Source organism: Xenopus laevis, chromosome 2L, assembly GCF_017654675.1.
Source record: "Xenopus laevis strain J_2021 chromosome 2L, Xenopus_laevis_v10.1, whole genome shotgun sequence".
NCBI lineage: Eukaryota > Metazoa > Chordata > Amphibia > Anura > Pipidae > Xenopus > Xenopus laevis.
In genome coordinates this window covers 150,130,145-150,274,323 of record NC_054373.1, presented here as the reverse complement: position 1 = coordinate 150,274,323, position 144,179 = coordinate 150,130,145, and the positions used below count along the sequence as shown (strand labels likewise).

General features: G+C 39.7%; 3 protein-coding genes across 3 annotated transcripts; 2 read left to right on the top strand and 1 right to left on the bottom strand.

Moving 5' to 3' along the window:
• Window positions 1–18,895: 18,895 nt before the first annotated feature.
• tankl.L (TRAF family member associated NFKB activator like [provisional] L homeolog) lies at window positions 18,896–31,006 on the bottom strand. The gene is made up of 4 exons (XM_018247500.2): window positions 30,948–31,006; window positions 25,564–25,687; window positions 23,742–24,274; window positions 18,896–19,210 (listed from the first exon to the last, which is right to left on the bottom strand). Exons 2-4 carry the CDS (start codon window positions 25,673–25,675, stop codon window positions 19,037–19,039), a joined length of 819 nt encoding a protein of 272 aa, XP_018102989.1. The 5' UTR covers window positions 25,676–25,687; window positions 30,948–31,006; the 3' UTR covers window positions 18,896–19,036.
• Window positions 31,007–48,147: 17,141 nt separating this feature from the next.
• Window positions 48,148–73,146, top strand: galnt6.1.L (polypeptide N-acetylgalactosaminyltransferase 6 L homeolog). The gene is made up of 10 exons (XM_018247499.2): window positions 48,148–48,632; window positions 51,861–52,033; window positions 56,272–56,421; window positions 57,095–57,329; window positions 57,505–57,622; window positions 58,529–58,729; window positions 68,145–68,276; window positions 69,570–69,671; window positions 71,573–71,725; window positions 72,404–73,146. The coding sequence occupies exons 1-10, from the start codon at window positions 48,148–48,150 to the stop codon at window positions 72,515–72,517; spliced, it is 1,863 nt and encodes a 620-aa protein (XP_018102988.2). The 3' UTR covers window positions 72,518–73,146.
• An 18,598-nt stretch (window positions 73,147–91,744) lies between these two features.
• On the top strand, window positions 91,745–114,200 carry galnt6.3.L (polypeptide N-acetylgalactosaminyltransferase 6, gene 3 L homeolog). The gene is made up of 11 exons (XM_018245547.2): window positions 91,745–92,255; window positions 92,712–92,884; window positions 96,338–96,487; window positions 96,873–97,107; window positions 100,173–100,290; window positions 100,523–100,723; window positions 105,209–105,340; window positions 106,121–106,211; window positions 111,269–111,414; window positions 113,128–113,286; window positions 114,087–114,200. The coding sequence occupies exons 1-11, from the start codon at window positions 91,771–91,773 to the stop codon at window positions 114,198–114,200; spliced, it is 2,004 nt and encodes a 667-aa protein (XP_018101036.1). The 5' UTR covers window positions 91,745–91,770.
• The last annotated feature ends 29,979 nt before the right edge of the window (window positions 114,201–144,179 follow it).

Genomic DNA, 144,179 nt, shown 5'->3' with positions numbered 1-144,179 from the left:
GAGGGGGCGGGGCCCAGCTGCGCATCACGCACCAGGGCCCGCACCCCTCTAGGATCGCTACTGGGAAAGAGTCAGAAGAATAAGGCAAATAATTCAAAAACAATAAAAAATAAATAATGTAGACCAATTGAAAAGTTGCTTAGAACCGGCCATTTCAATAACATACTAAAAGTTAACTTAAAGGTGAACCACCCCTTTAAAACATAACTCGGCCCAAATTAGAAGTGAGTTCAAATCAAGTCTTTATCAGTCTAAACAGCATATCTTAAGAGTAGCTTTTTTATGACTATTTTTAACCGCAGCGGAAACACTTCCATTCCACTCTCCCTTATATCTATTCATGTTAATTACATTAACTATATTAGGACTCTAGGTGCAGCTATGTGTGTAAAAATGGGTGCAGAATTGTGGCCAATAAAACCCAATACAAAAATGCGTTTGCACCTATATACATTGTACAATTGTCCTAACTAGCGTTGATCGCTGATTTGCCACCTGCACCTGCAGTTCTGAGGTCCTGAATTCAGTTACAGTTTGGCCACTATCTGTAAGGAGTTTGTATGTTTTTCCTAGGGTTGCCACCTGTTCGGTAGGTATGTCGCGGACTGTTCGCCCGCGAACTAATTCGCGCGAACATCGACTGTTCGCGTCCGCCGAATGTTCGCGAACGTTGCGCGACGTTCGCCAATTTGGGTTGGCCTTAGCTGGCGCTTATTTTTGACCTCTCACCCCAGACCAGCAGATACATGGCAGCCAATCAGGAAGCTCTCCCTCCTGGACCACCCCCACACCCCCTGGACCACTCCCCTTCCATATATAAACTGAAGCCCTGCAGCGTTTTTTCATTTTGCCTGTGTGTGCTTGGAAGAGCTAGTGTAGGGAGAGAGCTGTTGAGTGATTTGAGGGACAGTTGATAGTAACTTTGCTGGCTAGTAATCTACTTGATACTGCTCTGTATTGTAGGGACAGAACTCTGCAGGGATTTGAGGGACATTTTAGGTTAGGTAGCTTTGCTGGCTAGTAATCTACCTTCTACTACAGTGCTCTGTATGTAGCTGCTGTGGGCAGCTGTCCTGCTGCTGATCTCTCATCTGCTGACTGCTGCCTGTAACCCAATAGTCCTTGTAAGGACTGCTTTTATTTTCTTTTTTGTTTTTTTACTTTGCTACTATAAGAGCCCAGTGCTATTAGTCTAGCTGTGTTGGGGAGTGGGACTGGTGTGCTGCTCCTAGTAGTTCAGCACCAACCAGAGTAATTTTTTTTTTAATATACATATATATATTTTTTTATTTTACTTATCTTACTGTTCTTTAACGTGTCCAGTGCTGTTTGCTGTTCTTCATAGTAGTGCACCAATAGTAGTGCACTTGCAGGCATTGTTTGCCCAGTGTGTTCTTCAAACAACTGCCACCTAGCTGTGTGAGCTTGTTCACATTCTGTCTAAATATCAATAATAATACCGTCTCCAGAAACACCACCTGAGTGACGTTTTCCAAGCAGCAATAATATATTCCGTATCCACTGCTGTAGTGTATACGTTGACCTTGCAGGCATTGTTTGCCCAGTGTGTTCTTCAAACAACTGCCGCCTAGCTGTGTGAGCTTGTTCACATTCTGTCTAAATATCAATAATAATACCGTCTCCAGAAACACCACCTTAGTGACATTTTCCAAGCAGCAATAATATATTCCGTATCCACTGCTGTAGTGTATACGTTGACCTTGCAGGCATTGTTTGCCCAGTGTGTTCTTCAAACAACTGCCACCTAGCTGTGTGAGCTTGTTCACATTCTGTCTAAATATCAATAATAATACCGTCTCCAGAAACACCACCTGAGTTGTTGTTGTTGTTTTAAAAAAAATGCCAGGCAAAGGCAGGCCGCCACGCAGAGGCACTAGGGGCCGTGCTGCTATGCTATCCTGTGGCCCTAGGAAATTGCCCAGTTTTACAAAGGCAATTACCCTGAACTCTCAAAATGCTGAAGAGGTAGTTAACTGGCTTACACAGCACACCCCATCCTCTACCGTTTCTAACTTTGCCACAACATCCTCATCCTCCTCTGCTATGGGCACCCCACGTAACACTTCCTCCACCACCGGCGCCCCTTCTTCACTGGAGTCAGAGGAGTTATTTACACATGAGTTTCTTGAACTGAGTGATGCGCAACCATTATTGGCAGAAGAAGATGAAGGAGATGAGGACGTTACACCAGATATAATTCTGGCAGACAACACAACAGAGATGGACATAATGAGTGATGAGGAGGTCCCCGCTGCTGCTTCCTTCTGTGAGCTGTTAGAAGAAATTGATGCATCTGAGGAGAATGATGATGAGGAGATTGATGTTTTGTGGGTGCCCAGTAGAAGAGAGCAAGAGGAGGATAGTTCAGATGGAGAGACGGAGAGTCAGAAAGGCAGGAGGAGAATAAGACTTAGAAGAAGCAGGGAGGACAGCTCGCAGGGAACAGTAGGGCAACAACATGTATCGGCACCTGTGGTCAGCCGGCCAACGCACCCGCCATTGCCGCCAACTTCTACTGTTACCGCCAGATTGCCAGCTTCAAAAAGCTCAGCAGTGTGGGATTTTTTTAATGTGTGTGCCTCTGACAAAAGCATTGTAATTTGCAATGAGTGCAGTCAGAAACTGAGTCTTGGGAAGCCCAACACCCACATAGGTACAACTTCTATGCGAAGGCACATGAACGGCAAGCACAAAGCACTATGGGAGCAACACCTCAAAGGCAGCAGACAAACTAAAAGCCACCCTCCTTCTGGTCCAGCATCTTACTGCTCTACCTCTGCTGTCCTTGACCCGTCTGAACCACCCTCCACTCCGCCTTCCACCTTGACCACCAGTTCCCAGTCATCTGCACCCAGCCAAGTTTCTGTGAGGGCCATGTTTGAGCGTAAGAAGCTAATGTCTGCGAGTCACCCCCTTGCCCGGCGTCTGACAGCTGGCTTGTCTGCACTCTTAGCCCGCCAGCTTTTACCATACCAGCTGGTGGACTCTGAGGCCTTCCGCAAATTTGTAGCAATTGGGACACCGCAGTGGAAGGTACCCAGCCGCAATTTTTTCTCCAAGAAGGGAATACCACACCTGTACCACCATGTGCAGAGCCAAGTCACCGCATCTCTGTCACTTAGTGTTGGGGCAAAGGTCCATATGACTACTGACGCATGGTCCTCCAAGCATGGTCAGGGCAGGTATGTCACCTACACTGCCCACTGGGTGAACTTGCTTATGGCTGGGAAGCAGGGAATGCGTGGCTCAACAACAACAGTGGAGTTGGTGTCACCGCCACGGATTGCACGCGGTTCTGCCACCACCTCTACTCCTCCTTCGCTCTCTACCTCGTCTTCTTCCTCTGCTTCCTCCTCCTCTGCTGCTGGGTCCTCCTCCTCCACACCTGTGCACCCCCAGCTCCCCCTAGGCTGTTCGACGTGCCAGGTACGCCGTTGTCATGCTGTCTTGGGGATGACGTGCCTGGAAAGCAGAAACCATACCGGATCTGTACTCCTGTCATCTCTGCAGTCACAGGCCGATCGGTGGCTGACCCCACACCAACTGAAGATCGGAAAAGTGGTGTGTGACAACGGAAGCAATCTGTTGGCAGCACTGAGACTGGGCAATTTAACACATGTGCCCTGCATGGCACATGTTCTGAATTTAATAGTCCAACGTTTTGTCTCGAAGTACCCAGGATTCCAGGACATTCTCAGGCAGTCCAGGAAGGTGTCGGCCCATTTCAGACGTTCCTACACAGCCATGGCACGCCTTGCTGACATTCTGCAGCGGTACAACATGCCAGTCAGGCGTTTAATTTGCGACAGCCAGACTCGCTGGAATTCAACGCTCCTCATGTTTGAACGTCTGCTGCAACAACAAAGAGCCGTCAATGAATACCTGTTTGAACTGGGTGGTAGGACTGGATCTGCAGAGCTGGGGATTTTTTTCCCCCGTTACTGGGTGCTTATGCGCGATGCCTGCAGGCTCATGCGCCCTTTTGAAGAGGTTACAAACATGGTCAGTCGCACCGAAGGCACCATCAGCGACCTAATACCCTTTGCTTTCTTCCTGGAGCGTGCCGTGCGACGAGTGACAGATGAGGCTGTAGACTAGCGTGACGAGGAGCAGGAAGCGCACGATTTCTGGTCGGAATCACCAGAACGAGCCCAGGCACCTGCTGCAACGCAGGGAGAGGTGTCAGAAGTGGAGTCAGAGGAGGAAGGTGGCTTTGTGGAGGAGGAGGACCAACAGGAGCAGGCTTCCCAGGGGGCTTGTGGTGACCTTTTGGGGACCCCTGGTCTTGTACGTGGCTGGGGGAGGAGACCGTGGATGATATAGTCCTTGATAACGAGGAAGCGGAGATGGATACCTCTGCATCCAACCTTGTGAGAATGGGGTCTTTCATGCTGTCATGCTTGTTGAAGGACCCCCGTATCAAGAGGCTTAAGGAGAAGGACCTGTACTGGGTCGCAACGCTACTAGACCCTCGGTACAAGCATAAAGTGGCAGAAATGTTACCAACGTACCACAAGTCGGAAAGGATGCTGCATTTACAAACCAGCCTGCAAAACATGTTGTACAATGCTTTTAAGGGTGATATCACTTCAGGAACTCATCAACATTCCAGGGGCAGAGGTGCCAGTAATCCTGCCACGAGCGCACCTGCAAGGACAATGCACTTTGGCCACTCTGTAACATCAGACATGCAAAGGTTTTTCAGTCCAAGGCAGCGCCAGAACCCTTCTGGTTCCACCCTCAAAGAACGCCTCGACCAGCAGGTAGCGGACTACCTGGCATTAACTGCAGATATCGACACTCTGAGGAGCGATGAACCCCTGGACTACTGGGTGCGCAGGCTTGATCTGTGGCCAGAGCTGTCACAATTTGCCATGAACCTCTTGTCTTGCCCCGCCTCAAGTGTCCTCTCAGAAAGGACCTTCAGTGCAGCAGGAGGGATTGTAACTGAGAAGAGAACTCGCCTAGGTCACAAAAGTGTGGATTACCTGACCTTTATTAAAATGAACGAGGCATGGATCTCGGAGGGTTACTGCACGCCGGAAGACTTGTTCTGACTCCCCATGCAGCTGTCCTTCTCTGCACGCCGCATGACTCCATGCACAGCTGTCCTTTAGCGTCCTCCTCCCTCCGCCACCGTTACAAACTAGGGTGCAAACCCTACTGGTTTCATTTTAATCAAAACTTTTTGGACAGGTAAATCCTGAGTTTTTCTGGCCTCTGTGCTTCAGTGGCTGCAACCAAAAAAATTCATATTTTCAGCATTTATATGGCATATTTTTTCTGGCCTCTGTGCTTCAGTGGCTGCGACAAAAAAAAATTCATATTTTCAGCATTTATATGGCATATTTTTTCTGGCCTCTGTGCTTCAGTGGCTGCGACAAAAAAAAATTCATATTTTCAGCATTTATATGGCATATTTTTTCTGGCCTCTGTGCTTCAGTGGCTGCGACAAAAAAAAATTCATATTTTCAGCATTTATATGGCATATACTTTCTGGCCTCTGTGCTTCAGTGGCTGCGACAAAAAAAAATTCATATTTTCAGCATTTATATGGCATATTTTTTCTGGCCTCTGTGCTTCAGTGGCTGCAACAAAAAAATTCATATTTTCAGCATTTATATGGCATATTTTTTCTGGCCTCTGTGCTTCAGTGGCTGCGACAAAAAAAAATCATATTTTCAGCATTTATATGGCATATATTTTCTGGCCTCTGTGCTTCAGTGGCTGCGACAAAAAAAAATTCATATTTTCAGCATTTATATGGCATATTTTTTCTGGCCTCTGTGCTTCAGTGGCTGCAACAAAAAAATTCATATTTTCAGCATTTATATGGCATATTTTTTCTGGCCTCTGTGCTTCAGTGGCTGCGACAAAAAAAATTCATATTTTCAGCATTTATATGGCATATTTTTTCTGGCCTCTGTGCTTCAGTGGCTGCGACAAATTTTTTTTTATATTTTTAGCATTCATATGGCATATGCGTTTTTTTGCGTTGCAGTAAGGGCCGCGTTTTGTCTTTGCGTGTGAACAGGCTGTAACCTTTACACGACTTGATTGGCATGTAGACGCCGGACGTTTTAAAGCAGTTTATTACACAAGTTTAGAAATGTAGTGTGATTTCTGCCCTTTACAGCACAAAACGCAGCGCTGTGTCAACAATGTATTTTTCAGATACATTTTTGCCCTTGATCCCCCTCTGGCATGCCACTGTCCAGGTCGTTGCACCCTTTAAACAACTTTAAAATCATTTTTCTGGCCAGAAATGTCTTTTCTAGCTTTTAAAATTCGCCTTCCCATTGAAGTCTATGGGGTTCGCGACGTTCGAATTTTTGACGCAAGTTCGTGAATATGTTCGCGAACATTTTTTCCGCCGTTCGCTACATCCCTACTGTTCGGTTTTGACCCGAACAGTTCAGCTTTTGTTCGGCCTTCTCAGGTCTCAATTTTCTATTCAATTTTCAGCCTTATGAAACTCGAACAATAATCTGGCCAATAGGGCAGGACTACACGGCCGATTCTCCCATGATCCGACCCGCTGTGCAAAATCGCAGGCGTCACGTCGGATGTGACGGAAATAAGGTAAGCAATTTAATTGTCGCATCGTGTCGCCGCATTGTACCGTCACGACTGTAGGATGCAGACGCTGCACGCTGCGTCTGTATCCAAAACTCGTGTTGCATCGCATCAACAATGCAACACGATCCAACACTGCCATTACTTACCTTGTTTCCGATGCATCCGACGTGACGCCTACGATTTTGCACAGTGCATCGGATTGCAGCGTAATCGGCCATGTAGTCCTGCCCTAACAAGAAAAAAATTTATATACTAAGATACCTCAACATGGCTTAGTTACTATCAAACTGCAGTTAATTTCTTATTATTACAGATACAAAAAAAAGCAAAAAGTAAATCAATCAAAAATAAGAATTCTTTTCTAAATTAGCATTGCTGTATTTCAGAGTTTTCTGGATAACTGATTTCTGTATAATTGATCTTATACCTGTAATTAAAGGATTGGGCTTACTCTCCAAGCAGAATATAGCTAGAGATAGGGTTGCCACCTGTATGATTTTAAACTGGGCATCAACACATTGCGAAAATTGGATAGAAATCCAGCCAGTTGCATCTAAGTGATGCAATAGCCTCGTCCAAGTGTCATAACTCCACCACCATCATTGTGCCCACATCTGATGTCATCATGCCTGTTCCTACATCACTGTCCCACCCCCAATGCAATATGCCACACCCCCCATGTTCAGGTTCAGCCATCAGCAAAGGTGGCAACCCTAGTTCTTCCTGTGTTTGTATGGGTTTCTCTGGGTGCTCTGCTTTCCCCCCACACTAGAAACACACAGGCAGGTTAACTGGCTCCTAATTGACTGTGCTGCTGTGTGTGTATGTGATAGTATTGTAAGCTCCACTGGGGCAGTCAATGCATATGTGTCAGCACTATATATGAAATAAGCAGAGTCAGGAAGAGGTCTTGTTCCACCTGCAATATTGCCTTTTGGGAAGAAGCATAACAATCTGTTTTTTTTTTTTGTTTTTTTTTTGCTCCGTTAATTCACAACTACCACCTACTTTATAACAGGTTCTATTTATTTAGGTTCTACTTTATTACAGGTTCTGTTTCTCCTGGGGGGGGGGGGGGCAAAGCTATTAGAAAGCTTACTGCAAACATAATAGAGAGAAGGAAGACCCATCAGAATTAAAATTAAACTGCAAATGTTTTTTACTACTTATATAACTTAAAAGGTATTTACGCAAGGTTGGTACACTGAGCCCTATTAATTTTTGCACAAAGGATGTGTAAGAATGTAATATGTGTAATGCACATACAGTGATGTAAACCACACTGCCAAAGATTAATACTAGTAAAGAAATATACTAATGAATGATGAAGCACCCAATGGCACGAAACGCGTCAGGAGGGAGTGGCTGACACAAGGCATGCAGACAGGGGGGGGGAGACACTGCCATGTGGTCTGTTATGCATGAACATTTGTATAATGATTATGTCTTTTTAACATGTTGATTTATTTTGGTGAATTTGCACAAATAGATGTTTGATGTGAGGTTCTGTGCATGTTTCTATTTTTGAGTGTAGAAATATTTGGACCCATGCACAGTGCTCATCAACAGGGCCGTTTCAGGCTGTTATGCCGCCTGAGGCGACGTTCGAAATGCTGCCCTCCTGTCGCGAATCGCTAGTGCAGAGAATGAAATTGCACTCTCTGTGCTAGAAAAGCTGAATTTCCGGTTTAATAATCAGAAATTTGGCTGTTAAAGTTAACAGGAGCAGCTTTTTGCCCCCCTGGTAACTTCTGAGGAGCTGCCGCTGAGGCAAGGTGCAGATACGCCCCTGCTCACCAATTGATATCAATAACCCATATTATAATAGATAGTAGTAAAGAAAGAATGAGATATGTGCCCAGAAACCCATGTAATACAATTGTTAATTTTCCCAGTATAGGACAGTATAAGGAAGCAAAGGGGCATATGATTATAGTACTTGAAAGACACATCAGTGATAGTACCACTGTTTTATTGTTTACAATGGTTTACAGTCCAGTATTATTATTAAGCATGATACCATAATAACAATTCCACTCAACAGACACATATGATTTAATGTAACCCTTGTATATGTGGATAACTTAATAAAGCATCTTTGGTTTAAAAAAATTGCCAGGAGAACCTGAAAGGAAGGATCATCATTCCCAGTGATATGAACTGGCCTAAGGAGAAAACAAAATACAAGAGGAGTTAGCAAGAGAGACAGTAGACAAGAGGGCACACACTCAGTGTCAAAAAGTTTCATTTTTAGTTTTCAATTACTTAGGCTCTTATTTTCAAAGTGTTACCTAGGCTTTATTGAGTATACTACCTTGCAAGGTGTAGTGTTTCCTTGTTAGAAATGACTGTGTAGGACTAGTGCAGCTGAGAGTGAGGTTAGCATGAAAACCTGCTCATATTGAGGGCAGAGTCAAATGCATATTTTTGGATGCTTGGCATCATTCTTATATTTGCATTGCTACTGATATTAAACAATTAATTCATGCTATTGCTGTTAAACTTCACTGCAAGACTCTAGGGCAGGGATCCCCAACCTTCTGAACCTGAGCAACATTCAGAAGTAAAAGGAGTTGGAGAGCAACAAAAGCATGAAAAATATTCTTGTGGTGCCAAATAAATGCTATAAATGCTGCCTACATTGAGGCTCTGTTTGGCAGTGCACCTGGTTTTTATACAACCAAAACTTTCCTCCAAGCATGGAATTAAAAAATAAGCCCCTGCTTTGAGGCCACCGGGAGCAACATCCACGGAGTTGGAGAGCAACATGTTGCTTACGAGCTACTGGTTGGGGATCACTGCTCTAGGGTGACACCAATATTCCTATATTGGCATTTGATGATTCTTTAATTACCCTATCATGATTTCTTTTCATCTGTACTTGGACTATATTTTGTGCAGTATTATGAAAAAGTTTAAAAAAAAGATTATAACAGCCTATAATAATAATAATAACACCTTAAAGGAAAACTATAGCCCCAAAACGAATACTTAAGCAACAGATAGTTTATATCAAATTGAATGACATATTAAAGAATCTTACCAAACTGGAATATATATTTACATAAATATTGCCCTTTTACATCTGTTGCCTTGAACCACCATTTCGTGACTCTATCTGTGCTGCCTCAGAGATCACCTGACCAGAAATACTACAACACTAACTGTAACAGGAAGAAGTGAGGAAGCAAAAGGCAGAACTCTGTCTGTTAATTGGCTCATGTGACCTTACATGTGGTTTGTATGTGTGCACAGTGAATCGTACGATCTCAGGGGGCGGCCCTTATTTTTTAAAATGGCAATTTTCTATTTATGATTACCCAATGGCACATACTACTAAAAAAGTATATTATTATGATAATGGTTCATTTACATGAAGCAGGGTTTTACGCATGAGCTGTTTTACTCAGTATCTTTTAATAGAGACCTACATTGTTTGGGGGGTATAGTTTTCCTTTAATAAATTGGTGGTAAATGATGAATAGGCTGGATTTAGTGAACTGTATAGATAAAAACTTGCTTTGTTCTTACCATACAATACAGTTATAAGAAATAGCATTACTGCAACCAGGATGCCACTTCTAACAGTAAATCTTCCCTTATTACAATATTTTGGAATCCATTTGTTATACCTTCTTTGGAACTTTAAACTAAAATGTCCCAAAATTACCTCTTTTCAATTGCTAACAATTAGCATAAAGCTGCTTTAACTGAGAATTACTCTGGATCACATAACCTATTTAAATGAATCCACACTTCTAAGATTCTCATCCTCATCTGCTGAAGATCAACTTTACTCACGGGATTTATTAACTGCAACCAATTCAAAGGATTAATAACTTGCTGTCAACAAGGGGAAAGGTGGGTGGATGCAGTAGCTCTTACAAATCTATATCTGTTCTTATGCTAATGTTCTTCTTTGGAATTACTTGCCAATACATTTGGATCGTTGTTAGTGATAAGAATTCCCATCTTTGAGACTAAAAAAGGACACTTCATAATTTGCCTCTGTCATCACGGCCCTGCTCAGAGCAAGTTACATAGCCTTAGTTTGTTTATGCTCATCTGGAGTATGCAGTGCAGTTTTGGACTCCAGTCCTTTAGAGGGATATAAATGAGCTGGAGAGAGTGCAGAGACTAAGTGCAACTAAACTGGTTAAAGGGATGGAAGACTTAAATTATGAGGGTAGACTGTCAAGGTTAGGGTTGTTTTCTCTGGAAAAAAGGTGCTTGCGAGGGGACATGATTAACCTTTACAAGTACATTAGAGGACATTATAGACAAATAGCAGGGGACCTTTTTACCCATAAAGTGGATCACCGTACCAGAGGCCTCCCCTTTAGACTAGAAGAAAACAAGTTTCATTTGAAGCAATGTAGGGGGTTCTTCACAGTCAGGACAGTGAGGGTGTGTGTATGGATGCTGGGTTTCAATTGGAGGGGTTGAACTTGATGGACTTTTTTCAACCCAATTTAACTATGTAACTATGTAACTAGATACCTATATATGTATAGATGCATTAACTTCTTAATCATCGCCTTTCTCAAATCTTCCTTACTTTTTGGGCTCACACGCAGAGTCATCATTAACCAACCAAGCACATATTAGTATGTAAACAGAACAACATGTTTGCAGTACACACTGTTCATTCAACAAATCATCTTCCAATTGTATTAATGTTCATATTGTCTGATATAGTTGTGATTTTGTTTGTTTAGTTTCAGTGCTTTTCCATATTTTATTAAATGGGTGATCTTTTTCTCTGTCTGATAACTGGGTAGTTCTATGAGTTGCAAAATGGATGAGTTGTAGTCTCAGGAATATATGTGGTGTTGTAAATGGGTATTTTTCCATGAGTTTTGTTTGGGTAATTATTGAGTAATTATCATCTAGTAAATCTTTAAGATTATGCAGTCCATTGCTGCACCATTGGAGAAGTATTGGGTTTCGTATGCCTATTGGGAATTTTTGTTTCCTATCCATGTTAGATATTTCCTGGTTGATTGCCATGCTTTTTGCGTGTCTGTGAATAAAGGATTGTCTTGTATGGATAATGGGATCTCAGTTGGAGATGTGTGTAAGAGGTAATTAAGGGAATAGGTATACAGAATTTTTAAAGAGGTGGAATTTTCAAATGAATGGAAAACCCATTAAAAAAAAGTGTATGTAAGTGGACCGTTTAGTGAATATTTTCAGATAAACATAATGGTCAAGCGAATCACTGGTCAGTTAAATGGAATGCTCAGCTAAATGAAATGTAATGTAGAATGCAAAGTTCAGTAAAAATTAAATATTATGTGAACTTAAACGTGTAAATCGTTTACAGGGAATGTTTACTGAAATAGTATACTTAGGTATATCAAATGTTTATTAAACTGGAGTCAGTTTGTGTTCTCCCATATATTCTTAGCTCTGTATCTCATGGAGAAATGGAAATAGTTGTACTTATATCTTTACAATTGTGTTGTGTTTGTTGAATGTGACCACACAATACTTTAAATCAGCATAACAGGGAGAGTTTTCAAAAGGAGAAAGTTCAAATGCTAACACTATACCAAGCCTCAATATACTATGAGAATGATCATGTGGTTTGGTCATGTTTGGTGTTTGATGATTTTGTGCATACTCGCACAATACATGTACAAAGTAAGTATTCCTCCTGATGAAGTACAGCAGAACCATGCTAAATGTGTTGATATGATTAGCATTCATAAGCATGAATTCATTATTTGTAACACCTTTCATTTCTGCACATTTTGTAAGTTTCCTCAGTGCTGGAGGTTTTGCATTTTGCATTTATACCAAATAAATATGTGCACAGTATATTTTTCTTTATTTTCCATAAGTGATTGTTGAACAAAGCTGGCGGAGAAGTGACCTGTCAGATTATAACTTCTATATCACACTCCTTATAGATTAGCCAGTGAGTGGGCAATCTCCCTTTAAAGAGTGGTCTATTTGTCAGTCCTTTGTGATGTACTCATATAATACATACTCATTATATATAATATATTATTATTTTTTTTTTTTTTAAACATCAGCACTTTTCCAGTACCACATTTTATTCATATGTTTTTCATTCATATGCTATTGGCACAAAGCAAAGTAGAGCACATGAGCACTTTATTCATTGAATACCACCCATAGTACTGTTTCTTTTCCCAGATTATACTTGATTTGCTGTTTTTTTGAGCGTTCAGCAGAGTGGACAGATCAGGGGCTCTGCAATCAAGATTTTTCTATTTATTTATAGACATGTTTAATCACAAAACATTCTGAATGAACTGACATTACTTATTTAATTCTACCTGTTTTGACACTGGCTGAAAATGTTTACTGGCCCTGATGGTATGCTTTTGCCCTTTTTTTTTAGCTCCTTCTCTTTTTTATTTGGATGAATGTTTTAAGTCAGGCTTCTACTAGTAAATGCACAAACACATAATGTGCCAAAATGTAGTGTTTTCAATTAAAATGATTAGCCTTGATGGTCAGTTTTTTTTTTCACCTTAACTGACTATGATACTATGATTTTTACAGTTGTATTTTGTATTTAATCTACATATTATTTATTGATTCTCATATAGCACTTTTATCAAAATGTTTCAGGTACTTACAGAATCAAAAAGTGGGCAACCTCCTGTCTAGTTCTCAAACGTATGGCTTAGATTTTAGAGTAAGCAGAGTTCAGGTCTTCATACAAGGGCATCCCTTAGGTCTTATTTGAGCAATAGACATTTTAGGCAAAGGTGCAACATGCTCCAAGTCAAGAGACACTTGGCATCGAAACACACTTACAAGTTAATACTCCCATATTTTCTAGGCACTTCCTGGATATATATGGTGGGCTTGGACCAAGGGGAGGATATTACGGAGTACGGTTTGGGAAAAATGAAGCTTGGCCTGAATTTGACAGCCAGTTAATCCAAAAATACTCAGAAAATTGTCCCCAGATCAGATGGTTGCTTTTTTTTTTACGGACCAGGTGGAGGTGGCCACCACAGACTTGCACACCGTCCATTATACCCTAAGGGTGAGTGCTGACTTCTAATCCCACAGCAGTTACTAAGACCTACCAAAAATGGGACTTTCCCTTGTCTAGCGTGCAATTGTTTCTCTAATTGCCAGCGAGGCGAGGTGATTTATCATTCACATAAAGGTATTTCCTTAAAAATCAATGGACATTTCACATGTTCCTCCACATTCGTAGTGTATGTAATAAAATGCCCGTGTGGTTTGCAATATGTGGGACAGACGTCCTGCATGATTAAAGATCGCATACGTGAGCATAAGTCCGCTATTAAAACCAAAAAGATAGAACAGGCTGTGGCCTGTCATTTTATTGAGAAAGGACATGGAGTCCAGCAATTAAATTAGGGATAGACTAAAGGATTGGCTAAAAAGGGAAGCCATGTGGATACGTAAGCTAGGTACCCTGACACCATCGGGTCTTAATAGGGAGTACGAACTGCATAACATTTTCCGATGACTTGGTTTAAGTTTTCAGTGCATTTTTATTTTGATATATATCTTTTGTTCCAGATTTGGATTGGTCCCGGCGATTTGACAGGATGGACTTGTTCATTACATTGTGTTATATATTGATGTTGCAACATTGTAAACTATGTATTCATTTTAAGGAAATGCAGCTGTGTCTTTGTATATTAATTAGCCACTAGATGGCACTGTTACAAATGATATAAAAAGTGTGCACTAACATGAGCTCAGTAGCTTGAGAAAAGGCGATTGTGCGCCTGAAACATCGCTATTGTAATTCTGTCTGAGGAATAAGCCCTTTTTAAATAAAGGCCTTTTAAAGATACTTCAAACGTGTGGTGCTGTCTACTTGCTGCTTTTAAGCAGGTGCCCGGAAAATGCTTATGGCAGCAATGTTTGTACCAGTTTCTGTATGGTTTACTTATGAAATTGGTACAAGCTTTACTGTTATTACTGTACGTAATTTACTATGTACAGTGGTGTTTGTGCAACCCTGCAGTTTAGACTTCTAATATGGAGTGTTTATCATCATTATTATATATGTGCAGTTGTCACCAGTTTCCTAAATTTGCAGCAGGTAACCATATGGTAACCATTATCACTGAGTGGATAATAAATGAGCAGATTTTGAATTCACTGTACCGTGTGCTAATGGTAATGTGTTTGCTATGGCTGCTAAAGAAGGAAATGGAAGTAAGTACATGAGTGTTATCTGGAAAGCCTTTATTATGTTTTAACTAATTACTTTTTAGATCTTTATTTAAAGAGATAAAATCACCCCAACATGTATTTCATTTTTAGAATTGGCTAGTGCCACATCTTATATTCACAGTGGGCTAGTGGCACACAGTGGGGCTCATTTATCACACTGGGCAAATTTGCACATGGGCAGTTACCTTTAGCATCCAATTAGTCATTAGCTTTTTGAACCAGCTGCAAGTAGAACAATGAATGCAGCAATCTGATTGGTTGGCATGGGTTACTGCCCATGGGGAAATTTTCCCAGTGTTGATAATTGACCCCCAATGTGTTTTCTTCTCTGGTGTAAATTCACCAGCAGAGGAGAGGAAACATGATCCACTGCCTTCCATCCCATATTTGCAAATGCATATTAAAATACTTTATAGGACGGAACACAGTGGGTGGCATTTTCTGCACAGGCATATTTACTAAAAGACTTTTCTGCCATGCCATGCCAAAATCTGTAGCATTTTCAAATAGCTTTAAAACCATCAAAATGATTTAATTAATCTTAGTTTGAAATTTATCTTAGAACTATATTCTCTTTCACTACACAAAAACAGTTTTAAGGTGGAAATAATCCAATGATTAAATATAATTGAGGATGGATCAAAGAATCTGGGACACGTTGCTCACTTCTTCATAAACACTTCCCTCCTGGAAACATCTTATAAAGTTCTCCCAAGATGCATTGAGTCTGCCAGATTCCATACATACTAGATATAAACCACTTGACTGTAGTAGTTGCAGAAGGGAGGCACACAATGGTGTGTGTGCAATCTCCAAACGTAACATGATTCTGGTCTAGGATATATGCCCCTATCTAATTAGTAACACAGGTAAACCTGAGGAGAAATCCAGAATAGGCCCTGTTGAGCTAAAAAATACCAAACATCTATTGATACAAGAGGGCCTTCATTACTTATATATTTATGAAGGTTAAATTATTGGTAGCCAAGAATTGTCTGTCCCCTCTGCTACTCATACTTGACAAAAGAGATTTTCCACCAAAAATGGTAACTATGGTAACAGTATATGCCTCAGTGGGTGCGGCCAGTGCCCCAGTGAGGGCAGATATACAGGGCATAATTACATTATTTTGATCATGCTGCTCCCTAGATCAATTGTAACATAAGGCATCCCAAAAACAGAACTAAGCCCAAGATCCTGGTCACAGCTCACACTTATGCCTATAACTGCCACCTTTCGCTTCTGGAGGAGCCCTCCGCTACTCAAATGTTGCCAGGTCTTAAAGTGAGAGGACCAAGGGGAGAGTTCTGGGCAGACAAGGGAACATGTATGGAAAGGACGGAGAACAAGGAGCATATTTGAGGGTCAGGCCAGGTATATACCAATCATGCAGAGGAGTACAAAAACTGGAGTCAGTCGAGGTCACTGGCCAGGGTCAACACCAAGAGTAGCACAGTAAAACATCAGGATCCACAAGAATGGTCATTAAACAGGCAGAGTAGCAGAAGTCAGGGACAGGCAGGGTAAAATCAGAACAATAATAGCACCCAGGAACTATGAGGAAATAGACTTACTTTGGGAAATGTGAATAGGAATGCGGTGCCTTTAAATATTTGAAATCTGCGGCAAGCACTATGACATCAGATGCAGCATGTATCAAATTCCAGAAGTGAATCATGTACGAACGGCGCCCAACAGAAGAGAAGCCCTGCCGCACCACTAGACCACCAGGTATTCTCACATCAATGCTGTCCAAGCTGTATGCACATGCTGGGGAGGCTAGATTACTATAAAACAGTGATACTTACATAAGGTCTTTGGAGATCTTGTGCATGATCTGGGTCCTTACAAATGTTTTGGCCCATGGGCCTCCAGTTGTACACCCCTGCTCTATATTATACTGTGCTTTACTATATACCAAAGATGCCTGAGGATCAGGAAAATGTTGCTTGTTTGCCTTTACTTACTTACAGCACAGCCTCTCTACCTAGTCTTTGGTAACCTTCTATTCTATACATGTCAAATGTTGCTCCCCACAACTTCTGTAATTATTTGCAAACTGCTTTTCATTATTATAAAATCAGTTTCAAATGTGTTTTTCTTATGCATTTGTATGAGACATCCAGGAGACTGGTACCTGTACCATTAATGCAGCCAACGTTAGTTCTAAAACATAACTAAATACAAACATACCGTAGATCTATTTCTCTATGCAGCATGGCATTTCCTCAACTGTGACTTCCTTACCAGTATTAGCCTGCACCCTGGTGGTAAACAATAAGAATACAGTTTAGACTGCTGATGTTTGTTTATTTAGAACTACAGAGTATTTATAAAGCAAATGACGGGTCGCTTTGCCTGAAAAAATTATTTAATTTATTAAATAATTTATTTAATTAGCCTTTTCCAAAATTGTTTCACCTGTGGATAAATTTATGGATTTCAAATGTTCCAAAAAATGCTACCGATCGTACCTTGAAGAAAGGAAAATGGAGAAGAAAACAAGAAAAATATAGTGCTGCATTTTTAGTAAAATTACACCTCAAGGTGATTCCATTCACACAATTATCAGTGTAATATTCCCCACCTCAGATCTTTAGTGCAGGTGAAATTAGTTTCATATATACTTAAACACCATCAGTATAGTGCTCTGTGTTCATTTGTAAGTTTTTTAGTGGGATGATGGGGATCGGAGTACAGCGGGCCCCTCTTGTTATTGTAGTTCATTAGCAACCTGATGGTTGAACCATAACCCATGAATCACAAATCCTTTTAGATTTGTGCAGTGGCAGAAGCCTGTTTGTTCATTGTGTACACAAACTGTGATCCTTTGTTACTTACTCCATTGCTATTTCTACGTAATCACTTCTTGCCTACAGCACCAAGACAGAGAAACCTATAGGCCACAGTGATCACAATGTGTATGTGCTCTACCTGTACAATGCAAGACTGGTAATCAGTTTGGATATCTTCATCCTGCTCCTCCTGCGTAGCTAATTTTACTTTTTCAATACATTATTTCATCATCTACAAGTAGATTAAACGACAACTTGTTTTGTTTAAAATGATAATAATTTAACACCATAGAAGGCAAGACAGGCTATTCATATTATAAATAATATATTACGTTTCTAACTGCCCCAGCTAGGAATACAGCCCCATGTGTAGTCTGCTAGTAAATCTGAACCTCAGAATTTATAGTGATACATATGAAAATGACTTTACATTCAAAATTGTCATGCTGATCGTGTAAGGGAAAGAGTGGGCTGAATAGTGAAGTAAGTCAGGTAACATTTTGACAAAACGTCATGGCGATCAGCATGCACTTCACCAAAAGCCTTCTCCAGTCTGTAGATAATGGCAGATATACATACCCCATTATGCACAGATACAACCCCAATCTGACTATCCTATTTTACAGGCCCCCCACCCCCGCCAATTGAAGTCCACTGTTCAGGGAAGTTTAGCAAAAACTGCAACAATTGGGATGTGTGACATTAAGCCCTCCTGTTTAGAAAATTATTATTTGGTGGTTTGGAGACTACTTGCTGTTCGAAATAATGTATGATACTTGCTGTGTTCTGGAGAGAGATTGTGGAAATCTGAATTCAATAAAGGGCACTAGGGTATTGCACCTGCGTGTAATGGGCTCAACAAAGACTACGTACAGTAAGAATAGAGTTTTTGAACATATACATTTCAGGCATGACACTTTAGTAAAAACCAATTCCGATATAACAGTTTAGTCCCACTTCTTGGCCCATGACCACAAAAGCCTGTTTCCATTTGCTACCTGAAATTCATGATAATGGCCTCTTGATGGTTTCACAATTAAATCTTTGGAGGATATAAATAAGGCAAAGGTGTCAAGCAGAGCTTCACACCAATGGGGCTCAATACTTCAAGTGGGAGTAATTGGGCCAGACTACAGCAAAAAAACAACACAACATAGTACAATACCAAAATTCCTTTGGCCTTTCTCATTAGACTGGTCAAAGCTAATAGCTGATTGGTTGCAATGAAATGTTGCACTTGTATAATTTGTACCCATGGTAGAAGATAGGGGTCCTCTGAATCATTATACCTAAAATAAAAAATATAATCCAGCTTTATTGAGAAATATGTTTGTCTAGAACCACAGTGTCATAGAAGATTATTTATCAGGCCATCATGGTGAATTCTGTCTTCTACCAAATAGGTATTTCCCTGCTGAGTGAGCAGATGCTGATGCTCATTCCACATGCCCAGTTATATGTCGAAGATACTCTCCTTTGGTCGCAGCTCCAGCTGGAAATATAGCCTGGCAGAATTCACATATCTGAGAGCTGAGGCCAACATCAGAATTCATATCCATTTCACAGCCAAACTGGCATTCTCCAGAGAGGCCGCTTGGACTCCAGCAGGGCTAAGAGAAAGAAAAGAGAACGCGGTTAGCATCAAGGTCCAGATTTTCCAAAGGTCAGATTTTGAATTTATCTGATTTTTTTTACTCTAATAAATTTGAATATACTCACAACTCGAATGGGAGGTTATTTAAGAAAAAACTGGAACGCCTCAAACTCGAACAAATATTACCAGCTTGAAAACTCAAATCGAATTAAACTAAACTCGAAAAAATACTTGAATGTCAGGAAGGCTATTAACAACTTCAAATGGGTCACTGGACCTCTGCCATTGACTTCTACATGAATTATAAAACATATATCAAGGCCATATACTGTCTATAGGTTAGCAACGTGCCAAGGTCCAATAGCACTAAGCAAATAATCAAAAAGATATGCACAGTTATGTTTATTAGTGAACAAACACTACAACAATAAATTACATTTTAGTGAAAAATAAACTCATATCATACCACATGGCATTGTCTTTTCCCTGTCTGAATACCTCATGTTAACCACTCCCTCCTGAGTCCTGACACGTTTTGCAATGGGTGCTTCATCAGAGGAGGACTTCTACATGAACTCGGCAGGTTTTACATATTTTGTGAAATACATGTTGCAATGACTAAAAATGCCAGACCAGCTGGCCTTGCCTGACACTTTACCATATACAAGAGATTTAGCTATTTATGACCACTTGGAATACTATTGTATACTAAATTATACATCATTTTAGCAAATAACAATAGAGGAACATGAAAAAAGGCAAATATTAATATGCTGAGCAAGATTTCTTTGCCAGTTATTCTGAAACACAGAAGTAAGCATAATCAGTTGGCATTTTTGAAAAGCTGATGTGAGGCAAAAGGGAAGTATGGCATCAAAGTTCTCCCATGATGTAACAGTAATGCCTGAAGGCAACTAACCACTCTGGTAAGATCTATGAGTTTTGCCATTTCAGACAATCCAGTATACAGTATCTGCCATCAGCATTTATAATGGTAATGCACATGCATACTAGGAGCAACTTTATAAACAGTGGCCAAATTTGCACCTGGGCAGTAACCCATAGCAACCAATCATCAACACCCCCGCCTCTATTCAGACTTGGTTTTAAAGTTTTAACATATATGGCTTCTTTAACACCTCTTTTAAACCATTCGCTCTCCAGGTCTAGAATCTAGTCTTGGCAGTCTTCAAACATGTGTCCTTTTCTTTTAGATGTAGGTACACGGCTGAGGTCTGACCATAGGAGCTGGCTATTCTGTGCTGCGCCATAAGTAGGGATGTAGCGAACGTCGGAAAAAAAGTTCGCGAACATATTCGCGAACTTGCGCAAAAATGCGAGCGGTTCGCGAACGGTTCGCGAACCCCATAGACTTCAATGGGAAGGCGAACTTTAACATCTAGAAAAGACATTTCTGGCCAGAAAAATGATTTTAAAGTTGTTTAAAGGGTGCAACGACCTGGACAGTGGCATGCCAGAGGGGGATCAAGGGCAAAAATGTATCTGAAAAATCTGCCTGTGTGTGCTTGGAAGAGATAGTGTAGGGGGAGAGCTGTTAGTGATTTCAGGGACAGATGATAGTAAGTTTGCTGGCTAGTAATCTGCTTGATACTGCTCTGTATTGGAGGGACAGAAGTCTGCAGGGATTTGAGGGACATTTTAGCTTAGGTAGCTTTGCTGGCTAGTAATCTACTGTTCTCTTTAAACAACTGCCATACGTTGACCTTGTAGGCATTGTTTGCCCAGTTTTTTTGGACGCAGCCACTGAAGCACAGTTGCCAGAAAAAATATGCCATATAAATGCTGAAAATAGTCATTTTTCGCCATATACGTTGAGTCAACGTATGGCAAAAAATGACTATTTTCAGCATTTATATGGCATATTTTTTCTGGCCTCTGTGCTTCAGTGGCTGTGGCCAAAAAAACTGGGCAAACAATGCCTACAAGGTCAACGTATACACTACTACAGCGGTGGATACGGATTACGTAAAATATATGAATGCTGCTTGAAAAAAAGTAACTCAAGTGGTTTTTCTAGAGACGATAATATTATCAATATTTAGACAAAATGTGAACAAGGTCACACAGCTCGATGGCGGGTTGAAGAAAACAGTGTGCAAATAATGCCTACAAGGTCAACGTATACACTACTACAGCGGTGGATACGGATTACGTAAAATATATTATGGCTGCTTGAAAAAAGTGACTCCGGTGTTTTTTCTGGAGACGGTAATATTATGGATATTTAGACAGAATGTGAACAAGGTCACACAGCTCGATGGCGGGTTGAAGAAAACAGTGTGCAAATAATGCCTACAAGGCCAACGTATACACTACTACAGCGGTGGATACGGATTACGTAAAATATATTATGGCTGCTTGAAAAAAGTGACTCCGGTGTTTTTTCTGGAGACGGTAATATTATGGATATTTAGACAGAATGTGAACAAGGTCACACAGCTCGATGGCGGGTTGAAGAAAACAGTGTGCAAATAATGCCTACAGGGCAAATAATGCCTAAAAGGTCAACTTATACACTACTACAGCGGTAGTAAAATAAAAAAAAGTAAAATAAAAAAAAATGAATATTAAAAAAAAAAATTAAAGTTGGTGCTGCTGAACTACTAGGAGCAGCAGATTAGCACACCAGTCCCACTCCCCAACACTGCTAGACTAATAGCACTGGGCTCTTATAGTAGTAGTAGTAGTAGTAGTAGTAAAACAACAAAAAAATAAATAAAAGCAGTCCTTACAAGGACTACTGTTATTGCAGCAGTCAGCAGATGAGATCAGAAGCAGGACAGCTGCCCACTGCAGCTACATACAGAGCACTGCAGTAGAAGGTAGATTACTAGCCAGCAAAGCTACCTAAGCTTAAATGTCCCTCAAACCCCTGCAGACTTCTGTCCCTCCAATAACAGAGCAGTATCAAAACGATTACTAGCCAGCAAACTTTCAACTGTCCCTGAAATCACTAACAGGCAGCAGCTCTCTCCCTACACTATCTCTTCAGCACACACAGGCAGAGTGAAAAAACGCTGCAGGGCTTCGGTTTTTATAGGGAAGGGGAGTGGTCCAGGGGAGAGCTTCCTGATTGGCTGCCATGTACCTGCTGGTCTGGGGTGAGAGGGCAAAAAAAAGCGCCAACAATGGCGAACCCAAAATGGCGAACGTCGCGCGACGTTCGCGAACTTCCGGCGAGCGCGAACACCCGATGTTCGCGCGAACAAGTTCGCCGGCGAACAGTTCGCGACATCTCTAGCCATAAGCTGGTGTAACTGTTGTTTGGTTTCCCCCACATACAGATCACAGCATTCCTTACTGCACTGCACTGCATACACAATGTTACTCTTCTTGTGCTTTGGGATGGGGTCTTTTTGGTGAACTAGTTGCTGCCTCAGTGTGTTGCTGGGTTTAAAGCAGATAGGGATGTGGTGTTTATTAAAAATCCTTCTAAGTTTTTCTGACACCCCAGCTACATATGGGAGGACCAAGTTCTTTCTCCTGTCCTGTTTTCCACCTTTACCGGTAGTCTGGTGTTCTAGACTGGGAAAGCGACTGGTTTAAAAGAGATGTTAAAGAAGCCATATATATATATATATATATAAAAACTGAAAAACCAAGTCTGAATAGAGGGGTGGTGCGACATCTATTGTCTGCCACATACCTCTCCCTGGAAGGTTTAAGAACACATCAAAGCTCCAATCTTGCTAATACAATCAACACCTAATTTAATGACATCATTGTGATAAATAGATTATGCTGGTTGGAGCAACATTTCAGAGGATATATATTCTCGAAGGAAGATTTACAAGTTATTCTGAATTGAGAAAGCCAGTTGGATGACTGGTGGACACATCTTCAAGGAAAAAACACAGCAAGTCCAGTTGATTTGACTTATTTCTATAGATAAACTTTTGATTTGTTGCCATGGATCACTGTCCAGATGCAAATTTGCCTGGTGTTTATAAATGACCCCAGAATGATCCTTTATCATGTAATATACAAATGGGTTCAAACTGGGAAAAATCCCGGTTGGCCAAGACCTAGGTGGGCTCTACCACCTGCCCTCAAGCCAGATGCCCCAGCCACCACCACTCCCCGTTCTGCTGCTGCGAATTCCACTCTAAAACATACGTTATCTCTATTTTTTTAACAGTGTATAAAATGCAGTGGAATGGGAGCTGTTTTGTTTTGGGGTGAAGAGGGAGTGGCAGTGGCTGGGTGGTGGTCCCAACTGCGTGGTAGGCCCTTGAGTTGGGTACCCAGTTGGTCCCAGATACCCCAGTCCGACTCTGTATACTATTGTCTAATAGAAACTTTTGGAGAAGAGAATATAGATGGGGCAATCCCAGCTCCTGCAGGACAGATACATTAAAAGACAAAGTAATGGAGATCCACCTCTTTCAAATACTTCAGCCAAGCTTATCTGTCAGTTTAGTGCATTTGATCCATACAGCAGTAAAATGTCCTGATAACACATCTACCTATGTGTGGCCAGTGTAACTGTATTGCATATCTGAGCACAACATCACAAACCAACATACCTGAACTGGTCCTTTCACTCCAAATAAATATTGATCCTTTGGTGCCAGACACACTCCAAGAGATATATCCTTTGACTGTAGAAAGCAAAGATCTTCATCATATAAATTAGACATACTGAGATCTGCTCCAACTGGAATTAAACAGTGAAGACCTCCAGCTGTGGTATCACAAGTTCTTTTTCCCCCATTGATATTTGGAAATTGTGGTGTATAGTTTTTAATAAATGATTCAAGATCAGCGTTACTGCCATCTTTATCACCACTGGAATGACCAACATCAAGCTTATGTTTCTCAACTTCACTCGCTAGAAAACTGAAATTTTCTGTGGTTGGTGGGAATTTCACATCAAAATCCAACAAGACACTAGGGTTTCCCCTAATATCTTCTGCTAGAGATGTGGTATTGTTATCTTCCATTGTATCTGAGGATTCCACACTTTGGTCTTGCTTCTCTTGCAATCTGATGAAAGGACATTCTGAGCATGTAGGGTTTCCAACATCAGTACATTGGATAGGTTTTGAAATGGGCATCTCTGTGATAAATAAGCATGGGATAAATATTTTTCAAATCTCTGCTGATAGACACTCTAGCAAATTCCATCCTTTGGGTTACATTTGACAGTGCTGTTTAACTGCTTGCACAAAACAAAACCTAACTGACCTACACACATTGGTGATAGGCTAGACCACACGTTGACCCAGAACAACTACCACAGGGTTCCATTAAGAAAAAAACAGGATACCTTGCATAATAAATGCTCTCAACATATAAAAAACGTAAACAAAAAAATAGCCACTGTAGATGTAGTTCAAGGAATTTGCTCAAGACAACCAGGGTCGGACTGGGCCGATGGGACACCAGGAAAAAATCTGGTGGGCCCGGATTTTTTGGGCCACGCCAGCCCAGACCTGCTCCCTGCATTCCCTCTCCATACCTCCCCTAGTCACGCTAACGTGCCGTAAAAAGTACACGTGCGGGGGGGATGTGTGTGGCAGCATCAGAAAAGACTTTATGGCTGGGGGCTGAGGCTGCTGAATATATCCCACACATGCTTTCACCCATTGATAAAAAAATCCCATAGAAATGAATGGAGAGTGGCGGAATTTCACTCTTAACAGACTGCAGCCATCTCTAACTTCACTCTTTGATAAATATACCCCATAGACTCAATTTTAATCAAATAATTTCACATTTTAAATGATTTCCATTTTCTTTGTTATAATAAAACAGTACCTTGTAATTAATGCTTATTAGAGGCAAAACAATCCTATTGGTTTTACATAATGTTTTTTTTTTTTTAGCAGACTTAAGTATGAAAAGATCCCTTATCCAGAAAACCCTAGGTCCTGACCATTCTGGATAAGATAACAAATCCCATACATGTACACTTTATTGGGCTTATTATTATGTATTGTTTTAAATAACATTATGGAGTATTTTACTGTAGAATTTGCATAATTTAGGATCAATTTTGCATCAAGTGCAGTAGCAACTAGAATAATAAACTCACATGTCTAACTGGTTGCTGTTGGTTACAATAGAATAGAATCTTACACATCTTAATAATGTGCATCAGAGATTCTATTTACAATTGAGTTTCTAAACTTGGTGACACAGTGACATTTTTGACTAATAGTGTGACAGGACCAGCAATTATTTTCTTCTATAAAAATTTGTCTGAGCACTAGAGCTACTCACAATTGCACCCACAACAGTGAGAGACAGATTTAGGCTTAAGGTATTGTTCATATATTGTTATTTTCAAGAGAAGTCATGGGCGCCCTCTCTGTCTTTACAGGAGTTTTATCTTTGCTTACTTACCATTGCTAATGCCTTTTACTGCAAGCAGCTTTTCAAGTAATTCTGCCTGTTTTCTGCATTTAGTTTGCAGCAACCGGACTTCTTCACAAAGGGCTAAAAATGCATCTTCCATTGCCCACTTAGCCTGATGAGAAGCAGAAAGAAGAATTTACAGAACTACATCAAAAAAGAGAACTGAAACCAGGGGCTGATGATGTTGTCCTTGACCGTCAGAGCAAGCCCATTTTTATTGTTATTGTTCTCTCAAGTTATCATTTGAGAATTCACACTAAGATTGATTGGAATTTCCCCATATGTTGAGAATTATAACTAGACTGCAACATTTCTAATTCTGAAGAAATGATCTTCTGTTTTCTTCTCTAATATCAGCAGTTTGATGCGTACACGGGCTAATCAGGCTTAAAGCAAAACCTGGACTATTTTAGGATTTATTATCGTATGAGAAAAAATACACAGTTTTTTTGTAATAATCTACAAAGGATTTTCTACTCTTCTAGTGTAGAATACGCATGAGCTCTCTAAACTCTTACCAACTGTTCAAGGCAAGTTACGGTGGCCGCAGACCAAAAAGCGATTCGAATGCTGACTAAAAATATTAGGCAGGGATACAAAGCTGAACTTCTTACAGAATCAGGAACTACTCCAACCACTGACAGTTTTAGTTTACTTTTTAACCTGTGCTTAAAGTCACCCAAGCAAGTACTGCAGTAAGAATTATTGATCAATAAATAGAGCATGGTTGGATCTCTTGCTTTAAGCTCAAGTTAAGAGTCCACCTTGGAATTTCAAAACTTTTTGTTCTGCAAATGAGCAGGTTTTATATTACATTACTTTAAAGATGTTGTTCACCTTCAAATAGGGTGAACAGTTGTTCACCCTATTTGTTTGTTTTTAGATCACCAGAAATAACGTCTTTTTCCAATTACTTTCTATTTTCTATACATCACTATTTTTCTAATATTGAAAAGTATTGTGTAAAGTGTAATTTTTCCCCTTCTAAAGCAGCTCTGGGAGGGGGGGTTCGCAGACCCTGTAAACCAGCGGTCCCCAACCTTTTTTGGACTGGGGACCAGTGAAAAAAATTATTTTTTTTTGCAAGAACCGGGGGTGGGATCGGCGCGGGTTGGGTGGCAGGGTTGGCGGTGGTCGGCAGCAAGTTTTGACACGTTGCATCCAATTCGGTGTCCAATTCATCGCGTCGCGTTTTTGTGGGCTGGGCTCGGCAGCCCAGTGCAGGAGTGTCCGGCCCGTGGCCCGGCGGTTGGAGACCCCTGCTATAAACTGTTCTAAATTGATACATTTAGTTGATACATTTCTTATCTTTGTCCCTGCTAAGCAGAATCTCTGGGTTTCATTACAGGCAGCTGTTAGAATTGATACAATAGTTGCTAATACTCCAGAAATGCTGCTGAGAAATGTATCAACTAAATGTTGCAAAATTGTAACAGTTTAGAGTCTGCGCCTGAATTACTGAGCTGCCAGACTCAAACACCAGAGACAAGGACATTTAACTTTAAACTTAGATTTTGGAAAAACAGTAAAAAAATAAATAATGGAAAGTAATTGAAAAAAGTATTTATTTCTGGGGAACAATCTTAAAACAGCTGAACTGGAAAAAGTATGACCAACCCCTTTAATGCAATATTTATTGAAAGCTTAAACTAAAGATCCATTAAAAATCCATTATATCAATTAAATGATCTTCTATCTTATAACATCAACACCTGTTGGTGTTGGTTCTCCCTGTGTTATATGGAGGAGACGGGCATGTAAAGCTGTCACATGAACTCTGCCCAGAAGTCTTAAGCCAGTGATCCCCAACCAGTGGCTCGTGAGCAACATGTTGCTCTCCAACCCCTTGGATGTTGCTCTCAGGGTCCTCAAATCAGGTGATTATTTTTGAATTCCAAGCTTGAAAGCAAGTTTTAATTGCATAAAAACTAAGTATACTGCCAAGTTGAGCCTCTTGTAGGCTGCCAGTCCACAAAGCGGCTACCAAAAGGCCAATTATAGACTTTATTTGACACACCAAGGGACTTTTTTCATGCTTGCGTTGCTCCCCAACTATTTTTACATTTGAATGTGGCTCACAAGTAAAAAAGGTTGGGGACCCCTGTCTTAAGCAATACTTTTTTTTTACATTAGATATTATGCTATCATTAAGGTTCTTGTTGCGGGAACTACTCTGACTTCAGCTTTCCTCTTACACATTTGGGGAAAATGAGACCTTTACAGAAGATGCTGATTTTAGCAGAAGTGCTTTGCTAACATTTCATAATAATAAGCTAAGGAAGTATTGCAAAAGTACTTTCCTTTCAGGCCTATGAATATCAGAAATGTTCCTTGAATTAAACAGCACACGTGCTGCAATGAATGTTTGTGCATTTAACTTCTGGTGGCTGAATGTTAGAATTCATATTTATCTTGCAGCCTTGTGGTGCACACCTAATTATAACTTGGCCTTAAGATGGCCGTACATGGATCAATACACTGGTCGACTCATTCCCTTTAGAGGCAGCAGCTTATAATCGCATGTATGAAGCCCAATCAATATCTGGTTGAAAACTGGCCATGTATTGATCAGATGGATTTGAAAACCATTGAAAAATGATCTCAGATTTGGTCTGGCCAATTTGTGTGGGGCAGAGTGGGCCTGAATTTTTTTTTACATGGGCTTACCCGGGCCCCCAAGGTTACGCCCATGAAAGTTGACCTTTAAGTTGAAATCTAAATTCTAAGCAATCACGAAGTATTCAGAATGTTTTCTTATTTTGTTTATTTAATTATTAAAATTGCAGTCTGCAACTGAAAATCCTATCTGGTTGTCGGGAGGTGTTTCCCAGCAACCAAAATACAGATTAACTGTGAGGCTTCAAAATTATTGTCACTGTCATGCTGATTATTGCTTATGTTTCTTCCAGGACCTCTCTATTCAGACGTTCAAACTCTGGGGCAAGAGTCAAGTGCAAATGACAACATAAACTGTAGGTTTGTAGCAATTGCATTCAGTTCCTCACTGCTTCTTGTGGCCTTTGTAGTTGAGTACTTTTAACCATTTTTAAGAGCTAACTAAGAACACAGCCAATGAATAAGTCACACTCTTCGTTACTGAAATGCACCAGCTTTGCCAAAACTCACTTACTTAAAGGGGAACTCCACACAAACACAACTTAAGATTTTTGAAAAGTAAACAAAATTTCAAACAACTTTCCAATATACATCAATTAAAAAATATGCTGAATTTTCATGATTTTTAATAGTTTTGAACAGTTCCCTTATAGCCCCTGCTCTCCTGCTGATCTGTCTGACTACTTTGCTGAGCTGGCTGACTACTGTTACTTTGTATCAACAACCAGCTGTCCTTAGCCTGCATCCTCCAAACCCCACAATTCCCTGCACATGTGATTTCAATATGGAACACAACATCACAGTGCAATGCATTGTGGGTTATGTAGTTCCTGCATGCTGTCTGTAAGCTATGGAGAAGTTGTTACAATTTGTAACATCAGTGTTTAGTCCCTCCTCCCCTGCCAGGATTTCAAATGATGCAGAAAGAGAACAGCTCGATTCCAGCAAAGAAAATGGCATTTATTCATAATTTTTGAAGAAACAGGTAACAGTGATGGATAAATTGAAGGGTTATGTGGGCCTTTTGATCAGATTTTGGTTTGGAAGCCAGAGTTCCCCTTTAATAAACAATGCTCTGAAAATTATTAATTTTCAGCTTGTTCACCAGAAATAAAGACTTTTTTAATTGCTTCCCAAGTTCTACTTTTCACAGTTTTTCAAGAATTAAAGTTTAAAGTTGAATGTTCCTGTCTCTGGTGTTTTAGTCTCGCAGCTCAATGATCCAGGTGCAGATTCTGAACTGTTACAATTTGATGCATCATTTGGTACATTTTTCAGTAGCAATTGTGGAATATTAGCAACTACTGTATCAATTCTAACAGCTGCCTTTGAAGGGTTGTTCACCTTCAAACAACTAGTTGTTTTCAGATAGATCACCAGAAATGATAACTTTTTCCAATTACTTTCTGTTTTCTATATGTCATTGTTTTTCTAATATTGAAGTCTAAAGTATAATTTTTCACCTTCTAAAGCAGCTCTGGTAAGGGGGGGTCGCCGACCCTGTAATCTGTTCTAAATTGATATATTCAATTGATACATTTCTTATCTTTGTCCCTGCTGAGCAAAATCACTGTGTTTCATTACAGGCAGCTGTTAGAATTGATACAATAGTTGCTAATACTCCAGAGATGCTGCTGAGAAATGTATCAACTAAATGTTGGAGAATTGTAACAGTTTAGAGTCTGCACCTGAATTACTGAGCTGCCAGACAGACCAGAGACAGGAACATTCAACTTTGAGGACAGAGACAGACGGTCAGATTTGGGGAGATAGTCACCCGGCAACAAATCTGCTCTTCTTCGGGGCGACTAATCTCCCCAAACTGCCTTACCACAGGCTAAAATGGAAATCGCCGGCAGGATGGCACTCGGAAAGCTATGTTTTCCGAAGTCGCCTGAAGATTTAAGTAATTAAAAATAGTCTTTATTTCTGGGGAACAATCTTAAAACAACTGAACGGAAAAAAAGTGTTTGGAAGGTGAACAACCCCTTTAATTAAACACAGGGATTCTGCTCAGCAGGGACAAAGAGAAGAAATGTATCAACAAATGTATATCAATTTAGATCAGATTACACGGATCCCCCCTCCCCCTCGCAGAGCTGCTTTAGTAAGACATGAGAAAGTGAAAAATTAAACTTTCAATTTCAATATTAGTAAAAAATGGTCACAGATAGAAAATAGAAAGTCATTGAAAAAAAGTCTTTATTTCTGGAGAACTCTCTGAACTAATAAAAGTCCTGGAAGGTGAACAATCCTTTTAATGTCTTTAATATAGTTAGTGTTGGTATTCGGGGTTTACATATCCTTTTACTGTACTGTAGTTACAATAAGAGTAGTGCATTGTTGAGTATCAATGGTATCAATTTGCTTGCAATTCCCCTTTTGCATTCTACTGCCACAGGAATTTCCCTTATATATTAATCAATATATGAATTGCCCGAGTTAGCAAACCCTCCACTCATGTTGCTGTCCTCACCACCTCCAAACATTGGCTCAAATGGCTAAACTGTAAATGCAGTGAATTGAACGTGGCAGAGTGCACACAGAGCTGCAGTTCAGAATTAAAGGAGGAAACATACACTATGATAAAGGTGCAGTTAATACATGGGCTCAGCCTTCCCTTGCTCACTCATGCAGCGCCATACTGTACATTAGGCAATCTACACATTCACAACACACATCTACACATTCACAACACAAAATATTGGAGATAATTTGTATCAATGTTGGCATTTTGGTATCTACAAGAGACTTACACTTGCTCCTTGCCTCTTGCCGTCTGCTGTTATACTGCGGCTGTGAGCAAACTAAAAATACTCAGGGGAAGTTCCCTGTCCTACAACAATGAAACTGAAACCTGCAAGTGGCAGAAAAACAGGAAACGCTGATCGCATGTAATGCCTATTATCTGTCATACTATCATACACAAGCCAACTCTTGTACATGCACACTCCGGCAGATGTGCAACATGCATTTCTCTCACATGTTGCTTATTAAATTCTAGAAAGTTTTATAAAATGTGGCCTTACTCAGATGATGCACAACAGTGGTAAATGCATAGTTACATAGTTAATTGGGTTGAAAAAAGACCAGATTCCATCAAGTTCATCCCCTCCAAATGAATCCCAGTGCACATACCTACACACATGTAGCAAAGACAAACTCCACATACGGGGTAAGGTGAGAGCTCTATCCCTCCATCTGGTCGTTCCACTCTGGTCACGTGGTATTAGACAAACGATTCAATTAAAGGCGCATTCACTTGCTCAATGGTAGGGGTAGAGATTACCATATAGGTAAGGATAAGTGTAAAAAATCCATGTTTATTAGTTCATTTAAAAACACATATGAAAAATCAAAAATGGATGAAACAAAACAGGGGAGTGCATGGCTATATGCGTTTCGTGACTATATCGGTCACATCGTCAGAAGCCAAAAGCGCCCCCTGCTGACAACATATTTATACACACATTAAAAACACCGGGGGGTTCCAGCAATATAATCAAAAACATGATAGTCACAGTAACGTAAATCAATTCACGAGATACATATAAGTCGAACATGAACATGATTTGCATATTAGTTAGCTTATTAATATGATTTTAATTTGATATTCAATTTATTTAATTTAATTGCATATAATTTAGTTTGATCCAAATCAATTTGAATCAAGTTTTTAGAACCTGAGAATGACAGCATAGAATGTAAACATGGAAGGGAATGGCGGGAACATTAGGAAGGGGAAAGAGGCAACATATGGGGTGCCAATTCGCTGCTCTAAATCTGCTATATGCAATGATCTTTTACTGGCATGTAGGGGGTTAATGCAATTCTCCATCTGCAGGGACCTTACTGGCATATCTGGATTATGGAATGCTCATTACTGGCTAAAGAAAGTGTCAATAGGTTGGGGGGGTACATGCTAACGAGGGCATATCACAATAAAGGTTTATTCCATATATTACATGCTGCACCTCCTAATTAGCAGCCAAGCAGGCTTACATGATTATGCAGGGGGCACTCGGAGTCAAGTCCTCTGGTGGGCCCCAGGTGCCCCAGTCCGACACTGTGATCATGGCGGTCTTTGGAACAGCAGGTGCGGCATTCCAAGTTCACTTCAGCTACATCTGTGATGGATTGGTATTAGCAACGTGTATTCTGTTCCTATTTTGACATGTGTTGTGTATTGTACTACAACTCTCACACCAGTAAAACAGTGTACCTAAAGATATGAGCCATTTGTTTGATCCTACATCAAAGTAATTTGGATTCCAGTATAATTGCCTTTATGGGAGATATTTTTGTTATACAAGAGACTAAAGTCACTTATTGGGATTCATTCACATGTTGCACAGTCTCTATGGGTGAAGCCTGCATACTATGATTACTCCTATTATAACACACCAACTTTAGGGCTCTTACAGACGAGCGTTTTTACCTTTGCTCCCCTGCGTTCCGTTTTTCTGCGTTCAGCCACAGGGGAGCGCAGGGATAGACGCATTACATTTTTTCTAATGGGGCTGTACTCACACAGGCGCGTGTAGGCACCGAACGCAGGAAAAATGCAGCATGTTGCGTCTCAACCTGCGTTTGGCGCCTACATTTGCCTGTGTGAGTACAGCCCCATTGGAAAAAATGCAGCTGAACGCAGAAAAACGGAACGCAGGGGAGAGCAGGTAGAAACGCTCGTCTGTAAGAGCCCTTAAATGGAAGGTGAACCACCATTATCTAAGAGTATTATTTACTGTGACTGTGATTGTATTATTATATTGTAACAATTACTGGCTGTTTTTATGGAAAAAAAGGGTGCCCTCCTCCTAGAAGGGTCTTTTGGTTTTAATGTGTTTTTAATAATTTTGTGTTGGCATAATTGACTAGTAAACATCGACATTTTATGTATATTTTGTATTTTCGGTTTAATATATTATATGGCTTCCTGGGGGATGATGAGTCCTATGGTGTTCTTAATTTACAATATAACTATATAAGTAGTGACACCCTTGGATTATAGCCATCCATATCGTGTTTATTATACTTGTTTGTTTTTTTTGTTTATATTCAGTGAACTGAATTATTAAAGCAAAAAAGGTAAAAGAATATAACTTTGTTGAGAAGCTTCCTTGCTTGTGTAATATATTTTGATCCCAGTAGGTGGTGGTGGAGTTCCACTAAATGTAAACTAATGATCATCTAGCAACATACAGAGCACAAAAATCGCTGTATCTAAAAATAAAAGGTCATACAAGGTTACTAGATTTATGAATAGCCTTTAAATATATCCTTGTAAGCAATGTTCACTAATATCATCAGTAGTGATGGGTGAATAAAATGTCCCGAATTAGCAGGAAAATTTCCACATTTTGCCACTGGTGAAAAAATTTGTGAATCACCTGCGAAATTCTCTGATGGCAAAAAAATTTGCATTCGCGCCCGAAAAGTTGTTCGCGTCAAAATCGTTGTGCGTCAACACTATTTGGACGCCCATTCACTTCAATGCCAGCGTCAAAATTGACGTGAGTTACTTTTCTGATGCACGTCCAAAATTGGACACGAGTTTCGAGTTTTTATCACTTTTTTTGCAAATTTTTCACCGTTACGTGAATTATCGATGGAAATTTGTGTATTTTTCGGCAAAGTGAATTGGGAGAAATTTGCCCATCACTAATTATCAGTTAAAAATGGGGTTTGGTGATGTCACTGATGAGCAAGCATAGAAAGTAAATGTTAGCATTAAGGCCTGAAAGCTGTCTGTAGACACTTGGGGGCACATTTACTAAATTGTGAATTTTCTCTCATCTTACTTCACCAAAGTTCACCTCACTTCGCCAGGTGTATTTTCACAACACATCTCTTATTTATTAAAAATCGTCAGTTCACTTTTTCAAGAGAAAAAGTGGTGATTGGATTTTCTCCTGGCATAAATTCTCTGTTAAAATTTGCCAGTGTATTTTCCCATACAATAGTAGTGGGGAAAAATCTCAAATCTCTAAATCTTACGCCATAGATAAAATTAGCATGGAAAGGGTGATGTTGGTGGAGATTTAAAAGTGGCTGCTCTATCTATATCATGGAAGTTCGCCATCTTCGACCTGAAGAAATTTCTCTTGGCGAAAATACAAAATTGGAGAATTTTCACTGGTGAAAGTTCACCTGGAGAAGAGAGGTGAATTTACGCCAATGCAAAGAGAACTCTCACCACTGCGAAGTTGTGATGGGAGAAAAAATTCGCCTGGCATGAATTTGCGGCGAATTTCCGCGTTTTGCCACCAGCGAATAAATTTGCAAATCTCCCGTGAAAATTCGTCTGTGAAAATTCGCCAGCATCAATTTCCGATTTTCAAGTGAAAACTTTCCAATTTCACAATTTTTCACTGTTTTGCAAATTTTGCGGGAAATTTGCAAATTTTTTCGGCGAAGCAAAACGGGAGAAATTCGCCCATCACTACTGCAAAGTTAACATACCTCCCAACTGTCCCCCTTTTTGCAGGACAGTCACAATTTTGACAGCTTAGCCCACAGTCTTGGATTGTTAGTGAAATGTCCAGAGTTTCTCTCTGATCCCCTGTGCTGAATGCCAGAAAAAGATACAATGTTTCTGAATTGTAATTAAATAAGAGACACCATGCAAATATTTAAAGGTAGGCTGGCACAAACCGGACCGCACTCCATTAATACATGCAGTTAAAAAAAGTTTTTATTTAAGCAAAAAACATCTCAAGAAAAGCCCACATACCCAGTGCTACATTTGTAACTATTTAGGATAAGCAAAGATACAACTGTAACTAAGATAAGCAGGTCTCTTGGGAGAACTGAGACTTTCAGTTTAAAGGGCCAGGGCCCATTGCCATTCGCGCCCCGGACCCCTCTCCTTTATTCGGGCAAATTTTTGTCATCAGCACCATAGCAATACGGATTTGTGCACAGGAAATTTAAAAAACCATTGTATCTCCTGCGCATCCCCAGTGTTTCTGAACCAATATGGGTGTGGTTGCTCCCTAAAATCCTGCCACCCTAGGCCCGGGCCATGGTGGCCTTTCCACAAATTGTAAAGACTTAATAAGATATTACTGGGCCCCATAGCATTTATATTTCAGGCCCCCAAAATGTCTAAAGGTTTGACCTGTTTTACCAAGTGTCATTGAAATTGTATATGAATTAGAGCCTCATGGGGCCCCTATACCTCCCGGGCTCCCCCTGCAGCCGCAGGGTCTGCTTGCTCTATAGTTACACCCCTGGAGCCAATGTTTGAATTCCCCAAAGCCTGCGACTCTGTCCCTTTATGGTCATGGAACTTCTAATATCCTTATATTTAATTTATTGATTTTTTGATGGCACATTATTCACTGTATAAAGCTGAAAACATACAGTATTTTAAGTGTTTCATTGTGGAAGGAAAAACATAATGAAATTCCTAAATATTGGATGTTCAGGTACAAGAATTTCCCATGGTCTCAAGAGTCTTCATCACTATTCATCACTGGGACAATGAAAGGGATTGAAATTGTTTAAAAGACTATGATAACGAAGAAGTCACAAGATTGTTCAGTATCCAATACGTAAGCAAAACCCTAACGATTTCAAAGGCCTTATAATGTAGTGTGAAAGAACCATTTTCCAAGACGAGTTAATATCTCATTAATACACGTAGCCGGACGTATGTGACAATTGCAGAACAATTCCAACAGATGGCACTTTCTGGGCTGCACGTAATTAACTTATAGTATGAAATAGAGAGTGATATTCTGAGACAATTTGCAATTGGTTTTCATTCATTTTTTATTTGTGATTTTTGAGTTATTTAGCTCTTTATTCAGCAGCTCTCCAGTTTGCAATTATAGCAGTCTGGTTGCTAGGGTCCAAATCACCCTGGCAACCATGCATTGATTTGAATAGTAGACTGGTATATAAATAGGAGTGGCCCTGAATAGTAAGATGAGTAATAAAAATAAGTTTGTATCCTTACAGATCGTTTGTTTTTAGATGGGGTCAGTGACCCACATTGAAAAACTGGAAAGAGAATGCAAATAATTAAAAAAAACTATTACAAATAAATAATGAAGGTCAGTTGAAAAATTAATTAGTAGTGATGGGTGAATTAATTCACCAGGCGATAATTTTTTTAGCACTTCGCCTGGTCTGAGGTGGCAAAGTCAACTCTGGCGAAAGAGGTAATGATCATTCGCCAGAGCGAAAGTCGCCTGGCGATAGAGTGCGAATGAACGCTAGCGATGGTCCCGTTCGCTAACAAATTGGTGCCTGCGTTGTAAGTGATTTGACAATGTCCCTGTTGGTGGTAACATCGTGAAAAGTCACTAACGTTAGCCAATTCGCTCTTTAGTAAATCTGCCCCTTAGAGTTTTTCTTGAAAATGTTTCACCACTCATCCGAATGGCGTCTTCAGTTTAACTAAAGAGGTAGGGAATTCACCTACATTTAAACCCTTAGGGGCAGATTTATCAAAGGTCGAAGTGGAAAATTCGAATTTAAAAAATTTCGACTAGGGAATAGTCCAAATTCGATTTGAATTTGAAAAAAATTAGAAAATTCTAAATTTATCATGTACTGTCTCTTTAAAAATTCAACGTCAACCATTTGCCATCTAAAACCTGCCGAATTGCTGTTTTAGCCAATTGGGGACCTCCTAGAACCCATTTGGAGTCAATTGGTGGACTTTGAAAAATCTAAAGGTTTTTTTGGGAAAAACTTTGAATTGTACTATTCGAATGCAATATTACTTAGATTCGTACGATTTGAATTTGGGCGAATACGGACCTATTCGATTGAAAACAGATCTATTCAGCCAAAAAAACCTTTGAATTTAATTTCGGTTGGTCTTTTTGATTTTGAATTTCGAAGTTTTTCAAATTCGAAATTTGACCCTTGATAAATCTGCCCCTTAAATTTACTGAAATACAGTCACAATTCACACTCCCAGTCATGTACATTGAAAGATTAACACCTGCCTCAATGAAAATCATGGTGCCATTGTGACTGGGTCCCACTTTCACACATCTGTGAGTTTCGTTATACCCGAAACATGAAGTGTTGACACTGCTAATAAATGAAACACTTGCAGTTTTGAAAATACTGCCTTGATGCTGTTTATTCCTACTATATACATTATTCTAAGATATAATTAATCCTTATTGGAAGCAAAGACAGCCTAGTGGGTTTATTTAATGTTTACATGATTTTCTAGTAGATTTAAGGCATTAAGATCCAAGGCATGAAGATCCAAATTACGGAAAGATCCGTTATCTGGAATACCCCAGGTCCCGAACATTCTGCATAACAGGTCCCATACCTGTATATACACTATCTATTTATCTATCTATCTATCTATCTATCTATCATCTATCTATCTATCTATCATCTATCGATCGATCGATCGATCGATCGATCTATCATCTATCTATCTATCTATCTATCATCTATCTATCTATCTATCATCTATCTATCTATCTATCTATCTATCTATCTATCTATCTATCTATCTATCTATCTATCTATCTATTCTATAGCAAAAATTAACAGTAAGATTTTGTTTTCAGTGTCAAGTTGGGAATGTGATGTGTTAAATCTAATACATATAAACAACACTCTGACGCAACTATGAATACGTCTTTCAATTTTTGTTTGTTACATATTTAATTTCCTTGATGTCTTGCATGTTTTTTTCCAACAAGTCTTTCAAATTTACTGTGATGTTGACGTTTGTACACAGAAATCAGTCACTTGAAGTTGTTGAGGCCCATGACGTTACTGGTATTCTTTGTGTGGGTCTCTGCATCACTGTGTGGCTTTTCGTGCTGTGGCTCAGACTCCTCACCTTCACCTACACTACCAGGTTCAGGCATGTGCTGCTTCTCCTGCACAGGTTCCTCCTGTAAAAATGTTTGACATCATTTAATATGTCCTTTTAGGTAGTGATGGGCGAATTTGCGCCGTTTCGCGAAACGGCGCCGGCGTCTTGTTTTTTTGACGCCGGCGAATTTTTTCAGCGAATTTTCTCGGGAGTTTCGCGAATTTATTCGCTGGCGGGGAATCGCGCAAATTCGCCGCGAATTCGCGCCTGGCGAATAAATTCGCCCATCACTACTTTTAGGCCTTTGTGATCAGGCCTGACATCAGGGGATGTAGAAGGGGCCCACTGTCTTGGGGTTTAAAGTTTTAAGGGGGGCCTGGGAGCCAAAGTGAAGCTGAAGGGAGGCAAAGCCACAGAGAAGAACTAAAAAAGACCGGATGTACCATAGTTCTCTCATAATAGATTTTGTAATGCCCCGTTTGACTTGTATACTGACACACCACACTCACCAAGTACAGCATCTCATAGTCGTGGCAGTGCTGGCTGACACACCATAGGCCAGTTCAGCATGGTCACCTCAACACCACACTCCAGAGGCAGTTTTCTTCAACCACCCACAAATGCTTGCCATTGCCCCTGACAAAGAGTCAGTATAGGTCAGATAGCTTGAGTGGAAACCTCTTGCTATTGAGAAAACATAATCTCCTGACCAGAGTGTCCCCAATGCAGTCCTTCAAGGTGAGTAGAATAGTAAAGTAGACATCTAGCACCCTCATAAAAAGAGCGCACCTGGAGGTTGTACCAAGATCATCTACTTTGAGATCCTATCTCCTCAAAAGCTTCAGCGCAAGGATAAAGTATGATAGAAGATGACTATGTTGAACCCACATCTGTTTCACCCTATCACCCTGTCACTTACAAAAGGGAATACCAAGGCCCTAACACTACTTTCCCAAGGAACATCGGTTTTTTGACCAATGCCCAAAGTTAAACTTTAGGAAAACGGTGCAAGAGAAAACCACTGGACACAGCATGTCAATAATAAGGTAATACTGTATATCTTTATTTTTACAGGGTTCAGCCTGTTTCCCCAGATCATCTGGAAGAACAGGTTGTGGATCCTCACATAGAAAGCTTCTGGCAAAGGATTGCACTATATTTTTAACCCCCACCCCTTTATTCAATTGTGAACTTCATGTGCTAATAATAATACATTAGCTAGCTGATCCATTGGCTTCCTGTATTAGGACATTTTGTTAATTTGCATAATTGGGATAAAAGTTGCATGCAAATTGCATTATTACTTTTTCTAATTTAACTTTGTATTTTCTTTCTTTAAAGGAGAAAGCTTTACTAAAGAAGTAAGCTAGAAATGTTGTTCATTGTGTTTTGGGTGTATGTACCAGCCCAAGACAACCACAGCCCTTTTACAGTAAAGATCTGTTCCTCCAAAGATGCTCTAGTAGTTTCCCATCTTCCTTTCTGCAGAATCACTGCACATGCTCTGTGTTGCTGTCAAGGGACTGATACAGAATATACAGTACACATAGAATATACAGTAAAATGTCACAATATAAGACTGATTAGTAATTAATACAGATAATTACTACATGGCAGCACAGAAACCAGTGCAATTAGCACCGGAATTTAATAATCAGCCCTGTAGCATCAGCTTATATTACAGGTCAACCTCATTTTCTGCTTGATAATTAGTGACGACCCCTAAGCTTAGCTTCTCAACAGCTGCTCAGAGCCCACTGAGCATGTGAGTGTCACAGACACTTTCCAAGATTGTGACCCCCTGTGACAAGTTTGAAGTCCTGGATCATTGCTGCTATTGACAAGCTGAAACTTCCTGCAATAAGTTCAGTATATAAAATAAAGCATTTTTAGCCTTGTTCATTTTAAGGGTTTAGTTCTCCTTCAGAGAAACTATCTCCCTTGCAGCTTTCATCTCCTATTGGGGAGAATTTAAAGGCAAAAATCACCTTATTACACATTTCTTCAGTCATTCTACCACACCTGCCATACCTGTGAAAGCTGACAAAATAAAGTCTATTGGGGGAATATAATAAAAGTCACAAAGAGCAAAACAGTTTGCACAATTAAGAATAAAAAGTCTCATTTTGCAATGTAATACTCTTCCTTAAACTGTTATCACATTGCGAATTTTAATTGTGCATCGCCCACTCTTAAGAAGTGCTTGAAGGTGTCGTAATCTTTTGGAGAAAACATAACAACTTTTTCAGTAAGAAGTTTTATTACATTCACTGTACTATAAACTTTCTTCCACTGTCGGAAGTGGTCGCTAAACAGTTTCCAGGTGTGCAAAAGCTATATTAAATTCGCACAGAGGCAAATTTGTTCCCACAGAGGCATAACTTTTCGTATTGCGAACATTTTTTCGGTTACCAACTTCTATTACATTCCCCCATATGTCTGTTTCAACAACAAAAGGCTCATAGTAAACTTTCCTGTGACAGAAGTTTACCAGACTTAAGCTGGCCATCGACACACAGATTTTATTATTTTTGTGAGATGAACAATCGTTAGTTTCAGTCTAACGATCTTCCATTAACTATTCAGTTTAAATAAAGTAGTAAAGAGAACAAATCAGATGATGTTCTGGCCATGAATTGACCATTGTACAAAAGTTATGTCCTTCAAATAGTAGTGACAATTTCCCATCGATATCGTCAGATAGGCAATACATGCAGAGATATTATCGGTAGCCGACATAAATCTTTTAACCTGTCCGATCGACTAAATGACCGATTGCCATGATACGAAAAATGTCGGGAGACTCCACACGGTCTGAACATTGTACAAATCTTTGTTACGTACGACTATATCTTTGCAGCTATGGCCAGCTTTAGCGTTAGTTCCGTTACACTTGCTGTAGTCACAGGATTGAAGCTGTTAGGATGCAGAGGAGTCTAAGTGAGGAGTGCCCACCATAGGGCAGTGAAGTAGAATGGAGTCCCAGTACCCCTGTGGCTGACCAGGAGGGAGATGTGGAAATGGCTGGTGGCCTGTGTGAATTTGCAGCCAGCACTTGTGCTTCTTGAGGAACCTGGAGTTACAAACTGAAGGATGGTTGATGTTGGGAGGCCGCAGCAGTTTCCTCAGGGGTCTCTGCTAGTTTGCCAGTGGTGTTATCAGGCAATCGCCTCAAACATGCATCCACCAGGTGCTGGGGGGCAAAAATATTTTGGATTGCTTCTAGTTGAAGATACTACACTTGATCAAAAGGTAGAGAAGTGATCCCAAATAGGTAATTACACCCAACCCATGATGCAATAAACTGCAGCCACCTCTCCGTAAGCTGCAAACTCTAGGACCCAGTGGCATCCTGCTAGGATACACCTGTTTGACTGAGGGTAAGTGTTCCCAAGGTCCCGCCCTCTCTTGGCAGGTAATTTGCAATTTGGTCCTTTCCTCATCTGTACCCTGTGAGTTCTTCACCCTCCTTCTCACATCATCAGATGGTTTCTTGAATGATTTTGGTGCAGTTACAGTCAGGAGCAGCAGTGACAGGGTTATAGGCTGCTGCTACTAAAGGTGTGTCACCCTTGTAAATTCCTCCTTCAATTTCCTTGTCTGCAGCTCAGTATCCGAGGGTCACACTCCTCTCATCATCCATCATTAGGGGCCCTTGTATCAGTCAGTGCCATCAGATCAGCAGGAAAGGTAAGAGGTGACCTGTCTAATGCTGAGACCTATAAACTGTGCCATGGTTTAACCCTGCGGTGTCTGGCTGAATTACACTTAGTTGCTGGGGAGGAGGTTATTTAGCCATTTAATTGTACAGTGCCCAGAGAACAATGAGCTGTTAGTATTGTAGTGCAGGTTTGACACAGCAGTGATAGACTCATTATTTATAGTAAGGCTTGAATAAAAGGCATGTACTGATTTATTTATGTAAGTAGGTATGTCAATTGTTTAGACTTCAGTTTGTGCAGATCTGGATTAATGCTTTTCCATTGAGCATTCCATGGAGGGAAAACCTCCCGTCCAATCCTGCCATATACTCTCTCCATTAATTTTGCAGCAAAATCTCTTGTTTCTTGCTGTTTTAAAGATCAGTGAATGCAGTGTCGGACTGGCTCGGCGGGACACCGGGAAAATACCCGGTGGGCCCCGACCCTTAATGGGCCCCCGCCGGGCCAGACACCTCTCCAGATATCTTTAAAAAAGTTTTCCTCCCGCAGCGCCGATCAGCGCAGCGCCTTCTGCGCATGCGCCAGGCGCCTTCACGCTGCTGCGCCAAGTGGCGCCTTTGTGTGCGCGCACTCGGTGCGTCGCAGTAGGGGGCGGGGGGGGGGTCGGAAGGGGCCCTGGACAGTAGTCCCGGTGGGCCCCGGGCCCCCCCGTCCGACCGTGAGTGAATGATAAACACTAATTATTAATATCCATTTATTACATGAATTGTTGTACAGGTACATAGAATGCTCGGGACCTGGGGTTTTCCGAATAACGGATCTTTACGTAATGTGGATCTTCATACCTCAAGTCTACTAGAAAATAATTTGAACATTAAATAAACCCAGTTCTTTTGCCTTACATTAGGATTCGTTATATCTTAGTTTGGATTAAGTACAAGGTAATGTTTTAATATTACAGAGAAAAAAGGAAATAATTTTTTATCAAATTTGGATTATCTAATGAAATTCAAAGAAAGATAACCTTTCCATAATTTGGATCTTTCCGGATAATGGATCCCATACCTGTATAAGGAACTCTTGCGTTTGGTACCCTTATCACCACCCCCATTAGATTGTAAACCGTTATGGGTTGGGCTGCACTGCAGCAATTATGTACAGAGCTGCCGAACAAAGAATACTCTTGAAAGTTTGAGCTGCTTTGTAAGTTTGGGTACTAAGTGGATTTTCTCAGTGTTTATAATAGATGTTCCATTTTATACATTTGTGTCAGTTGCTTGTCAGTTCTTTCTGCTATATATAACCAGGGGGCCCATTTACTTAGCTCGAGTGAAGGAATAGAAGAAAAAATACTTTGAATTTCGAATGGTCGAATATGGCTACTTCGACCATCGAATAGGCTACTTCGACCTTCGACTACGACTTTGACTTCGAATCGTTCGATTCAAAGGATTTAATCGTTCGATCGAACGATTATTCCTTTGATTGTTCGATCGTAGGAATATCGCTAAATCCTTTGACTTCGATATTCGAAGTCGAAGGATTTACATTCAGTATTTGCAAAATAGGATTTACATTCGGCAGTCGAATATCGAGGGTTAATTAACCCTCGATATTCGACCCTATGTAAATCTGCCCCTAGATGTCTTATTGCGATATATGTTAAATGAAGGTAGAAAATGCAGTAGAATTTAAAGAATGGAATGGTGATGCTAAAACCTGTTCAACGCATTGAATGTGTCACTGACATTGGCCTGTATCTTCTTGATCTTCATTAAGGGAACTGTAATCCAGAATGCTCAGGACCTGGGGTGTTCTAGATAAGCAATCTTTCCATAATTTGGATCTTCATACCTTAAGTCTACTAGAAAATCCTGTTACAGGGCAACCCTTTTGAAATAAAAAAAATAACAAAGGTGTTATAAAGGTGATACCTTTATTGGCTAACTAATATAATCCTAGCAAGCTTTCAGAACATTTTAGTTCCTTTTTCAAGCTGATTACACTGAAGCTGTGGTGTTCTCTGGTATATATACAATATTCAGCTCATAGGTCAAATGGAAAAAAAAAAGGAATATCAATCTATTTCTCAGAAAGAGAAATACACACCACCGTTTCTTCGCGAAACGGACAGAAAATTCCAGAACATTTTAAAGAAGCATAAATGAAAAATAAAACATGCTTTTTATAAACCTTAACAGATGAGAAAAATTAGTTTTACCTGTCCATTTAAGCCTCTTACCCAGATCCGAAAAAAAACAGTTTTACTTGCCCTTTAAAATACCTTACCCAGATCAGAAAAATGTGTTTCATTATATACAAGGATGTATGGCTACTGTGTGTTTGGAAATCAGATCCTGGAACTGTATGAACCCAACATTGACTTAGGCACATGCACAAGAACTGTTTGTTGCTAAGCCTTGATATTTAGGGAGTTCAATGGGGTTATATGTCTGTAACAGATGTAACGCTACATCTTTTCTAAAAAGAAACAAATGTTCTTTTTTCTCAATCGGAAGAGGCTGCTGATGGTGATATTCTGGCATGCCTCTAGCAATGCATACCTGTCTGGAACATGTTCTGGTGTAAGCATGTTCTGGCTCTCACCAGTGGAGAATGTCTTTGCGAAACGGACACGAAAACTGTCACTCGTCAAAATTGCTGCACGTCAAAATTATTCAGCCGCCCATTAATTTTAATGCTTTTGGACAAAAAAGTTGCGCATGCAGAAGAGGCACTTGTCAATGGTGCAACGTTGTGGGGGTGCTGGCCAGGTGCCTGTTCAAGATTCTTCTACCTACCCCCTACCCCAAGTCTGTATTCTCTCCCATCTGCAGGTCTCACCTACCCCATCTGTCACTCGCTCCTCTGTCCCTCCCTTCCCTGTCCATCCCTCCCTCCCTCCTCTGTCCATCCATCACTCCTCTGTCCGTCCCTCCTCTGTCCATCCCTCCTGTGTCAGATCAGTCCCCCCTCCCCTGTCCATCCATCCCCTACCCCCAAACTGCCCCTCCGCCCCCCCCCTACGCACGTGGGGGGCAGGGTTAGCAGACCAGGTTGCCTAGGAAGCCCACTCAGCTTGGCCCAGCCCTGATAGAAAGAAACAAAATCCTCCATTCTGTGGCTTGGACATGTCACTGATTGGACCCACATTCTGAGATACAGACATGGAGATTAGGACCGACAGGATTGTTTTTTCTATGGTATGGTGATCCCCAACCAGTAGCTCTTGAGCAACAGAGTTGCTCTCCAACCCCTTGGATGTTGCTTCCAGTGGCCTCAAAGCAGCTGCTTATTTTTGAATTCCAGGCTTGGAGGCAAGTTTTGGTTGTATAAAAACCTGGTGTACTGCCAAACAGAGCCTCAATGTAGGTTGACAATCCTCATAGGGGCTACAAAATGGCCAATCACAGAACTTATTTGGCACCCCAGGAACATTTTTCATGTTAGTGTACTACTAAAAGATCTATTATGATGAATGAATGAATATGTCCAAACATTTGAAGTACATGACAATTCTGTCCTTGACCATTGCATTAATAAACATTTGAAGTACTTGACAAAATCGGCAATTCACTTGATTGGAAATAAATAATTTTCGAAATAAACCTGAAATAATTTGTGCTTTTCAGAATCAAAATCCCAAATATATTTGTGATTATTGATTATTGATTGTGGTTTTTAATAAATAAGGCAATTTAAGTTAAAATGAATTTGGTAACACATTTGAATATTCACATAATAATAAATCAGCCTCTAAGAGTTTTTCATTTATCATCTCACATCTTTCATTTGTTGTTGACAAAACCGATCTTTCATAAAGTCATGAGGAACACTTAGGGGTAAATTTATTAAGGGTCGAGTTGTGTTTTCCATGACAAATTCAAATGTTCGAAAATTAAATTTTTTTGAGATTATATATATATATTTAAGTCCAAGGGTTGCCAGCACTCTCGATAAAATTACTTAAATTTGCCTGGGTGCAGTGCCAATAAATTATCCATAACTACTACAAGAAGGTCCGCACTCTCAGGACTCATAATATCATAATATCATAATCATAATATTTATTATAAATGACTAATGTTTCGGCTAGGTCCCTAGCCTTTCTCAAAGTAACAAACTGACCATTAAACCGCCTTAAATATACACTGTTGTGGGAACAAACAGCTGGTAAAAGTCACATGATCAGTAATTCAAATACTATTAGTACATTCACTTTAAATACTTAAATTAATTAAAATCCACATATAAACCAAAACTAGACAATATATATCCCCTAGTTCATTTCAATTACAGTTAAAAACAAGACATTTGTAACCACTGATGTTTAACTATTTAGTTACTTTAACATGAAACAAATTAAAAGATTGTTTTAATAATGTCCAAAACTAAGGGGCCGATTCACTAAATTCGAGTGAAGGATTCAAAGTAAAAAAACTTCGAATTTCGAAGTATTTTTTGGGCTACTTCGACCATCGAATGGGCTACTTCGACCTTCAACATTCGAAGTCGAAGGATTTCAATTCCTAGTCGAATATCGAGGGTTAATTAACCCTCGATATTCGACCCATAGTGAATCAGCCCCTAAGAGTATATTTGGCACTATGTATCAATCTACCACACTGTCATGGGCTATTGCATTAATAGTTAATTTAATTTAATCCTATTATAAAAGTTCTATTTCCCCATTCTTTGGGAGCTCTCTATATGATAAGGTGTCAATGGTTGGACTATTACATATCTTTGTTTTAACACACCTGTTCCTATTTTGCTCTCTGGAGAAAGGAAACTAATGCTAGTTAGTGGGTCTTAGACATATCATCAGACAAAACTGTGTGCAAGGCGACTGTGTTTTATACGTATTGGATCCATTTATAAAACCTATAGTACGCAATGTGATCTCATAGGGACAAGACCAGGGTTTGGAACCCATAATTTATACAATAATATTCACGTGTGGATGGTGTGGGAGTATGTCCTGCCTATAAATCTTCAATGATATAGATATCGCCCCGCCCCCACTTATATGAATATATGTGCAATAGTCCCATATGTGTAAATTAAAATAACCCCGTGTCAATAGTGATGACAGGAAAATGTGTGCCAATATATCAATCCTATACGATAATTACTTACTCCCCAAACCATACCTCAGGGTAAAAAAATCTGACTTTAAATAAGCGAAGACAATTTTTGCCAAAAAATCTAAGGATAAAAAATTAAAAATTTAAAAATTTAAAAATACTGAAAGTATATAAGTTTATGCAACACCATGTAAGTGGTTATAACTCCCTCTATGTAAATGAAAGTTCCATTCTTTGAAGTAGTGTCCACCTATTCATCCAGTGAAAATTTTGCCAAAAAATCTAAAGATAAAAAATACTAAAAGTATATAAGATTATGCAACACCATGTAAGTGGTTATAACTCCCTCTATGAACATGAAAGTTCCATTCTTTTAAGTAGTGTCCACCTATTCATCCAGTGAAATGTCAAATCATGCATGGTCTCTTTACTGTGCACTAGCACACTCCCTAAGCAGTTTCACAAATGTGGGAGAGGAAGTCTTCATGTGAAATCTTTGTGCAATATTGTTGCCTCCTACCGCAACCTGTCACTCAAGCGCCTTTACGAACCCTTTGTGCTCATGGAAGGAGTGGGCCAACTTCAGGTGCGTCTCACGGTCGTCATCGCAGCAGCATAGGACCCACAGGCAAACCGAATCTTGCTTCTAGGCATACTCGGAGTACTCACCGAAAATGTACTGCTATATACGGCAATTTTGACGCCGGCGTCAGAATATTTTTTATGCCAGCGACAATTCCGATGCCGGCGACAATTCAGACACTGGCAACAATTCTGACGCCCATTAAAGTCAAAGGGCGCCTAGAATTGTCCCAATGGAAAATCGCCTCGTCTTTGCATCGACCAAACTCCCCAAACGCCTTCCCTGACTCTGCACTGGCTAAAATGAAAAAAGCCGGCGCTAATCACAAGCAGCGATTTGTTTTCCGAAGTCGCCCGAAATTTGAGGCAACTTCGGGAAATGAATCGGCGCATGTGATTAGCGCCTGCGTTTTTTTTGTTTTTCATTTTAGCCAGCGCAGAGTCAGGGAAGGTGTTTGGGGAGACGAGGTGATTAGTCGCCAGGCGACCAAATCTCCCCAAAACGCCCATTGTGGCCTTACCCTTATAGATCTATGGATATATGCAAATTTAAAGTGTTTTGAATTTTTTAACCTTTGTGCTTGGAAATGCCAGAAGATATTAGTGAAGCCATTTTGTCCTTATTATCCAAGCCGTAGAGGGACGTTTACATTTGCTGGCAATACCATGTTTGGAATTCATTTATAAATTATGGGCTGCATAAACTTTCTGTTTTTTTCCTCATTTCTAGGTCTATGTGACTGCTGAGTTGTTTTGTATAGATTTATAGAAGATTCAATTTTCTAAAACTATTGGTGAATGCAATTATAACTTTATAACGATGAGGAGATATCGAAGAAATTATAAACCCTTCAAGCTGGCTATGGTGGGCCTTGTTTTTGTGATATTTGTGTTCATCATGCACAAAGATGTTGGGAATGGAGCAAAAGACGAGCCCTGGATAAAAAATATATTTGTAAGAAAAGATCAAATGATTGATATGATGATGGGGGCCGTGAACAATTTAAGGGATTCTATGCCAAAACTCCAAATTATGCCCCCTGTTCAAGAAGTAGCATCAGTAGAGGTGATAAAGTCATGCCTACCTGGATATTGCACACCAGCAGAACTTAAACCATTTATGGAGAGACCTCCACAAGACCCAAATAGCCCTGGTGCTGATGGGAAAGAATTTAAAAAGGACAGCTGGACTGAAGAGGAGACGAAAGAGGAAAAAAAAGGATTTCAAAAGCATTTCTTCAATGTTTATGCCAGTGATAGGATTTCCCTTCACAGAGCCTTGGGCCCTGACACCCGACCTCCAGAGTAAGTAATCATTTAAAGTATGTCTTTTCACATTAACAAAAATAAGGTAAAACATATATTACTAAGCTGTAAACTACAGCATGTACAGTGCATATTTTATACTATATATGTGACTATTACTCCTGCTGAAGGGGACTGAATCCCCACACTGAAATACTGCAGCTCTAACTGTAACGGGAAGCAAAAGACAGAACTCTGTCTGTTAATTGGCTCATGTGACCTTACACGTATGGTTTGTTTGGTTTGTTTGTGTGCACCGTGAACAGGACCGCCATCAGAAATCGCAGGGCCCCATACGACAAAATTTCCTGGGCCCCCTGGGCTACGCCCACCGCAAGCACCACCTACAGGTCCGCCCTCCCCACCATACAGTAAAAAAACAAAATAAATATTGGTGGCTAGTGTTCCCACATGTTAATAAAAAATAAAAAGATATTGTTGGTCAGGGCCCCCCATAAAATAACATTTGTGGCCAGGGCCCCCCCATTAAAAATATTGGTGGCTAGGACCCCACATAAGAAAAATAAATTGGTGGCCAAAATTGGTGTCCAGCCCCCCCCCCCACATAATAAGAAAATTGGTGGCCAGGGCCCCTTAAACATCCATGCCTTCCCGACGTCAGTAGCTCTCAGAAAGATGGGGGGGTCTTCATTATTTCTTTCCAATAGTTTTTAAATTATTTGCTTTCTTTTTCTGACGATTTCCAGCTTTCAAATGAGAGTGACTAACCCCATATTAAAATAAATGCTCTGTAAGACCACAGCTTTTATTGTTATTGCTACTTTTTAATACTCAACTTTCTAGCCAGGCCCTCTCCTATTCAAATTCCAGTCTGCTGAATTAAAAACAAATTGTCTCAGAATATCACTCTCTACATCATACTAAAATTAACTCAAAGGTGAACAACCTCTTTAAATACTGGAATTACATCAGCTTTGTTCCAAACCATATGTTCCATACAAGATGAAAATTAGTGTGAGAAAATCAGAAATTGATACCTGGCTAAGACTGAGCTTCACTCTTAAGTACCCACGGGTGTATTCCATCTAGCCCTGGTACCTTGTTCACATTATTTTTGAGCAAACCTGTGTCAACCACTGACTTGATTGAGCTGAGCCATCCATGCCCTTGTCAGGAGGGCCATGAAATCCTCTATTGTATACACCAATAAAATGCATGTATAGGTTCTTAGCGCTCAATTAAACAACTTTGCAATGTATGCCTGTTAAAAATTGTGTACCTTCTTTGAGATACGCACAATCATTTCTGCAGCTTCCACTTTTCTCCCTTGATAGTGGTCCCTGATATGCTGGCTGTCCTACTTGCTAGTGAGTTATGGACTGCTTCTCTGTTGCTTAACTGATAGGGGTCAAGGGTGGTTTAACCCTCACATGGGGGGATTGATCAATGCACATTCCCATGTCCCCTGTCTCATAAGTAATCTGGTATATATGCAAGTGCATGTATTTACAAAAATATGAGTTTTATAGTTACAAAGTTATGATCATAATATTGGTAAGCCAGCATACCATGTCAAGGTAAACCCCATATGGTGGCCCAGGTGCAGGTACATCGAGTGGATTGCAACACCAAAGGGCATACTTGCGCATTTCAAACTGGGTCATCAGACTGAAATTAACAGCTTTTGTATCTGTGAGAGCTTTTCTGATGCAAGTCCTTGTCTTGGCAGGTCAAAAAGTGCCTTCCTGGGGTCGGGGAGGGGGGTTTAGGAAGCTTTTCAGTAAAACCAAAGATAAGAAAGTGCCTAAATCTTATGTTTAACATTTCCCCTGTTAGTAGTTACATAGTTAAGTTGGGTTCAAAAAAAGACCAAAGTCCATCAAGTTTGACCTCTTCAAATGAATCGCAGCATCCTTAAACACATCCCTCCACACACTCATTGAAACTATATATATATCAATATCTACAGTATATTAATTGTAGATTTTAGTATCACAATAGCCTTGGATATTCTGCTTGTCCGAGAAATCATCCAAGCCCCTCTTAAACATGTTAACAGAATTAGCCATCACAACATCATCTGGCAGTGGATTCCACAACCTCACTGTCCTCACTGTAAAGAATCACCTACACTGCTTCAAAGGAAAGTTATTTTTCTTCTAGTCTGAAGGGATGGCTTCTGGTACGGTGATACATTTTATGGAAAAATAGATCTCCCACTAGCTGTCTATAATGTCCTCTAATGTACTTATAAAGAGTAACCATTTCCCCTAACAAGCATCTTTTCTCAAAAGAAAACAACCCCAACCATCAGTCTACCCTTATAGTTTAAATCTCTTCCATCCCCTTAACCAGTTTAATTGAACCTCTCTGCACTCTCTCCAGCTCATTTATATACTTTTTAAGGACCGGAGCCCAAAACTGCACTGCATACTCCAGACAAGGCCTTACCAGGGACCTATAAAGAGGAAAAATTATGTTTTCATTCATTGAGTTAATGCCCTTTTTTATACAAGACAGAACTTTATTTGCTTTAGTAGCCACATAATAACACTATCTGGAATTAGACAACTTGTTATCTACAAAAAAACCCAGATTCTTCTCAATTAAGGAAACTCCCAACACACTGCCATTTAGTGTATAACTTGTATCTATATTATTTCTGCCAAAGTGCATAACCGTGAATTTATCAACATTTTTGCTGCCCAGTTTTCTAATCTAGTCAAATCAGTCTGCAAAGTGGCAGCATCCTGCATGGAACCTATAGTTCTGCACAATTAAGTATCATCTGCAAAAATAGAAACAGTACTTTCAATGCCTGCCTCCAGGTCATTAATAAAGTAGAACCGAGTAGGGGTATATGTTCTATAAAAGAACCATTCAGGCTGGTGACGAAAAGCTAGAAATGAGCTTTGTACAATGCAGAGAAGTCCAAAAGACTCTTTCCTATCATATTTCTAATTAATGTTTCAGACCGTGATTTTGAGGTTTGGCAAGTCTCAGAATGTGCTTAACAGTAGGTGATAATATGTTTAGAATAAAAGCTATAAATAGTGATGAGCAAATCAGTTCCCTTTCACTTAGCTGAAACCTCTGGTAAATTCACAAAACATTGAATCCATACCTGGTGAAAAATGTTGCTCATTACTAGTGATAAAGCATTATTGGGTCAGCTTGTTTTAAATATGATTTAATCAGCTGACTGATCCAATGTGCTTTCAGTTAGTCGTAGGGAATGCTAATGAGCTTCTTCCTTTTTCCATACAGGTGCATTGAGCAGAAGTTCAAGCGCTGCCCTTCACTGCCCACAACCAGTGTTATAATTATCTTTCACAATGAGGCTTGGTCAACTCTTCTTCGTACAGTGTATAGTGTCTTATACACCTCACCAGCAACACTACTGAAGGAAATTATATTAGTAGATGATGCCAGTGAAGATGGTAAGTCCTCCGTTTCAAGAACCTTTAAAATAATTTTTGTGTGCCTGGTGCTTTGCTTAACTGCCAATGTAATTCTCTTACTTGATATTGAATATTTGGGTGGGTTGTAGTTGTTACGATTTGAATGCATACCCCTTATTACACTCTCAAATATCAACTATTGCTACAAATATTTTCCCCCAATGTGATACTATTAGCTGATGCTTTCCTTTGTCAAGAACAAGCTAGAGCTGTGGTACTGGACACTGCCATGAGGGTACAAGCAAACAGAAATACCCTGGCATGTTACTGCTGTACTTCAATGTAGTTTCATTGTGAGTGGCTGCTTGTGAATTACAAACATTAACTCGCGTTGGGTAATTGTCACTTTTTTTTTTTTTGTAATTAAATATTCACAGTTGTTTCCATAGCAAAGAAAATTCCCTGTGTCACTTAACATGGGTTGTTGGTTGTTGAAGAAGTAGTTTACTAAAATCTAAATTAATACAAAGTTTCTACTTTGTATTAATGGGGCCCTACAAAGTCTGTTGCTCAGGCCTTGTCAAATGAGTGTAAATACACAGACCCCCCTTTCAGATAACTGCTCACACTTACTCTTTGTTTCTTACAATGGGCCATCCAGTCTTTCAGAAGTACTGTATTACATGATATAGATATCATTCTTAATAAAGCAGCTACCGCCAGGCCCGGACTGGCAATCTGTGGGTTCGGGCAAATGCCGTTGGGCCGCTTGCTTTTAAATGTAAATGGACCGCTCACCTAAAAATGCTTATTAGGTCGGTCTTTAATATGTAAATGAGCCACTCCCTTTAGAAATGTAAATGAGCTGTCCGTAACAGCCAGCCACAGCTAAAGCTGGCCATAGGTGTAAAGATCTTTAAAAGATCTTTTCGTTATCGTGAGACTACGATTATCTCGAAACGATCATTTAAATGTACGAATTATCCATCAACTAAAAATACTATTTCATGCGATATTGCCAGGAAAACTAAAGGGTAGCTGCCTGCTTGGCCCTGCAAACATAGATAGATTGCACTGGGACAGATATATTTTTTTTAACCTGGCCGATCAATTTTCTGACACATGTTGGACCAAAAATCTTAAGATTTACGATCGTTCGATTGGCCCTGTGACACATATGGTAATTAAAGTCCTAGGGTGCATGGTCTAGCTGGGGGCACACAGAAATCTTTTTAGAATATACTGTAAGTATAGGGCCACTAATCCATCTGATAAAATAGTTGCAATAGAAACTATGGTGAGATATTTGTTACAGGGACCAGTTCTAGCACATATGATGTATAATATTGCTGGAGATTACATGGTAATGGACTCTTAAAATACTGTATCTATTAATAAACACTAGTTCTAGTTAACCTTGGGGTTGGAAATATATATATCACGCTTTGCATGCTCATGAATACATGGGCTGCTTTGATACTTTTGCCTGGGCTGCTATGTCCTCCCAGTCCGGCGCTGGCTACCGCCATTGGGTTTGCTTCGGCCTCTGCAATAAGGCTTGTCCCTAAAGCTCGCAATGTATTTGAGATGATTAAAAGTATTTGGCGTCCAGAATAGTGATGGGCGAATTTGCGCCGTTTCGGTTCGCCGAAAAATTTGCGAAATTCGCGAAACGGCGAAAAATTCGCGAAACGGCGCCGGCGTCTCGTTTTTGATGCCGGCGCCCGTTTTTGACGCCGGCGCCTGTTTTCTCTACGCCGGCGCCCGTTTTTGGCGCCACGCCCATTTTTGACGCCAGCGTCCGTTTTTTCGGAAAAAATTTTTTTGACGCCGGCGAATTTTTGCCGCGAATTTTCGCGGGAGTTTCGCGAATTTATCCGCTGGCGGCGAATCGCGCAAATTCGCCGCGAATTTGCGCCTGGCGAATAAATTCGCCCATCACTAGTCCAGAATAACATGCTTCCAGAGTTAATTTTATGTTAAACAGAACATAATTGGTGGCATTTTCCTCTTTTTTCTCTTCTTAAAAGAGATTTTAAGCTCCAAAGGAATACTGACACCACCATCTGACCGATGTGTAAGATATTTCGCAATTAATAATTTTATTTATAATCCCGTTTATTTATATTTTAATACAAGGTCAATGGCCTTGTTTGCTTAGCCTTCACTAAGCTTTCATATCTCACCCATATTGATAGGTAAATCTGGCACAACAACTGTGCTGAAGGACAGTGGACAACAGAAGGTTATTGGGCTCCAAAGCAAAATCATTATAGGGCCCCAATAAACTCTGGGAATAAGACATGATTCATAAACATTGAATTGAATTAAAATGAAATGACTAATCAGTCTGTGCCCCACTCTGCCTCCTAAACCTTCTGGGTCCCCCAGCAGTCACAGGGTTTGCTTCCTCTACAGTCAGGTAGAGTCTTGGTAAAGGACAATAATTCTACCCCCTTTGTTTTTTAGTGTTTATTCAGAAAATGTGTTCAGCAGATATGTGCGGGTCGGATTTTACCTGACCGGAATCCACCTTCCTTCGACCCGTGCCCGTCTGCACCCGACTTCTGGGTCACAAAAGGGGCAGGGTGAGCAGGCGCAATTATATAAAAGTAGAAGTCGGAAGCCGGCAGTGTAAGGTGACGGGCGGGGAGCGCACCCGCAGACGGGGGTGCAAGGTGGGCTGAACCAGCCCGGCCCTCACATCACTATTCAGTGGCATGTTTGCACCGGCAAGGGGGTGCACATTCTTTTAAGCATCCTCGGCGATCACTGCCTGTGCGTGCGTCACGCTCTACACATTGGGCACTTGGTAATATTTCCTCGCCCCTGAATCTGTCCTTGATGCTTCTGACTTCTGGATTACAACTTGGCCCGATTCCTGAATTTCTCTTGCTTGATCTATGCCTGCCTCTTGATCCTTGCTTGTCCCCATCTACAAACAAACTCCGCCTGCCTCTCGACCTCTGCCTGTCCCTGACCATAAATGGACTTTGCCTGCCTTTGACTTCTGCCCTGCTCCCAACTACACTGATACTCATCCTGCCAGACCTCGGCTTAACTTCCGGTACTGTCTTCCTGCCATTATACCTGGTCCTACTGATAATTCCTACTGCAGTAGTTCTGGGCCAAGGAGTTACAGACTCTTCGTATACATGGCTCAAATCATCCCCTGACAGAAAACTACTTTATTCTATATTTTCCAAGCTACAGGAGCCCTGAAATATAGACCCAAAACTTAAAAAAAAACTGAAAAAAGCAGACATTGCAGACGGATGTGTTTCATATATGGTCAATTATGACCTACCTGTATAATAATTGATGTGTGTGTGAGGCTCCTTTAAACACATTTTGGCAAATCCATTTTTGAAACACACTGGTGTTGATCAGACTAATCAGAATACAGGGCCCATTGATGACCCTCTCTGGAGTTCATTTTAAGTACAATGATTGGTTTCTTGCCATTGACAAAGATAGCCTTTGCCTGTAAATACTCATCTCATGAGCTGAGTCTACTCAAACTACCTTTTCCTAGCACTGATATTGATCACCAGGTAATGATTTGGAACCTGGTTCCCAACTGTGGCAAGCACATTGCACTGTAATTCACTGTGGACTTCAGCCAATTAAATCTCAAGCCTGTGCAGTAAGCTGGTGAAGGAAGAGTACACAATAAGCTTTCTGAGGAGAGTTTCTTATACATTATGATAAATTGGAAAAAAATATAGCAGTTGAGGTTGGACACACCTTATTTTAACATGGAGGTGAGATCAATACAGATAATTTTGTACATTTGGATGCTTTTAGGCTGTAATTTAATATTCATAGAAAGATTGGTGTGTGTCATATTATTTTAGTCTAGAGTAGGGTTGCTGCATGGCCGGTATTTTACCAGCCTAGCTGGTAAGATACCAGTCAAGGCTGTGCCGGTACTACAAATTTACAGGCTATATACTAGCTGGTGAATTTGTACTCAATCTGGCCCAGCCAACCTCTAATTTATCCATTTCTCTCAACCCTAGCTCTTACACTTACAAAATCTGCAGCCAATCCATCCTATACGATTGGACTCCAGACATCACAATCATGCCCCCCTGTGACATCATAGCCCGCCCATTGATGACACGATTCATTTTAGACCTGACCCAGTCCCTGCCAGTAAAATGATTTTAAAAAGGTGGCAACCTTAGCCTAGAGAAATGATGACATGTGTACAGAATAGAGCAAACCACATCCTGCCTCATTTTTTACCTGCCTTTTATTGTCTGTCTTTACAGAATATCTGAAGGAAAAGCTGGACGACTATGTAAAGGCATTACAGATTGTGAAAATTGCAAGACAGAAAGAGAGAAAGGGATTAATCACAGCAAGGTTGCTGGGTGCCAGCATTGCCACGGGTGAAGTGTTGACCTTCCTGGATGCCCACTGTAAGTACTGAGACATTATAGGCAATAGTTTTAGTTGATCAATAGGATATGTGACACAGGGAGAGATGTTATCGTTCCTACATGGTGAGCTATCAAGTATCTTTCTCAACCATGCACAGGTACAGTATTTAAGAACTCTGAAGGGAAACTTCTTCTTATACCTAAGTCAGTGTTCAAGGAATGTCACAAGAATATCAGAGGACATATTTTTGGAATTGTCACATTGGACCCTTTAATGCCAGAGCACATTAATGTTGAACTGTTCCTTAATATAATAGTGTCTGTGGGTGTACAGGTATAGGACCTGTTATACAGAATCCCCTGGACATGGTGTTTTCTGGATAACAGATCTTATAGTCTACTAGAAACTCATGTAAACATTAAATAAACCCAATAGGCTTATTATGCTTCCCATAAAGATTAATTACTGTATATGTTAGTTGGGATCAAGTACAAGGTACTGTTTTGTTATTACAAAGAAAAAGCAAATCATTTTAAAAGATTTGGATTATTTGGATAAAATGGAGTCAATTAGAGACAGCCTTTTCATAATGCAGAGCTTTCTGGATAATGGCTTTCCGGATAACGTATCGCATACCTTTAATACCTTACAAACTGCACATTTCATACACTGATATAATAACCATTTAACTTTAATATTACTGGTAACCAGGTGAATGTTTTTATGGTTGGCTGGAACCTTTGTTGTCAAGAATTGCTGAAGATCACACTGCTGTTGTAAGTCCAGACATCACAACTATAAACTTTAAGAGCTTTCAATTTGACAAACCCGTCCAGTATGGCAAAACAAACTTCCGTGGAATCTTTGACTGGAATTTGTCATTTGACTGGGAAGTAATCCCTGAGGATGAGAAGGAAAGGAGAAAGGATGAAACCAATCCCATCAAGTATGATATTGCATTTCTCCACATTAGTTAAAATGAACAATCAGATTATAATAAAAGTAATCTACGAGTGAACAATCCAGTAGAATCTTTCCTCTGTTAAATTAAACTGTGAATGAAAATACTCACTTTAATTTACTGTATTTTGGTTACTAACAATGATCTCTCACTATTCTAGGACTCCTACATTTGCCGGAGGTCTGTTCTCCATATCCAGAGCCTACTTTGAACACATTGGCTCCTATGATGAAGAAATGCTTATCTGGGGAGGAGAAAATCTGGAAATGTCTTTTAGGGTAATTTCTTTTATGGTCTCATTACGGAAGGGGGTGGCTTATGAGCGATGGACTTTTGTGTGCATGTGTAGGTGTTTATATTTATATATATTTATGTTTTATGGAATTCTGCACACACATATGTCACATTTTTGGGTGCAGGGTAAGAATAAGATGTGAGATATACACACTCCTGGTATTTAGCTAGATAGGGAATTATTCCCCTATGTTTATTGCTTAAAGGAGAAACAAACCCCTTATTAAAAAAACGTACCCCCTACCCCACATAGACCCCCCCTCCTCCCCCCAGCCTATCTGCTACCCCGGGCAAATGCCCCTAACTTTTTACTTACCCCTCGGTGCTGATTCAGGGATCGGAGTTCACAGCAGCCATCTTCTAGGTCTTCATGTCTTCTTCTGGCAATTCGGCAATCTCCGGCAATTTTGGCGCATGCGCAGTTGTCGCGAACCAGGAAATTTCTCAAACTGCGCCGTCACGCAGGTCTCGTTGTCAGATTACCGAAGACCCAGAAGATGCCTGCCGTGAACTCCGATCCTTGAATCTGCACCGAGGGGTAAGTAAAAAGTTAGGGGCATTTGCCCGGGGTAGCAGCTAGGCTGGGAGATCTATGTGGGGTAGGGGACAGGGTTTTTCTTTAATAAGGGGGTTGTTTCTCCTTTAAGCTTAAACATGGCAGAAACATAATGTTAAAATGGGGCAAATAAAGTGCAACACATTCTTCAGTACTTCCTTGCTTTTTACACAAGATTATCTTCTAAAAACTTTTGACATTTGCCAGTCCCAAGAAAGGCTGCAGAATGATTCTCTCTCTGTATGTGAGTGACTGGTATGTGCTGGGCCTGTGACTCAGCTACTGACTCTTGTCTGCACTTTTCTAATGGCACATACCAATATTCCTCCCCCAGGTCTGGCAGTGTGGCGGGCAGCTTGAAATCATTCCCTGCTCTGTGGTTGGGCATGTTTTCCGCTCAAACAGTCCTCATGTTTTCCCTAATGGTACCCAGGTGATCTTAAGAAACATGGTGCGCCTGGCAGAGGTGTGGCTGGATGACTACAAACTCATATTCTACAGGAAGAATGATCTGGCTGCAAAAATGGTTAAAGAGGTAGTTCTAAGAGATGCATAGTTTTTTTTAAATAATTTTGTGTATGTTTATGCCTATATATATATATATATATATATAGCAAAACTTTCCAGACCAGCACTCCCTTTTGGTGAAAAATCAACAATCTTTTATTGTGACATGGTATCTTATTCCAACGTTTCGATCCCAATGGGGATCTTTTTCAAGGAAGATCCACAGTGCTAACAAACAAAGTCTTAAATACCCAAGTGCTTCACAACAGACCAATCCATACCCTGGTGTCTCTTAATTGGTTAATTGATTAAAATTTAAATCAGTGATAACATTTAAAATCATTTATATATGTGCAAAACATCATCTTTTAAAAACATATATGTGTAATTTACACTTTAATCCTGTGTTTCATATAAATATATAAATATATAAAATCTTACTGTTTAAATCTTTACGTGTCAATGTGAATTTTTTATCAACATATAAAACTGTAAAACTGTAAAACCTTAGTGTCTCCACAAGGTGTCATCAGTGCATTCTATTAGAGTTCGTGTTACAGTGTCCAAAAGTGTCCATTAGTCATAAATCCTAAAAAGAAAAAGATAAATTTGTAACAATTAAAAACATTACTGTAACTACCACATCGGAATCTAGGCATCATTTTTGTATCCACTGAAAAGGTTTCTAACTGCAATAATGTTATTTTGTAAAGTTTCCATTTACATTACAACAAACAACTAGGAAAAAACTGCTACCTGATCAAGTCAAAAAACAACTCAAATTCACCTGCCCATTCATGCCATTCGGGGATATACAATTTAACTCATGAATCCAAAATGCTTCCCGTTTTAGAAGCATTTTTTCAGTGTCACCACCCCTAGGGTGCGCTTTAACGTGCTCTATTGGCATGCACCTGAAGGAGGAGGCATCATGTCTGGCCTCAGCCCAATGCTTCGCAACTGGCTGCTGGGCAATGTCTTGTTTTCCCTCTCTTGCTATCCTTTCTGGATTCAAAGCTGCCCTAATGCTAGATCGGTGCATGCCAATTCTCTCTTTTAGTTGCCTCACCGTTTTTCCACAGTACAATAACCCACAGGGGCATTTTATAATATATACCACCATTGTGGTTTCACAACTCATCCGCTGTCTAATGCTGTACTTTTTGCCAGTGTGTGGGTGTGTGAAACCTGTGCCTAGGATCAATGTCCCACACATAACGCACCCTTTACATTTGAACACACCTGGCTGAATTGGGATCATAGAGATATTACTTTTCTTGCTATACTTGTCCCTAGGATCAGACGGACTAAGCTGTTCCTTTAGATTCATAGCACGTGAATAGCTGAATTTAGGCCTTCTGCATAGCTTTCCCTTTAATTGCTCGTCAGTATGCACAACATCCCAGTGTTTGAGTATTATGTCCTTCACTTCTCTGCTTTTTGTGCCAAATTGGCTTACATAGTAGATCTCACCCTTATGCTGACTTCTACTCGATCCTGTAACCTTATCCATCTCTTTTAGCAATTGCCCTCTATCTAAGCCTTCCGCCCATTTCAATGTTGTATCGACCAATTGTCTCGGGTAGCCACGTGAAACAAATTTTTCACCCATAATTTGCAGATCCTGTCTCCTCTTGGAGATCTCGCTGTCTATTCGGGCTACTCGTAACATTTGTGATTTGGGCATTGAGTTTAGAAGGTGTCTAGGGTGATGGCTGTTATAGTGCAGGATGGTGTTTCTATCCGTAGGTTTCGTATAAATACAGGTTTGAAATTTGCCTTCGTTTTTATACACGGTCACATCCAAGAAATTTTCTTTTTCTTTACTGTAGCTCATCTTGAATTTAACCGGACTCTCCAATTGGTTCAAATTATCAACGAACTCCACCAGCTCACCAATGGGCCCCAACCACATAAAGAAGATATCGTCGATATAGCGCCTATAAAAGGCGCCATATCTTCGAAATTTGTCATTTGTGAAAATGTGTTGGGTTTCATACTCCCACATATATGCGTTAGCATATGCGGGAGCGACTCGCGAGCCCATGGCGGTACCTGTGCGTTGGAGATAATATTGATTTTCAAATTTAAAATAATTTTTATACAAGATGAACTCCAATAGCAACAATGTGAATTCGATTGGGGGACCCACATAATCTGCATTTTCTGTAATCAATTGTCTCACAGCATTCAAACCCTCTTGATGCGGTATACACGTATACAGGCTTTGTACGTCTAGTGTTACAAATACTACATCAGCTGAACTCAATTCTGCACTCTGTATTATCTTTAAGAACTCGTTAGTATCACGCAAATAGCTCCCAATTTTTGTAACACAAGGCTGTAAAAAATAATCAACAAAGTGGGCAATATTTTCATTGAGGGAACCCCTGGATGCAATAATCGGTCGTCCAGGTGGATTTGTGTTATCCTTATGCACCTTAGGCAACGTATAAATCACAGGTATAATCGGATGATCTGGCACTAAATATTCATGAGTACTGTTGGTTATCCACCCTTGCAACACCGCCATCTGTAATATATTACTCAATTCTCTTTTAAATTTATCAGTGGGGTTAAAGAGTAATTTGCCGTAATTTGCAGTATCCGATAACTGTGATAATAATTCGTTGCGATAATATGCATAGTCCATTATCACTATCCCACCCCCCTTATCTGCATTCCGAATAATGATATCCTTGTTGCCCTGTAATGATTTCACAGCCTGCTTTTCCACTGGGGTCAAATTGCCTCGCTTTTTACTTCTATCTAAATGTAATTTCATCATATCATTATTAAGCAGTCGATGAAAGGTTTTAATAGAGGCATTGTTACTGGTAGGGTCAAACTCACTCTTCTTCTTAAACCGTTTATCTATATCAGCTTTATATGGGTCTCCCACAACCGTACTCCTCCGCGTGGCACCCCTTAATTGTCCAGTTGAACCTTCTCCCAGTTCTATGTCCTCAGTCCCTTTGCCAAAATGTTCCCGCAATTTTATCTGCCTGGTCAGCTTAAAATTGTCTATTACATGCGTGAATTTGGAGGTACTCACCGCCGATGGAACAAAACCCAATCCCTTGGTGAGTAAAACCTCCTCCGCTTCGCTGAGTTGATATGATGATAGGTTGAAGATTACATCCTGCGGAACCGCTTCTGCTGCTGCCTCTGCGGTCGATGCTGTATGGACGTGCCGCTTTCCCCCACGGCGGGGGGCCTTCCTGGATCGCTCTCCTCCCTGGTGCCGACCTCTAAAAAAGGCTTTGCTGGCGCTGCTGCTTGAGACGTGCTGGCTTCCACTTCGCTGTCCGTTCCCACGCTGCTGGACGCATAGCCGGCTGGACGTTGTGCGCGTCGTGCAGGGAACCTCCTCTTAAAGTGATCGCCGCCTCCTGACAGCCACCGGTAAACCCGATTATCTTTGTAATCTTGCGCCACTCTGAGACGCTTAGAATTCTTGAAAGCCAGGATCTCAGCTCTGTACTTGCCGACTTGTTCCTGCAGCTTGCGCTCCCAATCTACTTCTCTGCTTGACGCCAATGCAGTGCGGTGTGTACTTTCAAATGCCTCTAGATCGCTCCGGACCAACTTCAACTCTCTGCCTACTTCCTCCACGACTAAGAGAATCAAATCCAAGGACTTGATCAGGTAGCAGTTTTTTCCTAGTTGTTTGTTGTAATGTAAATGGAAACTTTACAAAATAACATTATTGCAGTTAGAAACCTTTTCAGTGGATACAAAAATGATGCCTAGATTCCGATGTGGTAGTTACAGTAATGTTTTTAATTGTTACAAATTTATCTTTTTCTTTTTAGGATTTATGACTAATGGACACTTTTGGACACTGTAACACGAACTCTAATAGAATGCACTGATGACACCTTGTGGAGACACTAAGGTTTTACAGTTTTACAGTTTTATATGTTGATAAAAAATTCACATTGACACGTAAAGATTTAAACAGTAAGATTTTATATATTTATATATTTATATGAAACACAGGATTAAAGTGTAAATTACACATATATGTTTTTAAAAGATGATGTTTTGCACATATATAAATGATTTTAAATGTTATCACTGATTTAAATTTTAATCAATTAACCAATTAAGAGACACCAGGGTATGGATTGGTCTGTTGTGAAGCACTTGGGTATTTAAGACTTTGTTTGTTAGCACTGTGGATCTTCCTTGAAAAAGATCCCCATTGGGATCGAAACGTTGGAATAAGATACCATGTCACAATAAAAGATTGTTGATTTTTCACCAAAAGGGAGTGCTGGTCTGGAAAGTTTTGCTGTATGTCAATATTACCGTGCACCCCTATTTATCCATTGCCTTGGAGTGCGGATACTCATCAATGAAATATATTGTTGCGGTTATAAACTGCTATATTTAGTATCCAGCACCGGCGGAGTTTGCGAAAAGCAAGAGCTATAATGGAACAAGCTAACCTGGAAAGAAAGGAGTTCTTTACCACAGAGGAAATTGGCAACATTTTGTTTGCTGAAACATATGAGGAAACCTTTGGTAAGCTCGGAGCAAAAGAAATCTATCACGAGCTATTGAGGTTGAAAAAGAAAGAAACAGAATTACATTTGCACGGAGTGTCCCTCTCTGAGTACTATAGAGAGAAGAAGATCCCTAAGGGATTTAGGATCAATAATGTTCCTACCATTGGGAGACCGAATGCTGATTTCTGCCGAAGGTGGTGCCAAATCCTGGACAGGTGCTCCTTGGATTTGATTCTCTTAGTCGTGGAGGAAGTAGGCAGAGAGTTGAAGTTGGTCCGGAGCGATCTAGAGGCATTTGAAAGTACACACCGCACTGCATTGGCGTCAAGCAGAGAAGTAGATTGGGAGCGCAAGCTGCAGGAACAAGTCGGCAAGTACAGAGCTGAGATCCTGGCTTTCAAGAATTCTAAGCGTCTCAGAGTGGCGCAAGATTACAAAGATAATCGGGTTTACCGGTGGCTGTCAGGAGGCGGCGATCACTTTAAGAGGAGGTTCCCTGCACGACGCGCACAACGTCCAGCCGGCTATGCGTCCAGCAGCGTGGGAACGGACAGCGAAGTGGAAGCCAGCACGTCTCAAGCAGCAGCGCCAGCAAAGCCTTTTTTAGAGGTCGGCACCAGGGAGGAGAGCGATCCAGGAAGGCCCCCCGCCGTGGGGGAAAGCGGCACGTCCATACAGCATCGACCGCAGAGGCAGCAGCAGAAGCGGTTCCGCAGGATGTAATCTTCAACCTATCATCATATCAACTCAGCGAAGCGGAGGAGGTTTTACTCACCAAGGGATTGGGTTTTGTTCCATCGGCGGTGAGTACCTCCAAATTCACGCATGTAATAGACAATTTTAAGCTGACCAGGCAGATAAAATTGCGGGAACATTTTGGCAAAGGGACTGAGGACATAGAACTGGGAGAAGGTTCAACTGGACAATTAAGGGGTGCCACGCGGAGGAGTACGGTTGTGGGAGACCCATATAAAGCTGATATAGATAAACGGTTTAAGAAGAAGAGTGAGTTTGACCCTACCAGTAACAATGCCTCTATTAAAACCTTTCATCGACTGCTTAATAATGATATGATGAAATTACATTTAGATAGAAGTAAAAAGCGAGGCAATTTGACCCCAGTGGAAAAGCAGGCTGTGAAATCATTACAGGGCAACAAGGATATCATTATTCGGAATGCAGATAAGGGGGGTGGGATAGTGATAATGGACTATGCATATTATCGCAACGAATTATTATCACAGTTATCGGATACTGCAAATTACGGCAAATTACTCTTTAACCCCACTGATAAATTTAAAAGAGAATTGAGTAATATATTACAGATGGCGGTGTTGCAAGGGTGGATAACCAACAGTACTCATGAATATTTAGTGCCAGATCATCCGATTATACCTGTGATTTATACGTTGCCTAAGGTGCATAAGGATAACACAAATCCACCTGGACGACCGATTATTGCATCCAGGGGTTCCCTCAATGAAAATATTGCCCACTTTGTTGATTATTTTTTACAGCCTTGTGTTACAAAAATTGGGAGCTATTTGCGTGATACTAACGAGTTCTTAAAGATAATACAGAGTGCAGAATTGAGTTCAGCTGATGTAGTATTTGTAACACTAGACGTACAAAGCCTGTATACGTGTATACCGCATCAAGAGGGTTTGAATGCTGTGAGACAATTGATTACAGAAAATGCAGATTATGTGGGTCCCCCAATCGAATTCACATTGTTGCTATTGGAGTTCATCTTGTATAAAAATTATTTTAAATTTGAAAATCAATATTATCTCCAACGCACAGGTACCGCCATGGGCTCGCGAGTCGCTCCCGCATATGCTAACGCATATATGTGGGAGTATGAAACCCAACACATTTTCACAAATGACAAATTTCGAAGATATGGCGCCTTTTATAGGCGCTATATCGACGATATCTTCTTTATGTGGTTGGGGCCCATTGGTGAGCTGGTGGAGTTCGTTGATAATTTGAACCAATTGGAGAGTCCGGTTAAATTCAAGATGAGCTACAGTAAAGAAAAAGAAAATTTCTTGGATGTGACCGTGTATAAAAACGAAGGCAAATTTCAAACCTGTATTTATACGAAACCTACGGATAGAAACACCATCCTGCACTATAACAGCCATCACCCTAGACACCTTCTAAACTCAATGCCCAAATCACAAATGTTACGAGTAGCCCGAATAGACAGCGAGATCTCCAAGAGGAGACAGGATCTGCAAATTATGGGTGAAAAATTTGTTTCACGTGGCTACCCGAGACAATTGGTCGATACAACATTGAAATGGGCGGAAGGCTTAGATAGAGGGCAATTGCTAAAAGAGATGGATAAGGTTACAGGATCGAGTAGAAGTCAGCATAAGGGTGAGATCTACTATGTAAGCCAATTTGGCACAAAAAGCAGAGAAGTGAAGGACATAATACTCAAACACTGGGATGTTGTGCATACTGACGAGCAATTAAAGGGAAAGCTATGCAGAAGGCCTAAATTCAGCTATTCACGTGCTATGAATCTAAAGGAACAGCTTAGTCCGTCTGATCCTAGGGACAAGTATAGCAAGAAAAGTAATATCTCTATGATCCCAATTCAGCCAGGTGTGTTCAAATGTAAAGGGTGCGTTATGTGTGGGACATTGATCCTAGGCACAGGTTTCACACACCCACACACTGGCAAAAAGTACAGCATTAGACAGCGGATGAGTTGTGAAACCACAATGGTGGTATATATTATAAAATGCCCCTGTGGGTTATTGTACTGTGGAAAAACGGTGAGGCAACTAAAAGAGAGAATTGGCATGCACCGATCTAGCATTAGGGCAGCTTTGAATCCAGAAAGGATAGCAAGAGAGGGAAAACAAGACATTGCCCAGCAGCCAGTTGCGAAGCATTGGGCTGAGGCCAGACATGATGCCTCCTCCTTCAGGTGCATGCCAATAGAGCACGTTAAAGCGCACCCTAGGGGTGGTGACACTGAAAAAATGCTTCTAAAACGGGAAGCATTTTGGATTCATGAGTTAAATTGTATATCCCGAATGGCATGAATGGGCAGGTGAATTTGAGTTGTTTTTTGACTTGATCAGGTAGCAGTTTTTTCCTAGTTGTTTGTTGTAATGTAAATGGAAACTTTACAAAATAACATTATTGCAGTTAGAAACCTTTTCAGTGGATACAAAAATGATGCCTAGATTCCGATGTGGTAGTTACAGTAATGTTTTTAATTGTTACAAATTTATCTTTTTCTTTTTAGGATTTATGACTAATGGACACTTTTGGACACTGTAACACGAACTCTAATAGAATGCACTGATGACACCTTGTGGAGACACTAAGGTTTTACAGTTTTACAGTTTTATATGTTGATAAAAAATTCACATTGACACGTAAAGATTTAAACAGTAAGATTTTATATATTTATATATTTATATGAAACACAGGATTAAAGTGTAAATTACACATATATGTTTTTAAAAGATGATGTTTTGCACATATATAAATGATTTTAAATGTTATCACTGATTTAAATTTTAATCAATTAACCAATTAAGAGACACCAGGGTATGGATTGGTCTGTTGTGAAGCACTTGGGTATTTAAGACTTTGTTTGTTAGCACTGTGGATCTTCCTTGAAAAAGATCCCCATTGGGATCGAAACGTTGGAATAAGATACCATGTCACAATAAAAGATTGTTGATTTTTCACCAAAAGGGAGTGCTGGTCTGGAAAGTTTTGCTGTATGTCAATATTACCGTGCACCCCTATTTATCCATTGCCTTGGAGTGCGGATACTCATCAATGAAATATATATATATATATATATATATATATATATATATATATATATATATATATATATATATATATAATACATAAGATTATCCTGTAAATTATATCCTTATAAACAGTGCTTAGTGATGTCATTGGCTATAATCGGAGCTTAGTAATATCATTTATGTCACATGACTCACTGAAATTTGTGTATTATTATAAAGTACCTCCTGGTGAAAAAAATGAGGATATTAGAAGTCACCTTGGAGTTCCATGACCTCTGTAAAAGCACTCAGCCTTCAGCCTCATGCTTTTCAACTTCTTGGTGACATATGATATCCTTATATTTTACAATAGAGGATATTTTATTCACTCTATAATATTATATCAATCAATCAAATCAATCAGAATCTTCTGTGCTGTTTCAGTGACGCTGGGCTGTGGGTGAAGCGATCCTTCCATAGGCTGAAGTCCTGTTTTCATTCATAATCAGCCTATGGAAGGATCTCGCTGCCCCCAGCCAGCGTCACTGAAACGGCGCAGAAGGTCTTTTAGCAGTGTTGGAGGGTCAGATGAATGCAGGTTTGTAGGGGCTGGGGGGCGGCTTTGCGGGGGCTTTGAGGGGAACGATTACTGGTGCAGCATTTACTTGATACTGACACGTTTCTAGGATTTTTATAGGAATGTGTCAGTATCACTTTAAGACTTAGCACTTGCACAATATGGAGCTCTATGTTAGTGTCCTGAGTTAATCGTCGCAGTTCAGCTGCACCAAAAGAATAGGGCGCACATGTAACTCACACAGAGAACACCAGAAATAATAACAGAGAGACTTTTAAAATACTTAGCACAACTACTCCGTATTTACAAAAATCATATGGAATTGAGGCTTTTTTGCCAAATCGTCTGCAAATGAGGTAGGCGCAGCGCAGTTGCTCCCACAATGATGGTAGAATTTGGAGACAAAATGATGCATTGTTCATGGGTAAGTGAAGGTGCTCCAGTATTCGTAGAAGTTACAATTACTTTATTGAAGAGTTTGGGTTGCTCATGAATATCCCTGTCCTCCTCAGTGCTGGTCTCAGGGTAGACTGGCTGATTCGTAGATGCTTTCTGATGTTTTTTATTTTATTGATTTTATAGAAATCCTTCGGGGATGTTTCTAAAAGACTCAAGCTGAGAGCAGACTTGCACTGTAAGGACTTCACATGGTACCTCCAAAATATCTATCCTGAATTGTTTGTACCTGACCTGTATCCAACATATTATGGTGCGGTAAGTCACTTTCTTACAGTGCTGTGATTCTGGCCTCTGCTGGGGTTGTTAACCTATGGCTTGTCCCCAATTACAGAAGGATAGTCCTGTTTATTGTGTTTTACACTTTGGGGCAAATTTACTAAAGAAGAAGTGGCTAACACTAGCGAAAATTCGCCAGCATGACGTCATTTTGTTACTTCGCCGATTTACTAACGGGCGCTGGTTCGCTAGCAAAGTGGACCTACTCTAGCGCTACTTCGCACCCTTACACCAGGCAAAATTGCGCTAATGGCGAAGGGACGTAACTAGGCTAATTCACTAACTTGCGGATTTTACTGAACGTTACCTCTTGCGCCAGACTTGCCTTCGCCACCTCAGACCAGGCTTTAAAAAAAGTTTACATTTTTTCTAAGTCCCAAAAAACGCTGGCGTCTTTTCCTTTTTTAAGGGTGATAGGCTGAAAAAGAGTGTAAATTTTTGTTGGGGGCACCCTCCTTCCCCCCTACATTTCCTAACATATGGCACATAAACTATACAGTGGGCACATGCTTAGGGCAAAATAAAAACTCTATTTTATTTTATGAAGCTTTCCCAGGCTTGTGTAGTGTAATTTATTTGCTGCTACATCTACTTCCAATGTACTGTAACTTGGTGCGATATGCAAATTAGGCATCACTAGCGTAACATGGCTTGCTTAATGAATTAACGCTAGCGCAACTTCGCTACCTTTCGCCTCCCTGAGCGCAACTTCGGATTTTAGTGAATTAGTGGAGCCCTGTCGAAATTTCACCTGGCGAAGTGTGGCAAAGCAAATGTTGCCGCAACATTGGAAGGTAAGTAAATTTGCCCCTTTGATACAACTCACTTGTGTTCATGGGAGGCCCCATAATAATAACTTGTATGGGACCCCAAAGTTTCTGTTGGCAGCCCTCACACGCACTGTTCACACTCCTGCCATCTGGAAAAAGGCACCGAAGCATTAGGGCCCTCATTACCAGACTGTGTAACAGTTTCTTCCCCCAAGCCATAAGGCTCCTGAATACTCAGGGACCGGACAGATCTCTTTCACACACACACTGTCCTGACCTGTCTTGCTGGAGTTGCATATTTTAGCACTTGCAGTTTTTGTCTGTTGTCCGGTACATCTATGTTGTGTGTAGCACCATGGTCCTAGAGGATCGTTGTTTCGTTTCACTGTGTACTGTACAAACGTATATGGATGAAATGACAATAAACTCACTCTTGACTTGACTTGACATGTGAGAAGAAAGCAAGAAGTGTTTATGTATAAGCTTTATTGTTCCCTGACAGGTTAAAAATGAAGGAGCACAAAAATGCCTTGATGTAGGGGAGACAACATATAGTGAAGTGCTGCTGATAATGTATCCATGCCATGGAATGGGCGGCAACCAGGTACATTAGCTGCACCACTACTTGAATGGAAACAGAATTTGATGATGGCCAGGGCCGGCTAAGAGTGGGTTCAATTAAGCAATATCAAGGTCCTCAACTTAACAATAAGATATGTGTAACCTGTCTCTCTAGACTTTCACTGTTGTGGTATAGTGGGATTTTAGTACAACAATTGCTCAATGGAATATCCAACAGTTATGAAAAGGTATAATCTGTCATTTGTAAAAGGCTGGTAACATTAATTCTGTATATATATATATATATATATATATATATATATATAGTATATAAAAATACAAAGAGAAGAGGTCCTCTGCACTATTCAAGCTGGTCAACTACGTCAAATTCATCGTTGGTCTGGCCAGTCCTACACTCATTTTCATCTGATTCATTAAGAATTCTACTGCTTCGTTATACATTTATCACAGTGACTAGCTTCAACTTACTTGCTTTCAATGTTAAAACTACCAAATGGTTGCCCTTTTATTGGTCACTGCTAGCATCACCTGAATATAGCTGGGAATGATGGGAGCTCCACCATTAAGCTGGCCACTGTTTCTATATAAAATATGCATGTACCTTGCCTACGTTATTACATATATCATCCATTTGACTGCCTTTAAGCACAAAATACACAATTCGTAAGTTCTTTCACAAGTTCATGAGTTCTGACTTTGCAGGGATGGCAAGTTGTTTTTGTATTTGTAACCATCCATTTGGCACCCAGCAAGGGACTCTGTCTGTGGTATGTGGAGGATGGAGACTTACAAGGAGGGTGGGGTTGATGAAGTTGATGGGGTCTGGTTAAAACTCCACAACAGTTATATCCAAATATTAGATGGATTTTACATATTTTAAGAAACATCTGTGCATATTATCATGTTTACCCAAATGTGGTGGAGTTTCAGGAAACTCATCATTTAGCAGGCCACAAAATATATGGGATATGTTGTTTAAATGTTGGGAATAGACTTAATTGACATTGGCACATAGAAAGTTTGGGAAGTGCCTTTTCCCAGGATGTGCTCAGTTTGGGAATGTTATAAAGGGCTCCACACTCAAATGTTTATGTGGACTAATGTATATCAAAGAAACATTTCAGCTCATGCAAGAACGAATTTCACAGCATTGTTGTACTATTAGAAATGAAGTGGTGAAATTACCACTTCCACATCATTTCAAACAAGCAGACCATAATGCTTCCCAACTGAGATACATGATAATAAATTCTATTCCAATACTAAAACACGGAGGGAATGGAGAGTTGAATTTTCAAAAAGTGAATCATTGTTGATACATACCCTGGAGATATTGGAATCCCTGGTATTAAGTAGATTATGATCTCTATGACTGTTTTCCAGTAATGCTATAAATCTTTGGGAGTTTTGTATAATCATTTAAATTAATGAATAAGGGGTGGAAATATGGGGGTTATGGATAAAAAGGTTGTTTAACAGATATTGTAAGTGTTCATCATGTTTGATAAAAGGATGTGAGTCCCCAGACATCACGGGGTATATTTATCAAAGAGTGAAGTTAATAGTGAAGTTCCGCCACTAGAGTGAAATTCCGCCACTCTCCATTCATTTCCATGGGATTTTTATAGGTGTATTTATCAAAGGGTGAACTTTCACTTTCACCCATTGATAAATACGCCTTTCAAAATCCCATAGAAATGAATTGAGAGCTGTGGAATTTCACTCTAGTGGCGGAACTTCACTCTTTGATAAATTTACCCCCACGTGTTATCTGTGAATTTCTGACTCTCCTTGAACTGTTACCCATTTTAAAGCCAATGTTGCTTTGATATTCAGCTTCATTCAGAAGCATAGGCACCCCTGTTCATATACTGCGTTTCTAATAATTCATGTTAATTAAAATGTGTATCTGTTTCTCTGCAGAAATTTGAATATAGCACACACAAGGAGCTGCGCCACAAAATGCAGCTATGTTTGCGTTCCAAATATGGTCCAGGGTACGTAGAGCTGGGAGAGTGTCAATACAACAGCAGAAAGGCAACTGTGCCTGACAATGAGGAATGGGAGTACACAAAGGTAAGGATACAGTGTAAAAATATCCTTTGACATCTTCTCTCTAATACACATAAGGAATAAATAGCATGGAACTTGCTGGCAATTCACCAATACAGATACAAATTAACATCTGGTAAATTGCAGAGAAATCAAGTCTGCACATTATTTTTACTGAATTATTGTTCAAATGTAACTTTTGTCCAACATGCAGTAGCTGGGGTGGCTTAATCTGAGGGACTGTTAGGGTGAGAATTAGGGGAGAATGTCCATTTCTATATACACTCAGCTCGAAGGTCATGGTAAATATGTATTTACTGTCCTAGATATTCTTAAAATTATGACTGAATGACTGATTCAGCAATTTATATATATATATATATATATATATATATATATATATATATATATATATACACATTCCATGAGCAATAGGGTTATTAAACAAGGGTTAGACATTCAATTGGCCAAAGGTTGGACCATCAAGTGGAGATGAAATTGAAAAGGTTTGAAAACCCTTACGTAACACCTCCCAAAGTCAAGTGTGAACTCCAGGGTCAAGTCCTTTGGCCCTGAACTTTACACCTTGTTCACAATTGCTTGGAAGGTGTTTGGGAGTGGGTATAGGCATAAGCACCTTTTGTATATATCATGTTAAAGCATGCACAATATATATTTACACCAAATCCTTTCTCCATACAGGACCAATTATTTAGAAATGTGGGTTCCAACATGTGTTTGACAGCACAAGGTGATCACCCATCCACTGCACAATGCAACCCTGCAGACATTCACCAACTCTGGAGTTTCAGCTAAATTCTGTGAGCAATGGTAGCTGGTGGGTACTATTAGCTCCAGCTACCACTATGCTTTAAGTGCCTTTTTAATGCACTGGACCTTTGCCAAGGATCCGTCGTTGACTGTAGTGACCTATTTTGGATGCTTCATCAAAAAAAACAAGAACTTTCATTTTGTCCTCCACAGATGTTTTTGTGTCTTTACAGATGTGCCGTATGCAAGGAATGGAAAAACGCTAAAACGATGCAAATAATATGCACCAAAATGCTAGTGTCTTGAGCCAAATGAAAATCATGGATTCAAAGTCTCTCTCCGCCATCTAATAGTTTTCTTTCGAGATTTTGTCAAAGAACTACAAGTGCAGAGTGTTTTTGTACTACAGTATGTTATGCATGGAGCAAAACCAGAACATGTAGGGTAGAGGATACCTTTTATTAGTTAACTCAAAGAAAATACAAATACAGTATCATTTTAAAACAAACAGACAAGGGGGAGCAGTTTTCATCATGGATAAGGTGGATTACATACCACTCGTCTGCATGGAAAAATCCACTGATATCTACAAGAAGGTGCTAAACAAGATAGTAAGCCTGATAGTATGCCATCAGGAGACATTTAATGTAATTTCTGCTTCTTCATGCTTCCTAAAATATATAAAGTGGAAGGTAAATTGGAAAATAAACTTCAGCCTAACACCCAATGCATTTTCATTTGGCCAGGATATATATACTTTTGGCCATTTATTCATGTCCAAACAGGAGGAGTAATTTTATGTCATCCTGTACCATTAAACCAATAGTTAATTCTGCTTAAACTTGTACCTACATTTACACTACAACAGAGTATCCAACTACAGGGTTATATGAAACTGGTCAAGCACTACCCCAGCACGTCTTCCTTTTAAGGTTTCTATCTGTCAGGTTTTGACCCGGACAGAGCTATGCAGGTCAAAATTGCCATGCTCCCATGATATCACTGCCTCATCTCTGTGACATCACTGCTGCCCCTCTGCCCAGCTTTTGCAAAGGGGGAAATTGGCAACCCTACTTCCCATTGATCTAAAATCAACTGTGGAAAAATCGGATCTCCCAGTAGCAGAGCACTTTTTTAGAAGTGAACACAGTATTGCTGACCTTCAAATGACAATACTAATGGCCAATTTTAAAGTACAACTGGAGCTAAAGGAGTATGAATGCAAATTTATGCAGAACACACTACATGCTGCTTTAAGAGGAATAAAAGCTTCATGTACAGATATGAATACTGATAATATCACCCTAATACTGTCTGTAGGTGATCTGAGTTCTGTATCCAGTTGACAGTCTTCAAAAGACTTATTCACATGTCTGAACATGATCACCTCAGTACTTCTGTAACCTACTAACTAGGTTTTACTTACATTAACCTCTGCACAGGGCTCCTAGCTGAGGGGGGTTGATCAATATCTGCATGGAATTTGATTTTACATACATGTCAGATGTTTAACAATATTTGGTTGTGTAAATGTAATGATTTTTTTTGCTGCATTAAACCTTGCTTGAAGCAGGGACCTAAGATGTCCCGAAAGCTAACATTTTATAATTTACTAAATTAGGCAATAAAAGGTATCAACTATCCTATATTTTCTGTTTTTTAACTACAAGTGCACTCAAGAAAGTCATCCGGTAATCATCATAGGAATAGTCCATAGGAATAGTCTGGCCAGCAGAACATTATAAATCAACTGACATCTTTACAAATAAACATTTTTTATTTGCAGATTGCATTTTATTAAAGATCTCAATATTTTGGAACACTGGACTTTTTGAATTTAAGAAGACAAACTTACCCCAGCAATACGGCACTGGTGCTATAAGACATTGCTTTTGCAAATCTGACATTCCAAAAACCAAAGGAGGCAACTTTGGGTGAAATGTAACTAATAAATGCCCTTTAAAGAGTCAATCTCTAAGATACCTTCAACTTGCTGGACTGAGTATCATAGTAATAAGAAGTTATTTTTCTGGCTATTTATCAGTGGTGAATATTAAATGAACAGTCTGCTTTTACTGATTGTGTTTGTTTTTATTTTTCCTAATGTCCAGAAAAGGCAATATGAAACACTATACAAGACTATACTTCTGTGATGCATTTAGTATTTATTTGTTCCATAGGAAAAAAAACTTTCTCAGTAGGTTAAAGAAGAATTTATGACAGCTTTGTCTGTCTGTTTAACATTTATTTATGTAGAGTATCAACAAGGTGGAAAGTATGAGGGCAACGCCCTGTCTAACATCTCACTTAAAATCTAAAGGTATTAATGTGAAGTTTGTCCTCCCATTGCTGCTACAACAGTTTTTACCCTTTACTCTTCTAGGAAGGCTTGCAACAACAGTTGGGTGCTGATGTAGGGAGAAGAGGTGTCCACATATTTTTGGCCATAAAGTGGACATTGCATAAAGTCTATACCAAATGGTAATTGCATGCATATGATATTAATTAATTTCAACCAAAGGTCAGTAGTAGTGATGGACAAATTTATTTGCAAAATTGACGCAAAAATTTGCCGGAGAAAATTCGCCAGCGTCCAACTATTTTTGACGCCGGTGACAATTCTGATTCCGGCGACAATTCTAGGCGCCCATTGACTTTAATGGGCGTCAGAATTGTCGCCAGCCAGAGTCAAAAAATACCTGCGTTTCGTGAATGTTTTGCCGTTTCACGAATTTCGCCTATCAATAGTCAGCAGTGCTCTTTTGTTTGGTCTCCCTTGCAGCCTTTTCTCCCTTATCCAGATATGCTGCTTCAGACAACAACATATCTTTTTGGTATCTTGCAGGCCCTTTGCTAGAACTGGATATTTGGTGACACATCTCAAGTCCTAAGAACAATGATTTAAACTTAAAAGTAAAAACTACTACTTTTTAGTAGAGGCTTATTTCTACATATTTGTATTTACTTGTCATGTGTTCTTTTGTGCACAATTTATTCTCTGCTTAGCAAGAATCCCTGTGATGTTTACTTGCAGCACATGCACAAAATGCAATGACATGTGTTCTCAAGTGCTTCCAGTTTAAAACCTGAGGTTCCTAAGGTTTGATGTGTGCTACGTTACAACACCCAGTGCTTTATTTACAGTATATATTTAGTTAAAAATTAGCTTCTAAACTGTTACTGTTCTCCTCTGCACAATATGTAAAAAATAACAGTGTCTTTATAGCACCATGCACCATTTTTCCTGTCTAAACATTCCTGTCTAAATGTTTCAATGCAATAAACTAAGAGAAAGAGTGTTCTGAGCCCTATGTCTTAAAATCCACCACAAATACTGTATATGTCTTACATTTTATATTCTATCCATTTTTGAAGCTGTGAGTCCTTTTGAAAAATGAATGTTGACTACAGAGTTTCACCATATAATCAAATTGCTTTGGGCCAAAATGTGGGCCAGTGTTCATCCAGATTGCATGAAAAGAAACCTAATCTGTTTTTATTAAATTAAATACTGCTGCTGTTGAACCAGGTGTCTTGTGAGATAATAGTTAACTTGCACAGGCTTGATGGTTCATACAACATATATTACAAACCAACGATTGTACATTGGTTTGTGACACAATTTTTTAGAGTATGGTTAAAACACTTTACCAGACCATAGGTTTGAGGATGGTATGGAGAGTTTCTTACAGTCTGAAAACCTAGAAGCTGGTTTATTGTCTTTTTAAACTGGACTGTGATGAATACAAATGTGACTAATGCGTTTAATCAGTTCTTTTGCAATTTTCCTGGCAGTGATACTTCTCAAATAGAAGTTTCCTTTACTGCTATTTTGCAAAGGACCAATCTTTCAAATAAGAGTATCAATCAAAAGAACTAGTTCTTTTGATTGATACTCTTATTTGAAAGAGAAGTCATGGATATTGTTGGTCCTTTGCAAAATAGCAGTAAAGGAAACAAATTTTACCACCTGGAGAAGTGTGTTGGCATTCTGTACTGAATACACAGAAATAACCATATCTGAATGTATTTGTGGCCAAAACAAACAATTTCATATCCTGCCACACTTGATCCTTAGGCTAGGGGTATTCACACACATGATATCATTTACCATTTTTAAGTTGCAAACAAGTGTTTGTTTCTTCCTTCATTTGCCTCAATGAACAGTGGACCTAGGGTGCTAATAGTAGGGCAGCAGCCTTCTGTCTTGAGGAATAGGTCAGCATGCTGGATGAGGGTGCCACATATAATGCAAGGTCTGATATAAGGGAGGATTTCGATGATGGCAGACACAGACCCTGGGTGCGGTTCAGCAGGATTGCAACAGCCACATTTTAGAGGTGAGAACTGTGTGTTGTTGATGTTGATTATAAGCAGGCAACACAGGAGACCCTCATACCACTGCTGGGGGGAACAGGTAGAGGGACAGCACTGCACCACAGGCCAGGGGCACTGGGTATACTGTCCGGGACTAACAGAATTTGTCTCCTGAGCCCACCAAGGCTGACATGGTGGTGGCCCGCACTTCAGCCATTTAGGCATTTTTTACATGCCAGTTCAAGGACCAGTTGGTAGCAGCATGCTAACTGTTCATGCAGTAAATTTGTATGGGACAGCCAGGATCCAAGAGCCCTAAGTTATAATCACAGGATTATGTGGGAGCAGCACCAAAGCAACACCACAGCTAAGTTTCTATTTAGCCCAGCTGCTACCAGGAGCAGAGGAGACACACCAGGCTTGAGTGCCTGACCACCTTCCAGGCTCAGGCAGGTGGTGGTATATTCCCTGCAGGCTTTAAGCAGGCAATGTGGTTTAAAACAATGGGCACAAACCTCTGGCCCCCAACACCAAGGCCAATTTTCCTTGCCTTGCACATGTCCTCAACCTCATAATGCAGTGCTTTCTGAAGAGCTACCTGGGGTTGAGTGATGTGCTGAAGAAGGCATGTAGGGTATGCAGCAACTTCATTGAAGAAGAAAAGAATCTGTATAGTGGAGAATTACTTAAACAAGCGGTCTCACTACCAGGAATATATTAGGTAAAACACACTTTATTTATTCCAAATTTAAAATACACATACATATTAAAAAACTGTATATAGCAGCAATGCGTTAAGTGTAGCATCAATCCATTTGTTTCACTAAAGGTAAAGTTAATAACACATTTAATTCAGGAACCAGGTACTGTTAGAGATTCAAAAAAAGATTCCCAATTCCCAATTTGGAAACGAGCGATTCTGTGTGAAGAGGGCCCTGTAGTGCGCTGTCCAACCAATACTCTGCAAGTAGAGGTGGTGGTGATCTGATCAATGTGTGGAAAAATTGCTGCAGCAATTTCCAGAGCAACCTCTCTCCTCGAATACATACTCTTGTCTCTCCAATGCAGCCTCATACTCTTCTGCAATTTTTTTTTAGTGGGACCTAGTTGTCACTTAAGGCATGTGTAAACACTGTCTGGCAAACTGGTCACTAAAGAGTTCTACTTCCTATTCTGTAGTTTGTAGAAACTGTAGAGACACTTGAATCCAATAACATTTGTGGAAATAAGTGCTAAATCTCTAAAATGCTTTGGTTTAATGCTGCTACTAGGTTGTGTCTCTACAGAGAGCAACAAAACAGCAGGACTTTAGAGTGTGTCTAGTAGTACTAGCCACACACTCAAGTCCTACTGCTTTGTTGTACTCTGTAGAGACACATGCATTCATACCAATAATAGTCTCTTTGAAGAGTGCAGAATCTCTAAAATACTGTGGCCTAGTGCCGCTAGCCTCACTTTCAAGCCCTACTGCTCTGTTGCAATTTGTTGTATTGTTACCAATAATAGTCTCTTGCTGCTACAACCTGGGGCTCTGTAGAGACACCTGCATTCATACCACTAATACTATCTAAAGTGAGCACTGAATCTCAAAATAGGGTTGCCATTTTTTTAAAAAATGATTTACCGACCAGCAGGGGAGGCAGCAACAAAGGGGTGGTCCATGATCTCACAGGGGGGATGATGAAGAAACAGTGCAATGCTATAAAATCACACTGGCTCATGGAGGATTGGGAAAGAGAAAAAGGGTATGTTTTTACTAGATTCTGGGTGGATTGCAACCTCAAGGGAGTGGGCCTGGGGATGAACTTTAGTATAATATAAACTTTCCGGCTACTGCATTGCAGTTACATTTGTATCCTTGGCCTTGGTGGGTATTTTACCAGCTAGGTCTGTGTAATAGCGGCTGGGTGGTAACCCTACCTGGAAACTGTGGCCTTCTGCTATAGGCTTTACTAATATCAAACAGGCTATGAGCACCAGTCGAAAATGCTACTTGCTAACTGGTTACTGTGGTTACTCAAAAAAAAGATTTTATTTTTTTCCCCAAAAAAATGTATATATTTCAACTGCATAAAACAGATACATTGCCAATTTACCATGTGTGTGTGTATTGTAAGGCACGCCTGGTAAAGCAGTGAATGGGGTATATATTGCTTGCAGGTCTCTAATTTATAAATGGTGAGGGGCTCCAGGCTAAGTAAAAGTATCCTAGGGCTCAGGATGGAGGCAAGTCTGTTTTCTCATGTATGTGTATAGGATGGATAGAGAGAAGATGTCGTTTTGAAGAGCTGATGCAGATAAAAAGGAACTAAGGTTCAAAGATACTGTGCCTCACTTAGTTAGGGTTGAAGAATTCTTATTTAGAGGCCACAGGAGTGAGGGTCTTTTTTCTTTCTTGATTTTTATTACACTTTGCGGATAATGAAGAGTGGGGCAAGCTTGCTTATTGTAATTTGTCGTCCCTGACTACCGTCTGCCTTAACTCTGCCAATACCAGTTTGATTAAATCCCCACAATATATATATATATATATATATATATATATATATATATATATATATATATATATATATATATATATATATATATATATATATATATAATACAGTAAAACCCTGCCTTTACATTTCTCAAGGGGCCAAGTGAAACAAGCATAACATTTAGGAAAATGTAATATCCATGATAAAATTAACAGAGAGTTTACAGGCAGAGGCCACAAATTATAGGTAAATAATTTGGAAAAATGTCAATTCAGGTGACATAAAATCGGGGGTTCTACTGTATATAAAGACTGAGGCAGAGCAGATATTAGCACCTATAGCACAAGTGAACAGTAGCATTATTCATTTTCAATATCAGGTTGTGATATGACCTTCAACTTTTGTTGTTTTTGCATGGTTTTATTTCCTTGATGTCTTGCATGGTTTTTTCCAGCAAGTCTTGCAAATTTCCCGGGATGTTGGTTTCCATTTGTACACAGACGTCAGTCATCTAATGTTGTTCAGGGTCGGGCCCATGACGTCACTAACATTTTCTGTGTGTGTCTTTGCATCACTGAGTTGCTCTACGTGCTGCTGCTCAGTCTCCTCACCTTCACCTACACCACCAGGTTCAGGCATGTGCTGCTTCTCCTGTTTCCAGTTCTGGAAAATAGCAGGTGTAAGTACATAAGTATTGCTGTAAAACTATTTGCCAAAGATTAATGTGTCCTTTTATGCCTCAGTGATATATATCATCAATTATATCAATCATCAATACATTTTTTTCAATTACTGATGCAACATTTTTATGAAGAACAGTTGTAGCTTAGTGGTAAGGAGCTTCTCTAACTGGGTAGGGCAATCTATACTGTATGTTATTGCAGAGCTAAAATGCCTTAACCACAATGTAATTTCACCTAACCATTGACAGTTATGCATTTTGGTGAGTTTTAGGTGAGTTTCTGCATTTTGGTGCATTTTTCTTCAGATTCACACATTTTTGTCTGCCACATGCACAACCTCCCTCCCACTCGCACACCCTCTCTACTCCACCTCATGTGACTTTTCTTCACCACCCACACCCAGTTCCCAGTGCAGATGCAACCCAAGGGTAGCATGCTATACCTAAAACAATGCTAATTTTAGGCCCAGGCCTTTGTGGCCGTCCCAAGTATCTGGGTCTTCACATTGTCCCTATCGTCAGTCCCAATGGAGAAAGAGCTTACCTCCTCTTCCACAACTTCACACAGAGTTCATCAATGTTTAGCCAGGAGAATTCAGGGCAGCAACAGCTTAAAATGTTACTGCGCATTTCAGAGACTGGTCTGATTGTGATTGCGACCTGCTTTGATTGGCTGACTCTTCCAGAATGCATGAGATTGGATGGAGCAAGCAAGCATATGCTTAAATTATAAGAACATGTACCAAACAAGAGCGATTTTTTGAAAATGTATCTCTAGCAACAACTTGTAAAGTAAAGATGTTTCAAAGGTTAAAACATCCCATTTAAACACAATATATAAAAACATTTCTACAGAAGATATTGCAACATTACTTTCTATACTCTGAGAAGCAAGCCTGGATTAAAACAGGGCTCCCGGAGGGTGTTATGGACCATATGGGGTGCTAAATACTCCCATTCAGCAGTTTTTATATTTGTTAATGAGTTCCCAAACTTTACTGCACAAATTAGCAACCGTGAAAGAAATTCAACAGTGAAAGAAAATAGCAGACTGAAATCTAAACCAGAATGAATCTACCCAGTGTTGGGGAGCAGCAGAAGCAGAAGTATCTGATAGTTTGCCACTGTCTCACTGGGGTTATCAGCCTGCAATCGCCTCAAGCAACGGCCAAGTTTTGGGGGGCAAAAAATGCTTTGTATCACTTCCAGTTAAAGTGTCTCTCAGTTAAGATACTAAACTTGATATAAGTGATCAAAAATAGGTAATGACATTCAACCTACATTGTAATAAAAAAAGGCAGCTGCCTTTCTATAAATCATGAACTCTAGGACCCAGTGGCATCCTACCTGGCCTCCCACTAGGATACACCTGTTTGACTGAGGAATAAGTTACCTTGAAGCCACGCCCTCTCTAGGCAGGTAATTTGTGTTTTGGTCCTTTATTCCTCTGCACCCTGTGAGTGCTTCACCCTCCTCCTCACATCATCAGATCATGTCTTAAATGAGTTCAGTGTGGTTACAGTCAGGAGCAGCAGTGACAGGGTTATAGGCTGCTGCTACTAAAGGCAAGCTTTTTCCTAATTCATTTTCCTTGTCTGCAGCTCAATATCATCTTGTATACACCTCTCATCATCCATCATTAGGGGCCCTTGTATCAGTCAGTGCCATCAGATCAGCAGGAAAGGTAAGATGTGACCTGTCTAATGCTGGGACCTATAAACTGTGCCATGGTTTAACCCTGTGGTGCCTGGCTGAATTCTACTCTCTTGCTTTGTATGACTCCGGATAGAGACGGATAATTAGTATTGTAGTGCAGGTATGACATGCTGCCTGACACCCTGAATCAGCTGCAACTGTTCTGGATTGTGCCAGTCCTACCAGCATAAAGAGTCCTCTGAATGTTATTTACGCTAATGATAGGCTGTGATAGTAGAACTACAGCTCCCAACTCTCTCAACTCCTGACACCCATTAGTTGTTAGTAAGAAGATGGAATGGCGTTGTATTTCAACAGCAGCATCAGTCAGAACCGTGACAGTGAAGGTTTGCCGCAGCCGTGATAGACTCGTTATTTACAGTAAGGCTAGAATAAAAGGCAAGGGCTAATTTATTTATATAAGTAGCTGTGTAAGTTGTTTAAACAGTTAAAAAAGAAATATCCTGCTGTGGGTTGCATTGTTAGACACACTTCATTGGGCATTTTCGTTACGGTTAACAGCCAACAAAAGGGACTGTCATCTTGTTTGGTTTGTTCAGAGCTGGATCTACAGATGCTTTTCCATGGAGAATTCCATGGAGGGGAAAAACCTCAGCCAATGGCAGGTTTACGTCATAGGCACAACTTATAACATGCCTACTTTGGGGCAGATTTACTAAAGGGCAAAGTGGCCGCTGCAAGAGTAAATTCGCCAGAAATCCAAGCCTCAGGGACATCGCCAAACAGGCGTAGAGGACAATTTTCTAGTGAAAGAGAGCATCGATAGTGACGTTTCGAGCCCTTTCTGCAAATTTCTGCTCAGACGAACTATCGCAAATTCACTAAAGTGCGAATTATGTTACCCCTTCGCTACCTCAGACCTGGCGAACTAATAAGATGAAGCTACATCCTCCTCAGTCTTATGTCACTGACATCATATCCTGTATGACGAAAAGTCATAAAAAAGAAAAAAAAAACGCTGGCGTTTTTTCATATTTTAAAGTGGAATTGTCTTTAAAAGTTGTAACTGTTAATCATTTTTGTTTTAACATTTGTAAACCATTTGAGGGTCATGCCCCATTTGTTTTAGGGTAGGCTCATACCTAGGATGTAAGAGGATCTCTTTTTTCTTTATTTTGCTTCCTTGGACATTTTTAATAATAAGTGGCCACTTCAAGCATTTGCATGCATTAGGACCTTTATGTACCTGCCCTATTCAAATTGACCTAGCATAAGTGGGCTAATGAAGTTTCGCTGCCGAGACATAACTTTGCAGTTTAGTGAATTAGCATAGTGGTATCAAATTTGCGCATGACGAAGCTGCTTGAAAAATTTGCCCCTTTGCCTTTTGTAAGTACTATTCCAATGTATATATTTTGGGTGTGAAAACTGGAAGTATAACCAATACGTAAATTGGGGTTATGGTGTCCACAGGCTATATTGTATATTTGCATTGATACATGTAACATGGGAGCTGTTATATTGCTTGCTTTTGCTACAGACAACCATATCAAATTAAATGAAATTTTGAAGGTCATGTTATTAAACTCTGCTATTACTGCAGCTGCTTCCAAACTCTGGGGTTCTCCCCCATGGGGGCAAGGTGGGTGGAAACCTTATGAACCTGAACCACTTTTATCTCACAAAGGGTAAGTTGCTTGGAGGGTAAAAATTCTGAAAAGCTCTTCATTGCTGTATTAAAGTGGATAATCAGTGGAAGATAAAAGCTACTTATTGAAAATCCATTTAAGACATGAATTGTTGTACAAGGAACTTTTAGGGGCCCATTTACTAAGGGTCAAAGTGAATTCGAAGTGAATTTTCAAATTCAAAAACTTCAAATTTCGAAGTAATTTTTGGGTACTTCGACCATCGAACAGGTCAAAATTCGAATATTCGACAATTCGAAAATCAGAGTACTGTCTCTTTAAAAAAGTCGACACTTCGCCACCTTAAACCTGCCGAATTGCTATGTTAGCCTATGGGGACCTCCTAGAACCTATAGCCAGTATTTAGCTAAGTTTTTAGAAGTCAAAGTTTTTTTTTTGAAAATCGATCGATTAAATTGTTCGAATCATTCAATTCGAACGATTTCTACGTTCCTTCGAACGATTCGATCGAAAAAGGCTAAATTCACTCCAAAAAAAAACTTAGACTTTTGAATTTCTACAATTCGATGGTCGAATTTCGAAGTTTTACCACTCCGAAATTCAATCCTTAGTAAATGTGCCCCATACAGTTGGTTCCTTTATCACCACTCTTTTCGATTGTAATCCCTTATAGGCAGGACAGCACTGTATTAATTATATAAAGAGATATGGGTCTTTGCTTTGTCATAATAATACTCTTGCAAGCTTGAGCTGCTCTGTAGGGAGTTTGGGTTTCTAAATGGACTTTAAGACCATCTTCTATGAATGAAACATTCCATATTTCTATGATGGTCTTATATATTGTTATTATATATAAGACCTACTGAAAATGTAACTGACAATGGTTTGTATCTTCTTGACTTCCAAAGATATTAAGATGATGTTGTTCCTCTTATTGCTCTACTCTTCTTGGTAGGCTTTCTATTAGATCCGACGTCCAAAGTGTCGCCTGTGCTTCCTCTCATTGCGACGGATCTGAAGAACGCGCACCATGTAGTTCAGCCCTAATAGCTCTTGCTTATTTTAATCAATTTAGCATTACAAATGAAATAAGTGTGGCTAACAATATGTTGTATAATATTATCTTTTCTCGTACATGTACTGAGGACAACCTCTATATGAAAGCCATAAAATAATGCACACTGGTTTGGAAATACACAGTTGTGTTTGGAGATAGTACAGTTGCTGATCAAAAGTCCTCACAGAGGTTAGTTAGGACAGCAGAGAGAATTACAGATGATCCTTGTACATTTTTGGCTAACTAACTATATTAGATTTTTTTTTTATTTTGCACAGCCCATATGGGAGGGAGGGCAACACAGGGGAGGGGGGAGGGGTTTGCGCCCAGGGGGTTTCCTTCTCCTTTAAAGGTTCTGTGTAATAATAAAAACTGGGTAAATATATGGGCTGTGCAAAATAAAATAAAAAAATCTAATATAGTTAGTTAGCCAAAAATGTATTGTATAAAGGCTGGAGTGACTGAATGCATAATAGTCAGACCATATACTAAACCTCTTTTTATTTCTATGTATATATATATATATATGGACCACACATACTGTATTTGCTATAAAGCACAATTAAAGCAGGGACACATCGATCTAACACTTTTTTTAGTTTAAATGGCACATACAGTATGCATTAAACAATCAATTTTCACACTGAATTATCTTGCTAAAATGTCAAGCCCACTTTAATTTTTTTTTTTTTTTTTCGAAGACTTCTGCACTTCATTTCTACAAATTTCACCCTCTTTGGGTGTCTATGAATTTCAGTGAACATCAACATACACTGTAAACAGTGCTTGAAAGTTTATTTAAAAAATGTTTAAAAAGCCTTTGCCCATCACATAATACCTTTCAAAGTCCACAGTAAATATATATTAAATTTAGAAGACTACATTACCATTGTTATTCAATTACTTTTTTTGAAGGATAAAAAAAAAGTCAGTGAGAAAAAGATCAAGTAATTTCAAGTAATGTCTGAAACCTCGAATAGTCAGAATTTATCAAAGAAAAAAATATGTAAAGTCACCAGAAAAACCTTGCCAAATAAAACTTGTAGTGGTTGTATAGAAGTCAATGGGAATATTCATTTATTTATTTTCCAAGTTTATTGAAACATTCAAGATTTTCATTGAAAATTAATGAAACAATGTGATTCCCACCTGGCATGCACATTTTTTTCTGCAAAATATGGGCCGGGAAAATGTTGTCATATTTTATTGAAATAAGGGGGAAAGGAGGAGGGGGAAAAAAAGCATTGTTTTCTGTCCACTGAGTTTTTTTCACTAAATATTGATAAATCTGCCCCTTAGTATGAGTAAAATTGTAGTATTTTAAAACATGTGTGCCTTTTATAATCAAAAAATGTTGGATCACTTTTACTTGTATTGTGCTTACGGTAATAGCAAATATGTGGCCCTCATACATAGAAATAAAAAAAGGGTTTTGGAATTGTTCAATTAAAAATCATTATGAAAAAGGCAAACTCCTGTTTGTGCATTAAAGTGCATTATATAGCGACATTGTTCTAATTTGTTTGCACAAATGAGTGTGATCAATCAACATGATGTCAGTTTCATTGCATGGAGCTGCTTTTGAATAGAATTTATCATTTTTATGAACATACATGGGTTAATGGGATCTATGAATCATATATGCAAATAATTTGCAAAAAGGAACATCATGCAACAGAGGTAATTAAAAGTTTTGTCTATTCATTACGCTCCTTAGTCTTCTGGTAGTAAATTAGATGCATTTAATTCTTTTGGTGCCACTAAAATAATTACAGACATAGATTTTATGCTAACATTTAAAATGTAAGGACATGTGTATTTTTTATACATGAAACAGTTTAAAATCCTATCATTATTACCTCTGATTTCACCGGAGGCTAGAGTCCTAAAACAGATGGTGACATTTAGAGGGTTAAATATCAAAGTTGAGTTGGTTTTTTTTTCCACAATTTTTTGATGGTATTTTTCAGTTAAAATTCGAATTTATGGGTTAAAAAAAAATTGTGTTTTTTTTTTAAAACTCACATTTTTCAAGATGTCAATAGTCATGATGTTGGAGTTTTTTTCGGCAGGTTTCACTTGAAAACTCAAGCAATTTGAGCAATTCGAGTTTTTCTTTACCGAAAATTCAATTTAAAAAAAATCAATTTGAGTTTTCAGGTTGTTAACCCTGAATTCTCTGATTCAAGTTTTTTTCCATTCGAGTTTTCTCTTAAATTAGAAACCATTCAAACTGTGAGTTCATTATAGGTATAAAAAAAACCTCCCAAAGCTCTAAAAACCTTTGATAAATAACCCCCTTAAAAGAGGTGAAAATGTAGTCTTTGATTTAAAAAAAAGTGTTTTAATAAAATGGACTTTGAAAGGTTATGTTCATTGAGATATGACTATTTATTGATATAGAAACAGCCTAGCACAGTCTGCAGTGCATTCTGATGTCACTGACGTCCAGAGTCCTACAAAGATTGTGAAACTTTGTACAGATTTAATTGAAGACTGAAGAAAAAAAATGTATAATAATTAAACATTAGTAGTACATTTTTACCACATTTTGCAGTGAATTCGGATGTCACTCAATTCCAGAGTCCTAAAATGAAATTTAATTGAAGTGAATGTGTAGTATTAAAAAAAAATTGGTTATTGACTAAAAGTGCACTTCGAAATTGCCCTTGGACTTCAAAAGGTGATTTGATAAAAGTGGACATTTGAAAGGTTTTATTGAATACCATTTTAAAGTTTCATTATGATGAGCATAAAGATGTGTTCTGTGAATCATACATATAATTTTTGCTATGCATTGCCTTGGAAATATAAGCAAAAAGAAACTACGCTGTAGCAATGACAAAGTTAAAGTAAAGCCTATTCGCCAATTCACCAACACATCTTCCCCACCTGAGCAGCATCATTTGTACTTTGGTATATCCTTTATTTGCCAGCTTCATCACATTTCCTTAAAACAAATAGCAGCTATCAGCCGGCGACCATTTTCCCTCTGACACATTATCAGTGAGATTTACATCTGCAAACAAGCACATGCGTGTTGTAGTTCATGCAATGAAGAATGCAGGCAGAACTTGCTTTGATAAAAAGTCCTGCTTGAAATGATCATTGTAACTGTTAAGCTGAGCTCATTAGAGGACTTATGGGAAAAAATAGGTGCAGAGAAGTTGAAAAGAACTAAGCATGCTCAGTAGCCAACAGCCAAAGTAAATTCCCAAGGAAAGGGGACGAGTGGGTTAGAGGAGGAGAAGGAATCCAAAGTGATTAAATGATAAGTAAACCTTAAAAATAAGTGAATGTAAAATTCATGAAAGTGCTATTCTGAGAACTTTTTCAATGTACATTCATTATTTATTTATTTTTAATTCCAAGATATTAAGGATTCATGTACTGTACATCAATGAATTTTGTTGCAACATCACCACCTGCTTGTTATTTTCTGACCAGTCTGACCACCAAGTAGTCAAGGAAGTTGTCAGGAGAAAGAAAGAGGCTGATCTGATGTTCTTCTGGTTAGGAAAAAAAATAGAAGCCTTTCTCAAATCTTTCCCAACCAGAAGAACATCAGAGCAGCCTCTTTCTTTCTCCTGACAACTTCATTGTTTACTTGGTGGTCAGACTGGTCAGAAAATTAGCAGGTGGCAATGTTGTAACAAAATTCATTGATGTTAACAGCACGTGTATCCTCTAATATCTTGGAATTAAAAATAAATAAAAAATGATTGTACTTTGCAAAAGTGCTTAGAATAGTACTCTCATCAATTTTACATTGACTTATTTTTAAGGTTTACTTATCCTTTAAGAAGATGTTGGAGTCTTACTTCCTTTTAACAAATGGAGTGGCAGGTATTTAAATATTTCAAAGTGGTTGGCCACTAGTGATGGGGGAATTTTCGAAACGGCGATATATTTGCAAAACGGCGTCCGTTTTTTTTTCGATGCAGGCGTCAAATTTTTTTGACCCCAGCGAATTTTCGTGGGCGTTTCCTGAATTTTCGCAAATTCTATTATATTATAATAGTTGAGCCATACATTTTGGGTTGATATGTTTGCTCAAACTGATTCTCTGCAGCTTGCCTATATCAGACATAATCAAAGAAGTTTGAGAGCTGAACAATACGGAACTTTAAAGAGATATGTATTAAAAGTGAATATGTAGTATTTGGAAATGATACAGCAATTTAATAAAAGTGGGAAGGAAAGGAAGTTCCCACTGAAAAATGGCCTTTTTCATTCACAAGAAACCTGCTAGCACTTTTTACAGTTTGTTTTAATGTTACTGAACTTAAGAGTTGTAGACATTTTGTGTAAATGTTAATGTAGCCTTCATAAAAAAATATAAAATAGTAAAGTAAATGTGTAGTTTAAAAAAACAAAGTACATTAGTCATTGAATAAAAGACCAAAGAAAGTGAAATAAAGTACACATGAAAATGCAGTCTTTGCAAAAAATAATATAATTATCTAAAAGTGGAGTTTGGAAAGGTAGTGCCTCTTGGAAAAAATGCATATTTCTTTAAATTGATTTTTTTTTAGGATTTTCTGCATTGAGCTGTTACTAAGTTACTGCCTGTTTGTGTATTATTTTATGTCCTATGAGAAGAGTTAAGATGCAATTATACAACATTAAACAAACACATAAGTAATTCTAAATTAATTCTTAAAATCAAACAAGAATTATTAGCACATGAAAATCCTACACATAGGCATGATTTTATAGCATAAATGTTAGTATGAAAATGATTTGCTTAAAGCGATACCGTCACATTCCTATAAAAATCATAGAAACTTGCCAGTATCAAGTATGTGCTGCAACACTGCTAAAAGATCTTTGTTGCTGATTCATTGAAGCTGGGCTGGAGCGGAGCGATTCTTCCATAGGCTGAAGTCCTGTTTCCATTCGTAATCAGCCTATGGGAAAATCACGCCGCCCGAAGCCCAGCATCACTGAAACAACAGATCTTTTAGCAGTGTCGGAGGGTCGGGTTCATGCAGGTTTGCGGGGCTGGGAGCGGCTTTGAGGCGAACTATTGCGGGTGAAGCACATACTTGATACTGACAAGTTCCTATGATCGCTTTAATGAATATCATCTATAAATGCCAAGTAGCCTGTTGAGCTAATATAGATGAATTAATGTATGTATATTATTATTTACATAGTGCTACTTATGTATGTAGCACTTCACATCAGATTATATGCATATGAGAATTTTATTTATTTATTAAAATTAACACAATTAATCCATGATAACCCAGCAGGCATTATTTTTTATAGTATATATATACACGTATATATATATATATATATATATATATAAGCAAAAATAGAAGAAAGCGGCACTCACAGGCTTTTTCAGCAGGTTCAAAAAATAGAATCTGTTTTGAAGCTCAACGTTTCGATCCCCCACAGGGATCTTCGTCAGGAGAGAAAACAAACCCACAGAATTTAAACCCCTTGCGGTGAAAAATGGTGCCAAGGGCGTTGCTAGGCAACCAAACAAGCTTCCATTCGCTTGTAAGTGTAGAAACCAAGTGTATAGGGAGATAGTGAGACAGAACATAAAGTGAGATAAACGAGAAGTGATGCGGGCCCCTGCACATATACCCCATTGACTAAGCGGATCCTATCCGCGCTGACTATGCGGACCCTGTCCGCGTTGTTACCATAGCAACCCGCACGGACACAGCTGCCTCTTGCGGCAGGCTCACTGTCCCAAATGCGTCGTACAGAGTTGGTACAGGAGGTGTGGTGAACTGCACCCCCTGTTTCCACCTTACACACGCCGATCCCGGTTGCCAGGTAACTGCTCTTGAGAAACGAACGGCTATACAGAGATTGACAGCGCCAATGCGCACACCCACCGCTACTGTGTGGACCGATTGGCCGGTTGCGTTCGGCAGCGCCCCTGATTGGACAATGCTTCATTGGTAGGACTGAGTGGTGTTCCTTTGGCACGGCAATATTGTGTTTCTATAATAAATCTTGCTTTTATTCTGTTTTTCCCGCATCACTTCTTGTTTATCTCACTTTATGTTCTGTCTCACTATCTCCCTATACACTTGGTTTCTACACTTACAAGCGAATGGAAGCTTGTTTGGTTGCCTAGCAACGCCCTTGGCGCCATTTTTCACCGCAAGGGGTTTAAATTCTGTGGGTTAGTGGGCTGTCTGGATGTTTGTTTGTTTTCTCTCCTGACGAAGATCCCTGTGGGGGATCGAAACGTTGAGCTTCAATAAAGGTTCTATTTTTTGAACCTGCTGAAAAAGCCTGTGAGTGCCGCTTTCTTCTATTTTTGCTTCTATAACATGTGAGTGGGCACCCAGGTCCTCAACCATGGAAACGGTGTGCACCTTGGGACTGTGTATATATATATATATATATATATATATATATATATATATATATATATATATATATATATATATATATATATATATATATATATATATATATATATATACAACACTAGGTCGGTGCACTCAGAGCACAAAATGGATGCCTAGGTGCTGGAACTTAACATCAATAGTAGTAAAGCAACGAAAGAGTCCGCACACAAAGGTCTTATATGAAAGAAAAAAACGACACTTTTTTTCTTTCATATAAGACATTTGTGTGCGGACTCTTTTGTTGCTTTATATATATATATATATATATATATATATATATATATATATATATATATATATATATATATATATATATATATATATATATATACAATCCAAACAGTTCAGCACACCACTGGAGCAATTGACCCAGGTGCTACCAATTACGGCTGCATACAAAATCCAAAAAGGTAAGGTGCACACTGGGATCCTTTGTAGCTTTTTAAAAAAATAAATTTTATTCAATACATGTTAAAAGGAGGTCAATGTTTCGGTCTGTTCCTAAGACCTTTATCAAGACCTTGATAAAGGTCTTAGGAACAGACCGAAACGTTGACCTCCTTTTAACATGTATTGAATAAAATTTATTTTTTTAAAAAGCTACAAAGGATCCCAGTGTGCACCTTGCCTTTTTGGATTTTATATATATATATATATATATATATATATATATATATATATATATATATATATATATATATATATATATATATATATATATATATATATATATATATATGGAGAATGAAAGAGAGAGTGAGAAAGATGTACATGTAGAAGAGATAGGTTTGAAAGCAAATTTAAATTGTTTTGTATTGGGAAATGGCAGAAGATGTTAGTGATGCCATCATGCCCTTATTATCAAAGCTGTAGTGGGACACACCCAGTGTGACAATGGCATTTTCTGGGAATAACCTGTTTGGAATTTATTTGTAAATGATGGGCTGCAGCTACAACATTCTCTTTTTTTCCTTATTTCTAGGTCTATGTGACTGCTGACTTGTTTTGTATCAAGTTACAGAAGATCCAATCATTTTAAACGATTGTGACTTTATTTATAACTTTATAACAATGAGGTTATTTCGAAGGAACTATGGACCCCGCAAGCTGGCTATGGTGGGCATTGTTTTTGTGATATTTGTGTTCATCATGCACAAAGATGTTGGGAATGGAGAAAAAAATGAGCCCTGGATAAAAAACATAGTTGTTAGAAAAGATCAAATGTTTGATATGATGATGGGGGCAGTGAACAATTTAAGGGATTCTATGCCAAAGCTCCAAATTATGCCCCCTGTTAAAGAAGAAGGGCATGTAGAGGACAAAAATTCATGCCTACCTGGATATTACACTCCATCAGAACTTAAACCATTAATGGAGAGACCTCCACAAGAACCAAATAGCCCTGGTGCTGATGGGAAAGGATTTCAAAAGGACAGCTGGACTGAAGAAGAGACTAAAGAAAAAGAAAAAGGATTTGACAAGCATTGCTTCAATGTTTATGCCAGTGATAGGATTTCCCTTCATAGAGCCTTGGGCCCTGACACCCGACCTCCAGAGTAAGAATCCTTAAAATTATATATTTTAGCATTAACAAAAATAAGGCAAAATAACAATAAAAAAAATATTACTCAGCTGTAAGCAACAGCACGCACAGTGCATTTTATACTATATAAGTGAGTATTACTCCTGCTGAAAGGCCTTGAGTCAAGGTATATGGAATTGGAATGGATAGCCACTTGGATATCCATTATACTATAACATTCCTGTCTATCCAGCAGCAAGAGGATCCATGCAGTGATAGATATTTGAATTTTCAACATTACTAATGCAGGCAATGCATGTCTGTACCTCCTACATGTTATTTAGTGCTCCCAGCTTACAGCTCCATACAACTTATATACCATTATTGGGTCAGTTTGCTTTAAATTTGATTTAATCAGCTGACTGATCCAATGTGCTTTCAGTTAGTCGTAGGGAATGCTAATGAGCTTCTTCCTTTTTTCATGTTACAGGTGCATTGAGCAGAAGTTCAAGCGCTGCCCTTCACTGCCCACAACCAGTGTTATAATTGTCTTTCACAATGAGGCTTGGTCAACTCTTCTTCGTACAGTGTATAGTGTCTTATACACCTCACCAGCCATTCTACTGAAAGAGATCATTCTAGTAGATGATGCCAGTGAAGATGGTAAGTTATGTTTCCAGTGGCTAAATGCCTTTATAAAACACTGTAATTGCCTTTTCATATTGAATATTTGGACACATTGTTATGTAATGGCTTGACTATATACCACTTATTACACTCTCAAATGTCAACCAGTGCTACAAATATTGTCCCTATTGTGATACTATTAGCTGATGAGCTGTAGTACCGGCCACTGCCAAGAGGGTGCAAGCAAGCAAACATGTGACCTGGCATGTTACCGCTGTCCTTCAGTGTAGTTTCATTGTGAGTGGCTGCTTGTGAATTTTAAACAGTTATTAACTCCAGGGTGATTTGTAATTAAATATTCACTGGTCCAGTTGCCTCAATAGCAAAGCTGAAAATGAACAAATAGTTTCACTGCAAAAATTATGCCCATAGACTCCAATGGGTAAAAAAAATTGTTCACACGACCAAAAAATTTAACACCCATATGCATTTTTAGATGTTTAGAGAATTTTTGGCAAAACGAAACAGCTAAAATGTGCCCATCAATACAGATTTCCTAAATTTCCTGTGGCCAATCCAACTCTGGTGGGATTACAGCAACATAGCAATTTAAACAAGAGTGAAAGATGAAGATTTGTGTAGTTTACTACGATCTAAAGGACCATAGGTTGGTGTCAGAATTCTTATACCTTAGTCAGAGCCAATGATTAAAGAAGATCCCACAGATGGCATCACCTAGGCTGTGGCAGAAATGCCGGTTAAATCCAGTACTGGGTGTACTGGGCAGAAGTTGTAGCTGACAGCAAATTCTTAGGTTAATTATCATGCCAAAATGTTAGACGGAGGCAAGGTCAATTCAAACCGGGGTCAGGACAGACAGCACCAAAGGCAGTCGGAGCACAGGCTAAAGCACAAGGCAAACAGTAGTTAGCCACTAAGAGTAACCAGGTAATCAAGCAGGTACAAAAACACACACCCTCTTTCACATATTGGGGCTGATCAGGGCCGCCATCAGAAATTGCAGGGCCCCATATGAAAAAATGTCCTGGGCCCCCTGGGCTGCACCCACCACAAGCCCCACCTACAGGTCTGCCCTCCCCACCCACATTGGTGGCTATGGTTCCCACATGATAATAAAAAAATATTGGTGGTCAGTGCCCCCCCACTGAAAAAAACATTTGTGGTCAGGGCCCCCCATTAAAAAATATTGGTGGCTAGGACCCCACATGGGGAAAAACAATTGGTGGTCCGGGCCCCCCCCCTATGTTATAAGAAAATGGGTGGTCAGGGCCCCTCTTAAATGTCCATGTAAAAAAACTTGCTCCCCCCCCCCAGAAGTTTAAAAAAAATTTGGTGCCCAGGGCCCCACCACACAACAGGGGCCACAAAGGGTTACCTTAGGGAGACCCTGCCATGTTACACTTACTTCATTAGTGTGGCCCACCTGCTGTGAGTGAGCTGCCAACTACAGAAGGGAGGAGGGGAGCACAGGTGGCTGCATCTTCTTCCAGTGACAGCATTTTCTTCCCTTATTGGTCACAGAATTTCAAGTCCTGGTAAAGCTGCATGGTGATTGGATGAGCTGGAGGAGAAGTTCAAACCTCAGCTATCCAATCCCTGAGCAGCTCAACTGGGACTTAAACTCTGTGACCAATAAGGGGAAGTAATGGACAGAAGATACCTCCCATTGTGCTCCCGCCCTGCCTTCCCGAAGTCAGCAGCTCTCAGAAAGCAGGGGGGCCCGGCTAATCAAGTAAGTGTGGCGTGGCCGGCCCCCCTTACCCTCGGGCCCCCTACAACTCTCCCCCCTGTCCCCCCCTGATGGCTGCCCTGGGACTGATTCACTAAAGGTTGAAAAAGTGAATGTTATTTGTAGCATGCCTTAAAAATTATATCAATTCTTATATTTTTAGAATTAACAATCGATTCACTAAAAGTTCACTTGTCTAACTTAAGAAGTGATATTTTTACGTTCATTTTAGATTTAGAATTGTGTGCGGTATTTTATAGCATGCGTTATTTTGTTTTTGATATTTTCAGGCATTTGATATTGTCACACGTTATTAGTGCAATCTATAGCACCTAAGACATTTAAAAAAAAGTCTCTTGAATTTTCATTCTGCTGTAGCTCTGAAAAGAACATCAGGTCTTCGGCATTACATTTCTACATTCGTTTCTAAGATGAATCTGGTGTGTCAGTATCACTTTTAGTTTTATTATTCTTGTGAAATGTCTTGAGATGCTGTCAGTTCATACTGGAGATGTTAAGCAAACATTGCAGAGTGATGTCCTTCATATGTAGTTATTTACTGTATACCTGTATTACTGTATAATATTTTTGGTATGTGTTGGGGACTCCTTAAAATACATTTTGGCCAATCCATCTTTGATTCAACCCCACTAGTGGTGAGCAGACAAAATAGAATACAGGCCCAATAATGACCCATTCTGGAGACTGTAGGGGTAAGTGGCTTACCCAGAGATGTGTGGGTATGCACCCCCACAGAACAGATTACAAATGTAACAATATTGTAAATTATCTTCTGGCCATCGAATAGCCTATGTGTAGTGAGCAGAAAATGACACAATAGGCGGGGGTATGGTTGGATGTTTCAGCACTGGACCAGAAATTCTTGGAAATCAGAAAGGAGAGGCGACAAAATTGACCCCACCTCAAAATTTAACAAACTATATGTAACTAATCTTGGTCAACTACCCCATACTCTGCCTTCCCTGTGCTCCCTGTGTGTGGATATTGTGCCTGCCCTATGCTCCCTGTGTGTGCCATACTCTGCTTGCCCAGTTCTCCCTGTGTGTGCCATACTCTGTCTGCTCTATTCTTCCTGTGTGTTTTTATACTCTGTCTGTGTGTTTCATGCTCTGCCTGAGGGAGGTGAACTGGTGGGGGTTTGTTAACATTTGGAAATACTTGTTAGGGTGTCTCCAATGTGTTTAATCATGTGCAGGGAGTTGCTGTGTTATCCAGGATGAGGCATATAAATTTAATGGTATGTCTTTATATGACTTAATAAACTTGTTTTACATATGAGTGATGAGTGATATCCCTGCGGTCAACACCAACCATTTTGTTTTTTTGGTGTGCTACCACCATTAATGTGTGCATGGTCTTGTGGTGACATGGGTGTGGTTTAAAACAGTGAGTGGTCAACACTGGCTGCCATTATCGGCTTTCCACCACGTAGGCCAGAAAAATTCTTGCCACCAGTAGCACAGAAGTTGGACAGCACTGATCTAGAGCATTGATGACATTTTACAGAATAGAGCAAACTACATCCTACATTCTTTGCAAACCCACTATGTAACCAACCACCTAGTATGCTACAATAAAGCCGCTGTGATTTTATTACTTCTGCCTCCCAGTGATATGTTGGCCAGCGCTGATAGCGGGTAAAGTATTACTTTTAAACTACATCCTGACTTATTTTTTCTATATGCCCTTTACTGTATTTTGTCCAATCTTGTTTACAGAATATCTGAAGGAAAAGCTGGACGACTATGTAAAGGCATTACAGATTGTGAAAATTGCAAGACAGAAAGAGAGAAAGGGATTAATTACAGCAAGGTTGCTGGGTGCCAGCATTGCCACGGGTGAAGTGTTGACCTTCCTGGATGCCCACTGTAAGTACTGAGATATTGTAGACAGTGGTTTGGGCTGATCAATAGGATATGTGACACAGGGAGAGATGTTATCTTTCCTACATGGTGAGCTATCTTTGCCAACAAAAAGTCCCCTGCAGCAAATACAAGAAAGAAGTTTCTCAGCCATGTACAGGTATTTAAGATCTCTGGTGTGAAACTTCTTCTTACAGCTAAGTCAGTGTTCCATGTATATCAGAGGACATATTTTTGGAATTGTCACATTAGACCCTTTAATGCCAGAGCACATTAATGTTGAACTACTCCTTAGGTATCTGAGCATATATGAGGGAATAATATCTTACTAACTGCACATTTCATACACTGACCATAATAACTTTTTCATTTTAATATTACTGGTAACCAGGTGAATGTTTTCATGGTTGGCTGGAACCTTTGTTGTCAAGAATTGCAGAAGATCACACTGCTGTTGTAAGTCCAGCCATCACAAGTATAAACCTAAACAGCTTTGAATTTCTCAAACCGGTCCAACATGACAAAATGAACATCCGTGGAATGTTTGACTGGAGTTTGTCATTTGGCTGGGAAGTAATCCCTGAAGCTGATCAGAAACAAAGAAAGAATGAAACCTATCCCATCAAGTAAGTAATACCGGTAAGTAAGTAGGTAACCACTTGGACTTGGTCTGTCTTATAGATAGGGTTGCCACCTTTTTTTAAAAAATTTACCGGCCAGTGATGGGGGCGGTAACGGCATGACGTAAAAAGAGGCGGGCCACGGGTAAATGGGCGGGTTGCGACGTAAAATGGCGGGGCTCCATCGCGAGAGGGGCAGAAGACGAAGGAGAGGTAAGTTTCTGCGGAGGGCCAAGGGCTTTTGTTATAGGTATTACAAATTACCGGCAGCTATATTGCCGGTAAATTTGTAATACCGGTCCTAGCCCTGGCAGGTATTTTACCGGCTAGGCCGGTAAAATACCGGCCGGGTGGCAACCCTACTTATAGACCATGATGCCACCAAGAAAATTCATACACATACAACACTCGGGAGATAAACATATTACTTTTTCTCCACGTTAATGAGATGGACAACCAGATTATAATTACAGTAATCTAGAAGTAAACACTCTAGCAGAAACTTTCCTTTACTTTGTTTCTTATTATTATAAAAAAGAATGCCCCCCCTGTTGACAGGACCTAATTATTTGTACTGGGAGGGTTGCAAACAACTCTTCAATAGTGATGGCCGAATTTATTCACCAGGCGCGAATTCGCGGCAAATTCTTGCAATTTGCCGCTGGCGAATAAATTCACAAAACCGGCGAAAAAATTCGACAGCGTCTAAAAAAAAAAATGGATACCGTCGTTTCGCAATTTTCGCGGGAAATTCTCTAATTATTCGGCCACAGATTCGCCCATCACTACTCTTCAAGTTTCTGGGAAATCATAGTACTGAATACTAAATTGTGTCTTGCTTGATGTATAGTCCACTTCCGTTTCAAGAATGAATCATAAGAAACATCATTTGTAGACAGATCTGTTCAGGTTAAAGGCTTTAACAATATTTCATGAAAATTATTTTCTGTATTTAGGAAAATGAAGTCCTCCAAAAAGTGTCTACCAACATGAGAGACACTATGGGGCAGATTTATTAAATTGTGACTTTTGAGCTCACCTCAGAAAAACTCTATTCATTCCTATTGGATTTTAAAAATCCTATTTAAATGGTAACAGTTAGAGCTCACTATTTGATATATGTATATTTTAAAAGCCTTTTTATCAATGGGTGACAGTTAGAGCTCACTATTTGTACAAGGGAGGATACATTTGCAATAATTAGGTAGATTATGGTAAATAATGAAGGTAATTACATAAATAAGTAGTTTGCCAGTTTACATTTTTGTTGACAGGCACATACTATAATTTCTCTTCTTGTGCCCTTTTGTTCTGTTAAACCTGATGACACTGTGTCCAAGTAGCAAGCTTATTGCCAATACTCTTCTAAGAGCAATGTTACGATATGATACAAATACATATTATATTAGTTGCCATCAATAACCATGGGTGTAGGACACTAAACCTATCCACTGATGTCTATTAATAATATACAGAGTTTTAAAGATATGTCAAATATTAGATAAATGCTGTTAGAAGGCACATTCACGAATCTAATAATCACAAATCCCTATAATAGGGATATTACAATCCCAAAGTCATATATATATTATACACAAGAGCCATGATTATCCTGTGAATTATTTCCTTCTAAACTGTGCTTAGTGATGTCATCAGTTATAATCAGAGCTTAGTGATGTAATTTCTGTCACATGACTCACTGAAACTTGTCTATTATAATAAATAAAGTTCCCCCTGTTGCAAAATATAAAGATATTAGAAGTTACCTCGGAGTTCCATGACCTGTATAAAAACACTCGGCCTTCGTCCTTGTGTTTTTATATGGTCATGGAACGCCTCTGTGATTTATAATATCCTTATATTTTACAAGAGGGGGTACTTTATTCACTATATATATATATATAGTCCAAAGCTGGTGCACTGATCACTGTATAGTAATGCCTGGTTGCTGGTTATTAACAATTATCCATAACGCAACAAACAAAACCGCACACACAGGGCTTTTGGTGAAAAACAAAAACTTGTTGGCTTTATTACAACGATTCGGCTCCTAAACTCGAGCCGTCATCAGGAACTTTAAATAATATAACATTATGGTCACTATTACCCAGAGCAGTGTCGGACTGGGACACCAGGGGCCCACCCAAAAACCTTTGACTAGGGGCCCACCAATTAATCTTAGACCAGGGGCCCACTCTTAGTAATATTATTCTTTCTCTCCTCACTCAACCTCTATTCTCCTAGTCTTTTTTCTTTACATACTATAATATATTATTCCATCTATTTCTCATAGAAATAAGGAATGGCCATGAAATAGGCGAAATGTCTAGCAGCACTGACACCTTGGCCCACCGTGACTTTTCCAGATATCCTGGTGGGCTAGTCCGACACTGACCCAGAGGTTCAACAATTTGCACATTTGCTATAATTCTGGGGGTTATAGATCACTAGATCCAGTGTAGCATTTTTTCTGGTTGGCTCCTAAACAACCTGTGACTTAAATTTGTCATGTAACGAATTTATAAACTTGTTGCCGTTAACTGTCCTGGAAGTACTGTCAGTATCATATTATTTAAAATCCTCAGTTATTATTACTTGCCCTAAACAAGCAGCCTTTTCTATTTCCAGCAAGAGAGGAGGCAGACACATATAGGCTTATGAAGTTACTCCCACAAAAGCAGAGAGGAAACAAAACAATAAAAAGTCTCACTTTAAGAATTTGATATATTGTCTTTGTACTCTTTTTATTTACATTTTACACTGTGTCCCAAAATTTTTGGAAAAGGGGTCACACAATACAATGCGCATGTGTGATAGAAGGCTTGGGACCATGCTCCATTCCCTCCTGATCATTTTGTGCAACAGTGTAAGAGCTGACAATTCAAAGGGTAAAAAATCTGGTCTCCTTCTGACAGTCATCATAAAGTCACTGGACATGGGTAACAGCTTCCTACTGTTTAGATTTTCTAACCCAAGGGCAGAAGATACAAAAAAAAGAAATGAATCTGTTTATGAAAATGCTCACTTTAAGTATATTGGTTATTAGTAACAAGGGTCTCACACTATCCTAGGACTCCTGCATTTGCTGGAGGTCTGTTCTCCATATCCAAAGCCTACTTTGAACACATTGGCTCCTATGATGAAGAAATGCTAATCTGGGGAGGAGAAAATGTGGAAATGTCTTTTAGGGTAATTACTTTTTTTTTGTCATAGTGTGGTGGGAAGGGGAGGAGGGTTATACTTTTTGTGTGCATCTATGTGTTTTATATTCTATTCTGTAGAATTTTGCAAACAGGGAAGAAATGCTTAATGAACTGTAATGTGTTGCAGCAGAATCTTTTCTTTCTGCATGTGAGTGTCTGTTACCTGCTGGGACTCATGTCTGGACTTTGCTTAATGGTACATACCAATATTCCTTCAGGTCTGGCAGTGCGGTGGGCAGCTGGAAATCATTCCCTGCTCTGTAGTCGGTCATGTTTTCCGCATAAAGAGTCCTCATAGTTTCCCTAATGGTACCAAGGTGATCACCAGGAACCAGGTGCGCCTGGCAGAGGTGTGGATGGATGACTACAAAATCATATACTACAGGATGGATGATCAGGCTGCAAAAATGGTTAAAGAGGTAGGTCTAATAGATACTAAGTTTTCTCAATTTTGTGTATTTTTATATGTATGTGTATTTAAAGTATATTATATTGGAGCCATTTAATTTTCTAATAATAATAATAGTAATAATGATATCACTATTATATTTGTGCCTCTCCGTTTATAGTTAGAAGAACCCCTCACAAAACCCAATTACAGCAGGATTCTAGACCTGGAGCAAACATTGCGGTTTATGACATTATCCCCCCCACAACATTAATATAGACATTGCTGATGGTTAGGGGGCTGGTGGTGTATTTGGGTTCCTATAAACAGGATAGGCCATATGAAAAGCAAAACCATCAGTAGAATGTCCCTTTAAAGGACATGGAAATGTTGACTCATTGGGCAATACCAATGTGTTAGGCACCCCTTCTCCCCGTGACTACCTCTTACACTAGCACATTGGGCGCTGGGTAGATTGCAAGTGGGTTACCATCATCTGGGTGCACTTCCCAGGCATCTCCTGCACCCTTTAAAACTGTGTTTGTGCGGTACAGTACTCTTTGGAAATATTCTATATTATACATAGACAATGCATGAACGTCTGCCTAGGGTAAAGTGGGTTAATTCCTTTATGTGCTTTTCACCTTTATTGCCTTAATACAGGGGTGCCCAAAAGGTAGATCAGGATGTACCAGTAGACCATTAGCTGTTGATCGGCAGATCTCAAGACACTGTCAACAAACAGCTTGGCTAAATTACCCTCCTATTTCATGTTTTTCATTCATATATTTATTATGTTAAGAATAAGAAATAGATTTTTATTAAATATAGCAATATACATATATGCACATATATTTTCATATTAATCTGTATTTAAGTAATATTGTCCATGGAACAGAATGCTAACAATGCTTTTATGGATGTAGATCATAATGGGACAAAATCATTAAAAATAGACCTCGCATTAGTAAAGTATGGGCACTCCTGCCTTAATAGCTTATACTCCATTCAGAAACCTTGTACTGTGGGACAGTCACGATTTTGCCAGCTCAGTCCGAGGTCCTACATTGTTACAGAAATGTCCTGAGTTTCTCTTTGATCACCTGTACTAAACAGCCAGAAAAAGATACAGTATTTCTAAAATGTAATGAAATAAGAGGCTTTTGGCAGAGAGCCCAGAACACTCAGCACCTGCACTTAGATACTGTAAGACACGCCAGGAGATCTCTCCGTTCCCTTACCTCCCGGCGCGTCTTTTCCGGGTTGCGCACACTAAGGATCCCATTTACGTTGGCGTCCTTTCTTCTGCTATGGATGCTGGGCTGTCATGACGTCATCCTTGGGTGCCAGATTCGAATCCTTGGCACCAAATCCCCTTCAAAAGGCCAGTCCACCATTTTAACAATGCCCAAGCTGGTTCCAGTTCTACTGTTCCTGCTGAAGTGTTTATTGTGACTTTGAATTCCGGGTTTTTGACTTCTGCCTGATCCTTAACTACGATATTAAAATGATATTAAATCATTACTGTTCTCAATTTATTCCCTTAAGGACTAAACGTAGAAGCTCTAAGAATCATCCTGTGTGGCTTAATACAGAGGTAAAGATGTTAATGGGAAAGAAGAGAAAGGCATTTAAAAACTACAAATCTGTAGGGACAGAAGCTGCATTTAATGAATATAAACACTGTAATAAATGTTGTAAATCAGCAATCCGGAAGGCTAAGAAAAGAAATGAAGAGTTAATTGCGGTGGAGGTGAAAACTAACCCTAAAAAGTTTTTTAAATATATTAATAGTAAAAAGATGCAGGTTGAGAGTGTTGCTCCATTAAATAATGGTACCAGTATGGTTGTAACAGATACAGATAAGGCAAATGTGTTAAATCAGTTCTTTTCTTCAGTGTATACAATAGAGGAGTCTGGGTTCAAAGGCTCACTTAATAACTGCACGAATGGTTCAGCTCAATCTAGTCAGTGGCTGACTCAGGATATGATTCAAAAAGCTTTAATACAAATTAATGTAAACAAGGCTCCAGGGCCTGATGGCATACACCCCCGGGTTCTAAGAGAGCTTAGTTCAGTTTTAGACCAGCCCTTATTTCTGATTTTCTCAGATTCACTGTCATCTGGTATGGTGCCTATGGATTGGAGAAAAGCTGATGTTATTCCAATATTTAAAAAGGGATTACGATCTCAGCCTGGCAATTATAGGCCAGTAAGCTTGACATCGCTGGTGGGCAAATTATTTGAAGGCTTGTTAAGGGATCAAATACAAAATTTTGTCCTAATGAATGGCATTATGAGCAACAATCAGCATGGCTTTATGAAGGATAGGTCATGTCAGACGAATTTGATTGCATTTTATGATGTGGTAAGTAAGATTCTGGACAGTGGGGGGCCAGTAGATGTGATCTATTTGGATTTTGCCAAAGCGTTTGATACTGTGCCCCACAAACGACTGCTTTCTAAACTAAGGTCTCTTGGGCTTAATGAAGTTGTTTGCACATGGATAGGAAACTGGCTACAGGATCGGGTACAGAGGGTGGTTGTTAATGGGACATTCTCTACTTGGAGTAAGGTTCTTAGTGGGGTCCCCCAGGGCTCAGTATTGGGTCCACTTTTATTTAACTTGTTCATTAATGACTTAGGGGAGGGTGTTGTAAGTAATGTATCAGTGTTTGCAGATGACACAAAACTATCCAGCCCAATTAATTCCATCCAGGATGTGGCATCCTTGCAACAGGATCTTGACAAACTGGCAATCTGGGCAGCTAAGTGGCAAATGAGATTCAATGTTGATAAATGTAAAGTCATGCACCTGGGATGTAAAAATATCCAAGCCACTTATACCCTTAATGGGACTGCACTAGGCAAATCCATTATGGAAAAGGACCTTGGAGTCCTTGTAGATGATAAACTTGGCTGTAGCAAGCAATGCCAGTCAGCAGCATCAAGGGCAAATAAGGTCTTGAGCTGTATTAAAAGGGGCATAGAGTCACGGGAGGAGGGGGTCATTCTTCCACTGTATAGAGCACTTGTAAGGCCCCATCTAGAATATGCCGTACAGTTTTGGTCTCCATCACTCAAACAGGACATTATTGTATTAGAGAGGGTACAGAGAAGAGCAACTAAGCTGGTAAAAGGTATTGAAAATCTTAGCTATGAGGAAAGACTGGCCAAATTGGGGATGTTCACGCTGGAGAAGAGGCGCTTAAGGGGTGATATGATAACTATGTATAAATATATAAGGGGATCATATAACAATCTCTCTAATGCTTTATTTACCAGTAGGTCTTTCCAGCTGACACGAGGTCACCCATTCCGATTAGAAGAAAAGAGGTTCCGCCTAAATATTCGGAAGGGGTTTTTTACAGTGAGAGCTGTGAAGATGTGGAATTCTCTCCCTGAATCAGTTGTACAGGCTGATACATTAGATAGCTTTAAGAAGGGGTTGGATGGCTTTTTAGCAAGTAAGGGAATACAGGGTTATGGGAAATAGCTCATAGTCCAAGTTGATCCAGGGACTAATCCGATTGCCATTTTGGAGTCAGGAAGGAATTTTTCCCCCTCTAAGGCAAATTGGAGAGGCTTCAGATGGGTTTTTTGCCTTCCTCTGGATCAACTGGCAGATAGGTAGTTAATAAACAAAAAAAAAAAAAAAAAAAAAAAGGTTGAACTCGATGGACATGTGTCTTTTTTCAACCTTACTTACTATGTTACTATGTTACTATGATTCCTGCCGCCTGTCTTGAACTTTTTGCCTGACTTCGACTACGTCTTCTCTAAATCCTTGCCGATATCTCGCTTACTGACTTGTTACGCACTTCCTTGTCGGCTTCCGCAGCAGAAAGACCGGGGCCCTAAAAGGGCATCGGTGAACACCGGAACCCACAGAGTTTACCTGTGCGTCCACAGGTACTTTCGCTGAACAAGATTCCAGATAACGTGGTTGTTACACATACATTTGTAACAATTTAAGAGAAGCAAATAAACAATTGTAACTATTTAAGATAAGCAGGTCTCTAAGCAGGTCTCTTGGAGAAACTGTGACTAGCAGCATTAACAAAACTGTAAGAACACATAAAACCTGACCCTTAAACCCCCAGAAATGTGTTTAAACTTTCCATAACATGATAAATTGTGTAAAATGGATGTGGTATTTAGGAGGTGTGGCCATAAAATAGGCGTGGTCAAAAACATTTTGTCCCTCAAATGTTGGGAGGTATAGAATATCCATGTCTTCCTTAGTGCTCTTATTAGGGCAGACTGGCTGATTTGTGCCTTTGTAACTAGAAGCATTTTGGGCTCCTGAAACAGCCAAGTCTGTGACACCCCCTGCCCCCCCAGGCCACCCCAGACTTGTTGAGGAGGGGAGGGCGCATTGCTAGTGCAGAGAGAGCAATTGCACTAGAAGATCTGAAATTCAAAGGAGAGGCGTTTTGCTGCCAACTCCCTTTATGTCAGCAGTGCCCCTGTTTGTAACCCTGCTTCCTAATATTTGATTTTATTGCTTTTATAGAAATCCTTTGGCGACATTTCTAAAAGACTCAAGCTGAGAGAAGACTTGCACTGTAAGAACTTCACATGGTACCTCGAAAATATCTATCCGCAATTGTTTGTGCCTCACCGATATCCTCCATATTCTGGTGCGGTAAGTGATGTGCCCTCATTTTGTCTAAAATGTAGTCTAATTTGTCCTACAGGTATTTAGATAAAACATGACCATAAACCCTGCCGAAATGTGCTCAAAATCAAACTTTCCATAACCAAAGCCAAATTTTGTATAGTACAGAGGGGACGGGTGAACATAAAATGCTCTACAGTTTAATACCATAAGATAATAATAATACAAAAGTATGGCTGCAATGCGGTTAGGTGTGTTCACATGACCAAGAGATGTACAGGTCTGTGAAACTAAACTTATTTCTTTATTGTCATGCAAAGTGATCTTCTTTCTCCATAGTGATGATGATGATGCCAAACATGACACTTCTGCCTAGATTAACTCTTTCCATACCCACCAGAGGAGGCTCAATTTTTTATTATTTGGCTCCATTGTTCTCTGATGGCTACCTTCACCCTTAATGCTGTGTATCTTTGCAGTGGGACCAAATATGGGTGTTACTCTACAGTGTATGTTGATCAACCCAGTATCAGTTTGACTGTGCAGTTGTGGTCTTAGGTCTGTTTAGCAACTTAGGAACATTTTCATCAAATGTGTTTGTTTATGCCTTATACAATGTGTATGTTTTTGTTAGATAGCTGGAAAATACTGATTTCTGAAGGAGTGATAGGCTGTTTCCTGCTTTAGTTTTTCCTGCTCCGCCTAGGTCCCTCTGCTTTCTTACAGTGCTGGCATACATGTAGATGGCATACATGTAGAAAGAAAGCCAGAAGTGTTCCTTAATGAGATTTATTTTTTTTCTTACAGGTTAAAAATGAAGGAACACAGACATGCCTTGATGCGGTGGAGAACAATAATGGTGAAGAGCCGCTGATGATGTATCCATGCCATGGAATGGGTGACAACCAGGTACATTAGCTGCACCACTACTTGTATGGAAACAGAATTCGATGATGGGCAGGGCCTACCAAAGAGAAGGGCTGCAATTTGGAAAAATGCCATAATAAGATATGCGTAATCTATGTCTCTCTAGACTTTAAGGGGGTTATTTATCAAAGGTCGAATTTGTGAGTTTTTTTTCTACCTCAAATAAACTCACAATTAGAATGTTTGCTTATTCATTAAAAACCTGCATGTAAAAAACTTGAATGCATGCAATCAGGGGGAAAAACTTAAAGAAAAATCCAATGCCTCGAATTGATCAAGCACAAACCACCGAAAAAACCCTGAAAATGTTCAAATGGTTCATGGGACTTCTGCTATTGACTTCTACATGACCTCAGCAGGTTTTAGCTGGAGTATTTTCAGATTTGAGCTTTTTGCAGCATCAGGGCATAATACATTACTTCTTCAATTAACTTCCACTCCTTACACTAATCAGACAGGGTAATGGGCCTGGATCAGTGGATTTCTCCCAGTGTCCCATCGGCCCTGTTTGACTCTGGGCGGGATTGTAGTTCAACAAAAAAATAGTACAGGTACGGGACCTGTTATCCAGAATGCTCGGGACCTTCGGTTTTCTGGATAAGGGACCTTTCTGTAAATTTGGATCTTCATGCCTTAAGTCTACTAGAAAATCATGTAAACATTAAATAAACCCAATAAGCTGATGTTGCATCCAATAAGGATTAATTATATCTTAGTTGGGATCAAGTACAATCTACTGTTTTATTATTACAGAGAAAAAGGAAATCATTTTTTAAAATTTGGATTATTATATATATATATATATACAGGTAAGAGGTGATGGCACTCACAGGATTTGCAGAAAAAACAGAGGATAAAAATAAAAAAAGTTTATTAATCGGATTAATGAACTTTTTTTTATTTTTATCCTCAGTTTGTTTTTTCTGCAAATCCTGTGAGTGCCATCACTTCTATATATATATATATATATATATATATATATATATATATATATATATATATATATATATATACAGTATATATATATATATATATATATATACAGTATATATATATATATATATATATATATATATATATATATATATATATATATATATATATATATATATATATATATATATATATATAGTAATAGTAAAAGGCTGGTAACATCACCTCTTCTCTAAAGCCAGTGCTGGAACGAGAGCCTTATAAATACATATATTTTATACTTTTTGCTTTTTGTTTGGTAAGACATATTTTATACGGTTCATTGGGTAATGAGATTTAGAATATGTGACATGAAGGATGGCTGCTGTTCATTTAGTTATAACAGTATATGCTGTCTGTATGGAATTTTGTCGGCTGGTGTATTTCTGCTTAAAGGAGAAGGAAAGGTTAAAACTAAGTAAGCCTTATCAGAAAGGTCCATCTAAATATACCAGTAAACCCCCAAAGTAATGTTGCTCTGAGTCCCCTGTCAAAAGAAAAAGCACATTTCTTTCCTTCTATTGTGTACACATGGGCTTCTGTATCAGACTTCCTGCCCTCAGCTTAAACCTCATTGCCCAGGGCAAGAGCATGCTCAGTTTGCTCCTCTTCCCCCGCCCCTCCCTTCTCTACTGTAATCTGAGCCCAGAGCAGGGAGAGACTCAGGCAGGAAGTGATGTCACACCACATTAATACTGCAGCTCCTCTCCTAAACAAACAGAGAGTTTCTAGAGCTTTTTACTCAGGTATGGTAAAATATTCTACAGAATAAATATAGCATTCTAGCTTGCACTATTGTGGCTAATCTATTGGCAATAAAATGCCTCCGTAGCTTTCCTTCTCCTTTAAAAATCCATGTGTGCTCAGTGTGATATTGTGTGATTTTCTCCAGTGCTGTTTCTCTGCAGTGGAAAAATCCACGTCTGGCATAGCCCTATGTGCTGTATTTTATCCCTCTGGAAATGTACATTTCATTTTCCATTGTACGTTAGCAGCATTCTGACACAGCAGGTGGAAAACATAGTCACTGCTGGGTTGGCAGTTTCCATGAAAATGCCTGTTCTGTATTAGTATAGACACATTATAGAGACGAGTCACACATCATTTGTAGAGATACTTCATTTTCTATTGCATACACTGAACCTGCAATCATTTATTTAAATATATCTTTCTATTCCCTCCACATCTCAGTATTGGAATGGATTCTATTACCGCATATTTCAGTTGGGAAGTCTCTTTAAAATGATGTGGACCTGGCAATTTCACATCTTCATTTCTAATAGAACGATGCTCTGAAATTAAATTTTGAATGGGCTAAACTACTTCTCCGATATACATTTGTCCACATGGACATTTGATACAGGAAACGGCATAATTTGTAGAACTTGTATGAAACACCTTATTAAATAAAATAAAACATATAATTAAGGAAGTTTAAGATTTGAACATGGATAATTAGAGAGAACTCATGATATAGTATTACAGATTTGGGTGTTGTATGTCATTAATTCTTCACTAATTGATTTTGACTAAAAATTATTTACTTTTTCAGGATACATTTATTTTACAATTACAAGGTACTGTCATGGGATCCAATGTTGTCCCATCAAATGCAAACATATTAATGAATGATTTTGAGGAACGGCTAGTATATTTCAAAATGTTTTATATTGGTGGCATTTGGTATGGTGGGGCGGCGTTGAATCTATATGTAAGTTCAAACAATACTTATATAGTTGTGAATAAAGATTTAGTGCGCTGTATTCTCGAATGGCAATAACCGGAAGATGAATAATTACAGTGCACTCAGTCCTCTGGGAGTAGCGGTATGCTGCAGCGGTCCTTGCGGGTGTATTCGCCGCCCCGGTTCACCGATCTTGTTAGGTAGAGCTGGGAGATGAAGTTGAGCAATAGGCAGTGGATCAACCTCTTTCAGCTTCCAAAGGATAGCGCTCAGCTTGTTCGCCACACTTCCAGGTGAAGGGTTAGTTTCCAATAATCCTTTTTTGGCATTAACACATTCAAGCCCATTTCAGGGAAATAAATAAATACTTTTATTGGAATAAATAATTAAATATATAAAAGACTTTACAGAGCTATTGTGTTGCTCCTGGCCCAACGCGTTTCGTATCTTTGAATACTTCTTCAGGGGAAAATTACCTGCATCCCACCCTTGGCCACAATTTAACAGGTTGGTGGGTGGGTTTACAGATTTGCATAATTAGTACAATAAAAACAATTAGAAACATTTTCAGTTAAAATAAAGGTTCTATACGATCTTGAATTAATCGGTTAGAAAACTTTTAAGATCTATTTCTATATTTAACCCTTTTGGTGTCAGAGTTTTTAACTTGTGAATCCAAAAGGTTTCTTCTCTGGATATCTGATTAATTATATTGCTGCCTCTCCAGTGTGTCATTTTTTTGGTGATTCCTGTGAAGGTTAGCAATGAAGGATCGGAATTGTGGTGGGATTTAAAATGTGCTGATACACTGTGTGTTGAGACCCCTTTTCTAATATTATTAATATGTTCACGTATTCGTGTTTTAAGATTTCTGCCTGTTCTTCCTATGTATTGCAGTTTGCAGGGACATTCTAGGAGATAAATGACATTGCTATTGTTGCAGTTAATGAAACATTTAATATCAAATTTTTCGTTTGTTACATTGGATTTAAACGAGAAAATTTTCTTATCTTTTGGTTTGCAGGTTCTGCAAGCCTTACAGTTCTTGCAACTAAAGAATCCGTTGTTATCCTGAGAAAAAAATGTTTTTATATTTTTGTGTTGTTTTACTGGTATGCAACTTGGAGCTAAAATCTGTTTCAAAGTTTGAGGTTTCTTATATATTATTCTTGGTATGTCGGATAGGTCCTTCGATAGATCTTTGTCTTTTCTCAGGATATGCCAATGTTTTTTCAGAATTTGTTGAAACTGTTTATTAGACTGATTGTATGTGGTGATAAATGGAATAAATTTATTAGATGCATTTTCTTGGTTTTTCTTTTTGTTCATTAGCATTTCCTTACGATCTTTTTGGTCACATTCGTTTTTTGCTTTAATAACGACTTGGTCTTTGTATCCCTTATCCTTAAATTGTTTTATATATAGTTGTGTATCAGGTATTGCTTTTACCATGCATTATGATTTTTCACATAAAATACTAATTTTTGGGATTACAAGTTAACATTGGTAAATGATAAGCAGTGTAGTGGTTTGTATGTAACAACAGATTGTCTTACAACAGATTGTAAGAAACAGACTGTTGCTATACAACACTTAGGGGCCCATTCGCTAAGTTCGAGTGAAGGAATAGAGGAAAAATAGTTTGAATTTCGAATGTTTTTTTTGGCTACTTCGACCATCGAATTGTCTACTTCGTTTGAATATTCGACCATTCGATAATCGAAGTACTGTCTCTTTAAAAATTTCTTCGACCCCCTAGTTCGCCACCTAAAACCTACCGAGGCCAATGTTAGCCTATGGGGTCCCCATAGGCTTGCTAACAATTTTCTGATGGAAGGATAATCCTTCGATCGATGGATTAAAATCCTTTGAATCGTTCGATTCGAAGGATTTAATCGTTTGATCGAACGATTATTCCAATTGCACAAAATCCTTCGACTTTTAATTCGGCAGTCGAATATCGAGGGTTAATTAACCCTCGATATTCGACCCTTGATACATCTGCCCCTAACTGTCCCCCCACATGTCAAAGGGTCAGTCCCACAAGCCTAAGTCAAGTGTATAGTGGCTGATTTGAAGTTAGTAGAAAGTTGGCTACAGGAAATTTCAGATAAGTTTGCGGCACATGGGTTCCCTAAAGAGAAAAGGGAACTTGTGGTACAAAAATTAAAAGAATGGGATAGACAGATGTTGTTACAGGATAAGAAGCCACAGAGCAAGTTGCCCTGTATTCCATTCATTCATCTGTACTGATGAATGTAGCTGATTATGTTAGGAATAACTACATTGCTTACGTGTTCATATATTACATATTTAATCCATAAGAAATATCATTTCACTGTGTCTTTAAGCACAAAATTCACAATTCATAGGTTCTGAAATTGGCCCTGTAGAGTTAGCAAGTGCCGGGCCAAGTCGGCCGGGCGCCCTAGACAACCTGGCTGACAATGTCGTCCCACCGCTCATGCAGAAGTTCGCAAGCGGCGAGGAAGTGCGAGTATGCATGCACGGAAGAGTGGTGAGTACTCGCGAGTGTGCATGTGCCGAGGACACACGAATAGGGCACACTCGCTTGAACTGCTGTCACAGCTTCTGGACACATCGGTCTGAACTAGGGGAAGGTGTCAGAAGAGGTACATGCCTGGCGCCCTTTTGCCTTTACACAGTGTCGGACTGGGCCGGCGGGACACCGGGAAAAACCCCGGTGGGCCCCGGGCTCTTGTGGGCCCCGCCGGCCCAGATCCGCTACTTAGTGGGGCGGCGCGACCCCACTTTGTTTGGGGTCGCGGTGGAATAGAATGGCTGCGCATGCGCACAAACGCGGCGCCGCGCATGCCCACAAACGCGGCGCCGCGTTTGTGCGCATGCGCACTAGCCCCCTGCAGCACTCCGGAGCGGCAGTGGCGGCTGGAGGGGGCCCTGGGGCAGTAGCCCCGGTGGGCCCCATGCCTCCCAGTCCGACCCTGCCTTTACATCCTAGGCACGTGCATCTTCTGCCTACCCCTAGTTCAGGCCCTCAGGTGTCTGTATATTAAATACGGCCTTGTTGGAACACAGTAAGGGACTGTGGTATGTCTGGGAAAGAGATATACAAGGATAGTTTACTGAGTTATTGTTAGAGCATATATGTCCACTTTATGTTGGGTCTTATAGGAAATGAAATTCTTCGAGAGGAATCCCCTTATCTAAGAAACAGTGGATAGGCTATAGAAATGTATACACTGAATTGTATATATTCTACATTTCTCCATGTACTCACTGTCAATAACAATTTCTTTGGGGTTTCTTTGTTGGGGTTTGGTTAAAACTCCACAACAGTCCCATCCAAATATGAGACAGGTTTTACATATTTTAATACATTTTAATAAACTTTGGGGGATATTATCACAAGCTTTCCCAAATGAAGTGGAATTTCAGGGAATTCCTATGCCATCATTAGGAGACCAAAAATGTAGGGATATGTTGGTTATAACAGATGCTGGGACTTAAATCATAGAAACGCAATGGACATTGGCACTTATGAAAGAAGAGATGTGCCCTTGCCTAGGATGTTTGCAGTGTGGGAATGTTATAAAGGGCCCCCCATTTAGCCATCCACACTCCAATGTCCATGTGGACTTAAGTATATCAAAGAAACATTTCAGGTCATGCAAGAACAAGTTTCATAGCTACTACTAGAAATAAAGTGGTGGAATTGCCTCTTCCACATCATTTTAAAAAAGCGGAACCTAATACATCTCAGTTGAGATAGGCAGTAATAGAATCCTTTCCAATTCTGAGATGTGGAGGAAATAGTGAGTTGCATTTTAAAAATTCAAGTATTTCAGATTCACACCATGAAATCATTGAAACCCTGGTATATAAACCAAAATTATGATCTGTATGGCTTTCTGGGTAATGCTATAAAACTTCGGGTATTTTGTATAATAAACTAAATATAAGGAGAAAGGGTGGGTATAAAGTATGTGTAACAGATATTGTAGATGTCCGTCATGTTTGATAAAGGTGAAATATCATGTGTTATCTGCAAGTTTCTGACTCTCATTGAACTACTACCTAATTTAAGCCAAGGTTGCTTTGATATGCTGCTAAAATAAAAAAAGTTGTGTGTTTCCAGGTCTTACTCCCCACTGCTGCTTTCAGCTACATTCAGATCCATAGCTACACCCATTTATATAGCTGCTGTCCAAATCATTGATATTAAGCAAAATTTGTATCTGTTGCTCTGCAGTACTTTGAATATAGCACACGCAAGGAGCTGCGCCACAACATAGGAATGCAGCTATGTTTGCGTTCCAAATATGATCCAGGGTACGTGGAGCTGAGAGAGTGCCAGTACAAGGGAAGAAAAACAACTGTTCCAGACAATGAAGAATGGGAGTATACAAAGGTAAGGATACAGTTTAAAAATACTCTTTGCCACATTTTTTTTAATACACACAAGGGCTAAACAACATGCAACATGCTGGAAGTCCACCAATGCAGATACAAATTAGCATCTGTTATATTGCATACAAGTCAAGCTTCACATTTTTTTTTACTGTTTTAGTGTTCAAATTCCACTTTTGTCCAGAGGCCTCAATGACATTAGTATTTAATTCACTGGATGCAAGCATGAGCTAGCACCACACTAACTCTAATGGTTCCCAAACTGTGGGGTTTGAAGCAGTAGCAGAGGTGCCTCAGTCTGAGTCTGAGTGGGGGAGAATGTCCATTTCTAGATACAAACAGCGGGAAAGTCAGGGCAAATATGTAGCTTTCCTAGATATTCTTCAAACTATGACTAAATGGCTCATTCAACATTTTCTTCATGAGATAAGGGGCTATACGCAAGGGTTAGACATTCAAGGAGGGTTTGGGCCAAAGGACCTTCAAGTGGGGCTTGAAAAAGTTTGACAACCACTTCTTTAAGTGACCCCTGAAATAATTTCTCCCGAAGTCAGGTGTGACCTTCAGGATTGTATCTTTGATCCCTAAGATTTGCACCTTGTTCACAATTGCTAGCAAGGTGTTTAGGAGTGTGTTTAGGCATAAGCACCTTTTGTCTATTATGATGAAGCATGAAGGCACGTGAAGCCATTATAACTCTTTACAGCTGTGCAGGTTTTCATAAATGAGCCATACTCTCAACAGTTATTCATCACTAACCATAGTTCAGACTTTGAAATCCAACCATCTTTCTTTATACAGGACCTTTTATTTAGAAATGTGGGTTCCAACATGTGTTTGACAGCACGAGATGATCACCCATCCACTGAAAAATGCAACCCTGCAGACATTCACCAACGTTGGAGTTTCAGCTAAATTCTGTGGGCAATGGTAACTGGTGGGTACTAGACGTTCAAGCTACCACTATGCCTTAAGTGCCCTTTAATACAATGGACCTCAGGAATGGATCCATCAGTGGCCAAAGTGACCTTTTTCCTTCAAAAATATAAGAAAACACTCCTTTTGTCCTCCACAGACGTGACTATTTTTTGCAGATGTGCCTTACTCAAGGAATGGAAAACAAGATAAACCCTGGAACCATTCGAATAATGTGAACAGAGGTTTTAGTGCTACACCAAAATGCTAGTATCTTGAACTAAATTGAAATCATGGATTGAAATCTGCAGTCTCTCTCCACCATCTGCTCATTTTTTTTGGTCAAACAAATGCAGAGTGTTGTTGTACTGTGTTAACCATAGACCAAAACCAGATATAGGGTAGGTGATACCTTTAATTAGCTAACACAAATAATTTAAATTTCACTATAAAACCAGCAGACAAGGGGGAGCAGTCGTCATCAAGGATACTGTGGATTACACATAGACAGCTGTCTAATAAAATTACTTACTGCAAGCCGTAGGAGGATCCCACTGGTATCTACAAGACAGAGCTGATAAATATAGTAAATAATTTATCTTCTGATATTAAAGGGGCCCATTTAAACAATCAAATTCCAGGGTAACCTATAAATGATAATTGCAATTCCAAACATATAAACTCAGTAATATACAGCAAGGCAATGAGATACACAGACCCCACAGTCAGGGATCCCACCCTAAGGAGGAATTTCATCACACAGATCAAAATCAAAAAAGCTATGGCCATATCCTGTGACAACCTCCTTCAATACAAACAAGCCAAATGCAATAACCATAACCATATCTCCCTTGTTATGACATAAAATTCAAAATCATGAAAGATCTCCAACCCATGATAGAGTTTGATGATGGGCTGAGAAATACATTTTCAGAACCTCCCTTGCTGGCATAAAGACAATGTCCAAACCTTTAAAAATGTTTAAAACGTCATGGGGGACGAGCAGAAAGTAGCACATCAGCCTGCCTCCAAACAAGGTGTAAAACCTGTACTTTACACTAGAGACCAAGTACCTATACCACATTGCCAGCAGGAATACATAATTAATAAGTAATTTTCCTGCAATTCACTCAGTGTGGTCTACACTGTGTGTGAAGTGCCCAACTAAAGGGTTAAGTGTGGGAGAAACTGGACAAACACTGTGCCAGCTTATGCCTTCCTATAGATCCGATATCAACTGCAGAAACATGGATCTCCCAGTAGCAGTGGACTTTTGTAACTGTGACCACAATATTGATGACCTTTGAGTCAAAATACTAATGGCCAACTTTAAAACACAAACAGGATGAAAGAAGTAAGAATATAAATGTATGCAAAAGTTCAACGCCCTTCTTTGTGGGGATAGAAGCTTCATGTTCACATATGAATCCTTCTAATATCACCCTGAGACTGTATGGGGGAGATCTGAGTTCTGTATCCAGTGGACACATTTCAAAAGACTTTTTCACCTGTCAGAGGTCTGAACATTATTATTTCAGGACTGCTGTTACCTAACAACTCAGTGTTCATTGTATTAACCTCTACAGAGGGCTCCTAGCTGAGTGAGGTTGATCATTATCTGAATGGTAATGAATTTAAAATGTCAGATTGATAACAATTTATTACCGTGTGCCAGTCTGTATGAATGTAATGATCTTTCAGTTGCTGTAGTATACCATGCCTGAAGCAGGGACATAAGAAGTCCTGAAAGCTACTAAGTTAAGCATTAAAAGGTATCAACTACCCTATATTTTTTGGTTTTTAAGTACAAGTGCAGTCAAGAAAGTTTTCTTCTGGTTTCTTTATTGAGTACTAGAAATATTGGAACAGTCCTCCCTAGAAATACAGTAGGCTTGAGTCTTGCCAGCAGAACATTAGAAATCAACTGACATCTTTACAATCAGACAACGATTTTTGGCAGGTCGTATTTTATTTATAGAGCTCGATAATTTGGAACACTGGACTTTTTGAATGTAAGAAGACAAACCAATAAACTATATGACCCTAGTGCTATAAAACCTTGCTTTTGACATTCCAAACCCAAAGGAGGCAAATTTGGTTTCAATTAGCCAAAGCAAAGATCTCTTGAGGTGCCTTCAATTTGCTGTGTTAAGAATTTTTTTATCTGGCTATTTATCAGTGCTAAATATTAAATGCACATTTTAATAATTGTATTTGTTTTGAGTATATCATTTAATTATTATTTTCATCATGTAGTTTGTTTTTAATATTAATGACATACTACATGGTGGAAGGTATGTGTACAGCTGCCTGTCGAACTCTAAGGTATTTATATAAAGTTGCCCCCCCTTTGCTGCTCTTCTAGGAAGGCTTGAAACATTGAGGTTGGGTACTAATGTGGGGAGACCATGCCTTTAATTTCATCATACAGCTCTTTAGTTGGTTTGAGGTCAGGACTTTGTACAGTCCATTCAAATTCCTCTAATCCCATCTCTGCAAACCAGGTGTTTGGACCTTGTTTTTTTGCACAGGGCTATCATCCTTCTGGCTCAGTTAGGCAATTCTAATAATTAGAAGTGGAATCTACATATGTTTGGCTATGAAGTGTACATTGCATAATTTCTACATCTAATTATAATCACATGCATATGATATGAATTAATTTCACCCAAAGGCCAGCAGTGTTTTTTGTTTCCCATTGTTTGGTCTCCCTTGCCTTTTCTCTCTAATGTATTTTTTTTCCACCTATCCAGATATGCTGCTTCAACACGCAGACAACAACATACAAAAAACACATTTTTCTTTTTACAAGAAATATATACATTAGACTGAGGTATAGGCTACCCTACTCTATTTCTAAAAGGTGACCTACAGGCCCTTTTCTAAAACAGTTTAAAATTATTTGGATTAACTGGATATTTGGTGACACATTTCAATTGTTAAAACAAGGATATAAACTTAAAAGAAACATTTCAAGAATTAAACTATTTTTAGTAGAGGCTTATTTCTACATATTTGTATACAATGACATGAAGTCTCAAGTGCTTCCAGTTTAATGCCTGAAGTTTCCAAACTCATCATGTGTGCTGTTCTCTTCCTGCTTTTTCAACATCAGATTTCGAGGCAGCAGCAAACATCAGACCTCTATACATACGCCACTCCTTCTGTGGGAGTTTAATTTAATGCTCTGCTCTCTCCAAAGAATCCCGTTCAAGTTACTCCCTACCACCATCATCAAACGCCTTACCTGGAAGGTGGCTATCTATTCAGCAGTGTCCGAGTTCAGGGCTCTGGTCTCCACTCTGTGTGTTTCACAAGGACAAGGTTGTACTTCTCATCTTGCCCATGTTCCTGCCAATCACATCATTGTTTTGCCTTAACTAAAATATCAACCTCCCATACCTCTGCCCTTAACCATCATTTACTCATTGACAAGTTTTACACAGTCTGGACATTGTGAGGGAACTCATATTCTACAATTCATAGAACAGCAAACTTCTTCTGCCTTTTTGTCTTGTAGGGGGCAACTGTAGAAGGTTCTTAGCCATCCAAGGCCTCCATTGCCCAGTGGATCAAGAGCCTCATTACATTTGTCTACCATGTGTGACAACTAGTCCCCTTTAAAGTTTCAGCCACCAGAACCTTTATTGTTCTCTGAAGTGGCTACATGGTTCTCACAAACCAACTTTACAAAATTCTACTCTCCTCTGTTGACATGGCCTTCATCTGTGAGTAGTGATGGGCGAATTTGCTCCATTTCGCTTCGCCGAAAAATTCGCACCCGTTTTTGACGTTGGCGTCCGTTTTTTCTGAAAATTTTTTTTGACGCCGGCGAATTTTCGCGGGCGTTTCGCAAATTTATTTGCTGGCGGCGAATCGCCAAATTCGCCACGAATTCGCGCCTGGCGAATAAATTCACCCATCACTATCTGTGAGGTACTTCAATCAGTAGTGGCATCAATCTGATAATTTCTCAAACTTGTGTTTCTCCTGTTCTATGACTGTATACCTTCTTCTGTTACCAGTTTTTCTCTTTTGGGGTAATTTTCTCCTTCTTCATTACTTATTCCACTGTTCTAGATGCTTTGGGATGAATCCCTCCCCACCTCATCCGTGCGCATTTACTTTGCTGCTGCAGCGCACGCCATCTGCCAGGGGGGCCCTGCGGGGGTGCGGTCCCTGGCCCAGTTGCACCCCCTACTCCCCCGGTAGTTACGCCACTGCTCATTGCCACATCTGACAGACAAAGGCTGCAGGTTTGTACATGCTGAGACACGTGAGTATCCTTTTTATCTTCTGCCATTACAGGGAGAGTCTGCTAGTCCCCTCAACTGTCCTAACAATGGTGTATATGAAGTTAATCAAAAGTTGCAACTGAAATTGTCATCATGGTAAAAACCTGTGAGTAAACCAACCATTTTCTCCCCTCTGTGTTTATCAAATATATTTAAACATTTCAAATTAGGTCATCATGATTGTGTTGTCATGTTGAAAAATTAATCAAAAGATCATGAACTGCATTTTTCCTTCACATTTTCAACCTTGTTGATAAGTTAACTGTGGTGGCATCTTAAAGTTACCGTATATACTCAAGTATAAGCCGAGTTTTTCAGCCCCCAAAATATGCTGAAAAACTCTACCTCGGCTTATACTCGGGTCAAGCGCAAAAACGGTCGCCGGCGCCTAAGAATATTCGCTGGCGCCTTAGAATAGTAGCCGGCGCAGGTTGAAAAAAGACAAAGTCCATCAAGTTGAACCCCTCCAAATGAAAACCCAGCATCCATACTCACACCCCTCCATACTTTCAAATAAATTATATATACCCATATCTATGCTAACTATAGAGTTTGCTGTGGTTCACCTTTAAGTTAACTTTTAGTATGTTATAGAATCTCTAATTCTAAGCAACCTTTCAGTTGGATTTATTTTTTTATTTTTTTATAGTTTTTATTAGCATTCTTCTGACTCTTTCCAGCTTTCAAATGGGGGTCACTGACCCCATCTAAAAACAAAAGCTCTGTAAGGCTCCATATTTATAGATATTGCTACTTTTTATTACTCATTTTTTATTCAGGCCTCTCCTATACATATTCCAGTCTTTTATTCATATCAATGTGTGGTTGCTAGGGTAACGTGTGTTAAAAACTGCAAACTGGAGAGCTGCTAAATAAAAAACTAAATAACTCAAAACCCCAAATAATAAAAAAAAGAAAACCAATTGCAAATTTTTTCCAGATCCAGCAAAATATGAAATAAATGACAGCCACTCACTCACATTTTGTTATATACATCTTACTGTGTCGCTGTGCCATACGTTTTCATCAGTGATGATTAATAACACATGACCAATCAGCTAGCAAATTGTTTTTACATTTTATCTCACATAACCTATATAATAGAAATATATTTACATAAAAAGGTTAGGATGTGTAAAATGGATTAGAGTGCAGAAATACAGAATGTTAAGGTTAAAGATTAGGTTGAAACCAGCAGTCTTCATTTATTTTTTATCGTAAATTTATTTTTAGAAACAAACACCTACTGAATTAAGCGGATAAAAAACACCTACTGAATTAAGCGGATAAAAAACACCTACTGAATTAAGCGGATAAAACATCAGTTTACATTATTTCTCAAAAATTGTAATAGGTGGGCTGCACAGTCAAAAGAAACCCTAGAATAGTACTGAGCTACTCAGCAGCAGAACTTTCAAGGGTAAATTTCCCTCATGCACCACTAGGAGACAGTCGTCTCCTTTCTCTGCTGCAAAAAAAAAAGATTACATGGCTCACTGTATAACACAAGTTGCAGTAAAAAAAATACTTTGTATTCAGGTGTTATTCATAAAGGTTTGAGCCCCTGTTTAATCCACCAAACTTTTCGTGGGAATATTCTAAAAATATGTACAGTTGGATGGAGCCCTAAACAGCTATATTTTTATAACCTGGCTTAATGCTGTCTCACTATTTAGAAGTGTATTACACTCACCTATCACGGAATCTATTTGCCTTATATTTTTTCTGTGAGTTACCACAAGTTAAAGTTATAGATAATTTATATGATGGTTTGGCCACTGAATGGCACTGTGTCATTAGAGTCTATGGCAGCTCCCACTGCTTCATTTTTTATAGTTTTTAAATGATTTGCCTTCTTCTGATTCTGTCCAGTTTTCAAATGGAGGTCACCAGTGTCGGACTGGCCCACCAGTATACCAGGAAAACTCCCAATGGGCAAAGGTATTAGTGGGCCCTACTGCTTCTAAACATTTGCCCTATTTTAGGAGAAAGAAAGAGACTGCCCTGACGTTCTTCTGCTTAGGAAAGATTTGAGAAAGGTTTCTAATTTTTTTCCTATGCAGAAGAACATCAGAGCAGCCTCTCTCTTTCTCCTTACAACTTTCTTGACTACTTGGTGGTCAGAATGGTCAAAAAATGACCAACAGATGTTGTAACAAAATTCATTTATGTTCACAGTACACAAATCCTTTAATAACCTTAGTATCCCTTAATATCTTGGAATAAAAAGAAAATAAACAATAAATGTAAATAACAAAAGCACTCTCATCAATGCGACATTCAATTATGTGTTTATTGCAAAAAGCAGAAAGAAGCTCAGTACTGCTGACTCTTTACATCATTTAGCAGTAATGCTATTTCCAGACTTTGCAGGTGTCTCTTTTCCTTTCCATTGTCTGTCTATTATTGATATTAAAATAAACCCAAAACAGTATTTAGATCATTTATATTATATATAACAGTGCTAGCTAATCATCATTGGTAACTGCAATTCCCAGCATCCCTAGGCACACAGCAATCCCTTCTGTTATGTGCAGTTCTATCCCAGGCCTATAATCATGATCTGTTCTGTTCACTTCAGCTACACTAGCACCAAATACAAGTTATTTGCTCATGTGGCAACACCTGCATTTAAGTTACTATTTGCTTTTGGTTATTAAATTTACTTTGGCTAAAGACAAATCTTAATATCTATAATAGGGCAAGTGATAAGAAGCAGTAATTCATTGCTAACTCTGCTAATAATGGAAACTTTTATATTCTGAACTATGATTAGGCAGAGTTTTTCTAACAACTGGTTAACCTGAACAATTGCCTGGCGTGTATATAGTATCTATAGCTACCCTATCTGCACCCTGACTACTTAAACAGCAGCAAAGGCCTGCTGACGCCAACACTGCCACAAACCCAGTTAATCTAATGTATGGGGAGTGTGTTGGTCTAGGGAAATCAACTGTGCACATTTACACAACATCACTAGTCAAATGTTACACAGAGTCTCTACATATACAGGTATGGGACCTGTTATCCAGAATGCTCGGTACCTGGGTTTTTTTGTATACTGGGTCTTTCCATAATTTGGATCACCATCCCTTGTCTTTTAAAAAATTATTTAAACATTAAATAAACCCAATAGGACTGTTTTGATCCAATAGTTTGAATCAAATACAATGTACTATTTTATTATTACAGAGATAAAGGAAATCATTTTCAAAAATGTGAATTATACTGTATGATAACAATGGCGTCTATGGGAGATGGAGCTTTCTGAATAAAGGTTTTCCTCTAACTGATCCGTCAGATGTGCATTTAGAGCACTCATTTTACATTGCAATAAGGTGTGGCACACATATTGGGATTCAATTGAAACTGGATTTGTGTCACCGGGAGTGGCAAGTGAGGAGCGGCCGGTGTAATGTTGAGAGCCCAGCCTAGGGGTAAGCAAACAGAAGTGGTATGTGTCTAGTGCCCCCCACACTATTGCCCCCTAGGTACATGGCTCTTCTGCCTATCCATAGTTCTGGTCCTGCTCTTGGGCTTCATGACACTGGAATAAGGGTGAAAATGCTGCATTATGGATAAAAAAATATGATAGTTTGCATCCAATATTACACTTTGCACTTTTATTTGTAAATGAACCCCTAATAATTTACTATTTATTGTAATAATTTACTATCTTACCTAGGAATTATATAGAATGTATAATATAGAAATGTAAAAATGTGGATAAATTCCTGCCCTGAAGACCAATTCAGTATCAGAGAACCCTACCTTGCAGGGGTGTAACAAAGGAGGAAGCAGACCCTGCGGCTGCAGGCCCCACAAGGCCCTATATAATGAGCAATTTCAACATATACTGGTAAAACAGGACAACTTCTGGATATGTTGGGGGCCCTAAAATCCATTTGCTGTCGGGCCCAATATTATCTAGTTACACCACTGTCACCTTGCTTTACTCTTTAGGGAGAATTTGTCTACAATTATAAATTATTCTTATGTAAGATATTAAATAAACTTATTATGGGCTTTCACTGCATGTATTGAAGGTCTGGAGTGTAGCAGTGCTGTCTGTGTTCTTTGTATGTCAGTTTATATTTCCCTTACACCCTGCATTCTGTGGTCATGTTACAGACACATGAATATTACCTGGGGGAAATGACAATAAATATAAACATATATATATGGGAGTGGCGGTACCATTTCTTTGTATTTTTGCATAGTGTTTAACCTCCCCGCTCAACTTAACAGACTAGAAGAACCAGTTTTGTAATGCCACCACACTTCCTTCTACACCTGCAATGTCATTCTGTGGATTTAATGTGGCCTTTGTCGGTCAGCCAGAATAAGTTAAATACTGTAAGTCTTATGTGTATTTGGACTAAACCACATGGTTGTTACACATGTTTTTTCTGCCCCAGGAGTATGGAATTAATATAATGTACCACCTGTTGTAAAATATAAGCATATTTGGAGGGTTATTTACTAAAATCCAAATTTATCTCGTAAAAAAAAGCATGACCAAACTCCCATGGCAGATTTTGCCTTATTTATTAATAAAATAACTCTAATAAATCAGATCAGGAAAAACCCGTACCAGATTTTTTCTGACATTTTCTCGTACCAGATTTTTTCAGGTTTTTGCCCGAAAACCCAAATGTTTTTATTGGGCTAACCAAGTGATATCTTCCATTTGGGATAAGGACATCTCCCATTGACTTATACAGGACCTCAACAGGTCTGAGATAGCAGATTTTTGGATTCTGGCTTTTTGCAACATTGGGGTATAATAAATCTCAAAACATTCGAGTTTTTTTTTCCACAAAAAAATTCTAGTTTTTGCCCCAAAAAGCCTGACCAGATAAATACAAGGTTTAGTAAATAACCCCCATACGTCACCAAGGAGTTCCGTTACAATATTAAAGCACTGAAAGTTGAAGACAGCGTTCTTTTATACAGGTCATAGAATGCTAAGGTGACTTCTAAAATCCTCCAATTTTACTAGTTCATTATTTTTTGTAATACAGTTAACAGTTTCAGTTGATGGCCGAATTTGTGCTATTTCGCTTAGCCCGAAAAATTTGCGAATTTCCCGAAAAATTCAAGAAACACATTGAAGTCAATGGGTGTCAAAATAATTTTGACGCGTGTCAATTTTGACGCAAGCATCAATTTTCATACGTGCGACTATTTGGTCCAAATGCGTTAGTCAATGGGCGTCCAAATAATTTTGACGAGCGCCAATTTTGATGCGCGCACCAATTTTGACGCGGCAGATTTTTCAATGCAAATTGTCGCTGCAGTTTCTCGAATTAATTCACTTGCAGCGAAACGCGGAAATTCACCACAAATTAGTGTCTGGCCAATTTATTTGCCTATCACTATTAGTGATGTTTAATCACTAACTGAAATGACATCACTAAGCACTGATTATAACTGGTGACATCATTAATCACTGTTTGTAAGGATAACATTTACAGGATATTCTTGTGTATTGTTTAACAAGATTAGACATTTCTGAGGTTTTTCATAGACATGACAGACAGACACATGAATTTGTCATGCAGATTGTTTGACTTCCAGCCAAGTTGCATTGTCCTATCTGTGTGTATGTCTTTGTCTATTTCACCTTCAGTTTAACTGCAAGGGTGATATTTATGAAGTAGTGAAAAGGCCATATGTTCAGATATATAACATTATTTGGTCATTGTATTGAGCTCCTATTTTTCTTTGTTTTCTTTATCGCAAATCTTTTGTTTATTTTACAACATGCTTGGTTTGGCACGTTTGTCATGTTTGTCATTACTCAATTACATTTTTTGCAATATTTTCTCAATTTCTTTCTTTTTAAATTTCATTGTGTCCAGGGAAGAATTATTTACATGATTTCGAAGCAGGAAGTAAGGTAAGAAGATTACATTGAATTTCAGCCCAAAATACTTTGAAAACAGACATTTATTAAAGGGGTATATCACATTTATGTTAACTTTTAGTATTTTATAGAATGGCTAATTCTAAGCAACTTTTCAAATGCCCTTAATTTTTTTCTTTTTTATAGTTTTTATTTGCCTTGTTCTTCTGAATCTTCTGAATTTGTCCCATTTAGATTCGCCACAAAATGCGCACATTTTCAGTGAAAATTTGTGAATTTCCCAAAAAAAAATTGTGGATTTTGACACTTGCTTCCAAAAAGACTTTGACGCCGGCAAAACGTGGAAATTCGCAGCAAATTGGCCCTGTCAAATAAATTTGCCCATCGCTATTCAAAACCACAAATAATAATAAATTAAAACCAATTGCAATACTCAAAAGTTAATGAAAGTAAAGACCTCTTTAATATATTGACCTGGTATATGGCACCCAATATTTTTTAATTACAGAAAGGTTTCTGCCCTGTCATTTCATTCTTGATTTTAGGGTTGCACTATTATTTAGGAATCTGCAGGATCCCACTCTTTAGTGAGGGCACATGAGCCTCATTAAAGACCAATCAGAACTCCCAAAGAACTGATGCTATAATGAGATGATGATATTGAAACATTTCCATCTGATGCCTGTATAATCTGCATAAATGGAAGCTAAAAAAGGTTTGTTCACAGAAGATCACATTTTACTGACAGCTGACAGCATATACTGTAGGTGCTGTTCCTTATGGGTAAAAAAACATGGCGATTTGTGTCTGACGTACTTTGCACATTGCATTTAGTAAAAAAACACTTATAAAAATCAATTTTGTCAAGGATATAAGTATCAAGAATTTATGAATTTTGTAAATCAATAGTCTAAATGAATTAGATGAAGTAGATCTCTCCAAAGAACAACAGAGGGGATTTTTTTACAGGTCACTTGGATTTTAATGGGCACATTTATCAATGGGTGACAGTAAGAGCTCACTGTTTGTTAAATACATAGCTAAACATCCTATACAAGTGATACAGACTTTGGAAAAAAATTCCTTGAACTATGGAGAGCTCTGTTTCACTCTTAAATAAGATATATGCTTCCTTTTTTATTGATTCAGCTGTGCATCATCTTATTTTTTCTTTGTTATTTGCTAAGTTCTTTAATGCCATTACCCTCTGGTATGCAGAAAATTGCATTCTTACTATCGTGTGATTATAGTGATTAGCTATATAAAAAGGTGACACAGGAGGAGCCAGCAAGGTGCTAGATGGCATATCAGTTCATAGTTGTCAATGACTATGTTTCTAAGTTATATGCAAATAATCAATTTACCATTTCAGTGATGTCATCTGCAGAATCCATGTTGTAAGGCTGTAATGCCTAAGGAATTTATGTTACCTGAAGCACGAGGTAAAGGTTATAAACTTGACAAACCAGAATGCAGTCTTTACATTCCATTTACATATGAATTTCCATGAAAATTCCTTCTATATTTTGTTAAATAGACCATACAGATGTGTGGGGTGTTATGAAATACTGTAGGGGTAATTTGTTATGATCACAGATCCATAGTTTTACATGACCATGTATATGTCACTGAGCAAGTTCAATTTGGTGGTATCTCTGTGTCTTCCAGTTAATTGAACAACAAAGACCAGTTGTGCAGAATGTGGAGAGTTTCTTCCAATCTATGGCCTTGTAGGAAGACCCCCTCTGCCCAAACTACCCATTGTTCCCTTTCCCAAGGCTAAATACTGTAAGAGGACAATACTGTGCAGTTGCAAAAATATGCCAACATTGGAATGAGGCAGCTCTTAAACACCAATTTTGTGTTTCAAGCCCGTTATAACTTGGAGTAAGAGACAGGTGTAGGGTAGTTAGCAAGAGCTCCAACGAGAAACAGGATGGTGGTTGTACATTAAAGGAAAACTATACTCCACAAACAATGTAGGTCTGTATTAAAAGATATTGCATAAAACAGCTCACATGTAAAACCCTGCTTCTTGTAAATAAACCATTTTCATAATAATATACTTTTCTAGTAGTATGTGCCATTGTGTAATCATAAATAGAAAATTGCTATTTTAGAAAATAAGGGGCGCCCCCTGAGATCGTACGATTCACTGTGCTCACAAACATACCAAACAAACTATACTTGTTAGGTCACATAAGCCAATTAACAGAGTTCAGTCTTTTGCTTCAACACTTGTTCCTGTTACAGTTAGAGCTGTAGTATTTCTGGTCAGGTGATCTCTGAGGCAGCACACAGACCATCACAAAATGGTGATTCAAGGCAAGAGATGTAAAGGGGCAATATTTACTTAAATATATATACCAGTTTGGTAAGATTCTTTAATATGTCACTTAATATGATATAAACTATCTGTTGCTTAGGTATTCATTTTGGGGGTGTAGTTTTCCTTAAGGGTAAGGGCACACCTGGCGATTCAGGGAGATTTATTCGCCTGGCAACTAATCGCCTCTTCTTTGGGGCGACTAATCTCCCGGTACGGCTTCCGCCGGCTATAATGAAAAATCGCCTGCGGAATGGCACACGCAGCGCTTCGTATTTCGAAGTCGCCCGAAGTTGCCTCATGAGGAAACCTCGGGCGACTTCGGACCTAATTGTCATTCAGCTCAACTCCTACTGTCTTTGGCTGTCTGACTGAATATCATGTGTAAAAGCTGTTTGGCAAACTCGACTAAAGCAGAAAACAAATTCTTAGTGGGACTTATCACTAATGGGTCCTACTCCCTATTCTGTGGTTTGTAGAAACTGAATGCTTGCACTATTTTTGATTTGTCCGAACCCCGAATTGAATTCAAACCTTAATTAGCATATGCAAATCAGTGAGGGGAGGGAAAAGGAGAGCTGTGCATGTGGCACGCAGCTAAAAAAAAATTTTACTTCCTTGTTTTGTGACAAAAAGTCACATGATTTTAAGGATTCAGGTTCAGTTCCGCCAGGTACAAGGATTTTCTCCGAATGCTAATCCTGCTGAAAATGGCAGAATCCTACCGAAACCAAATCCTGGATTCAGTGCATCCCTATTACCAATAACATTGTTTGAAATGGGTATAATGGGTATGCTATATCTCTAAACTGTGGTCTAATGCTGTTAGCCACACCACATCTTGCTTCTGACCTTTTGCACTCTGTAGAGACACTTGCATCCATACCAATAATACTCTCTACTATAGTCTTTACTACTATGGCTACCAGTAGTAAATGCTACTTGATGACTGGCTGCTATGGGTTACAGCAGACGTGGCATATAAATGTTACACTGGTCCTACACCCGTAATGTGAGTGAGTAATATCTTTATGTCTTTCAATTTTGGTTTTTACACATTTTTATTTCCTTGATTTCTTGCATTATATTTTTTTTCCATTCAGGGATGTTGCCTTCCATTTGTTCACAGACATCAGTCACTTGACATTGTCTGGGGTTGCGGCTCATGACATCACTGTCATTCTCTGTGTGGGTCTCTGCATCACTGTGTTGTCTTTTGTGCAGGCCCTCGGCTTCACCTACATTACAAGGTTCAGGCAAGTCCTTCAGTCTTCTCTTGTTTTCCAGTTCTGGAGAATAGCGGATGTGAGTACATTAATATTGTTTCAAAAATGTTTTCTAAGATTGTGTCCTTTTCGGCCTGTGTGATATAGGCCCTGATATTTTAAGTACACAAAGGCCCAAACAGCCTCCCACCAGTGACAGTCTATGGCATTTTACAGCAGCCCCTCTGGCATATGCCAGAACCCAAAGATAACTGAGAGCTGAACATTTTCCGAAGTGACAAGAAATGATGGTCATTTTGTTCAATATATTTTTTCATACACAAACATAGTTTAGAATCCCACTTCTTTCACAGTCTCAAACATAACCACAAAGAAGGTGGCAATTAGTGATGGGCGAATTTATTCGCCAGGCGCGAATTTTTTCAAAAAAAACGGACGCCGGCGTCAAAAACGAGACGCCGGCACCGTTTCGGGAATTTTTTGCCATTTCGCGAAATTCGCAAATTTTTCGGCGAAGCGAAACGGCGCAAATTCGCCCATCACTAGTGGCAATCATGAGAGTTATGTTATCCATGTACAAATAGAGGAAAACTGGAAATAGAGGTACAGTGACCACAGAAATGGATGTTTTAAGTAAGAATTATGTGTCTCAGCCATGGAAATTTCATTCACCCACTGTTTCCCTGTTTCAGTTCTGACCACAGTCTCTGGACTTGTCACTCTCGGTGCCCCTGTCAGCATTGTTGTACTCAAACATTCATAGCAGAGAAATTATATTTGCTAGCATGCGTGTAAACTACAGATGTAATTTCACCAGAATATTATTATTACCACTTACTCATGCTCTTGGCTCATGCCATACTCTCATTCAATATTTTTCTTACATGATAATGTCACAAGTGAAGTCTGATTATGTTATTACCCAGACCACTGGCTTGAATGAATTGCCCGCATGCTGAAACATTTATATAATTTGTATTACTTCAGTGATACTTCTCCTTATCCTCACATAAGTATCTGTATTCTGCTTTCCCTTGGTAGCGTAAGATGGTTCAAGACTTCATTTGTTCTGTTATAGCTGTGTCTTATATGGCTGGGCTTGTTGTGATTTGCTGCTTGGTTCACTATGTCACATATTTTTGGGTTCACTGTGTCTAGGGTTGCCACCTTTGGAGGTCTTACAGTCCAGGTAGGGGAGCTGGGGTGATGTTATGGATGAGGCAAGGCATCATGTGGCAATCTGTAATTGGCTGATCACTGTGTCAGTCTAGTAGAATCCTACCCATTTTTCTAATCTGAAAAACCAGGCAGTCTTGAGAGGTGTCATATATTGCTGGGACAACTTTGTTTTGATATTCTGTGGTCACTGTGTAATATATTTCTATGCCAAATACTGGGGTCACTGTATCATATATTTATTAGACCACTGTGTCATATATTTGGGTTCCCCCTTGGTGATTGCACCCCCACCTGCCACCCAGTCCCCAGTCCCCAGTGCATCTGTGACCAGTGGGCAACATGCCACCTCCAGATTTATACTGCCCCAGGCCTGTTCCTGGTAGATATTCAAGTGACACCGTTTCATGGAAGTGCAGGGTCAATGTGGTATATATTGATAGCCCCTGTGTTATGAAATTGTGCATGTTACTTTAGATGTAGGAATTTAAAAACAGGTGGGTGTGGCAAAAATGTGGTCATGTACCATCGCTCCACCCTATCTGCCACAAAGTTTTTATTAGTGAACAGAGTGCATTTGGGCACAAGCTGACCCTGTAATATAACACCCCTTACAGGCATACTTTATTTCAGACACAAAAATAGATCCCAAAAACCCTATAATTAAGTTACAAAGTTCATCTTTAGTTAACATAGAATTAAAAGAATTGGTATGACTATTCTTCTAATTCTATGTTAATAAAGATTAACTTTTTAACATAATTATATTTTTTGTCTGATATACAGTATGTGCCCTGTGAACTGGGGGCTGTATCCAAGCAAACATGGCCCTTTAGACAGGCCTTATAGACTGCAGCAGACAAGCGCTATTACATTTTATACTTTTTTATTTGGCACAAGATGAAGCACCTATGAGTGCCAGGTGCAGTGTGAGCCTTATGCCTATTGCCCCCTTGTACCTAATGTGCTAATCGTAGCATAACAAGAACAAGGGTGCAGCACACTACTTGCTGGGACATGGGAAGGTGAAACAATTTCATGGGAACACTTCAAGGGAACACTTCAAGGACAAGGAATGTATGAATCACTGGGGGTCCTATTATGTTCGTACCATAATGTTCCGAAAGGTCCCGATGCCTTGATACAGTATGGTAACAATTGTAGATGTAACTGTACTGCACATGTACTTGGTCCTGACAGCCACAAGGGACAACTAGGACAGTGCTGTAACAATCCTTCAACAGGCTTCCTCCGCAAAAGAACATTTCACGTGCCCTGCCTGCCATGTTCATTGACCTCTCATGCACCGGCACAGATGTGCTCTTGGAAACTGGGCTGGGATACAGTGTGGGACCCATTTTCCTTTAACTATTGAGTATGTAAAAATAAGAAAAAGTTCAAACTTCGCAAAATCCTTTTCTCTGGAATCGAAGAGAGCAGCTCATGTATAGTGATGGGTGAAAAAAAATTGTGAAACGCAGAAAACCGTGACATGCATTGAAGTCAATGGCCGTCAAAATAATTTTGACGCACAACAATTTTTCGACGCACCACAATTTTTGAACAAAGCACCAATTTTTATAAGCGTGACTATTAAAGTCAATGGGCGCCTGAAATAATTTTGACGCGCAAACGTTTTATGTGCCTGCTAATTTTGACACAGAACAATTTTTTTTTTTTTGTCTAAGCTGATTTTTCACTGGCGAAATTCACCACAAATCCATGCTTGGTGAATTTATTTGCCCATCACTACTCATGTAGTTAAAGGTAAATATTTGGCCCTATTTTTGCTAATGTACCCGGAACTAGATGACGAGGGTAAAGCAGTTCAGCTGTAAATATTTCTGGTCTATGACTAAGTGCTCAGAAGGCACGAAACGCGTTAGGCCAACCTCTGAGATGTTCCTTTTTGTATAATGAAACTTTTTAATTTGCATCTATTTTTGGAGTGAAGTCCAGTTTCTGTGCCAGCCTACCACTGAAATCTATGGGCACATTTACTTAGCTCGAGTGAATGAATAGAATAAAAAATACTTCGAATTTCGAACTTTTTTTGGCTACTGCGACCATCGAATTGGCTACTTCGACCTTCGACTACGACTTCGTCTTCGAATCGAACGATTCGAACTAAAAATCGTTCGACCATTCGACCATTCGATAGTCGAAGTACTGTCTCTTTAAAAAAAACTTCGACCCCCTACTTCGCCAACTAAAACCTACCGAACATCAATGTTAGCCTATGGGGAAGGTCCCCATAGTCTTTCCTGTCAATTTGGGATCAAAGGAAAATCGTTCGATCGATGGATTAAAATCCTTCGAATCGTTCGATTTGAACGATTTTTCCTACGATTGAACGAACGAATGAAATGCGATAAATCCTTTGACTTCGATATTCAAAGTCGAAGAATTTTACTTCGACGGTTGAATATCGAGGGTTAATTAACCCTCGATATTCGACCCATAGTAAATGTGCCCCAATATGTACAACATTTATAGCCTACTTCTATAGTTAAGCTATTGTTCTCTTTAAACTCACCCCTACATGTCCTGCTTTCCGAGACCCTGGAAATTTGGTATGTAGAAAGTATGTGGTTCTGACGGTTACAAAGAATACATATTTTCTTTGTTCACACTTGTCTTTTACCTGTTTTTATTGCCTTTTGTTATAAAGCCCACTCTGCAGTTATGCTAATATTCTATATTATGTTAATTTGTACAGTATGTAGTTTCTAATGCTCAGATCCCCTGCTATTTTTATATGAATTCATTGCTTTCAGTTTCTTGCGGACTCATAGCTTTGGTAGGGGAGAGATTGTCATGTCTTGTTGGAGAGCTTCAAGCCTTCAAATGTGACTCACAAATTCCATGTAAGACTTTCCTGTGCCGTCTGTACCCTCCCTGTTTAATATCTCTGATTATGCAAGAGTTTCTCTCAAATCCTTATTAATACAGCTAGAATTTCTCATTCTGGGACAGTCTTCAGAATTGTAAGACAATGATTTAAGGCAACTTTCATTCAGTGTCGTTTCTGAACATATTACAATTTAAGGATTAAAGGACATTTCCAAGTATTTCAGATAACAGTGATAACTATTGCAACTGATCTGGCTAATTCAGTCTGGTGTCAGGGGTGGTGTTAGTACTTGGATAGACAGAACATATGGAAAGTTGTTTGCACAGCCTATTTAAAGGATTAGCTGCATGTAACAACTCATTGACACACAAAGAAAGGTTTGTAACTGATATGGCGACCCTGTACAGGTGGGGCTGTAATCTTATAGCAAGTAAATGTTTTAATGCCTGACACCAACACAATCACTGTATCGCTCGTACACACATTCACCCCACATCATTCCTTGTAATTTTTATTGCCCGTCCACACCCAATACAGAAGCAGCCCACAAGTTACATGCCACCCATAAAACTTTGCCACTTCAGGCCCAGGTAGGGTTTCTGGGAAAAAATACCAACCTTCCTATACATTTATCTTATTTTCCCTATTAATAACATTGGGATTAACCATGATCAACCCTAGGCCCAGGCCTGTGTTGCCGTCCCACACATAAAGGCCTTCGAATTGTCTCTACTGCCTTAATAAGCAGCTCTCCATTCCTTTTAAATTATCAATAAAATAAGTGTTTTTCCCAGCCCTGAGTTTCTCTGCAGTTCCAGTGGAAAAAGGGGTCACATTATCTTCCATAACTTCACGCAGAGTTGATCAATGTTTAGCCAGGAGAAGTCAGGACAGCAACAGCTTAAAATGCAATGCAACGTCCCCTTCTTTGCTCCTTTGCATAGTATCATATGTGAATGGACAGGAGTGGAGGATTACATTTATGACTGGTAAGACTACCAAAAGATTTGTTTTCCATGGAAGGTTTGCTTTCCATGGAAGAGCTTATAACTGTGCACTAATATGGGGCACGTTTCCAAGCCTTACTAAAACATCATTATTATTATCTGCCTGTGCAAACAAGTGAAGCAGAGATGGGGCTTGTGTTGTGCATCAGATAAGCAAGCATGCAAATATAATAAACAAGAGCAATGTTTTTCAAATATGTCCTTAGTGACAACATCGAAAGATGTTCCAAAGGATATACATCCCCTTTAAACCCATAAAGCATCAGTATTAGAACACAGTATATAGAACACAATTTTCTATAAAATAAAAAATTGCAACATTACTTTCCAACAAATACTCTGAGGAGCAATCAAGGGTAAAAATAGGGCTCCTGGACAAAATATAGTGAATAAAGTACCCCCTCTTGTAAAATATAAGGATATTATTAGTTACCGAGGAGTTTCATGACCATATAAAAACACGAGGCCGAAGGCCGAGTGTTTTTATACAGGTCATGGAACTCCGAGGTAACTTCTAATATCCTCATATTTTACAACTGGGGGTACTTTATTTATTATAATACACAAATTTTAGTGAGTCATGTGACAGAAATTACATCACTACTCACCGTTTATAACTGATGACATCACTACTCACCGTTTATAAGGATATAATTTACAGGATATTCATGGCTTTTGTGTATTATAAGGTGATAAATACACGCTGGAGATGCTTCATCACATCTTCATATGGGTAGAGATTTTGAGTGGGCAAATTGTTAAAAAGAGAATTATCATTGGTGTATGCTATAAACCACCTTGTATAAGTGACGAATATGAAGTCCAGCTACTCTGATAGAAGCAGCTTCACAGCTGGGTCAAGTTGTTGCTATGGGTGACTTTAATTATCAAGACATTGACTGGGGTAATGGGGTTGCCCAGACAGAAAAAGCTAGTAGGTTTGTAGATATGCTGAATGACAACTTTTTATTCCAGCTCGTTCAAGAACCTACTAGGAATAACTCTCTTTTGGACCTTGAAATAACTAATAATACTGAATGCATCTCTAACATTTGTGTGGATGAGCATTTAGGGAATAGTGATCATAACATGGTCTGCTTTGAGATTCTGTTGCAGAAACAATTCTATAAGGGAGTAACTAAAAAAAAAAGTTTCAGACGTGCAAAGTATAAGGGCATTTCTGCAAAATATTAGGCGGGAAATGCTTTTCACAGGGTTAAACACAGAACAAAAAATGGGAAATCTTTAAAATGCTGCTTAATAAATATACATGTCAGTATATTCTCTTGTAAGCAAGGAACGTCGTTGCAAAGCAAAACCTTTTTGGTTCAATAGAAGCGTTGGTGTTGAGGTGGGTAAGAAAATACGTGCTTTTAAGGCTTTCAAGTTAGCTGGGACAGCCGAATCATTTATAAGGTAAAAGGAGGCCTATAAAGCATGCAAAGAAGCTATAAGGCAAGCTGAAATCGATATGGAAAAGCATATTGCAGCAAGCAGTAAAAAAAATCCAAAATTATTTTTGAAATATGTTAATAGTAAAAAAATTAAGCAGGAAGGGGTGGGACCTTTATTATCAGAAGGTGGTCAGCTGGTTGATGAAAACAAAATAAAAGCGCAGATTCTGAACAAATATTTTTCGTCTGTCAACAAAAATGAGGAACCAGTTAATGAAGGTTTCCTTCTTGATAGTCCCAATTCTAGTAATACAACTAATGATGCATGGTTCACACATGAGGAAATTCAAAAGAGACTAGAACATGTTAAGATTAACAAAGGTCCGGGGCCAGATGGTATTCATCCCAGGGTACTTAGCGAGCTTAGCTCTGTGATTTCCAAACCTCTTTACTTAATTTTCTTTTTTTTTTTTTTTTACTGGCATAGTGTGGAGAGGCTGTTGAATTGCTAATGAGTTACCTCTATTCAAAAGGGATCCTGTTCTCAGCCTCAAAAATATAGGCCAGTTAGTCTGACGTCAGTTGTAGGAAAGCTTTTCAAAGGGTTAATAAAGGATAAGATACTGGACTTTATAGCCAATCATAATACTATGAGTTTGCGCCAGCATGGTTTTATGCGTAATAGATCTTGCCAGACTAACTTAATATCTTTTTATGAGAAGGTAAGTAGAGACCTCGATTCTGGGATGGCAGTGGATGGGATTTACTTAGACTTTGCTAAAGCATTTGATACAGTGCCACACAAAAGGTTACTGGTTAAATTAAGGAATGTTGTACTGGAACATAATATTTGTACCTGGATAGAGAACTGGCTAAAAGATAGACTACAAAGAGTGGTGGTAAATGGAACATTCTCTAATTGGACCAGTGTTACTGGAGTACCACAGGGCTCTGTACTAGGTCCCTTGCTTTTCAACTTGTTTATTAATGACCTGGAGGTGGGCATTGAAACTACTGTTTCTATTTTTGCAGATGATACTAAATTGTGCAGAACTATAGGTTCCATGGAGGATGCTGCCACTTTGCAGAGTGATTTGTCTAAATTGGGAAACTGGGCAGCAAACTGGAAAACGAGGTTCGATGTTGATAAATGCAAGGTTATGCACTTTGGCAAAAATAATATAAATGCAAGTTATTCACTAAATGGCAGTGTGTTGGGAGTTTCCTTAAATGAGAAAGATGTTGGGTTTTTTGTAGATAACACGTTGTCTAATTCTGGGTAGTGTCATTCTGTGGCTACTAAAGCAAATAAAGTTCTGTCTTGCATAAAAAGGGCATTAACTTAAGGGATGAAACATAATTATTAGGGATGTCGCGGACTGTTCGCCGGCGAACTTGTTCGCGCGAACATCGGCTGTTCGCGTCCGCCGCAAGTTCGCGAACGTCGCGCGACGTTCGCCATTTTGGGTTCGCCTTACCTGGCGCTTTTTTTTGACCTCTCACCCCAGACCAGCAGATACATGGCAGCCAATCAGGAAGCTCTCCCTCCTGGACCACCCCCACACCCCCTGGACCACTCCCCTTCCATATATAAACTGAAGCCCTGCAGCCCTTTTCATTCTGCCTGTGTGTGCTTGGAAGAGCTAGTGTAGGGAGAGAGCTGCTAGTGATTTCACTGATTTGAGGGACAGTTGATAGTAAGTTTGCTGGCTAGTAATCTACTTGATACTGCTCTGTATTGGAGGGACAGAAGTCTGCAGGGATTTGAGGGACATTTTAGGGTAGCTTTGCTGGCTAGTAATCTACCTTCTACTGCAGTGCTCTGTATGTAGCTGCCTGCTGTGGGCACTGATCTCTTCTGATCTCATCTGCTGACTGCTGTAATAACCCAATAGTCCTTGTAAGGACTGCTTTTATTTCCTTTTTTGTTGTTTTACTTTGCTACTTTTAACAGCCAAGTGCTATTAGTCTAGCAGTGTTGGGGAGTGGGACTGGTGTGCTACTGTGCTGCTCCTAGTAGTTCAGCAGCACCAACCCGAGAATATTTTTTTTTTTAATATACATATAATTTTTTTTTTATTTTACTTATCTTACTGTTCTTTAAGGTGTCCAGTGCTGTTTGCTGTTCTTCATAGTAGTGCACCAATAGTAGTGCACTTGCAGGCATTATTTGCCCAGTGGCCATCTAGCTGTGTGAGCTTGTTCACATTCTGTCTAAATATCAATAATAATACCGTCTCCAGAAACACCACCTGAGTGACGTTTTTCAAGCAGCAATAATATATTCCGTATCCACCACTGCTGTAGTGTATACGTTGACCTTGTAGGCATTATTTGCCCAGTGTGTTCTTCATTTTCAAACCACTGCCACTTAGCTGTGTGAGCTTTTTCACATTCTGTCTAAATATCAATAATAATACCGTCTCCAGAAACACCACCTGAGTGACGTTTTTCAAGCAGCAATAATATATTCCGTATCCACCACTGCTGTAGTGTATACGTTGACCTTGTAGGCATTATTTGCCCAGTGTGTTCTTCATTTTCAAACCCTTGCCACTTAGCTGTGTGAGCTTGTTCACATTCTGTCTAAATATCAATAATAATACCGTCTCCAGAAACACCACCTGAGTGACGTTTTTCAAGCAGCAATAATATATTCCGTATCCACCACTGCTGTAGTGTATACGTTGACCTTGTAGGCATTATTTGCCCAGTGTGTTCTTCATTTTCAAACCACTGCCACTTAGCTGTGTGAGCTTTTTCACATTCTGTCTAAATATCAATAATAATACCGTCTCCAGAAACACCACCTGAGTGACGTTTTTTCAAGCAGCAATAATATATTCCGTATCCACCACTGCTGTAGTGTATATGTTGACCTTGTAGGCATTATTTGCCCAGTGTATTCTTCATTTTCAAACCACTGCCACTTAGCTGTGTGAGCTTGTTCACATTCTGTCTAAATATCAATAATAATACCGTCTCCAGAAACACCACCTGAGTGACGTTTTTCAAGCAGCAATAATATATTCCGTATCCACCACTGCTGTAGTGTATACGTTGACCTTGTAGGCATTATTTGCCCAGTGTGTTCTTCATTTTCAAACCACTGCCACTTAGCTGTGTGAGCTTGTTCACATTCTGTCTAAATATCAATAATAATACCGTCTCCAGAAACACCACCTGAGTGACGTTTTTCAAGCAGCAATAATATATTCCGTATCCACCACTGCTGTAGTGTATACGTTGACCTTGTAGGCATTATTTGCCCAGTGTGTTCTTCATTTTCAAACCACTGCCACTTAGCTGTGTGAGCTTGTTCACATTCTGTCTAAATATCAATAATAATACCGTCTCCAGAAACACCACCTGAGTGACGTTTTTCAAGCAGCAATAATATATTCCGTATCCACCACTGCTGTAGTGTATACGTTGACCTTGTAGGCATTATTTGCCCAGTGTGTTCTTCATTTTCAAACCACTGCCACTTAGCTGTGTGAGCTTGTTCACATTCTGTCTAAATATCAATAATAATACCGTCTCCAGAAACACCACCTGAGTGACGTTTTTCAAGCAGCAATAATATATTCCGTATCCACCACTGCTGTAGTGTATACGTTGACCTTGTAGGCATTATTTGCCCAGTGTGTTCTTCATTTTCAAACCACTGCCACTTAGCTGTGTGAGCTTGTTCACATTCTGTCTAAATATCAATAATAATACCGTCTCCAGAAACACCACCCGAGTGACGTTTTTCAAGCAGCAATAATATATTCCGTATCCACCACTGCTGTAGTGTATACGTTGACCTTGTAGGCATTATTTGCCCAGTGTGTTCTTCATTTTCAAACCACTGCCACTTAGCTGTGTGAGCTTGTTCACATTTTGTCTAAATATCAATAATAATACCGTCTCTAGAAACACCACCCGAGTGACGTTTTTCAGGCAGCAATAATATATTCCGTATCCACTGCTGTAGTAGTGTATACGTTGACCTTGTAGGCCTTGTTTGCCCAGTGTGTTCTTCTTCTTCTTCATTTTCAAACAACTCCCATCTAGCTCTGTGAGCTTGTTCACATTCTGTCTAAATATCAATAATAATACCGTCTCCAGAAACACCACCTGAGTTGTTGTTGTTTTTGTTTTAAAAATAATGCCAGGCAAAGGCAGGCCGCCACGCAGAGGCACTAGGGGCCGTGCTGCTATGCTATCCTGTGGCCCTAGGAAATTGCCCAGTTTTAAAAAGGCAATGACCCTGAACTCCCAAAATGCTGAAGAGGTAGTTGACTGGCTTACACAGCACACCCCATCCTCTACCGTTTCTAACTTTACCACAACATCCTCATCCTCCACTGCTATGGGCACCCCACGTAACACTTCCTCCACCACCGGCGCCCCTTCTTCACTGGAGTCAGAGGAGTTATTTTCACATGAGTTTCTTGAACTGAGTGATGCGCAACCATTATTGGCAGAAGAAGATGAAGGAGATGAGGACGTTACACCAGATTTAATTCTGGCAGAGAACACAACAGAGATGGACATAATGAGTGATGACGAGGAGGTCCCCGCTGCTGCTTCCTTCTGTGAGCTGTTAGAAGAAATTGATGCATCTGAGGAGAATGATGATGAGGAGATTGATGTTTTGTGGGTGCCCAGTAGAAGAGAGCAAGAGGAGGATAGTTCAGATGGAGAGACGGAGAGTCAGAGAGGCAGGAGGAGAATAAGACTTAGAAGAAGCAGGGAGGACAGCTCGCAGGGAACAGTAGGGCAACAACATGTATCGGCACCTGTGGTCAGCCGGCCAACGCACCCGCCATTGCCGCCAACGCCGCCGACTTCTACTTTTACCCCCAGATTGCCAGCCTCAAAAAGGTCAGCAGTGTGGGATTTTTTTAATGTGTGTGCCTCTGACAAAAGCGTTGTAATTTGCAATGAGTGCAGTCAGAAACTGAGTCTTGGGAAGCCCAACAGCCACATAGGTACAACTTCTATGCGAAGGCACATGAACGGCAAGCACAAAGCACTTTGGGAGCAACACCTCAAAGGCAACAGGCAAACTAAAAGCCACCCTCCTTCTGGTCCAGCATCTTACTGCTCTACCTCTGCTGTCCTTGACCCGTCTGAACCACCCTCCACTCCGCCTTCCACCTTGACCACCAGTTCCCATTCCCAGTCATCTGCCCCCAGCCAAGTTTCTGTGAGGGCCATGTTTGAGCGTAAGAAGCCAATGTCTGCGAGTCACCCCCTTGCCGGCGTCTGACAGCTGGCTTGTCTGCACTCTTAGCCCGCCAGCTTTTACCATACCAGCTGGTGGACTCTGAGGCCTTCCGCAAATTTGTAGCAATTGGACACCGCAGTGGAAGGTACCCAGCCGCAATTTTTTTTCAAAAAAGGGAATACCACACCTGTACCACCATGTGCAGAGCCAAGTCACCGCATCTCTGTCACTTAGTGTTGGGCCAAAGGTCCATATGACTACTGACGCATGGTCCTCCAAGCATGGTCAGGGCAGGTATGTCACCTACACTGCCCACTGGGTGAACTTGGTCATGGCTGGGAAGCAGGAAATGTGTGGCTCAGCAACGACAGTGGAGTTGGTGTCACCGCCACGGATTGCACGCGGTTCTGCCACCACCTCTACTCCTCCTTCGCTCTCTACCTCGTCTTCTTCCTCTTCTTCGTCCTCTGCTGCTGGGTCCTCCTCTTCCTCCACACCTGTGCACCCCAGCTCCCCCTAGGCTATTCGACGTGCCAGGTACGCCGTTGTCATGCTGTCTTGGGGATGACGTGCCTGGAAAGCAAAAACCATACCGGATCTGTACTCCTGTCATCTCTGCAGTCACAGGCCGATCGGTGGCTGACCCCACACCAACTGAAGATCGGAAAAGTGGTGTGTGACAATGGAAGCAATCTGTTGGCAGCACTGAGACTGGGCAATTTAACACATGTGCCCTGCATGGCACATGTTCTGAATTTAATAGTACAACGTTTTGTCTCAAAGTACCCAGGATTCCAGGACGTTCTCAGGCAGTCCAGGATGGTGTCGGCCCATTTCAGACGTTCCTATACAGCCATGGCACGCCTTGCTGACATTCAGCAGCGGTACAACATGCCAGTCAGGCGTTTGATTTGCGACAGCCAGACTCGCTGGAATTCAACGCTCCTCATGTTGGAATGTCTGCTGCAACAACAAAGAGCCGTCAACGAATACCTGTTTGAACTGGGTGGTAGGACTGGATCTGCAGAGCTGTGGATTTTTTTCCCCCGTTACTGGGTGCTTATGCGCGATGCCTGCAGGCTCATGCGCCCTTTTGAAGAGGTTACAAATATGGTCAGTCGCACCGAAGGCACCATCAGCGACCTAATACCCTTTGCTTTCTTCCTGGAGCGTGCCGTGCGACGAGTGACAGATGAGGCTGTAGACCAGCGTGACGAGGAGCAGGAAGCGCACGATTTCTGGTCGGAATCACCAGAACGAACCCAGGCACCTGCTGCAACGCAGGGAGAGGTGTCAGAAGTGGAGTCAGAGGAGGAAGGTGGCTTTGTGGAGGAGGAGGACCAACAGGAGCAGGCTTCCCAGGGGGCTGGTGGTGACCTTTTGGGGACCCCTGGTCTTGTACGTGGCTGGGGGGAGGAGACCGTGGATGATGCAGTCCTTGATAACGAGGAAGCGGAGATGGATACCTCTGCATCCAACCTTGTGAGAATGGGGTCTTTCATGCTGTCATGCCTGTTGAAGGACCCCCGTATCAAGAGGCTTAAGGAGAAGGACCTGTACTGGGTCGCGACTCTACTAGACCCTCGGTACAAGCATAAAGTGGCAGAAATGTTACCAACATACCACAAGTCTGAAAGGATACTGCATTTACAAACCAGCCAGCAAAACATGTTGTACAATGCTTTTAAGGGTGATGTCACTTCAGGAACTCATCAACATTCCAGGGGCAGAGGTGCCAGTAATCCTGCCACGAGCGCACCTGCAAGGACAAAGCACTTTGGCCACTCTGTAACGTCAGACATGCAAATGTTTTTCAGCCCAAGGCAGCGGCAGAACCCTTCGGGATCCACCCTCAAAGAACGCCTCGACCGGCAGGTAGCGGACTACCTGGCATTAACTGCAGATATCGACACTCTGAGGAGCGATGAACCCCTGGACTACTGGGTGCGCAGGCTTGATCTGTGGCCAGAGCTGTCACAATTTGCCATGAACCTCTTGTCTTGCCCCGCCTCAAGTGTCCTCTCAGAAAGGACCTTCAGTGCAGCAGGAGGGATTGTAACTGAGAAGAGAACTCGCCTAGGTCACAAAAGTGTGGATTACCTGACCTTTATTAAAATGAATGAGGGGTGGATCTCGGAGGGTTACTGCACGCCGGAAGACTTGTTCTGAGTTTCTGATTCTGACTCCCCATGCAGCTGTCCTTCTCTGCACGCCTCATGACTCCACATACAGCTGTCCTTTAGCGTCCTCCTCCCTCCACCACCGTTACAAACTAGGGTGCAAACCCTACTGGTTTAATTTGAATCCAGGTAAATCCTGAGTTTTTCTGGCCTCTGTGCTTCAGTGGCTGCGACCAAAAAAAACAGAATATTTTCAGCATTTATATGGCATATTTTTTCTGGCCTCTGTGCTTCAGTGGCTGCGACCAAAAAAAACAGAATATTTTCAGCATTTATATGGCATATTTTTCCTGGCCTCTGTGCTTCAGTGGCTGCGACCAAAAAAATTGAATATTTCAGCATTTATATGGCATATTTTTTCTGGCCTCTGTGCTTCAGTGGCTGCGACTAAAAAAAACAGAATATTTTCAGCATTTATATGGCATATTTTTCCTGGCCTCTGTGCTTCAGTGGCTGCGACCAAAAAAATTGAATATTTTCAGCATTTATATGGCATATTTTTTCTGGGCCTCTGTGCTTCAGTGGCTGCGACTAAAAAAAACAGAATATTTTCAGCATTTATATGGCATATTTTTCCTGGCCTCTGTGCTTCAGTGGCTGCGACCAAAAAAATTGAATATTTTCAGCATTTATATGGCATATTTTTTCTGGCCTCTGTGCTTCAGTGGCTGCGACAAAAATAAATGAATATTTTCAGCATTTATATGGCATATTTTTTCTGGCCTCTGTGCTTCAGTGGCTGTGACAAAAAAATGAATATTTTCAGCATTTATATGGCATATTTTTTCTGGCCTCTGTGCTTCAGTGGCTGCGACTAAAAAAAACAGAATATTTTCAGCATTTATATGGCATATTTTTTCTGGCCTCTGTGCTGCAGTGGCTGCGACCAAAAAAAAAACAGAATATTTTAAGCATTTATATGGCATATTTTTTCTGGCCTCTGTGCTTCAGTGGCTGCGACCAAAAAAATTGAATATTTTCAGCATTTATATGGCATATTTTTTCTGGCCTCTGTGCTTCAGTGTCTGCGACAAAAAATTTTTATATTGTTAGCATTTATATGGCATATTTTTCCTGGCCTCTGTGCTGCAGTGGCTGCGACCAAAAAAAAATTAATATTGTTTGCATTTATATGGCATATTTTTTCTGGCCTCTGTGCTGCAGTGGCTGCCACAAAAAAAAATTTATATTTTCAGCATTTATATGGCATATTGTTTCTGGACTTCTGGTTCAGTGGCTGCGACAAAAAAAAACATAATTTTTCAGGAAAGTACACATGCCTAATTTTTCAGGGTTCTGCAACAGTGGCAAAATCGCATCTTTTATGGTCACCGCAGGTGATCAATAAAGTAGACCAAAACTGGGCCCACACTGCAGAATCAGTGTTTTTTGGTTCGCTTCACTGTACATTGAATTACCTCTGCCTGACCGTGCACGTGCGCACAAGCACGGTGAGTGCTAAACACACCACTACAGAAATATTGCCACCAACAGGACGAACATCCTGGAGGTGACAAGCAACTAGTAATTAAAAACTATTATTTGCTCACTTGACGGTATCATTCATTAAAGCTCTTTGCGTCTTTTTGCGTTGCAGTAAGCACCGCGTTTCGTCTTTGCGTGTGAACAGGCTGTAACTTTTACACGACTTGATTGGCATGTAGACGCCGGACGTTTTAAAGCATTTTATTACACAGGTTTAGAAATGTAGTGTGATTTCTGCCCTTTACAGCACAAAACGCAGCGCTGTGTCAACAATGGATTTTTTAGAAACATTTTTGCCCTTGATCCCCCTCTGGCATGGCACTGTCCAGGTCGTTGCACCCTTTAAACAACTTTAAAATCATTTTTCTGGCCAGAAATGTCTTTTCTAGCTTTTAAAATTCGCCTTCCCATTGAAGTCTATGGGGTTCGCGACGTTCGCGAACCGTTCGCATTTTTGACGCAAGTTCGCGAATATGTTCGCGAACTTTTTTTCCGACGTTCGCTACATCCCTAATAATTATGCCTCTTTATAGGTCCCTGGTAAGGCCTCATCTGTAAGGTACCTTTGGTCGCAGCTCAGTCTTCTCGTGGGCGCAGGCGCAGGGGTGTGCAGGGTTCTGCGCATCCTTGGCGTCTGTTTCCGGCGCCCGCGTCTTTGCTAAAGTTGACGCACGGCGTCCTGACGCTGCGTCCTTACGTTTGGCGCCAATCTGTCCCTATTTATCCTTGTCGAAAAAAGCAAACAGCGCTTGGTGATTATTTTCCTTGCTCCTGAACCTTTGCTGTTGTACCTCTCTTTGAACTTGATTCCTGGATTTTGACCTCGGCCCGTTTCTGACCACCGCTTGACTTCTGCCTGCCTATCGACCCTGCTTGTTTTGACTACCGCTTGTACTCCGCCTGCCTTCTGACCTCGGCATGTTTCTGGTTTGCTTGAACTCCGCCTGCC

Coding starts and splice junctions, on each gene's coding strand:
- tankl.L (XM_018247500.2), bottom strand. CDS start 25,675: ATGGAAGATGCATTTTTAGCCCTTTGTGAAGAAGTCCGGTTGCTGCAA. Junction 24,275..25,563: donor AGTAAAAGGCATTAGCAATG/GTAAGTAAGCAA, acceptor TATTTATCACAG/AGATGCCCATTTCAAAACCT. Junction 19,211..23,741: donor GAGTGAAAGGACCAGTTCAG/GTATGTTGGTTT, acceptor TCTTTCTCTTAG/CCCTGCTGGAGTCCAAGCGG.
- galnt6.1.L (XM_018247499.2), top strand. CDS start 48,148: ATGAGGAGATATCGAAGAAATTATAAACCCTTCAAGCTGGCTATGGTG. Junction 56,422..57,094: donor GACCTTCCTGGATGCCCACT/GTAAGTACTGAG, acceptor ACTGGTAACCAG/GTGAATGTTTTTATGGTTGG. Junction 69,672..71,572: donor ATGGAATGGGCGGCAACCAG/GTACATTAGCTG, acceptor GTTTCTCTGCAG/AAATTTGAATATAGCACACA.
- galnt6.3.L (XM_018245547.2), top strand. CDS start 91,771: ATGAGGTTATTTCGAAGGAACTATGGACCCCGCAAGCTGGCTATGGTG. Junction 92,885..96,337: donor AGATGATGCCAGTGAAGATG/GTAAGTTATGTT, acceptor TCTTGTTTACAG/AATATCTGAAGGAAAAGCTG. Junction 97,108..100,172: donor AATGAAACCTATCCCATCAA/GTAAGTAATACC, acceptor ACACTATCCTAG/GACTCCTGCATTTGCTGGAG.